At 43.6% G+C, this 144,179-nt stretch overlaps 3 protein-coding genes across 3 annotated transcripts; 1 reads left to right on the top strand and 2 right to left on the bottom strand.

The window, feature by feature from the left end:
- Positions 1 to 22,838: 22,838 nt before the first annotated feature.
- Positions 22,839 to 26,230, top strand: LOC311511172 (interleukin-20-like; the record flags this gene model as incomplete). Its single annotated transcript, XM_084611571.1, has 3 exons — positions 22,839 to 22,910; positions 23,624 to 23,689; positions 26,042 to 26,230. Exons 1-3 carry the CDS (start codon positions 22,860 to 22,862, stop codon positions 26,228 to 26,230), a joined length of 306 nt encoding a protein of 101 aa, XP_084467697.1. The 5' UTR covers positions 22,839 to 22,859.
- Positions 26,231 to 58,934: 32,704 nt separating this feature from the next.
- FCMR (Fc mu receptor) lies at positions 58,935 to 85,509 on the bottom strand. Its single transcript, XM_084611463.1, has 7 exons — positions 85,441 to 85,509; positions 77,037 to 77,369; positions 76,669 to 76,773; positions 68,301 to 68,508; positions 68,002 to 68,120; positions 66,915 to 67,076; positions 58,935 to 59,723 (listed from the first exon to the last, which is right to left on the bottom strand). Exons 1-7 carry the CDS (start codon positions 85,475 to 85,477, stop codon positions 59,677 to 59,679), a joined length of 1,011 nt encoding a protein of 336 aa, XP_084467589.1. The 5' UTR covers positions 85,478 to 85,509; the 3' UTR covers positions 58,935 to 59,676.
- Positions 85,510 to 90,569: 5,060 nt separating this feature from the next.
- PIGR (polymeric immunoglobulin receptor) lies at positions 90,570 to 116,281 on the bottom strand. The gene is made up of 11 exons (XM_084611462.1): positions 116,130 to 116,281; positions 101,154 to 101,251; positions 99,604 to 99,942; positions 98,589 to 98,918; positions 96,524 to 96,847; positions 95,637 to 95,951; positions 94,480 to 94,582; positions 93,569 to 93,687; positions 92,920 to 93,048; positions 92,222 to 92,280; positions 90,570 to 91,221 (listed from the first exon to the last, which is right to left on the bottom strand). The coding sequence occupies exons 2-11, from the start codon at positions 101,209 to 101,211 to the stop codon at positions 91,144 to 91,146; spliced, it is 1,854 nt and encodes a 617-aa protein (XP_084467588.1). The 5' UTR covers positions 101,212 to 101,251; positions 116,130 to 116,281; the 3' UTR covers positions 90,570 to 91,143.
- Between the last annotated feature and the right edge of the window lie 27,898 nt (positions 116,282 to 144,179).

The raw sequence follows: 144,179 nt of genomic DNA, 5'->3' as shown, positions 1-144,179 counted from the left end.
CTTTTAGTAGTGAAAACAAAGTGAAAATGGGCCATTCTGAATGAAATGCAATCTTAAACCCTGCAGATTCTAATTTAACTGATGGGTTGAGTGGTTAGTGCAATGAGTGGATAATTCCACTGGCACTCAGAAATGCATTCGGAGAGAATACCCAGCTGTACTGTTTGTCCAGTACGTAGGTCTCTATTTCAACTAGTGCCTTGAAACTAAACGGACTGGTAGAGTAAAAATATCTAAGCTTGTGTTAGATAAACTTGATGAGCTTTCTGCAATTTGCAGCTGCATCCCCAGTGTCATTACTGAAGCCATGACTCACTGTAAACCTAATATTCTTTTTCAATGTGCACTTATTGCTAAGGATACTTGCTACTCTACCTGTCATCACAGGAGAACTTTGCTTGCTGTCAATTCTACCCGGATGCACTGCAGTGATTGAGGACTATTTGAATGGAGTGCCATTGATGTTTATTCATTGACCATTGTCCTAAGACAAAAAGAGTGGCAGAGAATGCACAAACTCACTCTCCTGCTGGTAATAGCTCATCCAAACTGACCACTCTTCAAGCTGATGAAGTGAGCTGTAGCTCACGAAAGCTCATGCTCTAATAAATTGGTTAGTCTCTAAGGTGCCACAAGTCCTCCTTTTCTTTTTGCGAATACAGACTAACATGGCTGTTACTCTGAAACCTGAGAGAATGCAACTGATCACTTTAAAAGACAGGACCTTCAGGATTATTGCCTGTCTGAAGCATTAGATATTATCATGTAATTCACTGTATCTCATAAAGGCACAGCTAATTTTCATACTTAATGTGAATGCGGGCCCCAGCCAACCTCTTTCAAAATCCTTGATCCTATTTAATATACGCAGAATAAGATAATTAGTTAGAATCATTTTTAAATGACTCACTGCTTAATCTTTTTTCCAATAATGCCCCTGTTTGTTGTGGGCAGGGTCAGACAAATGATGTAAAATAAACATTCTGTGAGCATTTGATCAAGCGCTTAAATGAATTCCCTTCACATTCTGAACCTCAAATACATGCAACAAGCTGCTTGCAGATGAACCACAGGCCCAGAGTTATTTGCAAATTGTCGAACAAATAATTTAGAAATAGAGGATAAATTTGAAGGTATCACAAACTGGCGGTGGGTAATATGTGAGCAGTAAAAGCGACAAAATTCTTGGAATGAGTTATTCCCTTTGAATCCTGGTTCTGTTCCTGACCTGCTGAGAGTAAGTTAACCAATAAATAATTATAATGAATTATATATCTAGCTTTAGTTGTGAGAAAGGGACAAAGTTCTGGATTCAGGATTCATGCCTTGGCTGGTAAGCAAGTGTAAATCATCCAAGGAAGGATATATGTAGGTGGCTTTTGTGTGCTTTGAAGGACCTTAAAATTCATGTATGCAAGATGAGTTCTCACTCATTGACTGCAACATTCTTTCCTGGAGAGGGCTTCCAAGAAAGTTTTATCCTTTCTGCTAAATAGTTGGATCTCTTGTTGAATCAAGGTCTGGGACTTACGATACCCTGAGGATCACAAACCTTTTTGAAAATTGTCTGTTTTTCATTTTTCATTAATCGCGGCTGCCGTTTACCTTTAGAAGCCCAAATACTAAAATGTCAGATCCCCACAACAAAATAATTCCTAAACCGTATGAAAATTGAAACATACTTGTGATTAAGCTAGTGCCTGAGATCTTGCCAGTGGAGTAGAGAGACTCTACAGAGCGTGTGCGTTTGCCGAGTAGTGCACTGGGGTTTTTTTGCACTTTTTATCAGAAAGCTTTTGCCCATATTCAATTACAAAGCAGTTCTTTGTTCACATTTTCTTCCTTGTTTTTGCTGAAATGACCAGTTTAATTAAAATGGTCAAAAATGACAACAAAATCCACAGCCTGTGAACTTACATGAAAATGATTGCCAAACGGTGAAATTCACCCTGGTCAGGTGAAAGTTAAACCCTTTGGAAAATTCCCGGAATGTTGCAGTTCTCGTGAAAATTTCACAAGAACAAATAATACATTTATGCATACAGCTCTTTAAATTAGCAGAAGTTCATTGAACTCCCTCATATTGGGCCCCAATCCAGCAAAGCACTTAAACACATGCTTAACTTGAAGTACACAAGTGGACTACTTGCCTGTTAAAAGTTCAGTGTGTGCTTTAGTGCTTTGCTGGACCAGGGCCCTGACAAAGAGAGTGGTCCTTATTCCAGCCCACGTGATGTATGTTTCAGGTGAAATCCATGAATATGTCCTTTTACAGCCTGATGTGATATAAGGTTAAATTATAAAGACATTCAACATGCATTTCTCTTTGGGGAAGATGCCAGCTGTGGTCATCAGAATAATGAGCTCAAGTTTTAGCACCACTATGGAAGCCATTACTTCATCTTCAATTTTATTTTTCCTTCCTGAAGACTCAATTCCTGTGTTTATCCACAGAACCGGTACAGCACAAGTAGTTGCAATGGAATCTTCCCCAAAGGGGAAATCTTCAAGGGGTTGGAGTATTTAAACTTGTTGCATAGACGAAATCCTGACCTCAATGGGAACTTTACTATTAACGTCAGTGGGTCAGGATTTCAGTGCATGTTTCTATTACCTTCTGTGAGGAGGTCAACTAAGTCACCAATTACGATGGTGATTTTTGTGATGTGGCTCCCTGTCCGCTTAGGACCTGAACTGAGAGCCACCAAAATAATTTCCTATAGGCCACTGATGGGGACAGCTTTTGGGCACCTTAGTGGAAATGGTGACCAGTGACCTTGAACTGAAAGTTTGAATCCCATTACCTATTCCCCATGACATCCATTTTCCTCGGTAAGGTAGAATTTGAATACACGCATTCTGCAATGCCTGCTGAGCTGTAATTAGCAGCTGTAGAATAATGTGCCTTAAACACAAACATAACTTTTCCAATAGTTTTCAGAGTAACAGCCGTGTTAGTCTGTATTCGCAAAAAGAAAAGGAGTACTTGTGGCACCTTAGAGACTAACCAATTTATTTGAGCAATGAAGTGAGCTGTAGCTCACGAAAGCTCATGCTCAAATAAATTGGTTAGTCTCTAAGGTGCCACAAGTACTCCTTTTCTTTTTCCAATAGTGTTTTATTTTGTGCCAAGCTACGGGACTGGTGCCCTGGGCAGATTTGCAGCACTGCTGAACCAGATCACAGCTACTTCAGACTCCTTTTGCCTCTGTTGCTTGTATATGTTGGAAACTAATTATTAGTAATTAGCAGAGATGGGTAAACTGTTGTGGATACAAGAAGTAGAGAAGTGATTAAGCCACTGGACTAGGACTCAGGAAATCTGAGTTCAACTTTGAGCTCAGTCCAGACTCCCTCTTTGTGCCTCAGTTCCCCAACTGGAAAATGGGATAATAATGCTTCTTGTCTCCCACCTTTGGTCCATCTTGTTTGTTTATGCCGTAAGGTCTTGGGGGAAGGAGCTATGGGTTTGGATAGTCCTGTGCACAGTGACATCCTTATCTGGGTTGGGATGTAAGAAATAAGAAGAGGTGAACTAAAATTTTGTTCAATATTCAGCTAGAACTGGAAATGTTCTTTGATTTTTCAAAAGAGTTCATTTTTAAACTTTGCATAAGTCTGAAATAAGCATCTGAATTTTGGCTATAACTAAAGGGTTAATTATCGTTGAGTCTACTGCACACCAGGGCTGGAGCTCTGGCCCCAGTGAAGTTAATGGCAAAGCTCCCAGTAACTTCAGTGCGGCCAGGATTTCATCCCAGCTGAGTGTTTTCCTTCTATCTATCGTAAATATTTATATGCCCCCCGTTTCCCTAGTACTCGAGCATGGCACAATCTTTAACGTAATTACCCACACCACACACTTGTGAGGTCAGCATTGTTATCCCCATTGTACAGATGGGGAATTGAGGCACACAGAGACAAAGCACCAGATTTCTAAAGGCATCTAACTCCCCTGGGTTTACCTAAGGTCACACACTACATCTGAAGTGGCGCTAGGAATTGAACTCTACTCGCCCAAATCCCAGTGTAACACTCTCACTTCTGGAGCACCCTTCAGTCTATAGTATTCTTGTAAATAAGGTCCTAGCTGTCAAGGAACACGTGCTGCTCCATGCTGGGTAGAAAGGCAGCTGATTAAACTGCTGTTTTTTCTCTCTCGCTCTTTAGAATATCTGTTCCTGTGCTGAATCAGAGTTGTATTTTGTTAAGGTTAGCCATGAGTGAGCCTGGTGAGTCTCCAAAATGCTATGGGTCATGTTTGATTTTCAGAATTAATAAAGCGGTTATGGTCAGAAACGTGACTGCAAAGACGGCACTGTTTGTATCATACCTATCAGCCCATATCAGCTCCCCGCGTGTCTTCTGAGTCATATCTGCTCAGTTTACTGAGAAAAACAATTTTCTCCTGCTGTCAGCAGCATTGCAGAGCTGCGGGTATGTGAGCCATATCTTACCTTGAGCGTTAAGATTGGCAACTGTATTCTGATGACAGAATCTTAAGTGCCGTTAATAACGTACCATACCAAGTAAAAAAGAACAGAATGTAGCCAGACTTTTCTGAAGGCCGGAGCAAGCAGAAGAACTAGCAGTCCAAAAATGTGATTCCATCTTGTACATAGAGCAATTTCAGGGTGGAAGTTTATTGATGGAGTAAATATAAAGTGATTTGATTCTGATCTCACGGACACTAGTGTAAATTCATTGACTTCAGTAGAGTACCTCCTGATCTGTACTGATATAAAGAGAGATCAGAATTGGGCTTAGGATCTGATTTTCTTTTATGGTTAATTGCATGGCCATTAAACCTCCACTTTTAGGGCGTCAGAACTAAGACCTTCAGGCTAAAGCAGCAATTCTGGGAAAGAATTATTAATACTTAACATAAGGAAGCACATGTTATAATTATGAGTCTAGTATAGTTTGATCATTTCTGTGGCAGATTTAAGGAAACAAGCAAGCACTAAAAAATCATGCTATTAATTCTACTTTTAATCCCCAGTGTGTAAGAGCCTAATGGAAGCAGTTCCTATAAGCCAACAGAGCTAAAATCCCTTGACAAATCCATAGAGCTTTGTTGCTTGTTACCTGGGAGTCATTGATAATGTTATTAAATATGTGTGGTCATGAAAAACAAAAAGAAGAAAAACTGGATTAGGGTTATTCCAATACATTTGCATCTTGAAACAGGTAAATTAGACCAAGACTTCCAAACCCAGATGCTTAAAATTAGGCTCCTAAATTCATGGTCAGGTACCTAAATAAGTGGACTGTTCTTTGAAAATGCTGAGTACTCAGCAGTTTCCACTGTCTTCAGTGGAGTTACTTCTGACTTACACTGGAAGACCTGAAATATACCCTGTATCTTTCCCCAAGAGCAGTGAAAATAGATGAAAATTCTGGTTATGTGGTTTAACAGAACATGGTATGTTCTTGAGGCTTGATATCTTTTTCTCCCAGTTTTCCTTAATAGTGTATCTGCACTGGTTCTCAAGGATCTCTGCCAGAAGTATTTTGCAAACAGTTCCTAAAGATCAAACACTGCCATTCAATCGGGTTTTGCTTGTGCCTCACTAAAACTAAAGAAGGTATATTTATCATAACTGTCTTCTTATCCAGAGATCCCAGTGCAAACCATAACCCCATTTTACATAGGTCTGAGAGTGGAAGGGACACACCTAAACCTTTTCTATAAAATTGGAAACATGAAATTACCTGCAAACCAGAAATGTTTAGTAAAATGTTTTCAGTTCTGTATTTTGGAATGAAACTGCCTTGTAATGCAGTTGATACGAAGTGCAGATCAATCAAATATCCCATGGAAGAGTGTCCTAACGCAGCTGAGGTGTAAAATTTTCAAAAGTGCTGAAGTGATTTAAGAGTCAAAGCACCATTTTCAAAAGCGACTTAGGAGCCTAAGTATCACTGAAAGTCAATGGGAGGCTCCTAAATCATGTAGGTGTTTTGGAAAATTTTACCTGAAATCTCAAATTAAAATTTGCATGAGCTCAGCCATTCCCAGGGAAGCTTTTGGATAAAGCGGAGTTTGGTTAACTTGGAGTGCAGAGTATGGGGGTTGTAATGACTGTACCTCCACTAGTGCAAAGGACTCTGCATGCATGGATCCCTTATGCAGAATCCCATTGACATTAATGCTGGATTGGGATCTACGTTCATCTTTATTATTGAATATCCCTGAACAGAGGTGTCTTTCGGTATTGCTTTCCCACCGTGGTCCTGCGCTCCCCAGGAGATGGTCGCTTGGTTCTTCATCCTCGGCTCATTCAGTCATTCATTATGCATGAACCTCGCCTTTTTTACGACTGCAATTATTTCTGTCGACATACTTGTGATGCTGCTTTTGACATTTTCACAGTGACGTGAATTCAGCAGCCTGTTTTGCTCTGGAGTGCTTATGACACTTAATGATAAACCCTTTAGTCACCCCACTAATCGGAGATGACTGTGGAGATGATATTGATAGGTAAGGGAGGTGGGCTGCAGTAACAGGAGCAGTCTCTAAAGGTTGTTTTCCAGAGGGTGATAGCACTTCACAGTATCGGAGGGATATGCTAGCAAGGTGAATGCATCATTTATGTCACTGGAAAAGAAAGAAACATTGGACGCTTCAAAGGAAACTACACCAAGGAGAGTTTGTGACTGACGCAGGGTTAGAAGGGAAACTAAGAGTCCACATATCAGTAATGACACTCTAGTTTTGCGTGTGCATGTGTGGGCAGCTGAGAGTGCGGTGCAGGACAGGGGGAGTAATGAACTCAGGTGCTATATCATATTCGTGGTTTTATTTTAATCTTTCTGTCTCAGGTTTCGACGATTTGCATAGCACTGTCATATTATGTTCTCTGCTGCGCAGTTGCTGGGCAGCAGGGATGCACTGTCATCCTGTGGGGCTCAGAGCCAGCGACTCTGGAGTTGTCTCACATTCTGGGCACAAGTAGAGTAGGATCCCCTGGCTTCTAATTCTGTCCCTGTTACCTACTCTATGTGCGACACTGGGCAAGTCACCCAAAATCTCTTTTAGTTAGTTAAACTAATACATGGCACCTCTCTTAATTCTAAATGCACTACCTGGATCCTCCCATTCTCCAATCCACGGGGGACCAAGTAAGTGTTCAGAGAGGTGACGTTAGTCACTGTAGAAGGGCTGCATGGCATGGGAGGATTATGTCAAGGAATTATGACGTGATTGGAATAACAGAGACTTGGTGGGATAACTCACATGACTGGAGTACTGTCAAGGATGGTTATAAACTGTTCAGGAAGGACAGGCAGGGCAGAAAAGGTGGGGGAGTAGCACTGTATGTAAGGGAGCAGTATGACTGCTCAGAGCTCCGGTACGAAACTGCAGAAAAACCTGAGTGTCTCTGGATTAAGTTTAGAAGTGTGAGCAACAAGAGTGATGTAGTGGTGGGAGTCTGCTATAGACCACTGGACCAGGGGGATGAGGTGGATGAGGCTTTCTTTCGGCAGCTCGCGGAAGCTACTAGATCGCATGACTCATGGGTGACTTTAATTTTCCTGATATCTGCTGGGAGAGCAATACAGCGGTGCATAGACAATCCAGGAAGTTTTTGGAAGGCATAGGGGACAATTTCCTGATGCAAGTGCTAGAGGAGCCAACTAGGGGGGGAGCTTTTCTTGACCTGCTGCTCACAAACCAGGAAGAATTAGTGGGGGAAGCAAAAGTGGATGGGAATCTGGGAGGCAGTGACCATGAGTTGGTTGAGTTCAGGATCCTGACACAGGGAAGAAAGGTAAGCAGCAGGATACGGACCCTGGACTTCAGGAAAGCAGACTTCGACTCCCTCAGGGAACAGATGGGTAGGATCCCCTGGGGGACTAACATGAAGGGGAAAGGAGTCCAGGAGATCTGGCTGTATTTCAAGGAATCCCTGTTGAGGTTACAGGGACAAACCATCCTGATGTTTCGAAAGAATAGTAAATATGGCAGGCGACCAGCTTGGCTTAACGGTGAAATCCTAGCAGATCTTAAGCATAAAAAAGAAGCTCACAAGAAGTGGAAGGTTGGACATATGACCAGGGAAGAGTATAAAAATATTGCTCGGGCATGTAGGAATGAAATTAGGAGGGCCAAATCGCACCTGGAGCTGCAGCTAGCAAGAGATGTTAAGAGTAACAAGAAGGGTTTCTTCAGGTATGTTGGCAACAAGAAGAAAGCCAAGGAAAGTGTGGGCCCCTTAATGAATGAGGGAGGCAACCGAGTGACAGAGGATGTGGAAAAAGCTAATGTACTCAATGCTTTTTTTGCCTCTGTCTTCACGAACAAGGTCAGCTCCCAGACTGCTGAGCTGGGCATCACAACATAGGGAATAGATGGCCAGCCCTCTGTGGAGAAATAGGTGGTTCGGGACTATTTAGAAAAGCTGGACGTGCACAAGTCCATGGGGCCGGACGAGTTGCATCCGAGAGTGCTAAAGGAACTGGCGGCTGTGATTGCAGAGCCATTGGCCATTATCTTTGAAAACTCGTGGCGAACGGGGGAAGTCCCAGATGACTGGAAAAAGGCTAATGTAGTGCCAATCTTTAAAAAAGGGAAGAAGGAGGATCCTGGGAACTACAAGCCAGTGACCCTCACTTCAGTCCCCGGAAAAATCATGGAGCAGGTCCTCAAGGAATCAATCCTGAAGCACTTACATGAGAGGAAAGTGATCAGGAACAGTCAGCATGGATTCACCAAGGGAGGGTCATGCCTGACTAATCTAATCGCCTTCTATGATGAGATTACTGGTTCTGTGGATGAAGGGAAAGCAGTGGATGTATTGTATCTTGACTTTAGCAAAGCTTTTGACACGGTCTCCCACAGTATTCTTGTCAGCAAGTTAAAGAAGTATGGGCTGGATGAATGCACTATAAGGTGGGTAGAAAGTTGGCTAGATTGTCGGGCTCAACGGGTAGTGATCAATGGCTCCATGTCTAGTTGGCCGGTGTCAAGTGGAGTGCCCCAGGGGTCGGTCCTGGGGCCGGTTTTGTTCAATATCTTCATAAATGATCTGGAGGATGGTGTGGATTGCACTCTCAGCAACTTTGCGGATGATACTAAACTGGGAGGAGTGGTAGATACGCTGGAGGGCAGGGATAGGATACAGAGGGACCTAGACAAATTGGAGGATTGGGCCAAAAGAAATCTGATGAGGTTCAATAAGGATAAGTGCAGGGTCCTGCACTTAGGACGGAAGAACCCAATGCACAGCTATAGACTAGGGACCAAATGGCTAGGCAGCAGTTCTGCGGAAAAGGACCTAGGGTGACAGTGGACGAGAAGCTGGATATGAGTCAGCAGTGTGCCCTTGTTGCCAAGAAGGCCAATGGCATTTTGGGATGTATAAGTAGGGGCATAGCGAGCAGATCGAGGGACGTGATCGTTCCCCTCTATTCGACATTGGTGAGGCCTCATCTGGAGTACTGTGTCCAGTTTTGGGCCCCACACGACAAGAAGGATGTGGATAAATTGGAGAGAGTCCAGCGAAGGGCAACAAAAATGATTAGGGGTCTGGAACACATGAGTTATGAGGAGAGGCTGAGTGAACTGGGATTGTTTAGTCTGCAGAAGAGAAGAATGAGGGGGGATTTGATAGCTGCTTTCAACTACCTGAGAGGTAGTTCCAGTGAGGATGGTTCTAGACTATTCTCAGTGGTGGAAGAGGACAGGACAAGGAGTAATGGTCTCAAGTTTCAGTGGGGGAGGTCTAGGTTGGATATTAGGAAAAACTTTTTCACTAGGAGGGTGGTGAAACACTGGAATGCGTTGCCTAGGGAGGTGGTGGAATCTCCTTCCTTAGAAGTTTTTAAGGTCAAGCTTGACAAAGCCTTGGCTGGGATGATTTAATTGGGGATGGGTCCTGCTTTTGAGCAGGGGGTTGGACTAGATGATCTCCTGAGGTCCCTTCCAACCCTGATATTCTATGATTCTATGATACTCCCATCCTCCCTCCTTCCCCCCCACATGCATGCACACGCACTGGGCTTGGGAACTGGCCCCTAGAGTTTGTCTAGATTAGGAGAACTTGCAGTGGTGTAAGAGCAAGCCCCTTTTGGCATTGATGCAGCACATCCGTATTGGAAGCGTGCAAATTTCCCCATCCTTGACATGGTCTTAGACAAAACAGAGCCCTAAATTATCAAGCCATGGTTGATAGTTTATTGCCCTCTAGTGCTACCTAGTGGGATTAGATTCAGGAACTGTTTTTTGAACAATTATTTTAATACACGTGTGTCCAGAAAAACTTTGTTCAATGAAGGACCCCCCTCCTCACTCTAATGAAAGCCCTTAATATTGTCGGCCCCGGTGGAGTCTCACCCAGATGGGTATTTATGTTTTGACACCATCTAGCTGTGAGGGATTCTGCCACAGTATTTGCAGTCACCTTTGCAGTCCCCAGGGTGCAGAATGAGCTCTCTCTCTTGACTTCTGTCTGCAGATGAAATAATTCTTTTCTCATTAAGTTCTTCTTTATTTTTGGTGTGACACCCATCAGAACTGTAGAATGTTCACTCCCCTCTTTTGAGGAGAAATAATTTTTTCAGCCAACCTAGTACATCTTGAAGTCACGATGGGCCCTGAGCTCAATAAACTGCAATTCTGAAATTGCCCATCACATGGCTGAGACACAACTTTTATTATTCAACTGTTTAAATGGGCCATCTTGATTATCACTACAAACATTTTTTTCTCCTGATGATAATAGCTCCTTAATTAATTAGCCTCTTATTCCACCTTTCATATTCTCTGTATGTATGTGTATATATATCTTCTTACTCTATGTTCCATTCTGTGCATCCGATGAAGTGGGCTGCAGCCCACGAAAGCTTATGCTCAAATAAGTTTGTTAGTCTCTAAGGTGCCACAAGTACTCCTTTTCTTTTTGCGGATTCAGACTAACACGGCTGCTACTCTGAAACTTTTATTATGAAGACTTAATGGAGGAGTTTCCCCAATTAGTTCTGACTCATTTAAACAGCAGTCACGGGGGAGAGAGAATTCCAGCACAGATCCCAAATATTGCTGAGATTGCTAAGGAATGTAAACTTTGTTTGCTGATTTGCTCCGTTTACTATACCTAAGTGCTTTTATCATTACACGAGGTAGCCCCAGTGTGCCAATTCCCATTTTACCATTCAATGCTCGATATGTATTTTCATCCAAGCACGTCCCAGGAATGCTGATTATCTGGGTTTGTTTTTTGTCCCCTTCCTTCCCAGCCTGTGTGTGAGAAATGGCTTCATAAGTTTTTATTGAGGTATTTTTGTGTGTGCGTGATCGGGAAGTCTTTGTTTTGTGTCTGTGTGAGCTTTGAATTCGGGGCCCACTCCAATGCTCTTTGCAATTAATGGGTGCTTTTCCATTTATTTCAGTGGGCATTGAGTCAGACTCTTAGGCCATGTCTACACTACAAAGTTAAGTTGATTTTATGTAAGTCGACATCGAGCCTCTGATTTAAGCTAGTCGAGCTTGCATATCCCCATTATGCTCATTGTGTCGGCGGAGTGCATCCTCACTCGCAGGGCTTGCATCGACACACGGAGCGCTGCACCGTGGGTAGCTATCCCACAGTGCATGTAGCTGAGTGGAATTTTGGGTTGGGCTTGCAATGCCTTATGGGACCAAAACATTGGCACGGGTAGTTATGGGAACATGGCGTTAGCCTCCCATGATGCACTTACCTCCCTCCCTGAAATCAACGGCAAACAAACCAAGCCCTTTTCGCGCCTTTTTTCCTAAGCCTGGGTTACCCGCGCAGATGCTATAGCACGATAAGCATGGACTCCGCTCAGCTGTACACTGTTGTTGTGAGCATTACAAACATCTCGCGCCTTATTCTGCAGTATGCACACAGCTGATACAGGAGTCGCTGTGTGGAACAATGTGATGCCATGCAAGCAGCCCTGCTGGAAGACACAGAGCAGAGCAATTCGCAGTTGCTGGCCACAGTCACACATCACCTTGACACAGTTGTGTGCCGCTTCTGGGCCTGGGAAACAAGCACTGACTGGTGGGACCGCATTGTTATGCAGCTATGGCATGATGAGCAGAACTTTCAAATGCATAAGGCCACTTTCCAGGAACTGTGTGACGAGCTTTCCCCAGCCCTGAAGCACTGCAATACTAAAATGAGAGCTGCTCTGACAGTGGAGAAGCAAGTGGCGATAGCTCTGTGGAAGCTTGCAATGCCAGACTGCTATCGGTCAGTGGATAATCAATTTGGGGTGGATAAATTTACCATGGGATCTGTTGTGAGTTTGCAGGGCAATCAACAGACTTCTGCTAAGAAGGTTAGTGACTCTGAGCAACATGCAAGACCTAATGGATGGTTTTGCCATAATGGAGTTCCCTCACCATGGTGGGGCTATAGACAGAACGCATATACCTATCTTGGCACCAGACCACCTTGCCAAAGAGTACACAAACTAAAAGGGATACTTCTCAAGCGCTGGTGGATCACAAGAGCCGTTTCACTGACATCAACGTGGGATGGTCGGGAAAGGTGCATGGTGTGTGCATCTTTAGGAACTCTGGTCTGTTCAGAAAGCTGCAAGCAGGGACTTTCTCTCCAGACTGCAAAATAAGCATTGGTGATGTTGAAATGCCAATCGTGATCCTGGGAGACCCAGCCTACCCCTTGCTCCCATGGCTCATGAAGCCGTTCACAGGCAGCCTGGACAGCAGTAAGGACGGGTTCAGCCATAGGCTGAGTAAGTGTAGAATGGTGATAGAATGTGCCTTTGGACATGTAAAAGGTCGCTGGCATTGTTTGTTTACTAGGATAGAACTCAGTGAAAGCCATATCCCCTTTGCTATTGCTGCCCACTGTGTGCTCCATAATACAGGTATCTGTAAAACAAAGGGAGAAAAGTTTCCAGTGGGGTAGGGGGTTGAGGCAGATCAGCTGGCAGCCAATTTTGAGGAGCCAGACACCAGGGCAATAAGAAGAGCACACTGAGGGACTCTGCATTTCCATAAGGCTTTGAAAACCAGTTTCAGCAATGATCCACAGTAATGTGACACTTATCTGTGTTGTTCATTACCAAACTGTCCCTTTCATTGCATTTTCTCCCCTGTAAACTCAACCCGTACTGACCACCGTGTGTTGAATGAATAAAAAGCCTTTTCTCCTCTATCCTTTCAATTTTTATTATGCTCACAAACATACAGAGACAGCAAAGAAAAGTAAGATAATCTGGGTCAAAAGGGCTGATAACACTGGTTGGGGGGTGGTGGTGGGAAGGAACAAGGACAACTTGCTTACAGATGCACTGCGGTAGCAATCAAAGATGTGGGAATGGGCACCTTCCATTCCTTGCACCCCCCTTGGTGTTGAGTGCAAGAGATACCAAACTTCCCCCCCACCCCGCCTCATAGGACGTTTGGGGGAGGAAGATGTAGAACTGGGCGATGATGGCAGCAGGTTCAGCATTGGCTGCAGAGGGACTGTCACATCCAGCTGCCATTCTTGATCCTCAACCAGATGCCTCAACATGTCTGATTTGCTCCTTCACGTTCCACAGCATCTCTTCCTGCATGGCACTGTCATGTTCCCTGCATGCTCTCCTGTCCTCACTGTCCATGTCCAGGTTCTCAGACAGTGTAATCCTCCATGCGCTGAGCTCCATCTTGTCACTCTCGGAGGCGTGCATTAACTTATTGAACATGTCCTCCCAAGTATGCTTTTTCTAACTTCTAATCTGGGAGAGTCTCTGTCCCCGTGTGGAGGATGCGCCGGCAGACAAGGTTTCAGCTGCAAGGAATACAAAGCACAAGGGTAGCACTGACAGTGCGTATATTGTTTTGGGTGCAAGGTTAATTTTTTTTATTTTAAAAAAAAAATCCCTCACTGCACTTTCCTGCAAGCCACAATGTAATCACAACTGCATACTATTGCAAGAGTCGGTTTGCTGCTCCAGCCATGGTGGGTAAGGCCACAAGGCATGGGTGAGAGGTCTTGTGCTGCTGCTTTTGTGAAGACATCCTTGAGATCACTGGTTGGAACTTGAGAAAAGCCCCCTAGCAACCTGGATGGTGCCTGAGGACAGGCACCAGGGTAAAGCCCCCCAAATAGTTTGTTTTTTACAAAAGCAGCACAGGGTTGGGGTAGGGAAGAGAGACAGGAAGCTGTCCTCCCACCCCCTTTTTTTTAAAATGCTGTTTGCAATGCTCGGTGATCCCTTCCAACCAACCCATGGCACACTTGGGAAATCGTGGTTGTGTGTCCCAGATTTCACCAAACAGGGGTGAATTACTTGTTGAATTGTTTGCAGTTTAAGGGCTAGCATTGAAAACTTCCCCCGTTTCCCTTAGGTGGCCATACGTGATATCACTCTCTTGAGGGTAACGGAGGTGGAAAGGGAGCAGATTCTGCAAGCGTCTGGGTACAAACCTGGTCTTTGTGTTGCAATGCTGTGTCCTGCAATGATGCCAGACGAGTTAATACTGGAGTGGCATGGGAAAGTGTCCTACCGTGGTGGATGAAACAAAGCAGCCCTTCCCGTAAACCTTCGGCAAAGGATTGCAGAGTACCTCCATGAAAGCTTCCTAGAGATCTCCATGGAGGATTCCAGGGCCATCCCCCTGCACATAATGAGTCTTTTTCAGAGAGCACCCTCTGCACAGCTGGAGTGGCCACCGATACCCACTACGCCGACCTTTTTGTTCAAATTAAACACTAAAAATAATAGCACGTAACCCCGACGGTTTGAGTGGAAATGTGTACGCCCCAGAGGTGCCTTCCCCGGCATCACGCTGTGCCAGCAATTGGGATGGGCTCCCCGGTTAAAAACAGTTCTTGGCTGTTGGGGAGAATGGGTCCTCTGCTTGCCTGCCTCGCATTCTCCTCCTCTGTCTCCTCCTCCTCGTTGTTGCTCGAGGTCACCCAGGGCTCCTGGGAGGTAGCCACAGAGCGATTTGAGGTAGTGGTGGGGTCGCTGCCGAGAATCCCATGCAGCTCCTCATAAAAGCAGCATGTCTGTGGGGCAGAACCAGAACGACTGTTCGCCTCCCTTGTCTTCTGGTACGCTTGCCAAAGCTCCTTTATTTTCACGCGGCATTGCTGCATGTCCCTGATGTAGACCTTCTCTCCTATGGCCTGCACAATCTTGGCATAGATGTCAGCATTTCTTCTGCTGGATCAAAGCTCTGCCTGCAGAGACTCTTCTCCCATAGGCATCAACTGTGTGGGTGCTGCAGAGCTGGAAAAAAATTAGTGGGTACTTAGCACCCACAGGCATCCAGCTCCCGTCTGCCGGCGGCCCTGCCCATCAACTCCTCCCCTACCCTCCCAGCGCCTACTCTCTGCCACAATCAGCTGTTTTGCAATGTGCAGGGAGGAAGGGGGAGGAGCTGGGACAGGGCGCACTCTGGAGAGTGGGTGGGAAGAGGCGGAGTGGGGGCAGGAAGAGGCAGGACGGGGGTGAGGGCTTGGGGGAAGGGGACAGACGGGGGCAGGGCCTGGGGCAGAGCAGGGAGTTGAGCACCCACCAGGCCCAAAGGAAGCCGACGCCTATGTCTTCTCCCCACACAACAATAAGATCCAGCATCTCCTGTGTACTCCATGCTGGAGCGTGTTTGTGGCCTTGAGTCTCCACGATCAGCTGTGATGGTGAGCTCTCCACGCTGATCAAACAGAAAATGAAAATTCTAAAGTTCCCGGGGCTTTAACGGGGAAGTGGCTGTTTCCTGTGTACCCGGCTGACGTGCAGTGGAGTTGAAAGTACTCTCCAGAGGGGTCACAGCAGAGCACTGTGGGACACCTCCTGGAGGCCAATTCATTTGAATTACAAAACGCAGTGTTTAAATTATCCCCATGTCGACCTGTGGATGTCAAGCGCAAGGCCTCTCATGAAGGTGGAGTACAGAAGTCGACGTTAAAGGCACTTAGGTCAGCGGAAGGGATTCGGTAGTGTAGACACATTATTAAATCGACCTAATGTGGCTTATGTCGACCTAACTTTGTAGTGCAGACCAGGTCTTAGTTCTGAAAGTGATGAACATTCCTATCTCTTGCCGAAGAGACTTCCATAGTCAAGGTCCAGCACCTGAGAAAGTTGTCTCTTGCACTCACCAGCCCTCCCAGCTTGAGTGTTTCATTGTTCCAGCAGAATACAGCTGTCATGGGAGGTCACAGCTGTGGAGGAAAGGACATATCTCAGGGAACTAGGGCTTTGAGTGTCAGGAATGCATCTTAGAAATGGACTCTGCACCCACTGGGGATTGGGGAACCGTGCAGAGAGAAGAGAACAAGAGTCGGAGGGCTGCATTCATAGCAACCTGTGTTGCTAAGCAGACGGGTAGTCTTTTTTTCAACACTTTGGACAAAAAAAATGGCTTTCTAAATTATATTTTAAAAAATCAGTTTTTCATTAAAATACAACTATTTTTATTTTGACATGTTTTGTTTCCTTGCAATTACATTTTTGATTCAGATTAAATTGAAATTATTTTTTTGTTTAATTTCATTTTGATGAAAAATTTGAAAATGTCCAGGGAAAACTTCATTCAACATTTTGTACAGAAACTACTCCGCCTCTTCGGACCAGCCCTTGCTGCTGCATTTTTTGCCAGCTGTACGTTCTTCAGGCAGGTGAGCTGTATCTCTCCATCTGAGGAGTTTCAATCACCAAGCCCCCGGATGTCACCAATGCATGGATCACCAAGGCAAGGTGTCTCTGATAGGTTGGGGAGCAATTATCCAGCCAGTGGCAGATGAAAGTGGATGATTCTTGCTGCCATGGCTATTGGGACATCCATTGAGGAGTTTATCAAATGCGGACTAGCAGAGCAGAGGGAAAGAGGGAAACCCTATTCCTCACAAAAAAGTTGACATTTTGAAGGTTTTTCCATTACAGAGTGTTGGAAATGGACCCGTTTTCCAGGTTATTGACACTTTTTGGGGGGAAATGTTTTATATTCTATCTAATGTAATTGAAAATTTTGTAGAAAATTTTCATTTGCCCATAACCTGGTCTTCAGTAACCATTTCTAGAACACTTTCAATAACGTTTTGCATTAGAATTTTGGGAAGAAAGCCATGACATTTTTTTGCCAAACATGAACCTCTGAAAACATTTTGATGTATTTTCTGTTTTTGATTGGGAAAAAAAGTTGCATTTGAAAAATTGCAGCCATGGTGAGTCCCCCATGGGATGAGCCTGGCTCAGTTATCTTTGCTTGTAAGTGTCTTACATTTGTATCAGATTTATCCACTCTTAATGAAGAATTAGCAAATTTTTTGTGTGTCTGTCTGTATTTCAGGTACTTATATGGCTCCCATCACCTCACCATAGTATCTGAGCACCATACAGTCTTGTAATGTATTTATGCAGATAACATGTCTGTGAGATATGATATTTTACAGGTGGGGAACTAAGGTAGAGAGAGACTAAGTGACTTGCCCAAGGTTACAAAGGAAGTCTTTGGTGGAGCCAGGAATTGGATCCTGATCTCCCGTGTCCCAGATTAGTGCTCTAATCCCTGGACTGTCCTTCCTCTGCCTGCCTGTCCAGTGTTTAGTGGACCCACTTATGCTTTTCTTTTATTAGCACTTAGCCTAATTGCTTTTTGAATCGTCAATTCAGCTTTGAAATTTCCCTTCTTCTCATCCACAATTTACATAATTATTGAGTAACACTTTCCCTCTTTATTTCCTTACTGGGACTTGGGAGTGGTTTGGGAGAGCTGGGGGGCTCATGGGGAAACTCATTTGGTCAGGTGCACCCAGCAACTGCCCGTTCCCTTCCTCTAAGTGGAACATATGTTTCCATTGCATTTGCCAGGCAGCAGCCGGGAACCCAGGGAGGAGTGCACTGTGCAACAATGCTGCAGGCTACAGGGCGTCTTTCCAGCACCTCCATAAGGGGAAACCACAACCTGCTTCAGATTTATTTCCGCTTCTAGTTGCACTAACTATTTTTCCTTATCATGCAGAATAACAGTGATAGTGAGAGGCATTATTATGTGGATCGGTGGTGATCTCAGCTGTAACTCCTATTCTGCGTTTCCATCTACATGGTCTTGAACAGCACTTGGTAGAAGAGTTAGCTAGGCTTGTGCCAGGCACTTGGTGGAAGACTTGGGTGCCTAACATCACAATGGGTGTAAGTCAGCCATGTACGTTTGTCATGAGAATTTACTAGCCTGGGCACAAAATCTACTTGTATAATCCTACCATGTTGATGAAAATACTGAAGAGCTTTAACTTGCTCATCCAAAAAATTACTCACCCAGGTCCTGGGCCATACTGAAGGTCAGGCTATGATCACAATGGCCCCTTCTTGGAATCTATGAATCTATCAACCGAGCTCCAGCCCAAGCTGCAATACCAAATAGCTGTCTATACAGCTGTGTTTAGAGCACTAGCCTGAGTCTGTTGACCCGGGCTGGGAGGTTCGTTCTTGCAGGCTGCAAGATGCAATGTAGACCTACCCTTAGGGGAGGCTGGGCATGTCTACGGGTGCCGAGAGAGAACTGTCCATTTCCAGTGGTCCTAGTCATAACCATCATAAGTCTAGATCATGGATTCCTTGCTTGATTCAGCTCCATGGCCCTTGCTCCCTCCCCAAATCCCTCTCTGTCACTACTGAGATCTTTATTATCTTTCACATAAGGCAGAAGGAAACAGTCTCAAGTTAGGCAGATCCCAAAGAGCTTAAGGGGGCTTTTATAGGAGGAACCAAATCCTTAATCACCCCCTGGAAATTAGTAGTCAGTGAGTTAGATATTGTCCTGCCTTGTACAGTGTGTTATTTCAGCTTTAATTGCATGACATCTCCCAAGTGAAAGGTCTTTTTCTGAGACGTTTAAAGCTCTGAGTCCTTTAGATTACAGTATAGGGATCAATTGTGCCCTGACCCTTGGGGAACAGCCTGGGTGAGCTAACTGGCTTGTCAGCTTCTAACTCCTTTGATTCTGTGAATTTCTGCTCCTTCAAAGACATTTGTTCTGTACTGATTGCCTAGCAAGCTCTATGTGAGTCACTGTGTTTCCACATCATGGAATGTTCAATTTGATGACCAAATGGATATTTCCAGGTCTATAACTGTTCTGTGCATCTTGCATCATGTCTCTCTACTTCTGCATCATGGACCTAAGTCAGATATTCAAATGGCTTACAATAAAGTGATGAACAATTAGATTTCCATAGCAGTTAATAAATTGTCCGATGTAAGGCCACACTCAGAACTGCTTACTCAGCTTTCACTCAGTCCTTACTCAGGCAAAACTCTTGCGAAATTTAAGGATTGAGTCAAACTTGAGTAAGGCGCTCAAGATTTGGTTCCCAATGAATACAGTGAAAGCTGTATTTAGACTCAATTCCCACAGGACAGCACTCTTTAAAAAGATTGAAAGACGCATCACGGATCATGAAATCTGATTTCCCCTGTGAAATCCGGTCTTATTTGTACTTTTTACCCTATACTACATAGATTTCACAGGGGAGACCAGCGTTTCTCAAACTGGGGGTCCCGACCCAAAAGGGGTTTGTGGCGGTGGGTTGCAAGGTTCTTGTAGGGGGTCAGATATTTGCCACCCTTACTTCTGCGCTGCTGCCTTCAGAGCTGAGTGGCAAGAGAGCAGTGGCTGCTGGCCAGGAGCCTCGCTGTGAAGGCAGCAGCGCAGAAGTAAGGGTGGCAATACCGAGACCCCCCCACCCCCGTTACAATAACCTGGTGAACCCCCCACAGCCTCCTTTTGGGTCAGGACCCCTGCAGTTACACCACCCTCAAATTTCAGATTTAAATAACTGAAATCATGAAATTTACGATTTTTAAAATCCTATGACCATGAAATTGACCAAAATGGACTGTGAATTTGGTAGGGCCCTAAATCTAAAGATGGCTCTCTCCTAAAGACAGCCATTATTTGCCACTGGGTGGTTGTTTAATGCAGATGTCACCAAATTAATCTCTGCATTGATGTTGCTGGATTGGGAGCTTTTCGAAGAAGTGGGTGGATTTTCCCTTGGCTGATGTGACCAGAACTCTAATTCTGATTCTAGTTAAAAAAATTAAAAAAAAAAAATGACCCAGGAATAATGACACATATGTGGGTAACTTTGGGTTGTGCAGAGCGGGCTGGCTTGCCCAAAAATCGGTCCACTTATTCTGGTGTGTAAATGGGAGCTGAGTTCTTCTGAAAATTCTGGCCTCACTGTGGATCTGGAAATTTCACCTCGCTGGGTGATAACGAAATGCAAATGGATCCTAGGGGTATGTCCATGCTGGAGCTGGAGCGGTCATTTCCAGCGTGAGTAGAGGTACCCGTGCTGGCTCTGAGTGAGCTAGTGCACTAAAAATAGCAGGGTAGCTGTGGCTGCACAGGTGGTGGGATGGGTTAGCCATCCCGAGCACAATCCAGTCCAAGACCCTACATACTACCTCGGGGACAGCTCGTCCCTCCTGTCACCTGTGCAGCTGCAGCCACACAAGTGAGCCGTAGCTCGTGAAAGCTTACGGTCAAATCAATTGGTTAGTCTCTAAGGTGCCACAAAGTCCTCCTGTTCTTTTTACTCCTATTTTTAGCACACAAGCTTGATCAGAACTAGTGCAGCTCTAGGTACCCTGGTTGGAAATGATGCCTCCATCTTCAGTGTCAACATACCCTGAGTGAGGCAAGGAAGCTGCTGTCAGGCATCCCATTGTCTGTCCATTTGGCCTGCAAATCTGAGGGCAAGGGATCCCTTATAGCAGTGAGTGAAGCCCCCCGTGCATCCCATGACCACCGTGACCTACACAGCAAAATGAACAGTTGCTGGGAGCAGCAATCTCGCCACAACACCAGAAGCTCCAGCCTTCAGCAGTTTCAGCTCTGCTTCAGATCTCTGCTGTGAAGCTCCATCCCACACACAAACTCCTTGTCCCCTAAAGGAGTCCAGGGGAAGCCTTTTTCCAGAAAGCCCCTGGCAGCACTATTCCTCCAAGACAGGAGGAAGCCAGAGGAAGGGGAAAGAGATGGGTGCTGTCAGCCCCCGGTCTCCATCAGATCCTGTACAATCTGCAGGTTAATTGATGTAACACCTGTGCAAAGCCCTGCCTCTCCCCCACAAAGGAAACTCCAAAACTCTCCACTCCCATGTGCAGGAATAACACCCGTGGGAGAGAAACTTGGCCCCTTTTATTAGCCAATTAAGTAATAAAATTAGGAAGGGAAATCAAGTAATGAGAAAAGTGGGAAGAATCCCAAAAGTTGATCCAGAGGTGTTTCCTCCCTACTCCCGCATAAAAATGATCAGTACTCACCAGGTGAGACAGCACATCAAGAAGGAAGCGAATACGTATCATAGAATAAGGTAAGGCACCAATATATTTGTATATCTATGCAGCCAATCCATCGGTTGTACCTGTCTACAATTAATATAGTTATATTCACACACTCTGCATAGGTATATGTGTATATCCATGTTTATATACATACACATGCCTAGATATCAGATTTTGTTCATAAACAAGCTAATTTTCAGTGGTATCAAAACTATAGTTAAGGTATCAGAACTATTTTTGTGATAACCCCCAATACTTTCAGTTGCTCCTAATTTTCGGAGGGAAAAAAATCTCTTCTGGATGCAACTATCCATTCTTGGTTTCAGCACGACTATCAGTCTGGGGAAAATTTTCTGGCAATTGCCTCCAATCCAGCTGCTTTTAAGTTCAAAACAGTTTGGAATATGTAATTAGAGCTACGTGCATTTTTCCATGAAAAATTTTGTTTGAGAAGACATTTTTTTGTTTCATTCCAAATAAATTATGGATTTTTTCAATTTTTGGACTGAACAAATCAAAAGGAAAGTTTTTGTTTTGGTAAATTTCAAATCAAAATTTGTTTTAATTCAGTTTTGGTTTTCCTTCTCTCCCCTCTGAGGGGAAAAAGAAAGAAATGGGGGGAAAACAGAAGAAAAGAAAGGAAACACAAATGAACAAATAAAACAAAACCAAACCCCAAGAACTGCAACCAAACAAACATTTTCTACTTTGAAATAAATGAAATGAACATTTCAATTTACTTTCATTTAATCAAAGTATTTTAAAAATTATAGGAAATATTTTTTTTCACAAAAATGGGCATTGCCTTTGAAAAGCCATTTTTCACTGAAAAAAAATGGTTGTTTTAAACATTTTTAACCAGCTCTCTAGATAATACAGTGTGTGTGTATGTATGTGTGTATATAAAGCATAAATATATATATATATACACACACACACACACATATATATAATAGCATTTATAAGTATTCACATCTGTGCTATATGTAATATACTATATATATTATGCATATATATGCACTCATGATGTATGATAAATATGTAACTCATATCTATCTAATATACACTTGTATTTCCTTTCCTGTCCACCAAATATACTTTTTTCACATAGGTACTGAAAAATGTGAAAACTGGAAGTGTTCACGTGAACATGCCTTCAGAAGGACTAGTGGCTTGCCTAATTGTTTTTAGGGGGTAGATTTTAAAATTAAAAACCACTCCTAAGTATGCTCCTGTTCAGATATTATGCTGAAGGGGGATCAGGGCTGCAATCCTGTCCCATAGATGCCCAGGGGAGTTTTGCTGTTGACTTGGGGGGTGAGGGGGGCAGGAGTTCACCCTAGTACAAAACCCTAAGAGTTGGAGAGTGTATTTTTTAAATTGTGTAGATGAAGGATAATGAAGAAATATTTTCTCCCCATTGATCAGCTATCCAGCCAGTCAGAGCTTTCTAATTCTGCAGCAGTATGAAGATCTCCTGCCTTTTCTTCTGCCTCCTTTCTACGTGTTGGTTGTATCTGACACCAACAACTGGGAACAAAATCTTGCAATTTGGACCTTGCACAATTTCAATGAATGTTAACGAAATTAGAGCCAGCTTCCGAGCGATCAAAGCAACCATTGTAAGTATTGCCCCATGCGCTGTAGCTGTAGAAAGGCCTGTACTGTCATGGTTTGACCAACCAATATCTCTTTAAAGTCAGTTATCTGTGGACTGGGGGGCTCAGGAGATTGCGATATGGAGGTTTAGTAGTGACCCAGGGCCAGATTCTTCCTTGTTCCACACCTTGTGCAGTCATTTACCTCACTGTGTGAGTGCAAAGTGGGTGTCTAATGCTTCCATTCAGCTGTGTGAGCACTTTACATCCACTTTACACTGGTGTAAATGCCAACACGAGGTGCAGGGGAATGGAGAATCAGGCCCCCAAAGCTGTCCCCATCAGATATCTCTTAAGTGACCTATTTGTGAAATGAGTTTTGGTGGTTCTCAGTTCAGTTCCTTTTGAGCTTAAAAAACAAAAGCAGCCACACACCACAAAGTGACCAAGCACAGAACGAGCCTGGGAGGCTGATCTCTTCCTCTCCCGACCGGACCCCTCCAAGTCAGGGACAGATGTGTTGATGAGGCAGTTAGGGGGAAGCCTGCATGCTGAACCTGTTTTTCAAGCAGATTTCACTCTCCAGAGATCATCAGTCTGGGAGCTTTCACCAACATGTAATTCACTTTCAGTTTTTAAGAAGAAAAGCTCTGTTAATACGCTGTATGCATTAGCTGTCTAAACATCCCGGTGGCTGATATGCATTAACATCATTGTATTTTTCTCTTTCTGTTTAGCAAGCCAAAGATGCCATCCGAACCATAAGCATTTTGTCATACCCGTACTCTCTGCACAATTTCAATGTAGGTATCATTATTGCCTCTCTGTACAACTTTTCTTTGATGAATTGATCCTTTACAGATACTTTTAAGTGGGCAGTTACTCAAGGCTGACTGTAAAATTCCACAAAGGTGTGAATTAGCGCTGACTGAAAGGTTCCAATGGAACAGCTTTCCATCAGAAAACAGTGTTCTGTCAACTCAGACATTTTCCCATGGGAATGTGTAGAGTTCAACAAAATTTTATTTAGAAAAAGAAAAATCAAAACAAAGTGACCTTTTTGGAACAGAATTGTTTGATTTTTGTTTGTTTTGTTTCAGAACATATTTTTATTTCAAAATTTATGTTATTTTACGTTCTAAAATATTTTAAAACAGAAAAGCTGAAATTGAAATGAAACATTTTGATTTTATCCAAGCGAAACATTTTGATTGACCTGAAACAGTTTTTTTAATTTTGTTTCACAAGAAATTTAGACATTGAACATTTTGTTCTCAGAATGAAAACAAATTTCAAAACTGCAGAATTTGCCTTGAAGCAAAAATTCTGGTTCCCACGCAGCTGTAGTATAATACATATACATAGCGAAGTGGACTAATATGGGCTGATTACATGAATTGAAATAGATGACTCCCTGCTTCTGTAGCCAGATCTTTTGAAAACAAGATTTCATGTTGATAGTATTTGATAATGAACAGGGGAAAAAACCATTTTGCTCTGTATGTTACTGTAGTTGTATCCCTTTGGGTGTGATTCTCTTCAGCTCCCACAAGGGAAGGAGCCTCAGGCTAGATCAGCCTTTGGGATGGAAGACTACTCAGGAACTCAGAGGTGCTTCAGGAAGGTGTTGGTGCTGATAATTTAGTAGGTGGCCTCAGGCGTGTTAGAAGGTGGTGTACAGCTGGAGGTATCATCTTTTGGAAGAGACATGTAGCCAAGTTCTTGGCTGCTTGTTGATATTAACATCCTGTAGAACTTTTCCTAATCGGTATGGATGAAAATCCTGGCAACTTTCCAGCTTGAGTAATAACCTTCTTCACACCTACATTTCCTTACCAATTTCAGTCGTACTCTTCATGTGTATTCTTCACTTGCTGGGAGATTTTAAAGTTTATGTGTTTCCCAAGCTCCAGGCACATTGCAGCAATGAAGGGATGTATTTTCAAAAGTCCTCAGCACCCAACAACTCTTATTGTTCCCTTTTGAAAGTCAGGCAACTTGTTTAGGTGCCTTGATGGGTCCTTGTCACAGGGTGGCTATGTCCCCACCACACCATCCCCCATGAATGAGGTCAGTCCAGTTCCCCTGTGCCAGGACAGGTGATTTCATTGGCCAATTAGGAGGGCAAGGCAGCACCTGGGGGCTATACAAGACTCGGGCAAACCAGAGACAGGGAGACCCAATAAGTAGCAGAAACCTGCTGAATCAGAGCTGCCTGAGTGGGAGTCAGGGGGCAGGTGAGGTCTGCCACAGACACTGTATGCTTAGGAGCTGGGAGAAAGCGGAAGGCAGGAAACAGTAAGAGGCGTTTGCAGATTGGTGTCCCTAAGCCAGAAAGGCAGGACTGGAGAAGGCTGAAGGCAGGAGGAGCAGCAGAGGGAGTTACCTGCTGACTCTGAACCACAGCCAAGGAAAGAAGGCAGGGGAGCAGTGGAGGAGCTTACCCGCTGATGTCTCCAGGGTCAGAGAGCTGGGCCCAGAAGAGCCATGAAAGGGCCAAGGGGAGTGAGGGATGTTCCCCTGGTAAAGACAATCTCCCAGCAGAGAGGCTGTGGGGGCTCCCACTGGGAAGAGTAGAAGTAACACTCCAATAGGAAGGGTCGGGGTGGCTGTCCTGGTACAAGGACAGAGGAGGACTTCTGGAGAGTCTGGGCATGGTCAAAGGTGCCTGCGTGTGATATGTGGGGCATCATGAGACAAGATGTCGGGTGATCTTAATGACTGTTGGCACTGGGGTGAGAAATGAACTACATGTGTTTGGGACGGTTTTCCCAATGTCTCATTATAAACCAGACCCAAGGAGGGTACATTTGTGTCAAGAAAGCTTGCATAGAGTTACTGGGGACGCTGAATGGAGAAACTGAGGCAGACATGACTGACATGCCGTGGCCTGCCACAGGAGAGCCGCTCCCGGCAGGGGATACCCTAGGACAGTCCTCTTGGGAGCTGAGTTCTTTTGAAAATCTATCCCAAATCTATTGTAAACATTGTAGCAAAATGTATCAAACAGAATTTAAAAAAAAATTATCCATTCAACTGCCATGTTTAGCACCAAAGATGGCTGCATTTTAGTGATGGGTGAAGTACTTGCTGATTATAATTTTTTATAGCACTGTGTAAAGCATTTAAAAAGAAAAGATACTATTTTTCTTAAGTCTGCAGATAGATGTTGCATCATCCATCACCTTTTAAGATTCTATGTGGACAAGGTCTTCAAACACTGTGAGACTGAGGATTCTCATGTCAACCGGAAAATCAGCAGCATAGCCAATTCTTTCCTCAGCATCAAGAAGAAATTCAGACAATGTGTATGTCAGGTTTCAATAAATCCCAGTTATCTCTAAAATGTATGTTAAATCCATGAACGTGAGGGATATGAACAAACTTGGCATAGATTTAAATAAATCAGCCAGAACATTTCCTGAGGTTCCAAAAAATTGGCATAAAAGAGAGTTAGGGGCTTCAACAAAGAACAGAAGCATCAAAACCCCATGAAAAGAATTGTTCACATGTTCTGATCACTGGGAATCTTTGAGATTTACCCTTGCACCACATAGCTCCTATTTGAATCTGCAAAATAGTATTTAATTGGGATCTTGGACTTGCGCTAGTTATGGGAGTGAATTTCATCCGTAGATGAGGCAGTCTGATTTAAGGGAATGCTGTATTTTGCACAGTTTAGCAAGAGCTAGCCTATGAAAGAGTCTCCATATTAATCAGAAAGCCACAGCTTGTTAAAGGAGAAAAGCCTCATGAATTCTCTCTCATTTTTCTAGAATGAACAAAATGCGTGCAATTGTGGAGAGGAAGCAATAGAGAAATATAAACAAATTCTCACCAATTATGGACAGGTAAATTGATCAGACTTTATTTGCTAATGCAAAGACTTGGATTCCTTTTTGCTCATTTCATATTGCCGTAATTATTTACTGAATATTTCTTTCAATCTGCTTCCAGCTGAACATTGCTTCTGCAGCAATGAAATCCCTTGGGGAGCTGGATATCCTCCTAGACTGGATGGAGAAGGCTCATTAGAGAACAGAATACAATAACCAACATGCAACTTTTAAAGGTGCTTTAAAGTTGTGCAGCTGCCATGGTGATGAGTGTGCAATAAGGTCTTAATCCAGCTTTCTTTGGGGGTCTTCCCATTGACCTGAATTGGCAACGTAAATGTTTAGACATTGTCTTGCGTAAAGAAGCAATTATTTCAAGCTCACGTGTGGTTTTTCAAATCACAGCACTTATATTCCTGATTAGCCTTGAAAGACTTTCTCTGCTATTAAGGGTAGTTTTTAATTATTCCTTTTAGTCGTGGTTAGATGAGTCTCTTGAGCAATTTAATGAAATTATTGTTTAGATTGTGTGCTCTTTGGGACAGGGACTGTATCTTCTTCTGTGTTTGGAAAGTACAGAGTACACCTTGGGAGCTACTTCAGTCTAGATATTAGTAAAGAATGATGCTTACAACCCTAGGGCTCAATCTTACAAGACCCACGCAGGTAGTGAACTCCCATTGAAGCTAACAAGAGTACAGCCTGGGGAAGGCTTGCAGGATTGGTCCCTGTAAAGGGTTGTGCTCACCACCGTGGTGCCTCTTGCCGGTTGTTCTAGGAATTAGCGCTGTCCAGCAGCAGGGCGCCCCCCTCTGGTGGTGTCTCACTCTCCATTACTGCTGTCTGTGGGGACCCACGTCACTCCCGGACCTTGGCGTCCTCTTCAGGGCATGACTCTCCGGCTGTGCCCCAACTCCATTGTCTCCCCCCTGCCGGGGGAACTGGCAGTCATTTACCCAGCCTCTCGCCACAGTGGTGAACTGCAGCCCCTCGCTCAGGGGCAAACTGCAGTCCTTTGGCTGGCTACTTACTTCGGCAGTCAGTGGGGCAAAGGGGCGGGGGGGAAAGGCCCACCCACTACTCTGGGCCCCGACCCAGGGACCCTATAGCTGGCAGCCACTCACTGCTTCTCCTTCCCCTCTGCCGCTATCTACTTTCCCTGGGCCACTTCCCTGTAGCTCCAGCACCTACTTGGCCCCTGTATCAAGGCCTCACTCTGGGAGCCAGCCAGGCTGGAGCTCTGCTTGCTCCCTTGACCCTGCCCAGCACTGCTCTGTCCCAGGTACTTCTCTCTGTAGGCAGCCAGTCCTTCTCCCTCAAGCTCTGAGGGAGACTGAGCTTCTCTCTCTCCTGCAGCCCTTCTTATAGGGCACAGTCTGGCCCTGATTGGCTGCTTCTAAGCCTTCCTCTGATTGGCTGGGTTCTGCGCTGCCACTCCAAGGTCTGCTATTAACCCTTTGCCAGCCAGTGAGGGGCAGCTGCCCCATCATAGTCCCCTAATTTTTCTTTTTAAACCACAAAATAATTACTATTGTCTCTTGAAATAATGCTTAGCGTCATTGTGTTTCTCTACATGTGAAACCATTTTCTATGTAAGATAATTTATTCCCAAACAGAAAAAGAACTGAGTTCTTCCTGTATGTATTATGTTATCTGCAAGACACTCAATAAGTATATATTGTATTGATCAATTGCACTCCATCTTAAATAAACACTATTCGAAATGATGCTCATTCTGCCTGCTCCGTGTTTGTGAAACTTCCCAACAATTACATATCTGATTCTTGTTTGTGACTTAATTGATATGTGTTCTTTGATGATACACATTCACTATTGCCACACATTCAAAATTCCTGAGTCAGTCTGTGATGGGGTGCCCACCCCACAAAAGACAGGAAGGCGTTAAGATGGCCAAGTAGAGCCAGGGAGCGGGGAATTGATTGACAGCAGGCTCAGCTGGGCGGGAACAGAAGTGGCCTATAAAGCCAGGAAGCTAGCAACAGACAGGGGCAGCAGTCACTCCCTGGGAGGAGGGTTTGGAGCTGGTACTCCCAGAGAAATGGGGGGAACCAGGAATGGTTGGAAGCAGTCCACGGATGGAGAAATGAGGGCTCAGAGTGTAAAGCCCAGAACTGCTGGGTTGACAGTCCCTGGACTGGAACCTGGAGTAGAGGGGAGGCCTGGTTTCCTCTACCAGCCACTGAAGGAGTGGCACCTGGGGCAGTGAATGGGAAGGATGCCTAGGACAGCTGAAGGGAAGACTTTGATATACCCCAGAAGGGGGGAACACCGAGTGACCTGGCTGGAGGGCTCAGTCATGAAGAGGATGCTGTGGTTCCTGCGGTGAGAAAGGGGCTGCAGACCAGAGAGAGTGACGGAGTGACAGTGTGCGACCGTGAGAATGGGCGTCGACCTGACGAGCTAATCCCCAGAGTCACCAGGAGGAGGCGCTATCCTAGCAGTGAGTGGAGCACCCAGTCACACAGTCCCAATGAGACTGTTTTTAAAACCATGACACTTTGAAAAATAATGAAGGCTGGATTGTTATTTGCCTTCTGGACTTTGAGCCTTTAGGTCTCACGTTTTCAAGCTTTTGACTCTAATCATAAGGGCTAGAAACTTTTTTTCTTTGTTTACATGAAAGCTGAGATTCTCACATAATTATGACTTTAGTAGCTGGAATTACAAAATCAACTGCAAACATCATGAGACTTACTATGAAGTCACAAGAGTTAGCAACAGTGCATTGCGGATGGCCCTGTGCATTGCGGATGGCTTGTTTCTATGTCAACTGCATCTGTGAAGGGAACAACACACAAGAGGTAAAATTCAGCGGGTGCAGAGCAGACACTCGGGCATTGCTGTTCTTGAGTCCCACAGAAGTGCTCAGAGTAGAATTTAGGTGAGACTTAAGTGGTGCATAGATGTTTTGTTGTTGTTACGTTGGGGCTTTGCCGGGGGAAAAATTTCACCCACTGCAATTTACAGTATATGCAATCAGTATGTTTTCACATGGATTATTCATTGAGTTGCAGTGGGGGAATTTGTTCCTGAGGGATGCATACCTGGAGGATGGCATGGTCCATTGCAGCCTTATACAACGGCCATGAAATGTTACCCGCCCTGAGAGAAAAAACAGCTCATAATCCTTTACTGTAATGCTGATTGCAATGAAAAAGTGAATATTTCACTCATCCTTATTAGTCCCTAGTAGGGCAGTTGGTACAGTGGTCTGATGACAGGTGGGTTATAAAGGTGACCAAAATGGCTAACTATTGATGTCTGTCCTGTGCAGAAGGTATTTATTACACGTGTAGATGAGCCAGATTCATTCCAATCACACAAAGCCTGAGTATCTGGGGGTCTATGCAGGTGGAGTGAAGGGAGGTTGTGGAGATGGAACACACCCTGTGCCAACCTAGGTCCAGGGTACCAGGCTGCTATGCAGTTCCCTTCAGCTGTTGTTCCCGCCATGGGCTGGAATAGTGGCCAGGGCTTGTTGGTGCCAGTTGCGTATGATACCAGTGTCACTGGTACAAGAGAAGAAATAAGCGATTCCAAGGAATGTAAGGGCATTTAGGTGCATGCCACAGGTGCTGCAATCTGGAAACCCAAAGGCGAGATTGATGAGATGTCTGGAATGTTTAGCTTCGGCTTGCTGCTGTTGATTTGTAGTCTATGGTGGCCACTATATCTCAATGTGGGTTTTTTGCCTTCTAAGGGGAATGGGGAAGCAAGTCACTTTAGCATCCAATGGGCAGGACTGGGAAGATGGGCACTCTCAGGAAACATTTTGCTGGGTATTTCTTAAGGTGCTTCATATCCTGATGCAAAATATATGAACCTTTCCAAGATACTGAATGTAAGCCAAGTGAGGAAATGTATGGTCAAAGGCAAAGCAGAAATCCCTGAGGGAGTCAGTTTACTTTTCTGAAGTCCAGGGTCTGCATTCTGCTGCTCTCCTTTCTTCCCTGTGTCAGGATCCTGAACTCAACCATCTCATGGTCACTGCCTCCCAGGTTCCCATCCACTTTTGCTTCCCCTACTAATTCTTCCCGGTTTGTGAGCAGCAGGTCAAGAAGAGCTCTGCCCCTAGTTGGTTCCTCCAGCACTTGCACCAGGAAATTATCCCCTACACTTTCCAAAAACTTCCTGAATTGTCTGTGCACCGCTGTATTGCTCTCCCAGCAGATATCAGGGTAATTGAAGTCTCCCATGGGAACCAGGGCCTGCGATCTAGTAACTTCCATGAGTTGCCGGAAGAAAGCCTCGTCCACCTCATCCCCCTGGTCCGGTGGTCTATAGCAGACTCCCACCATGACATCACCCTTGTTGCTCACACTTCTAAACTTAATCCAGAGACTCTCAGGTTTTTCTGCAGTTTCATACTTGAGCTCTGAGCAGTCATACTGCTCCCTTACATACAATGCAACTCCCCCACCTTTTCTGCCCTGCCTGTCCTTCTGGAACAGTTTATATCCAGCCATGACAGTACTCCAGTCCTGCGAGTTATCCCACCAAGTCTCTGTTATTCCAGTCACATCATAGGTCTACTCATGTGAGTAAGGACTACTTGTATGAGTGAGGGTCTAGGATTAGATCCCTAGACTCTTCAGGGCAGGAAGTTAAGTAAGGCACAGTTTGCTGAGGGTAAAACTCATATGTGTGCAGAAGGTCAGCATAAAACCAATGCACCATTGAAGACCCTGTGTAGCGGGGTGAATTCCATCTGTATACTTGGGTGCTGTGTAGACAGATGGCTACATAATACATGACTCCTTGGTTTTAACAAGGATTTTTGTCCTGTGTCCTGAGATGATTTTCTTATTAGCCTATGGACAGGTGGTGTTTCCTTTGTCACTTTTTAAGATTTTATCTGGTTACCATTTTCAGCTGCTGCAAGGCATCCAGTCCCCTCGTCAGCAGAAAAGTCAGCAGCAGCATAGCCAACTCCTTTTTCAGCATCAAGAAGGACCTGAGGCTCTGTGTAAGTCAGAGGGAATGGGCCAGATTCTGCTCACAGCCACACCAGTGCATACTTGGAGTAAAGCCACTGAAGTGAATAGAATCGCTCTGTGTAAGTCAGAGGGAATGGGCCAGATTCTGCTCACAGCCACACCAGTGCATACTTGGAGTAAAGCCACTGAAGTGAATAGAATCACTCTGGATTTACATTGAGGTAGAAAATCTGGCCAATAAAATATAGAACAAGTTCTAATTTTGGGCCAGATTCCGCCCTCATTACTTGCACTGAGTAGCTCCTTATTCTGGGAGGAATCCCATGGGATTACTTGAGAAGTAAGGTACTACTCAGTGTGAGTAAGGGTAGCAGAACTTGGCCCTATGTCTACAGTGAGGTATTGTTCATGCCTGCATGTCTGTCATTAATTACCTTGCCTTTATCCCTGTCCAGCATGAAGTCAGCATGTTCCACTGTGGAGAGGATGTGAAGCACAAATATGGACAAATCCTGAGCCAGTATGAAAAGGTAAATCACTCTTTGCTTTCTGACGTGCAGAGAGTTTCTCATGCTGGAAGTAGGAGTCTGGCTTTATTATATGATAGCTGAAATGCTGCTGACTTGAGATGCTATCTTTCCTCTCCGGATCACCTCTGATGGAAAGTGCCCTGTGAGACTCTTGCTCTGCGGCTGCTGTAATGATTCTGTGTTATGTAAAAGGCCGTTCGTCCTCCGAGCTGTCAATGCGTTGTGTTCCTCTAGGTGGCAACCACAGACTCCGCAGAGCAGTGCGTGTTGTCTGGGGTTCTTTGCTCAGCGTCACCTCCTGGATGCCTTGTTCTCATCCTAGGACCTTCACTCTCAACCTTGTTTGTTCATTGTTGGTTCCCCAGGCTTGGCTGATTTCTGGGTTCTGTGGCCTCACCCTCACTGGGTAGGGAAGACCTATGTTGCTTTGGTGGAGCTCTGCCTACCAAAGCCAGTCATCAAATAGGCTGGCACCTTTCACCAGCACTAAGATTAACTTTAAAATCAAAAAAGAGAAGAAAATGAAACAAGCAGCTGAAGTTCAGTGTGAGGATGGGAAAGGGCGGGAGGGCGTGGCTGAGCGCGTGCACGAGAGCGTGTGTGTGTGTGAGCTATTTTCATCGTTTGTCAGAGCAGCAACTGAATATTTATTGCTCTCTTGGTTGCAGACATTGGTTCTGGGGCCTTGTTGGGAAACCAAACGGCCCTTTAAAAATGAGCCTCTGTTGTTATAACTGAATTAGCTGTTCAGTGAGCAATCCTCTCCCTTCCCTTTCAGATGGACGTTAAGTCTGCAGGTCTGAAGGCTCTTGGGGAGCTGGATATCTTATTGGTCCGGACGGACAAGGCTGATTAGATGGAAATCTAGACCTGCCATCCTGCAGGGCCCCATCTTGCCACCTTAGAAAAACTCCCATTGAATACAGATAAGTAAGACATAGGATTGGGTCCTAAATCAGGCTCTCTAAATAGTTCTTTTAGGGCCTGAATTCCTGCTTCCTTTGAAGTCAATGGGAGAGTAACTGTGGACCTCAGTAGGAACAGGATCAGGCCTTTCATTGGCAGAGCTGAGGGTGCCCAGCACCTCACGGGAGGAGGCACTCAGCACCCTGCATGATCACACCCAGAACCTCTGTGGCTCCAGTCCAACAAACACAGCTGTGTAACTTGAAGCATGTGAATAGTCCCAGCGAAGTTCTCTGTAATGTTTTGTGACAGAGAAATATTTTCTACAATGCAGATTTTTTTCAGTTTTTATTATTTATTAATAATTTATTTATTTGTATTAATTGTATTTATTGATCCTCCAGCTTAGTATTGTTCTGAGCTAAATTTATGTACAATGTACCTTTAACGTATTGTTAAAGCCAGCAAGCACGGGTGTGCTCCCTATTTGTGGGGCATCAGACAAGTGTGTGTTCATGGAATCATAGAATATCAGGGTCGGAAGGGATCTCAGGAGGTCATCTAGTCCAACCCCCTGCTCAAAGCAGGACCAATCCCCAATTTTTGGCCCAGATTCCTAAATGGCCCCCTCAAGGATTGAACTCACAACTCTCGGTTTAGCAGGCCAATGCTCAAACCACTGAGCTATCTATTGTACGAACCCCTCCCACTTTTCTGAAATAAAAAGTACTGGAATGATGGTATTGTACCTAGCCTGTATGTGAAAATGTCCCTTAGCCAAACCCCAATCAATAATACAGCTGATTAATAACAGCCTGTGATTATATAGAACCATCCATTCAAAGAGGTCAAAGCACGTTACAAACATTAATTAATTAAGCATCCCAAGAGCCCTGTTCTGGCAAGGTAGGATTATCCCCTATTTACAGGTGCGGAAATAGAGGCAGAGACGTGAAGTGACTGTCTAAAGTCAAACAAGAAGGTTCTGGCAGTGCTGGAAACAGAACCCAGGTGTCCTAACTTTCATCCATTGTTTTACATGTAAACTCATCCATTCATGTCCACCAAATGTCTCTACTCATGTCCTTATCTGACCAGTCAAAAAGTGGCTGCTGTCACCTGCAGCTTAAAGAAAGAGCCCTGACATCCCTCATCTGGGTAGGCATTCATACCACTTTCATCACCATGCCTTCCTTCAGTAATGCATTCATAAATGAGTCAAGGTGAACCCAGTTTATTTATTTAGGGCATCCATGAGAGCATGCTTCCTGTGCAGTCCACAGGCATTTTGTGGTTTCAGGCCTGTGGTAAGTGTGTGTAACAGATTAGCACGGGCATTTTGCCCGAGCATGTAAGTCATGTAATTTATGTTCCTGGTACCAGTGTGGTCTGAATGTTTAGGATGTTGAAATTACCCCTGCTGAACTTGTCCCATGCTGGAAAGTTCAGCACAGGGGTGGGAGCAGCATCCAGGATTTGGGTTTGGCCCATTTAGTTCTGCAGAGGAAAAGCTCCACTTCAAAAACCGTTGAGAGTAAGACATGCCTCTTACACCAAAAGGCGAGGCTGCTTTTCCTGGGACAGGAAGAGAATGATCTTTCCTTGCCTCTCAGTTTTCAGAGACTGCTGGCATGGCACAGCGACAAGGATGGTTCCAGCAGCTAAACGGACAGTCATCCATCAGATCCACTTCAGCATTGCACATACCCTCATGAGACAGAGACTTGCATTTTGCAGTGTCTCCTTTTCTCTGGGTAACTGGCCGGTGTACTCAAATCGTCACCAAGCCCCGGGGGAGGGAATCTGAGAGAAAGGACACATTATTTTTATCCACATAAGAGGACAGTCCTAGACATTTGTATAACTGAGTGAGTTTATTTGTTTCTATTCAGTGTGGCCAACTCCTGTGATTTTATTGTGATTCTCATGATTTTATACTGATTCACTTTTTTTTAGTGTTTTTCTTAAAGCCCCAGCTGCTGGAATCATGCTATTGCATGAGAGTCTCAGCTTCAATTAATAAAGAAGAAAAAAGAGTTTCTTGCTTTATTTTTCCAGGTTTTTTTCTTCTATTCAGGCAAGGGCAACCTAACAGCTGAAAAGTCAGAAGACAAATAAAAAGACGCCAATATTTATTTTAAAAAAACCCCTCATTTTTAAATTCTCACAATTTTGGGGGACTGGACTCAACTGGGATTTTTGAACATTTGGGGTTGGCAACACTATTTGTTAAGAGACCCTACGCAACCAATCACAAGAGCACTTAGACAGGACTTTACCAATGAATACATCCCAGACACTGAAGCCTTTAGAAAGGGCTCAGTGCCCCCCATGGACTTCAAGGACTGCAGTCAGCACCATTAAGAACATTGTCAGTTCCTAGCGCTAAAGTGCTGAGGTTCATGTGAGCCTCCTTTTCACGCCCTGCCCCTCTCTTCCCACAATGCCTCACTCTTCATGGGCCGATAAAGTATCTTCCAAACCAGAGGACAACCCTAGTCACCAAAGTCTTCCCCACCTCCGCTGCTCCAGTGATTAGCCTGCTGCTGGCAAAGGCAATTTCTAGTGAGGCCATAGAGGTGGTTTTCAGTGGCTCTTCCCTGCAGGAGCAGCGAAGAGGATAAGAAACCACTTGGGGAAGAGTCTGTTTTCCAGAGTTGTGTAATTCTATCCATGACATATAGAAATAACCTCCCCATGCCATTAAACAGACGTTGCTTAATGCTTGTGATTTCACCACTGTCAGCCCAATCCCAAGAGGGTCTAGCAAATACCTCATCCATCCTGTGTGCATCTAGTCTGCACTGCCTCTCCACGTACATGTTGGGTCCTTGTAGCAGGTGCTGTTAGATTTTTAACTGGAGCCAACTGAATCATTTGTCGCAAAGAAGGCTCTTTTTTTTCTGTTTTCAAACTGACTCTGATTTCTGAGGATGCCTTTGTTACCCGTAAGTGTTCGTGTGGATGCACTTCACGCTAACTGGGCTTTACTCTGATTCGTTTTAAAAAGGAAAAGCTTAAAGCAACGACATTTCAAGCCCGAGACCAAGTCCTTTTGGAAGCTCAGAAAGATTGAGCAGGGACTGTCTCTTTGTTCTGGGTTTGTACAGGACCCAGCACAACATGCCCAGAGCTCCTGCGATTTAAACAGCGCAAGATTTTAAGGTGGATAGAGAGATGATTAGAGCCATTAAAATCCTATTTGAAATGTCCTTATGTCTAAATCGGAAATGAAACACAACATGCAAGATATTTTTAATCATTTTAAGGAAGCCTGTGGTCAACATTTGCCTTGAAAACTCCCCATTCTCTTTTAGATTAAAAGTTCCTGTAATTATTCTGGCTAAGTCAGCATTTCGATCCATCATATCCCACCCCCATTCCCACACTGTGGTATACAGACTCTATACAACCCAGCTGTTCACACATGGGATCCAGTCCAACAGGCCGTACTCACACAAAATAATTGACTTGTGTTGACTTCACTGGGACTATGTACTTGACTCAAAACTATACATATGAATAAGGGTTGCAGGATGGACCCTTATCCTGTACTAGACATTGTTGGCGTTGTGGTAATTATCTCTGAAGTTAAAGTCAAAAGTTAAAAGAGAGGAGATAAAAACACTTAAAAATCATAAAATGCTGCCACCTAATGGCAATCCTGATGCTGCAATAATTCAGGCCGAAAATGTTAGTTGCGTGCAGACTGTAAGCGCAGAAGGGAACATGGGTCCAAACTTTGCTCCCCTTTCCGCCATTGTAACTCCATGGATTTTCAGCTTATCGCTGGTGTAATTGAAAGCAGGATCTGGCCCGTACACCCTGTTCTACGGAGCTTCAGGCTAGATTTGCAAAGGTATTTAGGCATTTAAAGGTACAGATAAGCACCTATTCGGATTTTCAAAAGCTTCTAGGTTGGTTGGGTGCTTAACACTGTGGGGACATCGAACAGCAGATATGATTTTTGCTGCTCACCAAAGACACTACAATGGTACACTATAAAGAGATGTTGCGTTGAAATCAATCGGAGTTAGGTACCTAAGCTCCTTAGGTGCTTTTGAAAATCCCAGTAGATGCCTATCTGGATATTTAGGTGCCTAAATACTTTTGAAAATCTGGCCCTTGCCCGACATAGCATTGGCTTTGTCTCACAGTAATTATGTATTTCTTTTAACTACAGGGTTTTGTTTGCAATATGTTGCAGGTCAGGAGGTTTACTTCTGATTCTTTTCCTTTTATCACGCAGCATAAAAGTGAACAGAAAAGTGTGTCATGGACCAGAGGATATCAGGTGAGAGCAGGTATGAGATTGTGGATTTGTACAACTAAGGGCAGATTTGCAAAACATTGGTCGGGGAAAGTGGTGGAAGAAGTTTGCATGGCTACTGCCTATGCTGGTTCCACCCTGAAGATAAGCAGAAGACTTCACTCTCAGGAGCTAGTCATAGAATCAGAGAATATCAGGGTTGGAAGGGACCTCAGGAGGGTCTAGCCCAACCCCCTGCTCAAAGCAGGACCAATCCCCAACTAAATCATCCCAGCCCTTAAAAATTTCTAAGGAAGGAGATTCCACCACCTCCCTAGGTAACGCATTCCAGTGTTTCACCACCCTCCTAGTGAAAAAGTTTTTCCTAATATCCAACCTAAACCTCCCCCACTGCAACTTGAGACCATTACTCCTTGTTCCGTCATCTGCTGCCACTGAGAACAGTCTAGATCCATCCTCTTTGGAACCCCCTTTCAGGCAATTGAAAGCAGCTGTCAAATCCCCCCTCATTCTTCTCTTCCGCAGACTAAACAATCCTAGTTCCCTCAGCCTCTCCTCATAAGTCATGTCCTTCAGCCCCCTAATCATTTTTGTTGCCCTCTGCTGGACTCTTTCTAATTTTTCAACATCCTTCTTGTAGCGTCGGGCCCAAAACTGGACACAGTACTCCAGATGAGACCTCACTGATGCCGAATAGAGGGGAACGATCACGTCCCTCGATCTGCTGGCAATGCCCCTACTTATACATCCCAAGATGCCATTGGCCTTCTTGGAAACGAGGGCACATTGTTGACTCATATCCAGCTTCTCGTCTACTGTAACCCCTAGGTCCTTTTCTGCAGAACTGCTGCCGAGCCACTCGGTCCCTACTCTGTCGCGGTGCATGGGATTCTTCCGTCCTAAGTGCAGGACTCTGCACTTGTCCTTGTTGAACCTCATCAGATTTCTTTTGGCCCAATCCTCTAATTTGTCTAGGGCCCTCTGTATCCTATCCCTACCCTCCAGCATATCTGCCTCTCCTCCCAGTTTAGTGTCATCTGCAAACTCGCTGAGGGTGCAATCCACCCCATCCTCCAGATCATTAATGAAGATACTGAACAAAACTGGCCCCAGGACCGACCCTTGGAGCACTCTGCTTGATACCGGCTGCCAACTAGACATGGAGCCATTGATCACTACCCGTTGAGCCCGACGATCTGGCCAGCTTTCTATCCACCTTATAGTCCATTCATCCAGCCCATACTTCTTTAACTTGCTGACAAGAATACTGTGGGAGACTGTATCAAAAGCTTTGCTAAAGTCCAGGAATAACACATCCACCACTTTCCCCTCATCCACAGAGCCAGTTATCTCATCATAGAAGGCAATTAGATTAGTCAGGCATGACTTGCTCTTGGTGAATCCATGCTGACTGTTCCTGATCACTTTCCTCTCCTCTAAGTGCTTCAAAATTGATTCCTTGAGGACCTGCTCCATGATTTTTCCAGGGACTTAGGTGAGGCTGACTGGCCTGTAGTTCCTCGAATCCTCCTCCTTCCCTTTTTTAAAGATGGGCACTACATTAGCTTTTTTCCAGTTGTCCGGGACCTTGCCCGATCGTCATGAGTTTTCAAAATAATGGCCAATGGCTCTGCAATCACATCCGCCAACATCTCTAGCACCCTTGGATGCAGTCCAGCCCCATGGACTTGTGCTTTTCTAAATAGTCCTGAACTACTTCTTTCTCCACAGAGGGCTGGTCACCTTCTCCCCATACTGTGCTGCCCAGTGCAGTAGTCTGGGAGCTGACCTTGTTTGTGAAGACAGAGGCAAAAAAAGCATTGAGTACATTAGCTTTTTCCACATCCTCTGTCACTTGGTTGCCTCCCGCATTCAGTAAAGGGCCCACACTTTCCCTGACCTCCTCCTTGTTGCTAACATACCTGTAGAAACCCTTCTTGTTACTCTTAACATTGCTTGCTAGTTGCAACTCCAGTTATGATTTGGCCTTCCTGATATCACTCCTGCATGCCCGAGCAATATTTTTATACTCCTCCCTGGTCATTTGTCCAAGTTTCCACTTCTTGTAAGCTTCTTTTTTGTGTTTAAGGTCAGCAAGGATTTCACTGTTAAGCCAAGCTGGTCACCTACCATATTTACTATTCTTTCTACACATCGGGATGGTTTGTTCCTGCAACCTCAATAAGGATACTTTAAAATACAGCAAGCTCTCCTGGGCTCCTTTTCCCCTCATGTTGTTCTCCCAGGGGATCCTGCCCATCAGTTTCCCTGAGAGAGTCAAAGTATTCTGCTGCTCTGCTTTCTTCCCTGTGTCAGGATCCTGAACTCAACCATCTCATGGTCACTGCCTCCCAGGTTCCCATCCACTTTTGCTTCCCCTACTAATTCTTCCCGGTTTGTGAGCAGCAGGTCAAGAAGAGCTCTGCCCCTAGTTGGTTCCTCCAGCACTTGCACCAGGAAATTGTCCCCTACGCTTTCCAAAAACTTCCTGGATTGTCTGAGCACTGCTGTATTGTCCTCCCATCAGATATTGGGTGATTGAAGTCCCCCATGAGAACCTGGGCCTGTGATCTAGTAACTTCTGTTCCCTGAAGAAAACCTCGTCCACCTCATCCCCCTGGTCTGGTGGTCTATAGCAGACTTCCACTACGATGCTAGTGGTCAGCACTAAATTAACACAAAAATTAATTTAATAGCTAGTTAGCTAGCTAGCTAGATTTCTTCATATGTAAGCATTAAATCTGAACTTCTGGTCTCCTAAACTACACTTTTTCGTCTTCAAATAGTTTCCTATGCCAAACTGGATCCTGCCTGGGGTTACCTCCTCTAATGCTGTGTTTAATCTGTCTTGTCACAATCAGGTCTATGTATTTTTCCTTCCACTTGTCTCACTGTCAGGGTGCTGTACAATAGTGTCTCAATCCAGAATGGGTGTGTTTCCCCCCATGTGCTTTGAGATCATTTCCCAGAGTCGCTGTTCAGCACTGCGGTGCCTGAGGGCAGCTTATACGGATTATATACGTGGCATGTTTCCTGTTTTCAAGTCAGAGCAACAAAACATGAATGGGGTGATGACTTTGTGAAATGCCATCACTTCACCTTCAGGTAAAGCTGCTTGTCACAGAATAAAATCCAAATCAGGCTCTTCATTCCTGAGAACCATTCCAATGAAAGCACTGGGACTGCTTCTATAAGGGCCTGATCCAATGAAAAGTGAAAGTCTTTCCTTTGACTTCAGTGGGCTTTGGATCAGCTAAGCAAGGAGTGCAGGACTGGGCCTCACATCTTGGTGGGCCACACGGAATTCCTCTCAGGGTCCAATATTTTTGCATTCTTATCATTCACCAGATAAAATTAATTTAATTTAAATTAATTTAATCCATTGGGAAGAAGGATGGTCTTGGGGCAGAGACACAAATCTGGGAGTCAGCAGATCTGGCTTCAATTCCTGGTCTCAGGCTTCCTTGGGACAGGTCACCTCCTCCCTCTGGGCCTCAGTTTCTCTCTCTCTCTCTCTGTGAAATGGGGATTGTACTGCTCCCCAACCACGGATGTGGGAGGGGTTGTGAGGCTTGACTCACTAATGTTGGTAACAGGCCTTGAGAGAGATAGGTAGAGGTAGAGCTGGTTGGAATATGCTGTTTCACTGAAGTGGAAACGTTTTGTGGAGATGTATTGGTTTCCACAAAAGTTTTGTTGAGAAGGTTTTTAGGTCTAGAGGTGGGGTGGGGAGAAAGGGAGAGTTTCTCTAAGGGTATGTGTACACGTGGAGCTGGGGATGTGATTCTCAGCAGGAGGAGACATACTCACACGAGCTCTCATCGAGCTAACAAGTTAAAAATAGTGTATGGCCACAGCAGTGCGAACAATGGGAGAATGTGCCCATCTGAGATGCTAGGCACGTCGTTGGAGTGGCTAACCTGTCCAGCCGTTTGTGCTGTCGTGGCTACACTCTATTTTTAACGTGTTAGCTTGACTACAGCTAGTGCTGGTATATGTCCTTGAACTGGGAATAATATCCCCCCTTAACGTGTAGAACAGTTAGGGTACTGGCAGGGATGTGGGAGAAGCAGGCTCAAATCCCTGTTCTGCGTGACTTGGAGTGATCTGGGATGAAAAGCTCTGCTCAGATTTAGTCAGAGCAGGGACTTGAACCTGGCTCTGCTACAGCCCGGGTCGGTACTCTAACCCCATCAGGTTACAGAACACATTCCAATGCAGAACAAAAACAAAGTTCAAAAACTTGTCACGAAACAGAACGGTCGTTCCCTGGCCAGCTCTAAGAGCTCTAGAAGCTCTCGGTAGAGATCGAAATGTTAAATGATTGTTTAAAAGACTGTATAGTGTCATATGCCTTTTTATCATCTGTAATGAGATCACACTAAATATATCTGGACACATGCCCAATCAGCGAGTGAGTCCAAGTTTTAGAGGGAGGGATTTGAAGACAGAATTCCTGGGCTCTGCTAATGAGTTCCCGTGATACTTCGTGGAAATGGCTTGTACGTTTTCATGTGCATCAGTTTCACCCATCTGAAAAAAAATACTCATTTCCTTGGGATGGTGGGAAAAGTAATAAACGCCCATTCCGAAAGTACACGTGCGAGGTGTTAAAGCCATGTCAGACAGCGCTGGCGAAGAATTGATTGTTTGCTTTGGGAGGGAGAACCAACAGATGTGTCGTTTTCATTTCCTTTTGAACCCACGCGGACTTTTTTTTCTTGCTGAAACGAAAAACCAAGCAATTTTCCTTTGGGTTGAATGAAATGTTTTCAGTGTGGTTTCGAAATGACATTTCAAAATGAAACTGTTTGTTTGGAAGTGAAATGTCAAAACAGTTCATTTAGAAAACGTAGAAACAAACGGTTTTGGCTTTTTCAAAAAAAAAATCCTTGTTTTTTATTTGGCTGAAATTATTCACCAAATTTGACCCACATTTGTGAATAGTTTCTGTTGCCCACAAATTGTGTTTTTGCGGACTTTACCATTCAACCAAAAAAATTCAAGCAGCTCTAGAGGACTGCGCTATCTGGTACTATAATCCCCCTTTGCTTGGAGTGTAATTGCAAGAGTTTTATTAGCCTGCAGGTTCTTTGGTGTTCTGGTCCCATCTTATGTCAAATGCTAGGAAACAGTGAAACAAGGTGAGTAACTGAATGGCAATGTCCAAGGAAGTTGTGCTGGTGGTTCAGTAGCTGGCACTTTCCCTTTTGACAGGTTTCAGAGTAACAGCCGTGTTAGTCTGTATTTGCAAAAAGAAAAGGAGTACTTGTGGCACCTTAGAGACTAACCAATTTATTTGAGCATAAGCTTTCGTGAGCTACAGCTCACTTCATCGGATGCATACCGTGGAAAATACAGAAGATGTTTGTTTTTATACACACAAATCATGCAAAAATGGGTGTTTATCACTACAAAAGGTTTTCTCTCCCCCTACCCCACTCTCCTGCTGGTAATAGCTTATGTAAAGTGATCACTCTCCTTACAATGTGCAGCACAAATCCAGGGTTTAACAAGAACGTCTGAGGAAGGGGGGGGGGGCAGTAGGAAAAAACAAGGGGAAATAGGCTACCTTGCATAATGACTTAGCCACTCCCAGTCTCTATTCAAGCCTAAGTTAATTGTATCCAATTTGCAAATGAATTCCAATTCAGCAATCTCTTGCTGGAGTCTGGATTTGAAGTTTTTCTGTTGTAATATCGCAACTTTCATGTCTGTAATCGCGTGACCAGAGAGATTGAAGTGTTCTCCGACTGGTACATGAATGTTATAATTCTTGACATCTGATTTGTGTCCATTTATTCTTTTACATAGAGACTGTCCAGTTTGACCAATGTACATGGCAGAGGGGCATTGCTGGCACATGATGGCATATATCACATTGGTAGATGTGCAGATGAATGAGCCTCTGATAGTGTGGCTGATGTGATTAGGCCCTGTGATGGTGTCCCCTGAGTATAGTTGGATAGGTTAACGGTATACTCTTAGCCCAGCAGAAGCAGCTGTCCTATCTCCGGGCCTCTCCTTCTGCCTCTCCACTCCCACGAACATGATTACAGTTCTGTGATGACCTAGAATCCTATTTTCGACGTCTACGACTCAAGGAATATTTCCAACACACCTATATTGTTAACCTATCCAACTATGCTCTATACTATACACCCCTGGAACTCCGACCTGGGATATTCTATCTACTACCCAAGATCCATAAACCTGGAAATCCTGGGCGCCCTATCATCTCAGGCATTGGCACCCTGACAGCAGGATTGTCTGGCTATGTAGACTCCCTCCTCAGGCCCTACGCTACCAGCACTCCCAGCTACCTTCGAGACACCACTGACTTCCTGAGGAAACTACAATCCATCGGTGATCTTCCTGATAACACCATCCTGGCCACTATGGATGTAGAAGCCCTCTACACCAACATTCCACACAAAGATGGACTACAAGCCGTCAAGAACACTATCCCCGATAATGTCATGGCTAACCTGGTGGCTGAACTTTGTGACTTTGTCCTTACCCATAACTATTTTACATTTGGGGACAATGTATACCTTCAGATCAGCGGCATTGCTATGGGTACCCACATGGCCCCACAGTATGCCAACATTTTTATGGCTGACTTAGAACAACGCTTCCTCAGCTCTCGTCCCCTAACGCCCCTACTCTACTTGTGCTATATTGATGACATCTTCATCATCTGGACCCATGAAAAAGAAGCCCTTGAGGAATTCCACCATGATTTCAACAATTTCCATCCCACCATCAACCTCAGCCTGGTCCAGTCCACACAAGAGATCCACTTCCTGGACACTACAGTGCTAATAAACGATGGCCACATAAACACTACCCTATACCGGAAACCTACTGACTGCTATTCCTACCTACACACCTCCAGCTTTCACCCTGACCACACCACACGATCCATCGTCTACAGCCAAGCTCTGCGATACAACTGCATTTGCTCCAACCCCTCAGACAGAGACAAACACCTACAAGATCTCTATCAAGCATTCCTACAACTACAATACCCACCTGCAGAAGTGAAGAAACAGATTGATAGAGCCAGAAGAGTTCCCAGAAATCACCTACTACAGGACAGGCCTAACAAAGAAAATAACAGAACGCCACTAGCCGTCACCTTCAGCCCCCAACTAAAACCCCTCCAACGCATTATCAAGGATCTACAACCTATCCTGAAGGATGACCCATCACTCTCACAAATCTTGGGAGACAGGCCAGTCCTTGCCTACAGACAGCCCCCCAACCTGAAGCGAATACTCACCAGCAACCGCATACCACACAACAGAACCACTAACCCAGGAACCTATCCTTGCAACAAAGCCCATTGCCAACTGTGCCCACATATCTATTGAGGGGACACCATCACAGGGCCTAATCACATCAGCCACACTATCAGAGGCTCGTTCATCTGCACATCTACCAATGTGATATATGCCATCATGTGCCAGCAATGCCCCTCTGCCATGTACATTGGTCAAACTGGACAGTCTCTACGTAAAAGAATAAATGGACACAAATCAGATGTCAAGAATTATAACATTCATGTACCAGTCGGAGAACACTTCAATCTCTCTGGTCACGCGATTACAGACATGAAAGTTGCGATATTACAACAGAAAAACTTCAAATCCAGACTCCAGCAAGAGATTGCTGAATTGGAATTCATTTGCAAATTGGATACAATTAACTTAGGCTTGAATAGAGACTGGGAGTGGCTAAGTCATTATGCAAGGTAACCTATTTCCCCTTGTTTTTCCTACTGCCCCCCCCCCCCCCAGACGTTCTTGTTAAACCCTGGATTTGTGCTGGAAATGGCCCACCTTGATTATCATACACATTGTAAGGAGAGTGATCACTTTACATAAGCTATTACCAGCAGGAGAGTGGGGTAGGGGGAGAGAAAACCTTTTGTAGTGATAATCACCCATTTTTTCATGGTTTGTGTGTATAAAAACGTCTTCTGTACTTTCCACAATATGCATCCGATGAAGTGAGCTGTAGCTCACGAAAGCTTATGCTCAAATAAATTGGTTAGTCTCTAAGGTGCCACAAGTACTCCTTTTCTTTTTCCCTTTTGAGTCCATGCTTAGCCAATGACCAAACTCAGGGCCAGGTAATGTGCCATGTTTCCAATGAGATGGCAACCTGAGATTTCAGTCATTTAACGTGGATTGTTGCATTGGCCGAACTGTATGTTGGAGACCTAGGACTGGACTAGCAGGGCATGCTGCTTGTCAGGGATGAGGTGTATTGGCAGAGATCACTGTCTTTTTTTGCAGAGTGACACAGCACGGGAGTGTGGGCAAGAACAGGGCAGAGAGGGAGATGCTTCAAGGTGGGCTGAGGATGGAGCCGACTCTTTTTTTCCTTCTCAGGAAATCCCCACCCTTAAGCACTGCCCTCCAGCTTCCTTGCTTGCCACTCCCCGGGGGACACTTTCCATGTACACACCTTTTTCCGTTGCACCAGAGTCATTTGCTCATTTCCAGCAACTCTGTGCAGGCTTGGGCCTGTCACCCCACTCATTCCTTTCTGTGTCTAAGTACACAGTCCATTAGGTCCTTTTACAACATGTGAAACGTAGTGATACGAGAGAAACTGATCAAAGCAGCAGTCTCCCCTTGTGGAGAAGTATAGGGAATATAGATTTTATATATAATTTTTCTATTGAAACGATTAAATATTGTCACTTTTCTTAGCTACGTTCAGGAACAGCAGTATTTAATAGAAATTGAACAGGTTGGCTTCATGGAGGATCTATAGGATTTTATAGGGTGAAAACAACAGAGTTCTATAGAAATTAGAGTTACTCTAATATTAATTCAATAGGGATGAAACCAGCAGGGTTTCACAGAAATTACTCTAAACTCCTATAGATTTCAATAGAAAATGCCAACCATTCGGTAGGTTTTGGGGAACATTATCCAAGGAATTTAAGTTTTTGTTAAATTCTATAGGATTTTTCCATAAGGAATGGGACAAATTCATCCCTGGTATAATTCTTTTAACTTTCTGTTTGAGCTAAATAGATTCAGCTCCCTGAGTCTTTCACTGTCAGCATGTTTTCAAATCCTTTATTTATTCTTATGGCTCTTCCCTGAACCCTCTCCAATTTTTCAACATCCTTCTTGAAGCATGGACACCACAACTGGACATAGTATTCCAATAGCAGTTGCACCAGTGCCAAATAAAGAGGTAATATAAACTCCCTATTCCTACTTGATAGTCCCCCATTTATATTACCAAGGATTGCATTAGCCTTTTTGGCTACAGCATTGCACGGGAGCTCATGTTCAGCAGATTATTCACCATCACTCAGAAAGTCTTTTTTAGAATCGCCGCTACCCAGGATAGAGTTCCCCCACCCAATAAGTATGGCCTATATTCTTTATTCCTGGATGTTCCGAGACCTTACAAATGGCTGCACTGATAAGCTTAGGGGACAGCTAACGCAACTGTGATGTAAAGCTGCCCTGAGGCCACAAGGGAAGGGCTGGTACAGGGAAAACACACAATTAGCACTCAAACTATTTCCAAAGAAGAAAGTTTTTAATCACTACAGTCCTATACGGTATGAGCCAGACTCCTCTCAGGTGTGAAGCCAGTGGAGTAAACTCAAGAATGAATATGGCTCTGACTTCCACTCTCAAGGAAGGCTCCACATCTGGGTCTTAATGCTGAAATCCCAGAACCCTGACTTTAGAAAAAAATATCTTCCATTGTTGTATGCAGTATTGTTGTAGCCATGTCAGTCCCAGGATATTAGAGACACAAGGTGGGTAAGGTAACGTTTTTTACTGGACCAACTTCTGTTTTCTCACCAAACACAAGTTGGTCCAGTAAAAGATATTACCTCACCCACCCTGACTCTTCGGAAGAAAACAGCAGACGAATCATTAGTGGCTGAATTTCTTTCTTTCTTTCTTTCTTTCTTTCTTTCTTTCTTTCTTTCTTTCTTTCTTTCTTTCTTTCTTTCTTTCTTTCTTTCTTTCTTTCTTTCTTTCTTTCTTTCTTTCTTTCTTTCTTTCTTTCTTTCAATAACATCTCAATGTGCATGTGCTTATAAGTGTGTGCGTTGATATCTATACACATATTATATATATAATGCCCCTCTGTCATGTACAATGGCCAAACCGGACAGTTCCTAGGTAAGAGAATAAATGGATACAAATTGACATCAGGAATTGTAACATACAAAAGTCAGTAGAAGAACACTTCAATCTTCCTGGACATTATATAACAGATTTGAAAGTAGCTATACTTGAACAAAAAAACTTCAGAAACAGACTTCAAAGAGAAACAGCAGAACTAATTTGCAAATTTAACACCATTAATTTGGGCTTGAATAGGGATTGGAAGTGGCTGGCTCATTACAAAAGCAGCTTTGCCTCTCCTGGAATTGACACCTCCTCATCTATTATTGGGAGTGGACTACATCCACCCTGATTGAATTGGCCCTGTTAACGCTGGCTCTCCACTTGTGAGGTAACTCCCTTCTCTTCATGTGCCAGTATATTTATGTCTGCATCTGTAATTTTCACTCCATGCATCTGAAGAAGTGGGTTTTTTACCCATGAAGGCTTATGTCCAAATAAATCTGTTAGTCTTTAAGGTGCCACCATACTCCTTGTTATTTTTATTTTTATATAATATATATACACTCTCTCTCTCCTGTGTGTAAATACACACACACACACACAGAGAATTAAAAGTCACGCCACTTCCTTAACATTTTATAATAGACTTAGAGAGGGTACCATTCATGTAAGGTGCTGAACAGATTATATTTAAAAATAATTCCAGAGAATAAGGCTAGTCATACCCTATTCTCTTTAGTTTACTCCATCATAGCCTGTTAGATGTATACATCGTAAAGACAGAGTGGGATATGGGAATATGAATTTCTGTCTATCCTACTGTCCAAACACCTCTGCCCCTTGTTTGACATCTCCACCAAACTTTCACCAGACGATCAGACTCCACAACCTCCCACTTGTTCTAGAAACATAAACTGAAAAACTTGCATCCCAGAGAAACTTAAGTCCCAGCTTTGTTGAAACTATTTCATCAGGGCTATTTCCTAACTTGCATTATCTACAGACCATTCTATCTACCCCACCATCTCATTGACAAGATAATGGTGTAAACACAGCTATTTTTAAAACTCTACATTGATGAATTACTTCTTCATGCTGCCTTACCCTTTTTCTATGTAAGGCCAGAACAGGAGCTATGAGAATCACTTGTATTTTTAATGACTTTTGGTGTCTCAGAACCTCAGCACCACCTGGGATCAAGAAAAGGGATTAGAATGTGGAACTGCACTAAATTAGATTGTGCAACTGCACTAAAGCAGGGGTAATCAATTACTGTTTGTCAAGGTCCAGACACCAGAGAAAATAATACAAAAACAAGAACAATAATGATGATAATAATAATAAGTAAATAAAAGGATGTTGCAGTCTGTTCGAAAGCATCTGGTGGTCCGGATTTGGCCCACGGACCACCGATTGACTACCCCTGCACTGAAGCAACACCTGCCTGATAGGCTAAATGTCAGATTTTTAAAAGCCCTCAACATCCAAAGTGCTGAAGTCGAGCTCTTTCGAAAATCTGGCTGTAAGTGTCACAAGCAAAACTACTGGGGGCTGAGCACATCTGAAAATCTTGCCATAATATGTAAATTAATATTCCTGAGTAATATCCCGTAATGATAACAGAGTGGAAATGAGTTTCTGTAGGTGTCTGGCTACCTGAGTTCCTGGTGGAATGATTATTTCATTGCTGCTGGGATTTCATTACGTAGTACAATTAAGGAGGTGTTCAAGTGCCTAGAGCCTTGGAGAGGCAATTTTGGTTAATCATTTTATGTCTAAATAAATAAATAAATAAATAAAGAGTCTGGGTGATGGTGGCTGCCCAGCTGTTGATGGAGCTGATTTGTTCATCCTTGACTAAGTGGCAGGTGCCACATACTGGGAGTCACGCAGAACCTGTAGGACGTTGTTGGAATAGGAAGAAACCTGACGAGAATGTCAGGCTAGCCTGGGACGCTCTTAAGGGAGGCTCTAGTTAGTGAGTCTCATGCAGGTGCTGGGCTCAAGACTAGAACTGGGTGAAATTTTTTGACCACAAACTTTTTTCTGTAACAAATGCGGGTTCAGTCACCCTGAAACAAATTTTGTGAATTTGTGTCGATTTTTGCCAAATTGATCATTTTGGGGGGAAAATCAAATATTTCCAATATTTTGATTTGAAACACCTTATTGTTTCAAAATTTAATTGCTTAAGAAATGTGTAAATGTTAAAAACTGCTCAAAATTAAAATGAAATATTTTGGTTTGGGTCAAACAATATGTGTAATTCAACCCAATATATATATATTTTTTTACTTTTGATTTGTTTCACCCAAAAACAATTTTTTTCATTGTTCAGGATTGCCAGTGAAACAAAAAATCCATTTTTGTGCAGCTTTACTAAAGCCTTTATGGCAATTTTGGTTATTCTTTTGACTTTTATTGTAGTTCCTTTCCATGTACTGCACAAGGACTAGTAGGTGATATCACTTCTTTTCCTAGCTTGGGCCCTGTGTCAACATTTTCTTCAATAGGACTAAAGTACATGCATAAGTGCTTCTCGAATAGGGATGGACTTAAGCATGTTCTTAAGTACTTTTCTGAATCAAGGTCTTGGTCTGCAGATCTTTTTAAAAATGAAACAAACCAACTCACCTTCTTGGCCCCTGTTTCAGATAGATAGAGATAATGGTCTTATACCTAATCCATTTACACATTGATATAAACTATATTAAGCTCTTGGAACTTCTTTCTCCGGTAAATGTTTTGTCTTTATCTTTCTTTACCCTCCTGCATACTCAGGTGCTTGGGGCACCCACCAGTTTCCAGCATTTATTTCGGTCTTGTGCTGGTCTTTTGAGGCTTGTGAGAGACACGTTGATAGATTTGGCTTCTCTCTCTTTTGTTCTGCATCATGTTTCTCTAGGTAACCCTCTTTTCAAGCGGTGTTCATATTATTACTTGCTGTGTAAATGGTGTTGGTGGCATCTTTAAAGCGTGTCCTAAGTGTGGCCATTGTTTTCTTACCACTGTGGATGTTTTAGATTGGGTTTGCTCGCTTTGAATTTCTGATGTTTCAGGCAACTTTCCAATGAACTCTGAAGATAATTTCCAGTTATTTACTCTGGAATAAGTTAATCTTCTTGTCAATTACTGTTGTCCATTTTTATCTCTCACACTCTCTTTCAGCACCCACATAAAAACTAACTTCTACTGTCAGCAATTCTGTTTATCTTTAATAAAAACTTAATAAAACCTCTGTTTAGTTACTGTCTTTTGTTAAAAGGAGCAATGGTGTGAATCTTAGGCACTGCATTATTGCAAAGGAAGTAGGTCCTAACCCATCTCCTATTCAGTTTCAAAATCATTATAAATCTGCAAGTACATGAAGTCACTTTCTAATTACTCATGACTAGGATATTTTGGGGGGGGGTATTTTTGTGAAACTGTTGAAATATGCAAATGAAGCCTAGACAGGAAGGTAGGAGAAGCCACCCCCACGCTAGTGTACCTAACAGCTGAAAGCGTTGGCAGGAAATTTCCTTTCACTTGTATAAAAAGGACCAGAAACCTGCAGTTAGAAGCAGAAATCCATAAACACCAAACTACTGTCTCCAAGGAACTCAGGTAAGAAATGAAACTGAGTACTCTACTTTATGCTAACATAAAAATAATGATGCTATTTTTTAATGAACTGTATATTAAAAACCAGCATGGTCCAGTGGTTAGAGTATGAGATAAAGATTCAAGAAACCCGGATTTTATTCCCAACTACTGTTGACTTGCCACTTGATTGTGGGAAAGTCTCTTCCATTTCTCTATGCCTCCATTTCCCCATCTGTGAAATGGTGATGTTACTGATGTATCTTTGTAAAGTACTTTGAGATATCTGGGTGAAAAGAGCTATAGAATAGCAGAAGATTTCTTATTGTTTATTTTAAATGGGTTTAAACATTGAACGTGGATTGTCTGCAGCCTAGAGGAATTAAATTATTTTGCTTTAGTCTATGAACACTTTCTATAGCAACAAAAACAATTTTAAACTATGCTTGAAAAACCGGCAAAAAACCTGCCTTCTTGAACACGATATCACATTTTGTGACTGATCATATTTTTGCCCGAGCACAATCTAGATTCTACAGTTGACCATTTATACACAGGGAATAATTAAAATGACATCTAAATATTATTTTCCCATATGAAATCACATACAAAGAGCCTAGAAAGGTCATTTTAAATTACCTTTAGAATAATTAGTAGGTCATTAATAATGACACTGATTACTTGAAGGGATGCTATTCATGTGGACTATCCATGAGATCCCATTATTCTCTTATATTTAGTATGAAAGTATGAAGGGTGATCTTGTGGTCAAGTGAAAGGACTGGGAATCAGAACTTCAAGGGGTGGCTTGATTACAGTCTATAAGTACCTACATGGGGAACAAATATTTAATAATGGTCTCTTCAATCGAGCAGAAAAAGGTGTAATACGATTCAATCGTTGGAAGTTGAAGCTAGACAAACTCAGCCTGGAAATAAGGTGTAAATTTTTAACAGTGAGAGTAATTAACCACTGGAACAATTTACCAAGCATCAGAGTGGAGTCTCCATCAGTGATAATCTTTAAATCAAGATGGGATGTTTTTCTAAAAGCTCTGCTCTAGGAATTACTTTGAGGAAGTTCTATGGCCTGTGATATGCAGGACGATAGACTAGCTGACCCCTTCGGGCCTTGGAATCTATTAAACTTCTGGTTCTATTCCCCAGTTCTGCCACAAACAGCCTGGGCGGAAAGTCAGTAAACCTCTGTGCCTGTTTCCCCACACGTAGAATTCTTACATACCTTTCAGAGGAGTTTTAAGGACACATTCATTTATGTTTGTAAAGTGCTTTGAGATCCTGGTATATAAAGTGCTCAGGAAGGGCTAAGTATTATTACAGAGTAAACTCATGTCCCTCTGGATTATAAAAGCTTCAGAACCTAAGAAAAATAGAATGAAAAGGGTTGTGTCAAGGGTGAATTTGGCCCATTACTCTTAAAATTAAACAAACTCACTTTTGTTGGTAGCATGGTCACTTTTGTTCATGATTTCCATAAACAACATACCTGGCATTTAATAATATTTAAGAGTTTTAGACTTGGTGAGGAAAATGAATGGAACAGTTGCTCCAGGGAAGCAATAGAAGTCCCATCACCTGACTTAAGACTGTGATTCAACAAAGCCCATAAGCACATATATTACTCCATCACTATTCAGCCAAGTGCTTAAGTATATTATATATTACTATGCTGACTTCTACTAGATGAGGCTCTGTCCCACTGAGTCAATAGGCTGAAGACAATGTCAAAAGGAAGATGAGAAGATAAGGAAAGAAATTGAGAGACAAGGTGGGTGAGGCTACACTTCATATTTGAAAGAAATTGAGTCATTCATTTCTAATGACAATTGAAATTGGCAAAGTTGGATTCCATGGAAGGCATTACAGAGATGAATGAACTAGTGGAGAACACATTCAATCATACGTGTATAAACAGCTAAGTATGCTAACCAAAGACGTGGTTTCAGAGGTGCCAATCACCCGTAACTCCAGGTGAAGTCAATGGGAGCAGCAGGTGCTCAACACCTCTGAAAATCTGGCTCAGCATGAATGTAACATTGCAATCCCCATTTCTTTTTAACAGGGGCAGTTCAGCCTGTTCTGTAGAATGATGATGGCCATGAGTCATTTCTGCTGCCTGGTTTTGCTTCCATTTTTCTTTGGTGAGATTCTAATGATGGAAGGAAGAAGGCTCCGCTTTGGTGACTGTGAACTGAGTGGTGTGTCTTTTCAGGAACTAAGGGACTACTTTGATGCAATCAGAGAGGCCACTGTAAGTACTGCCCGGAAATGCTTGTTGGCTTCCAATCTGTTCACAGGAAATCACAAGTGCGTATTCAGAAGTCTGAATTAAAGGAGACCAATCAGAGCATTGGCTAACATGACATCTAGAAGCAAGTTCAGAGGCAGAACAGAAGCAGACTCAGATGAACTGAACACCACATTGAATTATCCCTGTGGAAAGTGAAAGGAATTTGTAACCAACATTCTGCTTTCTTTACCATTTATAGTAGTCATTAGGTTGGAACAAATGCCCATAGATACCCAGTTCAATGGCATTTGAAACCAATGGAAAAAAGAAACAGTAGCCCCAAGCAAAACTCTCAGGTGGCTAGCTATAATTTTAAGCCAAAAATAATGGAAACTGATTTCCCCTTTTCATGCCTTCATTCAAATGATGTCTCTTATTTTTGTAATTGCAGCAAGCCCAAGACCGCATGACTGACGTCGTATTGCTGAAGACAGTTGCTCTGCAAGGAGTCCCGGTAAATGCTGTCATTTGTCAATAAATCCTGTTGCTCGGAGTAGGGAAGCTCTCAAGTAATTTCCTGCCTCCTCTCCTCCCGGTTCGAATTTACCTTCACACACACAAGCTTTTTTCCATTTCTAGTAGCGCTTTTCATATCTTCCTCTTGTCACTTCCCTGAAGGGAGACCTTCAAGGTTCCTCATTACTCTATTCCTTTCACCACCAGCCTCTTCTCCTTGTCCCATGCCTTACTTTGCCCTCAAGACCAGAAACCTTAGAGTAATTTTTCATCCCAAAAATCTACCTTACACAGGTCATGTGTCTAAAAGACACATCCCCCCACCTGCTTTCCCTCTTCCTCCAGAATGTCCTGCGCTGTGCCTGTGACTCTTCATAGCTGAATGTGGTCTTTTCATTTCTGCAGCTCTGCCTACACCAAAAGCCCTTCTCTCCAAGACCCTGTGTCATTTGTAATCTAAAGATCTTACTCTAAGAGCTGCCTCTGCAGTTTACCCTTTTGAGTGTTTCCCCTTAATGCATTCTGAAAGGCATTTTATGAAGAATACAGTATAAAGAGAAGATATTCTCCTCTTCAAGCTGCCCCAGATCTATTTCTTATTCTGGTCTCCTGCTCTGTGCAGAACTTCCATTGGCTTCCATTGGAGTTTCCCGTGCCAAACATGCACTACAGATCTGATGCCGCTGTAGTCACAATAGGTCCAAAGCTGAGCTCAGAGAGAAGCATTTTGCCCAACTTACTTTGCAATGATCTCATGGACAAAAGCAAGCTGAGAGCTTGCTAGATGAAATGTGAGCATGAATACAATGGAAAATAATCTTGGGAAATGGGCATGGCAACCAGGGCTCAGTGTGGCCAGAGGAACCACTGCTTGAGCATTGGAGTTAAACTGCTTGAGCATTGTGCTGAATTGCCTATGATTTCAAGATTTACTTTGCAAATATATGTGTGTCTTTCATTTAAGTTAATGCATATAACAAGAGACTTTGCATGCAAATGAATAAGAGACATAGGATATTTTGACACTGCAATAAGCCTCATGTCCTCTCCTCTTCCCTTAGATTTCAGAGAGCTGCTGCTTATTCCGCCATCTGTTGAGGTTCTACATTGAAAGTGTTTTCAGGCACCATGAAGCAACAAGCCCCCTACTTCGCAGAAGAACCAGTAGGCTGTCTAACTCCTTCCTCAGCATTAAGGGGAAACTGAAACACTGTGTAAGCATGGAGGCTATATCAGGTTTCTTTTTAATGCCATGAAATAGGGGCCAATAACATCACGAAAAGATGGAGACTTGGGTCCAATAGTTACAAGAACAGTGTGTGAAATATGTTTAAAAAATAAAACCTTGAATAAAATAAGCTAGCATAGCCTGTGCTGTCAGTTCGAATAACACCTACCTGCTGGGTGACTGAATGACTCCGGAATTAGAAATGGGACATAGGCCCAGATCCTCAAAGGTACTTTGGCATCTAAAATCTCATTGTTTTAATAGGAATTAGGTGCCTAAATACCTTTAAGGAGCTGGGCCATAAAGCTTTTCACCTCTAGGCCACCTGTTGGTAAACACTGACCATGGGTTGACATCTTTTCTGAAATGAGTGGGTGGATCTCTGTCTAGCTCCTAGTGGACACTGATGAGAAAAACAGCATCATAACTGGTGATAGTTCCCATTCTTTTGCAGCCAAAGAAAGTAGGAAAGGACTGACTCCATGGGCCATGGAGATTGAGCAAGCTTTCTCTTCTGCAAACCAGGGTGGGGCCAATATAGGGTAGCCCGCTTAGCTCCAGAGCACGGACTTCAGTCTCCAGGGCTGCCCCTAAATCAGTCCCAAAAATAGGCAATAAGCAAAATTGTTTGCTTTGCCCAATAGTTCTAACAATGTATTTGTTTTCTTTTACATAGCATGATCAGCAGAAGTGTTCCTGTGGGGAAGTGTCAAACAGTCGATTTCAACTCATCAGAGAGGAATATGAAAAGGTAACTTGGGGGATTCTCCCAGTCATCCATTGCACAATTGATTTCTATCGCTGGTGGGGGCGGGGAGAGGGAACAAACAGGACACCACCTCATTATTATTAATTTGTATTATAGTAGCACCTGGAGGCTGCAACCAAGATCAGGGCCCCATTGTACTTGATGTTGTACAGACACACAGGGCGAGACAGTCCCTGCCCCAAAGAGCTGAGGCCTAGATTTTGAAAGGTATTCAAGTGTTGTTGTACTCTGTGTTGCAACATGTAGCTGACTTAGGAGCCTAAATCTCATTTTTAAAAAGGATCTCGTCACTTTAGGAGTCTAAATCCCATCAACTGTTGCCCAAGTGATTTTTGAAAATGGGAATTAGGCTCCTGCAGCATTTAGGGTTTTTTTTGATAATTTTGCCCATTGTTTTTAAGAATCGGAATTTGCAAATAGTTGCCACACGTTGATGTCTAAGCTACCAGCTTTCCTCCAGATTTTACTTAGAAATGAACAGTGGTGACTATATGGTACCTATTGGCTAAATCATGAATTTTCCCGGGGGCTACCATTTCAGTCGCCATTCTTCAATTCATAAGATGAAGAGAAAATCAGTTAAAAAAATTAAAACGAGCTCCTTTAGTAAAGTGCTGCGGGATCACATGAATTACATAAGTAAAATGGGTAGATGCAAAACCAAATCGATATGATCAACCTTTAATGTTATCGACAGCTTTTTATGAAGGCACTAACACTATGACTTGGTTTTATTTCTTTAGCTGGACAGAAACGCTGCAGCAAACAAAGCACTGGGTGAGCTGGATGTTCTCTTCGTCTGGATGGAAGGGACTAAGGGCTAAGAGCATGGAGAAAATCTGGAACACAGCCTATTTTTCATTTTATTTATTTCAAAATTATTTACAAATCTTCCTGTCGTCTTTTTCTTTTTTTGCTTTCTGTAACACTGTAAACTGACGTAGCTTCTTGGAAGCCCAGGGAGGTCGGACAGTGTACCTGTGTGTATGTTAATTGTTTGTTACTGAAAGAGGCAGATGTCTGCATGGCTCAAGGAGAAATTCCCCAAGATCCTGATCTTCAGAATCTCGAGGGATCTGGTGATGTAGGCTGCGAGCTACTTTCATTTGATGGAGCTGCACAGCTAAAACACATTTGCCTGATCCTGGAATTGTGAGCACTCACTGCTTCTCAGCCCCAGGCCACGGGAGTGGAGATGTCACATCAGGAACAAATTGATGTTGTTTCCCTTTCACAGGGCCCAACAACATTATATCGCTACTCTTCTGGTACTTACTGCTAACGATGGGCCTGAACTAAATGCTGGATCTAAATCAGTTCAGGAGCATCTCTTTCAGCCATATTGTTGCACCAGTTACATTAAGAAGCCAGAATCTTCACCCACAGATTCAACAGATAATTTTTTAAATTGTTCTTTGCCCCTGTACTGTTTGGTCCCAATCAGGGCTAGAAATAGAGGCACCTGAATACTGTGAAACACTCTTCCAAGAGCATTTCCAGCCTATCTGGAAGGAAGAGGTACCAGAAAACTCACAAGAGCCCCTTTTCTTTCCATCCGAAGGTCGTTCTCAAAACTGTAACCCTTACTCCCCTAAATGGTCCTGTTAACTTGAATGAGACTGTTTCTCTGAGTACAAGATCAGGCACCACACTTTCCAGCTCAAGTGGCCTTATTCTCCTTTCACTTACACCCATGTAGGTCAGGAGTAACCCCACGGTAGTATATGGAGATGTGTAGCTATATATCTGGAGTGAAATCCTGGCTCTACTGAAGTCAAATGGGAGTTTTGCCATTGGCTTTGAAAGAGGCCAGGACTTCACTTCTGGTGTCAGTGAGATGAGAATCAGTCCCAAGAGGTTTAGATGAACTTAGATAAGTATTCACCTGAAGTGGAACCTTTTGAGGTTCTCACATCACATTATGCACAGGTATAAGTGACAAGAGCTTATCAGACACTAACTTGTAAAATATCTTAGAACTAAAACTACATTTCCATGATAACACTCATCTGAGATCTCTAATGAAAGGTACTATGCAAGTTCCAAATGTTATTTATTTTAAATAAGGTCTATTTAAATAATTGCTTTTATTTAAGATGTATTTATAGTAAAACGTATTTAAGGTGTATCTGTTCTTATATAACTAATATGGTATAGATCGTATTGTCTGTTATTCAGTATGTACACATTGTACAAGTTACTAGCAGTGAACAATGTCACTGAGAAACTGATATCAGGTGTAATGACAATATTTGTTCTTGCAATATTTTGAATGTCTAACTGTATTTAAGGTGTATGGTCAAAGTTCTTTGCTTTTTTGCAGCTAATAAAAGTTACTTCATTTCAAAACGGATGGAGATCATTTCTTTCATACAGATGTTAGGGGAAGGGCAGCATCTGAGAAGGGGGAGAGAGGGTCTGTACTGTCCTTCTGTCTGCAGAACAGACAGGACTCAGCCATGAGAAATATAAGGAAGATTCTTTATTGAAGCTACTGGACACAGATGGGCCCTGTGGTTGTCTTTCGCTCCCAGACTAACACAGCCCATTCTGTCCAGTGTATCCACGTGGGGGTCATACTAAGTCCTGTCCAGGAATCCGAAGTCATGGAAGAGAATGGTGACTTGAGAACAGGATCCAGAACCACTGTGAAGGTCACAGTGAAGTAGCCTGGGATGATACCTTCTGCCTGGACCGTAGCAGTATAAGCTCCCCAACCCCACCACACTAGTAGGGTATACACGGAGGGACTTCTCTAGGGCTGTGATAGTAGTTTAGGGTGTGAATCTAATTTCACTTATACTGCTATAAATTAAATGTGAGACACGCTGAATGAGGTAATGTCTTCTATTGGACCAATTTCTGCTGGTAGAAGGTAGAAGGTACAAGCTACACAGAGTTCTTCTTTAGACCTGGGGAAGGAAGCGGAGTGTTGGAACTGAATATAAATTGGGACAGATTGTTAAGCAGAAAGGGTAACACATTGGAATTAAACATAACTTCACTAATATCAATGGATTTACATCAGTGTTAAATTGGGATCAGGCCTGTAGTCTCAATAACAATAAGCAGTCACCTAAGATTTTCTCCAAAACATTTTTATTTATTTCAATGAAAAACATGTATAAAGTATTTGGAAAGGGGGGGACCCCAAAAACCAACCCTCTGTTTTCCAGCCAGTTTCATAGATGATCAGAAATTTTGCACCAAAAATGCAGTTGATGAAACATGAGAAAATTTGCAAAACAATTCTCCTTTTTCTGGGCACTGGATTACCAACTATATTCACCTAGTTCAAGCCAACAATAAAGATGAAGTTTAACACTATCTCAAAATGTCAATGAGCTTATAGGGTGAAATCCATTCTTGTGCAATGAGCAAACCTAGGCAACACTTCAGTCTATTAACCTAATTTGAGGATTTAAATGGTGCTTAGGTCCTGCACTGGCCCTCTGCATAGGAGAAATCTTCAGCCATAGTCAATAAATATTGAGGGGGAAAGTTTACCTCTGCTTATAATTGTTTGCCTCAACCTGCATGTTTTGGCAACCATCTGTACAGACCAAGATCTGCAGCGCAAATTAGAAAAATCACATTTAAACAACCACAGCACATCCATTGTACCTTTGTAAACTCAGCACGAGCACGCTGTGTGGAGAAAGCATACAGACCAGCTTCTGCAGGGCAGTGTGGTTACAGAGCATCAAAGTAATGCTTTGATATGTAGGGTTCAGGTGCCGATTGGAGGCGGCTTTGTGTGGGCCTCAAGTCCTTCCTCAGCTGTGCCTGGTGATCCATGCGCAAATGTGCAGTCACAGCAGCTCTTATAAGTCAACTCTGCAGTGATATGAGTCATGCAGCACATGAGAACCTAGGAAAAAATCATAGACAGTAGGTGGTAATGAGAGAAGTGTCTTTTTATAAAACATTAAATCTAGCCGTGGGTCTAAGGTGGTGTGAGGCAGGGAAGGATACTATGCGTGCCTACTCATCTCCGTCACGACTAGATGTAGTGGGACAGATTCTCAGCCTTTTGTACGGCAGACTCCTATAAGCCGGGAAGGGTTATACCAGTAAAGTTGCCTTATGTTGAAATAACTGCCCACAAAAGGGATTGCATGGACAGAAGGGAGTGTGAGGGGAAGTACTGAGATTCAGCAGGGGAGGGAGTGCTCCCGGATGGGCAGGAGGATCCCAGGGGTTCCTCCCTGCTCCCTGGCTTGATCCCAGGTGCCAAGGTACCTGCTCCCGATCCTTTGGCGCCCACGACCTTCTTCCCAGCCCAGTCCCAGGTGCCACGGCAGCTGCTCCAGCCCTGCCAAATCCTACTCTCTGCTCCACAGCTTATTCCTGGGCCCAAGGCAGCTGCTCCAGCCCCTCTGGGTCCTGCTCTGGGTGTGAGTTTAGGCAGGAATGGCTCCCTGCCAGGTTCCACTGCCCCTGAGAGGAGTCACAGAGGTAAAACTATTTTGGCCAAAAAAAAAAAATCACACCTCTCGTCAATGTAGTGATGCCATAAAACGTGTAAGTGTAGCACAGGCTGTCGTGACTGAGGAACCCAGGCAGAGATGGCCACTGACACATTTTAAAAGGCATTACTAGGGAGCTCAACCGCTTACTGCCATGTGTGCCTTTGAAAATCTTCCTCACAAAATCCCAGTGACAGCCAGTGACACCAGTGTGCCTAAGTGACCTAGACGCTTCTGAAAACCTGCCTCCAGAGTCGATGGAGCCTGAGGCTTATTCCCTAGCTGTTGTTTTTTTAAAGTGGTCTAAGAGCACCGAGACAACTTTGTACTGCAGTGGGAACACAATCTAATGAGTTAATCTGAAGCAACTCTTGGCTCTCAGTAAAGATTCCTGGCACTTGTGTGCCTTGGCGGCTGGAAACACGTAATCAGCAGGAGCATAATGTTTATGCAGCATGCTTCAACAGTAGAGGTCAAAGCACTTTGCAAACGAGGTCACTCCTTATCCCTGTTTTACAGCTGGGGCAACTGAGGCACAGAGTGGGGAAGTGCCTTGCCCACGGTCACCCAGTAGACTAGTGAGAGAGCTGGGAATAGAACAGAGGTCTCCTGTATCCCAGCCCCAGTGTTCTAACCCATAGGCAACATTGCCTCCCTTCCCAAGATGATGTGACTATTACAGGGTTTTGCAAACCTGGCAAAATCCACTGACTGTCTGAATAGCCAAGCCTGCAAAGAAAAAGAAAAAAGGACGACACAAATTACAACTCCCCGTGCGAATTTAACTGCATTTTTCCAGCTTCCCTTCAATTTTCAGAAAAGACAGGTCTCTCACCTGTCTCACCAATGCTTAAAAAGCCTCCTTGAACATCCAGTTATCTGGCACCTTCTGTCAATTATTGCCAGCAAAAAAGGCTGAGTCGTGTACATTATGCAAGTGCTGTGCATTTCCCAAATGAAAGCATTTCCTGCTGTGTCTTCTCATAGCATCACTATGAACATGTAACCAGCTTGACTGGGACAAAAGAATAGGGTGTGTAATATAGAGGCTGGCCTGTTGAGTCGGGACTATAATACTCCTTCCTGTAAACTAACACTGGAAATACCCATGGTCACAATCTTTATGTTGGGTTTCAGCGTAGCAGCTGTGTTCATCTGTATCTGCAAAAAGAAAAGCAGTACTTGCGGCACCTTAGAGACTAACAAATCTTTATGTTAATCATTATCTATCCGTGCCACTATGTCGATCAGAGCTAACGTACCACTCCTATACTTATGAGTCGGTTATATTAATTGAGTTCATTACAATTTTCTAGTTTCGCTATTTAATAGTTTACCACACACGGGGGCCTATTTCGGTCATTCCCAGGGGCTATATGAAGAGGATGACATTTAAAAAGAGAAACTGAGTCTGGGTATCAGGAAAATGGCCTCACTGTGAGATCAGTTAGGTAGTGGAATACCCTAAGAAAAGATAACATTCTTGTCATTAGGGACATTTCAACAAGACTAGAAAAATTCTTTAAAAATGTACTCTGTGCTAGCCAATAAGCCTACTGTGCCAGGACTAGATAACCAAGCTATCCCTAATTTCCATGATACAGATCTGTGCCTCAGTTTCCCCATTGAATTCCCTTGTAACGTGCATTGAGAGCTACAGATGAAAAGCCCTCTGTAAGGGCTAGGTATTATTATGTTATTACTACTACTGTTTATACCCACTCAGACATTGCTCTGATTAGCGCCTCAGAAATGGCAGCATTATAAAGGTTAAACCTGTCAGACAAAAATAAATTGTCAGCTAAGTCACATGTCTTGCAAATTACTTCCTAGTGTTGCAGTTTATTGCATAAACTGAACTCACCACTGGGCAGCCATATCTCATGCCAAAATTATCTCTCTCTTTTTGTTGTTGTTGTTGATGACTGGTGAACTTTTCTCTAGAAGAGGATAATGGAACTAGTCATCCCCTAGAGAGGAAGGAGGTATGAGCATGAACCTGTCTTCCCTTCTGTTACTGCCAAGAGATGAGCTTTTGTTATATCTTAGAGATGTGGGGCAGATTGCACCTCGATGGCTGGTGAGGGGAAGGCGAGTTGGAATTACTAATGGGTAGTTTGCAGTAATGAAGGAAAGAAAGTGCCCTTTGAGGGTTTTTGTCTCTCTGTTTCTCCCTCTCTTGAACCCTCTCCATGGGCCTGAAATACAGATTAACCATAACAACTCAACAAGAGGGAATGTATGTGATGGTTAGCGCCTGGAACAAAAGATCTACAATAACAGCCTGTCTCTCCAGCCCCTTCATGCCTGGTATAGGACGAGCCAGGGTAATGGGAAGCAGTTCTAGGCCTTGATACCCAGAGAAATATGCTTTCTCCAGGCCAGGCAGCCCTGCAGAACACAGCCACAGGGCTGCCTTCTGAGGACCCCATTGTAAGCCCTATTGTAGGGGACATGGTGAGGGCCGGAGGGGTATGTTGCAGTGGGAGATTTGGGGCAGTGCTGCAACCCATTAAGGCAGCCCAGGGAGGTTGCTGTAACCTAGACAGGCCTCTCCAGCCCTCAGAGCAGCCTGGGAAGGTACTAAAGCTGCCAAAAACTTCCCAAGCCCCATTTCCCTCTGGCCTGTGAGTTCTGTGCTGTGCTTCTTAGAGACACAGCACCAAATCTCACCCCTAGATTCTATTCTGAACGCTGCCATTGATCTCTGTGGGATCTTGGGCAAATCATTTCGCCTCTCTGTGCTCCCGTTTCTCCAGTTGTAAAAAGGGGCGAATAACATGCCCTGAGAAGGGAGCCTTATGTAACTGGCTTTTATAAAGCACTGGGTCCTGGCTATATGAATGCAAAGTGTTATTGTTTATCCCCTTTATTAAGCAGACATGCCCTCAGAAGGCATCCTCAGGAGTTAATAATTGTCTGCTGCAGGTGGACATAATCTTCACAGCAATATTAAAAGGTTTAATAGGTGTGGATTTAAGTTACATGTACTGTTGGGTGAACCCCGAAAGGTTGGCAGATTCCATTTGGATAAGTGTCCAAACCTTTTGGGTCTGAAAATCAGGGCTAGAAATCTCACAAGAATCTCATGCCGTATTTCAGCTCTTCCATTTCTGCTTCCAGTTGGAATCAGTGCAGAGGCAGGAAAGGACGTGACCATTAAAGGGAGAGGTGTGGGGGGAATAAAATTAACCCAACTTTTTCAACTTATTGTTAATTTAGCATTGTTGGATCAAATTCACCTGTAGTGTAACTTCAATGGAGTTACATCAGGGATGGATTGGGCCCAAAGTATGAAAAATGTAATATACACTTTAGCTAACAAGAGGCTGGACATAATCAATCAGATGAGCTGTATTTTTCGCCCAGTGAGTGGTTTGTTAAATTGAGTCCCAGTTAATAGGAGATCTGGGGTCAAATCCAGAGCCAGTATAAGTGGCTATAACTTCATTGAAATCAATGAAGTTTCACTTGATTAAGCCAGGACTCTGTTCTCTGTGAATTTGCTGTCTGATTCACCATGCAAAGTCCCATAATGCATGGCAACTTCTGTAGCTCTAATCTCCATCTCCCTGGATGGAATGGAATAGCGGCTGCAGTGATAGCAGACTGCAGTGTCCTTCATTCCAACCTCTTTTATGTGTGGAAAGGATTGCCGGGTTCCTGACATCTCTGCAGCTTCTGAGCAGCGCGATGAAATATCATTCTCAGCTAAAGGAGCAGTGTGGGTGATGCAATGCAGAAACTGCTGCATGCCTTCTTGGAAAAGCTTCAGACAAGGGGATGGCTTTGATGAGAGGCCAAAACATCTGGATAGCATCAGGAACTGACAGCTCAGGTAATTGTGGATGATACTATCAGCCTTATCATACTTCAGAGAGAAATTCCTACTGAGAGGAGAGGGAGAGGGAGAGGGAGTGGTAGAGGTAGAGGTAGAGAGAGAGAGAGAAAGGCAGGCCTTAAAATAGACTCCTTATCTATTTGTACACCTCCTACAGTGTCCGTGTTACTGCTTTCTTGTGGTGGGTGGGTCAGTCATGGGAAATGGCTTGGTGATCTAAGCTCAGCTACCTAATAACTGGATTTCCTAGCAGCCCACGCTTATAGTTCTTTCGTGCTAGTTCTCAGCTCAAGTATGAGGCTCACTACTGAAGTCCTGCTGAACAAAGCAACCATGTAGTAAGCAGCAACTTCCTATAACGGCTCAGAGTTGGGATTCCAACCTGACTGCTGACACATTTCACTCTATTTCCCTTTTCACCCCCACCAGCAGCTCTTTCAGTCAACATGAACACCCAAGGTTTTTAGTTTGGGCCATCAGCACAGGGTTGTCTCATCCAGCTTGCTGCAGCAATAGGGTCACATCAGGAATGTTTTCAGTATTTGATGGTCTCAGGGCTGGCCTTATGGGTGAGCACTGTGGTCAGGGGAATGCCATGGTCAAAAAGCAAGGAGTGAGGCAGGCCTGGGGTGCAAAGCTGCAGAAGGGAGCTTGGAGCAATGTGTGAGGGGAGACAGTGGGGCCTGAGGCCAATGGGTAGGGGGTCAGGGGCACCAAAATACAAGTTTGACCTGGTGCCATTTTCCCTAAGGCTGGCCCTGGAGGGTCCCTTGCTCACGCATGTCTAGCCTTCGCACACAAGCCCCAGCTGGTGCAGAGCAAGTCTGCCCAGTTCTACAGTAGTGTGCCACTTGGAACACATTAGCCCAGCTCTACAAAGGCTTCACTGGCTTCCTGTGTGTTTCCAACGGCTGTAATTGATCTATGCAGATGGTTTGCCGACCTAACACCCTGCTTCCCTGTGCGTCATCCAGCACTAAGATCTGAAATTCTCAGTGGTGGGTCCTGGAATTTGTTCCTTCTGTTGATCAGACAGAACCTGAGTTTGCTGGCCATCAGAGCCTGATGCAAGGCGTATCTGTTTGATTAGGGCTTCACCTAAGAAAGGAACTGATTAGATAATGTAAGAAGGAGTGGAAATCAGTCTGGGTCTGTATCTGCTAGCTAACAGTGTATACATGTCCCTCCTAAATTAATTTAAGATCAACAACTTGGGCTGCAGTAGCCTATTGGTTAATGCTCTGCCCTAACATGTAGGAGACCGGGCTTCATTTCCCAGGATTACCCCATAGAGGCCATTTGGGTTTGAGTCTGTTGCAGAGGCGGATCCTGTGTCCTAACTGTTCGTGCTCTGCACGGTTACACTGCCTGGGTAAGCTGGGTAAGGTATCTAGCCCTTTATAGCCTATCTCAGGGGTCTCAAACTTCATTGCACCGTGACCCCCTTCTGACAAAAAAAATTACTACACGACCCCAAGAGTGGGGACCAAAGCCTGAGCCCCGCCACCCCAGGATGGGGGAGGGACACCCAAGCCCCACCATCCAGGGCAGCGGTGGGGGGCCAAAACCCAAAGATTCAGTGGGGGGAGGTGGGAAGCCTGTAACCTGAGCCGCGCCACCCAGTGCTGAAGTACTCGGGCTTTGGCCCCGGACGGTGGGGCTCAGGCTGTGGCTTGGGCTTCAGCCCCAGGTCCCAGCAAGTCTAATGTCAGCTCTCGCGACTCCATTAAAACAGGGTCATGACCCACTTTGGGGTCCCGACCCACAGTTTGAGAACCGCTGGATCTGGATGTTCCTGCAGTCTGTATAAACACATTGGTATTACTTGACTTGCCACTTTCCCTTTCCTTAGCACGGCACTGATGCTTGTTTGTCCAGCTGCGCAACTTTGCTTCAGCAATTTTTGTAAATCCACCCCCGTGCCCCTGGCATCCCCCTGTAGCCAACAAAAAGCAGGGAAGGAAAGGAGCAAGACAGGATCACAAGGCTCATGCTGAACCTGGGAGCATCTTGCACTGTAGCCAAGTGCATTACTACCACAGTGGAGGTGCGTGTTACGTCAGCCAAAGGGAATGGGATTGTCAGGGGTGTCTGAGGACAGTTCCGTAACCATATCCCGAAAGCTCTCAGCCCACACACCCATCAGCCCGTGGTGCATGTAACATGAGTAACGTTAGACAGTGCGGCCAAGTCTGCTTTCAGCATGATAAGGGTAAAGCTGGGCCGTGTAGGAGACGGAGCTTTCTTGGGAACTGGTCCAATACTGTGGAATAAACTCCTCCGGGAACTAAGGGCCATCACAAACCTCATCCCTTTTCACTCCAGGTGCAAAGTGCGTTTCTTTTACCTTGCTTTCTCTAACGTAAATTTACAGCAATCTGTATATTTAAAAACAAACAAACTTAAAACCCTACCAAGACAAGACCCTGCACTGCATATGCTTCTCCCCCTGGGGAGAGGACGACAGAACAAACAACAGGTGACAGATGTTGGTCGTGATGTTTAATGCACTACTGGGAGGCACTCAGACGCATTAGCCCATATGAGAACCTGCATAGAATAGAATAGAATAGTTGCACTGGTAAAAATGCAAAGTAACTCAAGGGACTTCAGTGGGTTTACACTAACATTGTACTGTTGTAAATGAGAATAGAATCTTGCCCTCTGACATGAGTGAGCACCTGCTGTAGATTGGAAAGACCATAGGTGGAGAACAATTAATTAGAGATTGAATAGTTGTGGGTGAACTTACCATTCCTGTCAGCTCCCTCAAGCCTGCGGGGTAACACGCTGTAGATATTTTCCATTGGAATGTGCCCTTGGCCACGTTCGAGCGCGCTCAACCTCAGATTTATTCCATAGCTTTCACTGGAAGCTGCTTCTCCAAAACATCCAGACATGTAGATTGTAATACCTATAAACCAATGGCAGTCAGCCAGTCTAAAGACGAAATACATTTAGCCTTCGTGATTTGCTATAGTCACCCTGACATAAACTAATGGCTGGATTTTGAGAGTCCTGAGCACATGCACCTCCCACCAGTGGAAATGTGCCGTGTTGGCACCTATGTAAATCAGACTTTAAAGCAGTTATACTGTTGGTATAACTTCTACAGCAACTTACAGCCAAAGACTCTGTTCACCAGACTTCACAAAATGGATGACCAGTTGCTTACACTGTCTTCACTGAAACGCAGCCCCCTCTGGGATGGAAGGCAGGCGTATAGCCACATAACACAACAATTCAGGTGAGCAAATGAAGTAGGTTAAGTAAACGAAAAATCGTGAATTGAAATTGTAGGGCAATTTTATGCAGGAAGAATGTAATTAGTCAAATTGGAATTTGGCCAGGACATGGCAACTAACACTCAGTCATCAGATATGGATGTTCACAACGTAGGTTTTATGTTTCATCTGAAATTGTTTTATTGCCTATCTAGCTGTTTGGTTTGTTTGGTTTTTTTTCTAGAAATGAAGCCAGCTGACTGGGTAATTTTTCCCTTGATGTGATAAGTGCAAGTGTGATAGGTGTGGTACAAGAACCAAAATAAAATAGAATAAAATATTTGTGCAAATATCAGCTATTTTCACGAGTATTCGTGAATTTGATCCATGTTACGGTTTTGCTTTTGCAGCTACTTGCAGTTTTCATCGTGAAAAATAAAAACATTATTTTCTGCAAGAGGCAAGGAATTATGTGAATTTATCCAAAGCAGAAATCAATCCTTTTCAAAGAGAAATTATAGTTCTCCAACTGTGGAAACTGTCTTGTCCTTTCTTTTTACCACAGAGTGGCAGGTACCACAGACTGGTATAAGAAGTATGTGACCTTTCTCTTACCTTTCTTCCCTCGTAGCTGTTTTCTAACAATTATCATAGAAGCCACAAGCAGCATCATCATCAGGATAATTGGTATCAGGATTTGAAAGACATCATTCCCATAATTGCTTCTCAAGAGGCTGGAAAATAATGAGTCAAAGGGGGAAGTGGTTTCACTGCCAGTTCTGACATGCAGATCCACTCCTCACACAAACAGCTTGGTTGACCCGGCAGTATTTGTAAGCTTGAGAGGAAATGAAATGATCTAGGGGAGAGTTCATGCTGGAAAATCCCTGAGGGGGAAAGTTTGTGGAACTCACCGATTTGTATGCCTGGGCTTTGCATAGCTGATTGTCCTGGAACTCTTTGGAATCCCTTTTGTTATGCTTCCAGTCTCTGCAAAGGTAACAATGCTGCCAGTGACGGCTGCAGGCAGGATTATTGTACCTTCAGGGAATTTGATGCCAGGCGCAGCATAGGAGGTATATTTTGCCCATGTTCCATTAGTCATCTGTGGTTGTATGACTCCTGGGGGAAAGCATATTAAAATGAACTGTTGCTACATTTCCCATTCTTGAACACGTGTAACTTTTCCAATAAAGCAAGTTTCATAGTCAAAACTAGGGATGAGTACGAGGAGCAAATGCTGATCTCACACGTATATTAACCTGGAGACACTCCATTGACTTCAGTGGAGTTACGTGGATTTACACCAATATGAGTGAGACCCAAACTTGGCGTGGGCTTTTTGTTTTCTAAATTGTAAAGCTCTTGAGCAATATTCTGCTCTCATTTCCTCATACTGTATTCGGTAGGTGGACATAACTGAGGTTAGGAGTTAGCCTTTCTTTGGCCTTGAGGATCAAAGATGCTAATTGTAAGACTAGAGCTAGTCACTATCTTTGAAGGATATTACTGATGATCCATGACAAATAGACATTTGCTGCAAAAAATCTAGATTCTAGAACATAGTGGACATGGTTCTGCTCTCATATAATAATAATTAATCATTCATCATTAATTAATAATATAATAGGCTGAAACCTGGCTGGGAGAGAATATATGGACAGACACAATGACCTTGCCAAGTGTCTGCATTGGAGCCTCTGTGGCAAGTGCAGATTTAAACACCCTATGCAATATTATGACCACCAAGTTGAAAACCCTCTCGAGAATTAAGAGGCTAAAATTTTATGGACTCAGGCCATTGGCACAGACAGAACAGAGCAGGCAAACGGGCTGAACATAGGTGGTGTAGAAAAGAAGACCAATAAGGCGATGATAATTAATATGGTCATACCAACAAAAAAGCATAGAAAAAGAAACAAGAGAAGATAGCGAGGTTTGAAGAACTTTCCCATGAAGTGGAATGATTATGGGAAACTAGAACAAAGACAGTCTCAGAGATTATTGGAGCGCTCGGAGCAATCGCTAAGGGTATGCATGAGCAGCTCAGGAATATGTTAGGAGTGCAATACATCCTGATCAGTGACCTCCAGAAGTCAGTGCTCTTAGGTACTGTGAAAATTTTAAGGCGAGTCACAGGAGAACCAGTGCATCTGAGCACCTAAAATGCAGGAATTCTGCGGAGCGTTTAACAAAGCTCCTGACTATTCAAGCCAACAGAGTCAGTTTGTGGTCAGGATTTATGATGACTCCTGGGGATAAATTGTAGACAGCAGCTTTCCCTTTTTAAGCTTAAAGATCTTTTATGTTTTGAAGGTTGTTTAAAAACCCCCACCATCCCCATTGTTAATATGGAGGGATAATTAATAATAATAATTAACATACTTACCTCTCATTAAAAATATATGTTCTTTAGAGCTGAGAACATGTTACAAAAGAAGTCAATGTTATTATCCCCATTTTACAGCTGGGGAGGTTGAGATACAGATGAAGTGACTTGTCCAAAGTCACCCAGTAAGCGAGTGGTGGAGCTGGGAAAAGAACCAGAGGGGCAGATCTACAGCTGGCATAACTGATCATGCACCAGCTGAAGACCTGCCTCAGGTTTCCCAAGCCCAATGCCCTATTCATTAGGCCACACTGCCTCTCCCTTACACCCACTGTACACAGATATGACTCTGTTGCCGGCACCCAGTGCCGAGAGGCAAAACAACAGCGGGGGTTCGTTACCTGGTGTGTTTTACTTAATAATCACAACAGGGTGGAGAAGCAGAAAAGTTTATTTGCAGCTGCAAACAAGGTACAGGGAGAATAGAATCTCAAATCCTGCACATCAGAGCAGGTCATTACACACACTTTTTTATTCCTTAATGCTACTGCACTACACATCAGCCGATTAAAACTTTACACAAATACTCTGCCTTCTTTATATGCCTTCCTTATATGGGTTACAACAATGTTTATTTTTTGCAACCGTTAACAAGCATTTTTAGCAACTTAAACAACCAGCACATTTTGTCCGGCCTTGTAACAATCTCCTATTATTTTAACTTGGCGTCAGCAAACTTCACACTATGAGGCATTATCTGCGGCTGCAACATTGTTTTAAGAGCAAAAGAGCTTCCTCAAACCAGCCAGGCCTGAATTCTATTAAGGGGGGTTGAGAAGAAGCCCTTAGGCCTTCAGCAGAGAGATTTCCTAGACCCTTATGGCCTTTCATCCCCTCAACTGAACTAGTGGCCATGCCCTGGGGTCTCCAACAATTCCCTCTTTTGAGAATACTTATTTTTATTGCTTGAGTTTTTTTATTTTTATTTATTTACTAGCGGGCTATGCATAAAATTAAAATTTTTAAAACTATGCAAAATAAGCATTTTTATACAGGACCACATATAACACAGTAAACATAACATGATTAATACAGGGGAAAAAAACTTAAATAATAGGCTAAAGAACTTACTTAGCCACGGGGAAAGGCCCCAACTAGAAAGTAGAGAGCCTAGCCAATTTTTTTTAGCTTGTCGATGAATGCCCTTTATTAGCTGCTCTAGGCATTGTAAACTAGCTTTTATGGATGGCCTTGCATTTGTTATATTAAAGCAACACATGCCTGCAAACTTTTGGCATAGGTGACCATGGCGTAGAAGCAAATAGTTTACAGCCAGCCTGTTTTGTAGCATACCCTGAGGTATTTTTTTTAACTTATGTGAGAGTTGGGCCAGGACAGTTGAGGTTAAATTAATGGCCTTTGCCACCGTGCAGACAAGGTGCTTTATTGCGTGATAATTATGCATCACAAGCCCAGGAATATTAACTAAGGAAAAGGCCAGAGCTGCTGCCTTAGTTTTTGAGAATAAGGTTTTTTGAGAACGACGTTGCGTTTACTGCACTTTGGGCTAGTGCCAGCCAGGTATTTACGGGTACAATGCCTGAAACAGCCGTACCAGTTGGGCCAAGAGAGGGAATAAAATATACTTTTCCATCTATTTTTTTGCCTTTTTGGCGGGCTGCTGTTTAAATAGTAAGTTTAGTTTAAGATTTTTAGTGGAGGGGGCTGAATGCACGGTTTAGTTTTTAGCCTGGGGGGGCGTGGGGGTTGACACCGCTTTCAGCCGGGTATAATGAATTTAATTTTTGTGTTTTTTGACTTTTGCTGCCGTGTGGGAGACCAGCAGGACGGTATAGGGTTTTTTTTTACTTTTTTTGGAGGGGCTCGTCTTTCCAGGTACGTACGAGCACTGAATTACCAGGCTGCAGGGAGTGGATGGGTGAGTTTAAGGATAGAGGCTGGGAATTTTTAGTATACCTGTGGAGAGACAAAAGAACAGCAGACAGAGAACACATATACTGAGACAGAAATTTAGTTCTTAATTTTTTTTTTTTTTTGACACAACCGGTGTACTATTTATAGGCCATGCCCTTTTAAACATAATTTTAAAGGGACTGAGCTTTAATTTATTTTTTTGGGAGAGCACGGATGCGGAGCAGAACTAGGGGCAGGGCATCAGGCCACCGTAGGGAGGCCTTTTGGCATACTTTTGAGAGATGTTGCTTAAGGGTTTGATTGGTTTGCTTTACTACCCCACTGGCTTGCGGTTTTTAGGGTGTATGGAGTTTTTAGGGAATTTGTAAGGCATTTGCGATGCTTTGGATGATTTTTGATGTGAAGTGTGTTTTATTGTTAGATTTTATTTACTGGGGAAGTTTAAAGTGAGGAATAATCTCCTTAACAAACTTGAGAGCCACGGTTTTGGCAGTGCAATTGTGACATGGAAAGGCTTTTGGCCATTTGCTGAATTTATTTACTATGACAAGGAGATACTTGAACGCTTGGGTTCAGGGAAACTTAGTAAAGTTTATTTGCCACACCCGTCCGGGGCCTGGAGTGGGTTCCAGGGTCGCTGGTGGTACTGGGTGTTTTGGTTGGGGGTTATTTTTTTGACAAACTAGGCATTTTGCCTGTACCTGGGCAGCCAGGGGTTTGAGTTTGGAGGTTATGAAGTACTTTTTTATTAGTTGGATAAGTGCCTTTCTGCCAGCATGAGTGGTTTGATGTAATTTTTGTAATACTGGCAGAATTAGGCCCTTTGGTAAGAGGACTTTTTTTTTTTTAGGGAATGAAGCTATTCCTCCTTTTTTCTGGAGACTAAGTTTGTTAGCTAGCTGTTTTGTTTTTTAGAATACTGAGGGGTTGGGAGCTTTTTTACTGATGGGATAAGGGGCATGCATATAGGTGTTTTTAGTTTGAGGGGACATTAGGGTGGCAGCATGCTTTGCTTTTTTATTTGCCCTGGCATTATCCCTGGTTATATTTTGATTTTTTTTTTTTGATGGGCCATATAGTGTGCCACTGCCACTTTTAAAGGGAGCTGCCGTTAGAAGCCGGAGAATTTGGGGCCCGTACTTAACTGGAGAGCCTTGGGCTGTCAGCATTTTTTTTTTGTTCTTACAGGCCAGCATGAGCATGAAGCACACTAAAAGCACATTTGGAATTAGTGAAAATATTGACTTGGTTTTTTTTTAGGCAGTTCGAGTGCACGGGTTAGGGCCACTAGCTCAGCCAATTGGGTGGCAGAGGTTTTAGCGGGCAAACTTTTAGCTTTTACGGTGTTATTGAGGGTTATGATAGCATAACTTGCCTTTTTTTGTTTATTTATTACTATGCTGCTACTATTAGTGTATCACTTATAATTTGCATTTGGGAGGGGCACATTTTTTAAGTTTGGGCAGCTAGAATATTGGGCATTTATGATTTTTAAACAGTTATGTTTTTGTTTTTTAGTTTTTGGTAAGAGGGTGGCAGGGTTAAGGGATGGACAAGGCTGCAGCGTGACCTCAGGGTTTTTTAAGAGCTTTGCTTGGTATCTTTGCCTGTGTCTTTTGTTATAGTGAGGGAGTTTGCTACTGGCAACTGAAGGGGTTGATTTATAGCAGTTTGTGCCACTTTAGAGTTTACTAAAAAATCTATTTTTTTATTTTTTACCCACATTTTTACTCAGGGTTCCAGGGGTAGGATGATTTGGTTTTTTTGACACCCCTATTTTTGTTTTTTTATTGCTATTATAGAGGTACCCCTCCTTTTTTTTTTGTTTGGGCACTTATTTTTTTAGTGTTTTTTTTGCTGATACAGGGCACACTGATTGCGCCCCAGTTGTTCTTTTTTGTGGGCCTGGACGTTTGCGTCCACGGCCCCCTTTTTTTTTGTTTGTTTGTTTTTGGTGCCTGCCTGCACCGCCGCTACTATTAATTTTACTTTTTTTTTTTTTACTTTTTTTTAAACTATATACTTGATTTGTTGTTTTTAAAATTTGTGCCATGGTTATACTTATTAAATTTTTTTTTGTAGCTTTTTTTTAATGTCGGGGGCTGCCCTGCTTGTAAATATTTTTTTAATAATTGCTTTAGTTTGCGGATTATTAGGATTTGCATTGGTATACTGTTGGATTGTGTTTTGAATGCGCTGTAAAAAGGCTTTAGGGCTTTTTTTGGAGTTTTGCGCTACTTTATATGGTTTAGTTTAATTATTCCGTCTGACAGCTGCATGACGGAGTCCATACAGTAGCAGCTTTTTATAGGAGGTAAGGTGGGTTATAGCCTGATTGTTATTTGGGTTTTATTTAGGATTTTTTTTATAGGAACTTGATTATTTGGGATCGGGATATTGTTACGGTTTTGGTTATATTGCTTTTTTGCTTTTTTTTTTGCTTTAGCTTTGACCTGTTTTTGTTTAACCTTAGTTAATAATGTTTGCAGAAGGACATTACAATTATCCCAGTCTGGCTTGTAGCTGCTAAGACATTTTTTAAAAACCGATACAAACTTGCTTGGGTTGGTAGAAAATTCTCCAGCCTGTGCTTTGAAAGCGGCCAGGTCTATAGGATTAAAAGGTGCATGAGTATAGACCTGCATAGTAAGAGCAGCTTGTTCTTTCTATTGCATTACGGGCGATTTTAGTTTTGGTAAGTAACAGGTATAGTTCAGCAGATGGAGCTTGAACCTTACTATGAGCTTTACTAGGAATTTTATTTTGAGCCTCGCTCTGTGTGGGTGTAAGGGCCGAAGGAGCCTCACTCTGTGTGGGTGTAAGGGCCAAAGAGACACCGGATCTGCCATTACATTTGGGGTGGGGGTCCGGGGACTGACATTAATTGCTACCAGGCCAATCGGGGTTAAATTACAGCATTGTAAAATATTAGTACAAGACCACAAGGTTATAAACAAGTAAGCATACGAATGCTTATTTTACTTTTTTGTTTGCTGACAGAACAGGAGTAACTGGAGGATTGTATTATGATTTAATGATTTTTTGGGAGGCCACTGTTTTTGGTTTTTTAATTGGTACTGAGGCCAGTTAACTATACAAAATTGCTTTAATTTACCCTTAGTTATTGGATTTGATTTAAATACCTTTTAATTTACTAAAATACACTTTAGGGGCATGCACCTACCTCCTACCCCCCGTGCTTTGTTTCTGTCCCATATCTACAGGGTAACTTTGGGCGTTTTTAGGTTTTAACAGAGCATACAATTTGGATTTTAAAAGGTTTTTACCTTATTTAAGGGACCGGTTCCCCACCGTTGCCTGCAGCTGCTTTTTTACTATGTGAGTGCGTTGCACCATTGTGCCCTTCGGGGTTGATTAAACTGCGTCTCCTCCGCGCCCCCCGATGAACTTACCGGTGCGCGCTGGGCGTCGGTTGTTGCTGCAATCCTTGACCTCCAGAATGGATTTGGGCAAGGCTAAATTGCAGCCTTGTTGCCCACCCAAAAACGCCAAAAGCTGTTGCCGGCACCCAGTGCCGAGAGGCAAAACAACAGCAGGGGTTTGTTACCCGGTGTGTTTTACTTAATAATCACAACGGGGTGGAGAAGCAGAAAAGTTTATTTGCAGCTGCAAACAAGGTACAGGGAGAATAGAATTTTAAATCCTGCACATCAGAGCAGGTCATTACACACACTTTTATATTTCTTAATGCTACTGCACTACACATCAGCCAATTAAAACTTTGCACAAATACTTTGCCTTCCTTATATGGGTTACAACAATGTTTATTTCCTGCAACCTCTAACAAGCATTTCTAGCAACTTAAACAACCAGCACATCCTGCCTGGCCTTGTAACTATCTCCTATTATTTTTAACTTGGCGTCAGCAAACCTCACACTATAAGGCATTATCTGCGGCTGCAACATTGTTTTAAGAGCAAAAGAGCTTACTCAAACCAGCCAGGCCTGAATTCTATTAAGGGGGGTTAAGAAGAAGCCCTTAGGCCTTCAGCAGGGAGACTTCCTCAACCCTTATGGCGTTCCATCCCCTTGACTTAACTAGTGGCCATGCCCTGGGGTCTCTAACAACTCCACTGATTTTGATGCAGTCACTCCATACTCCCGTCTAACCGAAAGCCAAATCAAGACTCACGCTGAATATAACCATTATAGCACAGCCAGGTCCATACTGTCCTAGTTCTGGCAATACAAGCCAACAGCCCCAGGGAAAGGAATGGAGGAAACAAGCCCCACTCCTAAAAGGGAAGGCAAAAAGAACGAGAAGAAGGGATGTGTGTCACACAACATTGTCTGACCTTCGTGCCTGTGCACTCACCCATGGGAAGATCTAACGCCCTAGTAACTAAGATCCAGGAGCCTGGTTTTCTGAGTATATTAGCAGTGGCAGCTGCCACGTGTTTATAAGTATAGTCAGAGAGAGTAACAAAAAATGACAACAACTTGTTGAGTCCTCAGAGGCTTAATCTTGATGGGAACATTCAAAAATAAATGCCTCGATATTTAGGATTTGTTGATGATTTTCTTTTCGAGAGGAAAGACAATCTCACAGGGAAATCAGTGGACTGGGGCTCAGGAGATTTGAGTCTGCCACAGACTTCCTGTGTGAGCATGGGCAAGTCACTTAGACTACCTTGGGACTCAGATCCCCATCTGTCAAGTAGGGAGGATACTTCTACCTCACCGGGAGGCTGTGAGGATAAAAACCATTGACAAGTGTGAGGGGCTCTGATACCACAATGATGAGGGGGAAGCAGATAAATTCCTAGATTAGACAGATAATTATACAGTAGTGAATCTAGTGCTGGTGAAAGGTGCCCTGAAAGCTTCCAAACACTCGCAGCCCAGGCAGCTATGGCATACAATTCCCACGTGCATCACCATATTAGTGTGAACTTGAGAGACCTCCCGCACCCTAAGGGAGAGATGGGGACCAGTTAGTGCCAATTCCCTTCCCTTGCCTCCCGTGGGGCTACAGAGAGGGATGCAGCAAACCTCACCTTCAGTGTCAGGGCCTTTGCTGCCAGACTCTTCTGATACCACAATAGGTCTCTCATGTCCCAGGGTTTCAGCAGACAACATGCCCGTTCTGGGTGGAGCGCTCCCTGCGTGGAACAGAACCAGATGTGTTCTAGAGCACATTCTAAAAAGTCACGATCCAATTTTCATTACTAAAGCTAGACTGTAAGAGGTACTGCCCAGAGTGGTGGTGTGTCACCAGTGACGCTCACATCGCCTCCGTGGCACTGTGTCGGCAATGATACTGTACAGAGTGACACTGGATTAGCAGTGACACCATACTGTCAGAGTGATACCGCACGGCAGAGGGAGATATACTGTACAGAGTGACTGTGGAGTGATCCCGTACCATTGGAAACCTCCAGCTCCACTTGGAGGGTCCTTCCACTGCCTCTGTCGTTTTGATTTCCTGTCCCACACGTGTACAGCCCAGCGTCCTCCTCTTCCAGCCTTGTGATTGTAATTTGAAATATTCCTTCCCGAGGCCCCTCAGTGATGGATATTCTATTCCTGTAATTCTCATTGATGTATGGAGAGGTGGAGACGATGGTGACACAGATCCCTGTCTTGAGCTCCCTGCACCAGAATTTTCGCCTGGAAATGTCCTTCGCGGGACACTTTATAGTGATGGATCCTCCAACCTCACCAGTCACTTGAATGCGTCGTCTTGCTGCACTTGAAACTGATGACACAGAGAAAGAAGTCACAGGGCCTGAGTCACATTTATGCTAAAGGGGCGTCACACCAAGGCCCTGTCTTCACTACCCAAAAAGGTGGGTCCTGACCATATGATGCTAAAGGGGCGTCACACCAAGGCCCTGTCTTCACTACCCAAAAAGGTGGGTCCTGACCATATGATAACTCTCACAAGGTAAAATATGAGTGAAGACAAGGCCTTAGGCCCCTTTATAGAATCATAGATGTGTAGGACTGGAGGGACCTCAATAGGTCAGCTAGTCCAGTCCCCTGTGCTCAAGGCAGGGCTACAGAATAACCAGACCATTCCTGACAGGTGTTTGTCCAATAGCTGTTCTTAAAAACCTCCAATGACAGAGACTCTACAACAGTGGTGGGCAACCTGCAGCCCGTCAGGGTAATCTGCTGGCAGGGCCGTGAGACTGTTTACATTTTTCAGAGTAGCAGCCGTGTTAGTCTGTATTCGCAAAAAGAAAAGGAGTACTTGTGGCACCTTAGAGAATAACCAATTTATTTGAGCATAAGCTTCCGTGAGCTACAGCTCACTTCATCGGATGCATTCAGTAAAAAATACAGTGAGGAGATTTATATACACACAGAACATGAAAAAATGGGTGTTATCATACACACTGTAAGGAGAGTGATCACTTAAGATGAGCAAACACCAGCAGGAGAGCTGGGGGGGGGGGGGGAACCTTTTGTAGTGATAATCAAGATGGGCCATTTCCAGCAGTTAACAAGAACGTCTGAGGAACAGTGGGGGGGAAGGAGGGGAATAAACATGGGGAAATAGTTTTACTTTGTGTAATGACTCATCCACTCCCAGTCTCTATTCAAGCCTAAGTTAATTGTATCCAGTTTGCAAATGAATTCCAATTCAGCAGTCTCTCCTTGGAGTCTGTTTTTGAAGTCTTTTTGTTGTAATATTGCGACTTTTAGGTCAGAGATCGAGTGACCAGAGAGATTGAAGTGTTCTCCGACTGGTTTATGAATGTTATAATTCTTGACATCTGATTTGTGTCCATTTGTTCTTTTACGTAGAGACTGTCCAGTTTGACCAAATATACAAGGCAAAGGGGCATTGCTGGCACATGATGGCATATATCACATTGGTAGATGTGCAGGTGAACGAGCCTCTGATCGTGTGGCTGATGTGATTAGCCCCTATGATGGTGTCCCCTGAATAGATATGTGGACACAGTTGGCAACGGGCTTTGTTGCAAGGATAGGTGCCTGGGTTAGTGGTTCTGTGGTGTGGTGTGTGGTTGCTAGTGAGTATTTGCTTCAGGTTCGGGGGCTGTCTGTAGGCAAGGACTGGGTTGTCTCCCAAGATTTGTGAGAGTCATGGGTCGTCCTTCAGGATAGGTCATAGATCCTTGATGATGTGTTGGAGAGGTTTTAGTTGGGGGCTGAAGGTGATGGCTAGTGGCGTTCTGTTATTTTCTTTGTTGGGCCTGTCCTGAGTAGGTGACTTCTGGGTACCAACTAAAACCTCTCCAATGCATCATTCCCCCTCCCACCTCCCGCTCTCCTTAAGTGGTAATTGGTATTAGCTCATCTTAAGTGATCACTCTCCTTACAGTGTGTATGATAACACCCATTTTTTCATGTTGTGTGTGTATATAAATCTCCTCACTGTATTTTCCACTGAATGCATCCGATGAAGTGAGCTGTAGCTCACGAAAGCTTATGCTCAAATAAATTGGTTAGTCTCTAAGGTGCCACAAGTACTCCTTTTCTTTTTGTTTCTTCGTCTGCAGGCATGGCCACCCGCAGCTCCCAGTGGCTGCGGTTCACAGCATTCTCTTGATCAACATTATATGTCTCTGAGGGTATGTCTACACTACGAAATTAGGTCGAATTTATAGAAGTCATTTTTTAGAAACCGTTTCTACATAGTCAATTGTGTGTGTCCCCACACAAAACGCTCTAAGTGCATTAACTCGGCGGAGTGCTTCCACAGTACCGAGGCTAGCGTCGACTTCCGGAGTGTTGCACTGTGGGTGGCTATCCCACAGTTCCCACAGTCTCCGCTGCCCATTGGAATTCTGGGTTGAGATCCCAATGCCTGATGGGGCAAAAACCATTGTCGCGGGTGGTTCTGGGTACATGTTGTCAGGCCCTCCCTCTCTCCCTCTGTGAAAGCAAGGGCAGACAATCGTTTCACGCCTTTTTTCCTGAGTTACCTGTGCAGATGCCATACCACGGCAAGCATGGAGCCTGCTCAGCTCACTGTCACCGTATGTCTCCTGGGTGCTGGCAGACGCGGTACTGCATTGCTACACAGCAGCAGCAATCCATTGCCTTGTGGCAGCACGGTGTAATAGGCCTGAAAACCATCATCATCGTGTCCGAGGTGCTCCTGGCCGCCTCGGTAGGGTCGTTCAGGAGCGCCTGGGCAGACATGGACGCAGGGACTAAATTAGGAGTGACTTGACCAGGTCATTCTCTTTAGTTCTGCAGGCAGTCCTATTGTACCATCTCCTGCCGAGCAGCCAGGAGATGTGGATAGCTTGCAATCCTACTGCACCGTCTGCTGCCAGCCAAAGATGTAAAAGATAAATCGAGTGGATCAAAACAAGAAATAGACCAGATTTGTTTTGTATTCATTTGCTCCCCACTCCCTCCATCTGTGAAATCAACGGCCGACAATCATTTTGGTGAGGTCTGTCAGGGGCACCTTGAAAACTTTAATGGAGACTCAATCCTGCCTGAAATACCAGAGGCAGGGATAGCTTAGTGGGTCGAGCATTGGCCTGCTAAACCCAGGGTTTTGAGTTCAATCCTTGAGGGAGCCATTCTGTGTGACAGTTGTTTTTGTTTCTCCTTGATGTAAAGCCACCCCCTTTGTTGATTTGAATTCCCTGTAAGCCAACCCTGTAAGCCATGTCGTCAGTCGCTCCTCCCTCCATCAGAGCAACTGCAGACAATCATTCTGTGCCTTTTTTCTGTGCGGATGCCATACCACGGCAAGCATGGAGCCCGCTCAGATCACTTTGGCAATTAGGAGCACATTAAACACCATGTGCATTATCCAGCAGTATATGCAGCACCAAAACCTGGCAAAGTGAAACCAGGCGAGTAGGCGACGTCAGCATGGTGACGAGAGTGATGAGGACATGGACGCAGACTTCTCTCAAAGCACGGGCCCTGGCAATGTGGGCATCATGGTGCTAATGGGGCAGGTTCATGCGGTGGAACACCGATTCTGGGCCCAGGAAACAAGCACAGAGTGGTGGGACCACATAGTGTTGCATCTCTGGGACAATTCCCAGTGGCTGCAAAACTTTCGCTTGCGTAAGGGCTCTTTCTTGGAACTTTGACTTACTTTCCCCTGCCCTGAAGCGCATGTATACCAAGATGAGAGCAACCCTCACAGTTGAGAAGTGAGTGGCAATAGCCCTGTGGAAGCTTGCAATGCCAGACAGCTACCAGTCAGTCAGGAATCAATTTGGAGTGGACAAATCTACTGTGGGGGCTGCTGTGATGCAAGTAGCCAACACAATCAAAGATTTGCTGATATCAAAGGTAGTGACCCTGGGAAATGTGCAGGTCATAGTGGATGGCTTTGCTGCAATGCGATTCCCTAACTGTGATGGGGCCATAGACGGAACCCATATTCCTATCTTGGCACCGGAGCACCAAGCCGGCGAGTACATAAACCACAAGAGGTACTTTTCAATAGTGCTGCAAGCACTGGTGGATCACAAGGGACGTTTCACCAACATCAACGTAGGATGGCCGGGAAAGGTACATGACGCTCGCATCTTCAGGAACTCTGGTCTGTTTCAAAAGCTGCAGGAAGGGACTTTATTCCCAGACCAGAAAATAACCGTTGGGGATGTTGAAATGGCTATAGTTATCCTTGGGGACCCAGCCTACCCCTTAATGCCATGGCTCATGAAGCCGTACACAGGTAGCCTGGACAGTAGTCAGGAGCTGTTCAACTACAGGCTGAGCAAGTGCAGAATGGTGGTAGAATGTGCATTTGGACGTTTAAAAGCACGCTGGCGCAGTTTACTGACTCGGTTAGACCTCAGCGAAACCAATATTCCCACTGTTATTACTGCTTGCTGTGTGCTCCACAATCTCTGTGAGAGTAAGCGGGAGACATTTATGGCGGGGTGGGAGGTTGAGGCAAATCACCTAGCTGCTGGTTACGCGCAGCCAGACACCAGGGCAGTTAGAAGAGCACAGGAGGGCATGGTACGCATCGGAGAAGCTTTGAAAACCAGTTTCATGACTGGCCAGGCTACGGTGTGAAAGTTCTGTTTGTTTCTCCTTGATGGAAACCCCCTCCCCCGTCCCTTGGTTCACTCTACTTCCCTGTAAGCTAACCACCCTTCCCTCCTCCCTTCAATCACCGCTTGCAGAGACAATAAAGTCATTGTTGCTTCACATTCATGCATTCTTTATTAATTCATCACACAAATAGGGGGATAACTGCCAAGGTTGCCCGGGAGGGGTGGTGGAAGAGGGAAGGACAAGGCCACACAGCACTTTAAAAATTTAAAACTTTAAAACTTATTGAATGCCAGCCTTCTGTTGCTTGGGCAATCCTCTGGGGTGGAGTGGCTGGGTGGCCGGAGTCCCCCCCACCGCTTTGGAACTTGGGGAGGAGGGCGGTTGGTTACACAGGGGCTGTAGTGGCGGTCTGTGCTCCAGCTGCCTTTCCTGCAGCTCAACCATATGCTGGAGCATATTAATTTGATTCTCCAGCAGCCTCAACACTGAATCCTGCCTCCTCTCATCACACTGCCACCACCTGTCAGCTTCAGCCCGCCACTTCCTCTCTTCAGCCTGCCACCTCTCGTCCCGATCATTTTGTGCTTTTCTGCACTCTGACATTGTCTGCCGCCATGCATTTGTCTGTGCTCTGTCAGTGTGGGAGGACAGCATGAGCTCAGAGAACATTTCATCGCGAGTGTGTTTTGTTCACCTTCTAATCTTCACTAGCCTCTGGGAAGGAGAAGATCCTGTGACCCTTGAAACACATGCAGCTGGTGGAGGGGAAAAAAAGGGACAGTGGTATTTAAAAAGACACATTTTATAGAACAATGGGTACACTCTTTCATGGTAAACCTTGCTGTTAACATTACATACATAGCACATGTGCTTTCGTTCCAAGGTCTCATTTTGCCTCCCCCCACCACGTGACTACCCCCTCAACCCTCCCCCCCTCCCCGTGGCTAACAGCGGGGAACATTCCTGTTCAGCCACAGGCAAACAGCCCAGCAGGAAAGGGCACCTCTGACTGTCCCCTTAAGAAAAGCACCCTATTTCAATCAGGTGACCATGAATGATATCACTTTCCTGAGGATAACACAGAGAGATAAAGAACGGATGTTGCTTGAATGCCAGCAAATATATACTGCAATACTTTGTTCTACAATGATTCCCGAGTGCGTGCTACTGGCCTGGAGTGGTAAAGTGTCCTACCATGGTGGACGGAATAAGGCTACCTTCCACAGAAAACTTTTGCAAAGGCTTATGGAGTACATCCAGGAGAGCCGCGAATGCCAGGGCAAATCAATCATTAAACATGCTTGCTTTTGAACCATGTATACTATTTTAAAAGGTACACTCACCAGAGGTCCCTTCTGCAGCTGGTGGGTCCGGGAGGCAGCCTTAGGTGGGTTCAGGGGGTACTGGCTCCAGGTCCAGGGTGAGAAACAGTTCCTGGCCGTCGGGAAAACTGGTTTCTCTGCTTGCTTGCTGTGAGCTATCTACAACCTCATCATCATCTTCTTCCAAACCCTGCTTCCGTGTTGGCTCCATCTCCATTGAAGGAGTCAAACAACATGGCTGGGGCAGTGGTGGCTGAACCCCCTAAAATGGCATGCAGCTCATCATAGAAGCAGCATGTTTGGGGCTCTGACCTGGAGAGGCCATTTGCCTCTCTGGTTTTCTGGTAGGCTTGCCTCAGCTCCTTAAGTTTCACGCGGCACTGCTTCAGGTCCCTGTTATGGCCTTTGTCCTTCATGCCCTGGGAGATTTTGACAAATGTTTTAGCATTTCAAAAACTGGAACGGAGTTCTGATAGCACGGATTCCTCTCCCCATACAGCAATCAGATCCCGTACCTCCTGTTCGGTCCATGCTGGACCTCTTTTGCAATTCTGGGACTCCATCATGGTCACCTCAGCTGATGAGCTCTGCATGGTCACCTCTGCTGATGAGCTCTGCACTCACCTGCAGCTTGCCACGCTGGCCAAACAGGAAATTGAAATTCAAAAGTTCGTGGGCCTTTTCCTGTCTCCCTGGCCAGTGCATCTGAGTTGAGAGTGCTGTCCAGAGCGGTCACAGTGGAGCACTCTGGGGTAGCTCCCGGAGGCCAATACCATCTAATTGCATCCACAGTACCCCAAATTTGACCTGGCAAGGCGATTTCAGCGCTAATACCCTTGTCGGGGGTAGAGTAAGGAAATCAATTTTAAGAGCCCTTTAAGTAAAAAAAAAAAAAAAAAAGGGCTTCATCGTGTGGACAGGTGCAGGGTTAAATCAATTTAGCGTTGCTAAATTCAACCTCAACTCCTAGTGTAGACCAGGGCTGAATGGGTAGGGTCCTGATCCTTCCACCCTGTTTGTCACTGCAGCATCTGAGTTCCACTAGGGCACTTGTTTGAATTCTCCTTGTATTTAAACTTGAAGGTTCCCAACTCTGGAATTCAATCCCCCTCTAGTGTAACAGTGCCCCAGGTCTGTTGACCTTCAGCATATAACACTGTGTCCTCCTGTTAGATGTTTGCCTGAGGGAGGGTGGATCTGAATGGGCAGGAATTGTTTTCTGGTTTGGTAATGCCCTTTTCTGTTGGCTTTTTGGGAGTAAAGGCTGATTTTCTGGAGCACAAAGTCCCAACAACTCTAATTGAAGTGCATGAAAGCTGAGGGAAGATCAGGCTCCATGTTTTTATTGCAAGCCATTCGTGTGCCCTGAGCTAAGTAAGGGATGGCACAGTTTATAAATCAATCAGTAATTCAATAAAGTAAAACATCAGGTTATGGGCAGGGTTCCCCATCCATCTATCTGTGCTGTAATCCCTTGCTGTGATCTATTTTCCTGGGCCTAGCTTGATAAAAATAGCAGGATAAATTCCACACATTACCACAGTGTGGAAGCTAATGGCTTGCTAACCACAAAACAACATGTTTTAGGAGTTTCAGAGTAACAGCCATGTTAGTCTATATTCGCAAGAAGAAAAGGAGTACTTGTGACACCTTAGAGACTAACCAATTTATTTGACCATAAGCTTTCGTGAGCTACAGCTCACTTGCATCCGATGAAGTGAGCTGTAGCTCACGAAAGCTTACGTTCTAGGAGTGCTTATGATTATGCACAAAATCCAGCAATCTCTGATGCAGTATGGGAAAGAGTTGCTTCCAGATGGAAATCTTGATTGCAATATGAGTTTTGCTTGAGTAACGATGGCTGGCTGGACTTGACCCTATGGGTCAAATCCTGGCTCCTTTGAAGTCAATACTAAAACTCTCATTGACTTCAGTGGATTCAGGATTTCACCCCTATATCTTTAACATCCTGGATCCAGTTTACAAACATTGAGTTCATTTGAAAGCTTTTATGTGCCCAGTATCCCAATTTAGCTAACATTAAGTTAATGTTGTGTGCCCAATTAACTAACTTAGGTTTGTAAATCACTATGCATTAGAAACAAGGCTCACGTGAACAAGGCTCACGTCTCTAAAATAAAAATGTTCTTTTGTTCTGCAAAATTAAAGCATCTCAAGCTATTCAGTGTTCTTGGAAAGCCACAGAAATATTTCATGGTCCAGTGTCGAACAATTCCTGACATTTCAGACTTAACCAACTGCCAGACCCTTAATTTCCCCCCCACGAAAAAGAAATGTACAAAGTTTTTAAAATCACATTGGATGTTTTTGGAGGGTAAAAACCCTCTGCAATTTATGATAAAAGCAAACAGGCCCAGTAAACTGTTTAACTGTAGATGACCCAAGTCTAAAAACAAAGCTCAAAGGCATCTTCTTTTTTCTTACCTGCTATTTCCCTGACACACTTTTTTAATCTATACAACCCCTTACCTTGCAGCAAGAAAAGTAACGTCCTGATGAACTCCATCTTCTCCCTTAGTAAAACAGGAGAGTGCACGCTCCGTGATGGCTGCTTGCTTCCTGTGGCACGTATTTCCAGTAACAGAAAGGAGTAAAGCAACAAAAAGAACTCGCTATGCTTGAGGTTCTCTATCAGTTCCTTTCTCTCTCTACAAATGGTATGCAGCCTTTTATAGGAGGCTTCAAAACATATTGGACCAAATTCATCCCAGGCGTAACCTTGTTGTGAGGTTGCACCTGGACTGAATTATTTTCTTTCTTTATTTAGATTTATGTCTTATGTGAACCCCACATCAAAGAGCACTCCGCCCCCACCATCCAAAGCTCTGGGTGCTTTAGACATACCGTTAAAAACACGGGAGATGCAAAGTAAAAACCAACCCAAAGCAGCAGTACTTGTTCCACTTAATGTATGTCATTTGATCACCAGTCCTATCACCAATGCAGCTTAAACCTTCCTTTACACCCCAAGCTTGTCTACACGGGGGAAAAGCCCAGAGTAGCGGCTGTGCACTAGCTAGTGTTCACTAGCTACTCTGTGTGGATGCAAAAAGAAAAGGAGTATTTGTGGCACCTTAGAGACTAACCAATTTATTTGAGCATGAGCTTTCGTGAGCTACAGCTCACTTCATCGGATGCATCCGATGAAGTGAGCTGTAGCTCACGAAAGCTCATGCTCAAATAAATTGGTTGGTCTCTAAGGTGTCACAAGTCCTCCTTTTCTTTTTGCGAATACAGACTAACACGGCTGCTACTCTGAAATCTGTGTGGACGCTCCACCTGCCCGCTAACAGTGCCCTCAGCAAGCCCAAAGTTAAGCTAACGCACACAAAGGCACTCTGAGTCAAAGGAAGTTGCAGCATGTGTAGACATACCTGAGCTAGCTTTGATCGGGCTAGCTCCAGTAACACCCACAAAAGCACGGGTGGCAGCATGGGCTGCAAAAGCCCATCCAGGACTCTGGATGTGTATTCGAGTGACTAGCTCCAGCTGCACCCTGTGCTGCCATGGCTTCACTGCTATCGTTTTTGGAGCTAGCTAGAGATCTATTTTGGGTATGGCTACCCATGCTGCAGTGACACCTCCTCAGTGTAGACATACCCGTAGAGTCGGGCCAATTATGTTTAGCATAACCAATATGGCATGAGCTTATTTCAACCCTACTTGAACTGCCGGAGTCCCAGAGTTCAGGCTGACCTTGGATGTTACTGCTTTCATGTTCTGCTTGAGCAAGAGGGTGGGAAAGGGAGTGCCAAGGGGAAGTGAGAGAGGCAATCCAGTGGGAAAAAACGATTAGTAAAGCTGGAGAAGAGAGTGAGGGAGGGTGAAAAAACAAAGGGAAGGAGCCTGGATACAGAGAGAAAACTCTCGCTTTCCACCGGTCCTTCGGGCTAAGGTGCAGAGGGTTTGCGGAGGGAGGCAGCCTCACTTTCCTGCTGTCCTTCTTGGAACTCTGCCATGGTTCCCAGTCTCCAGGGCTGTCTGCCCAATACCTTTCAGCAGCACATTATTAAAATAAAGAAATGTAGCATCACTGACCTCTGCTCACTGAAGGAATGAATAGGGTGATACATGAGTGGCCCATAGCAGGCACACCCTTCCTTTTACCAATATGTATATCCCTTTTATAGGTTGTGAGAACCCAGCCAGTGTTACTTAAAAAAAAATCCAGCCTATTTTTGCTTATAGTATGTGGTACAATAATACAGGAAGCGTTCATGCATCTCCAGGCAGGTGGTGTGAGGCAGGGTTTGCCCCTTTGGCTAGCTTCAGTGTTATCGCTACCAACGTCCCCTACTACTAGCCGAGCAACGCTCTCGTGCTTCCTCCCAGCTCTGATGACAAACCACAGTGGCTTTCTTTGAAGCAGGCGGATGGCGAGGTCAGGAAATAACACTGCCTGGAGGGTGTCGTCATGGAACATTTTCTTGAACATGAAGACTATGGGCCTGATTTTCTTCCTGTTTACACCAGTTTCACATCATGCCAATGCCACTGACTTCAGGGCAGTGACGTCCCCTTGTTTACACTGGTGTTACTGAGAGGAGAGTCAGACCCAATAAACCTGAATCAAAGCCCATCATAGTCATTGGAAAGACTCCCATTGACTCCAATGGACTTTGGGTCAGGGCCCATGTTCAAAATGTCTGAGTGTGGTTTAAAACTCTTCACTTCTCCTTTTTCTCCCACTCTGCGTCATGCCTCTTCTCCCTGAAACAGACTCCCACTTTCCATATGTCAAGTACCCCCCGCTTCTTAAAACCCTCCATGAAACTTTCCGACATTTTCCCTTGAACCTTCTCACGTGTGAACCACTGTCCCATGTTTTGTATTTGTCTATGTTTGGTTGGAACCTCGTTACAGCAAAGGCCCTCTCTAATGTCTTCAGCAAAGTTCAATGCATTTATTCACCGCTCTGTGCAATGACAGTGCCTTAGGCAGCTGATTTGCTGAGACCACCTGTTTTTCATGCTGACCAGTTTTGTCTCATTGTTACTTTGTTCCCCTGTCTGTCTCCACTTCTTGTCTCACCTCATATACTCAGACCATAAGCTCTTTGAGGAACCTGATCCCTGACTGTGGTCCCTAGGAGTGCTGTCATGGAAAAAATAGTTAATGTATAAAACTTTTAAGAGTTCACAAATAAGGCAGTAAGAGAAGAGGTTGGTTAGAGAAGTACAAGGATCTGGCACTAACCAAAGGACTCAGACTTGTTTGTGCGTTGTGCTATTTTTTATTAATTTTTCCCGTGGCTTTTCCAAGTATCAGAAGCAGCACAGGAACCAGCACACAGGCCCCCAGATGCTGCAGTGAGCATGAAATAATTCGAAATGTCTCAAATACAAGGTCTTTTTGCCCTAAACTTGCTGCCGCCCCAGCTGCCCTTCACTGAGATTTGACGGGAGCCTGTGTCAATAGATTGATGGCTGGTCAAGTGTGTTTTTTGTACCAAACGCTATGGAATGAGGAAGGTCAGTATTCCTGTCTCAGGATCCTAACCAGATCTTTTGGTTTTCTGGATGAAGGATTCTATTGATAGCGGGTGTGCAGCTGTTTGTTCCCTCTGCTTTAGCCCATCTCCATATCTGAGACAGCCACTGGAGTTCACCTGACAGTCAGTGCCGGTGGCCTGTTACCCTGATGATCTCAGAAGGGAGACGTGAAGGCCCCACCAGAGGGGATCCTGGCACCTAGAAGTGAGGATGGCAAGAGATAAGGGTTTAATCTGGGTCAGATTTTCTTCCTCAAACCAGCTCCTTTGCACCGTGCAAGGGGCATAAAGAAGCCTGAACCGGGCCAGATGAGAACCCCCTTGGTGAAAAGCCAGGCACCTCCTGTGATGGTGCCCCCCATAGGGCTTTATGGAAATATGCTTATGAATATATATGACATAACTGGAAGATGTTCTATGCTATATATGCCATGTAACATATCTATGTAAAGGGTATGATCTACTGAATCTATTAATCCTATTTGCATGTATCATTTTTGTGTTCAAACTTATGAAGATTGGCCGTGTATTGGCTTGAGTTCTAAATAACCTTAGTTGAGCATTTGGTCAGTTCCTGGAGAAAGGAATTCGCCAAGTTAAGTGCCCAGTCAAGAAGCACTTAAGGAACAATGCATCTTGGAAGGCTCCAATCCACATAAGAAGTCTTCCTGGAGACATTCAAGATGCCACGTGGCTGCTACCTGTAAAACTGTGAGTCATGCATGGACATGTGACTTGTCCAGGTGACTCCATAACTCCATCTTGGAGCTGGACTTTGGATAGGAGAGAGGAGGGGGTCTCCACCTACAAGAGAAAGTCTATTTAAGCCCATGGGAGACCTCTCCATTTGGTCTTCATCTGGCTAAGGAGATAGCCTCTCCACCCCCAAGGATACCTGAAAGAAACTGGAACAAAAGACAGTAACTACAGGGGGTGTGAGTGATTGCTGGACCTGGACTAAAAGGAGATTAGTCTGTAAAAGGAAGCTTACTGGAACTGGTGAGGTTTTGTCTGTATTCAGTTTTATTAGACATAGACTTGCGGGTTTTATTTTATTTTGCTGGGTAATGCACTTTGTTCTGTCTGTTACTACTTGGAACCACTTGGATCCTACTTTCTGTATTTAATAAAATCACTTTTTACTTATTCATTAGCCCAGAGTATGTATTAATACCTGGTGGGGGCGGGGGAGACAAACAGCTGTGCATATCTCTCTATCAGCGTTATAGAGGGTGAACAATTTATGAGTTTACCCTGTAAATTTATTTAGGGTTTGGACCCCATTGGGAGTTGGGCATCTGAGTGTCAAAGACAAGAACACTTCTGTAAGCTGCTTTCAGTTAAGCCTACAGCTGTTAGGGGATGTGGTTCAGACCTGGGTCTGGGTTTGCAGCAGGCTAGCGGGTCTGGCTCAAACTAGGCAGGGCACTGAAGTCCTAAGCTGCCAGGGCAGGAAAGCAGGAGCAGAAGTAGTCTTGACACATCAGGTGGCAGCTCCCAAGGGGCTTTCTGTGATCCAACCCATCACACCTCCATTTTCTCTGCCTATAATCACCCATCCCTTGTGTAGGGGAAGTGCTGGGGACAGGAGAGGATGGGCAGCTGAGCACAGTTGTGCTCTACCAATTCTCAGTTGGTGTACGGTTCCTTGGGGACCATAGCCAGCTGGTTTTGAGTCAGGTTAGTGCAGCCCCTGGGAGGGACATAGGAGGTCTTGATCTGAGTGTTCTTGACACCTAGAAGACAGACCAGCAAGAGAAAAGAGTTAGATGCCAATCTTTCTAATCCCCCTGTGCTGCTGTAATTTACACTGAGATCTTGACTGGCTCCCAGACAATCCCCATCCTTACTCCACTATAATGAGCAGATCCCAGCCCAGGAGAGAATCTAGCCCTATATGTATATGTTACAGTATGGTATAAGTGTACCTGGTGTCTCCAGAGGCTTCTGGTTTTGAGTGACGAAAACTAGGAGATAATCCCAAATCCCAAGTGTTTTTTATCCCTCTCCAGCCCCTTGCAAAAATGTGCCCCTCCCCATGGCATTCACTCCAGGTGGTATCAGAAATTGAACAGAATAACTGATCTGCTAAAATACAATCATATTCTTTATTGGTTGTGAAGAAAAAACAATTCCAGGCTACTTGTCCGGCCTACAGGTACTTAGACCTTATCGATTAAAACGCTCACAGGAATCAAAAGAGAGACTCACATTGTTCTAAAATATTTCCTGGTGCTTTAAAATCAAATGAGATGTGAATCTTAAATGTATCCTTAGGTCACTGCCATCCTTGGGGCTTGGTGAACTCCAAAAGGTGTGAGCCCAGCCTGCAGGAGAGCAAAGGCATTAGACCTTTATTGCTATTTCACCTCAAATCTGCTTGAAATGAGATCCTTTGCCCTAAAAAAGGGGGGGGGGGAATCAAACTTCTGAGGGTTCAGCTTCCCCAAGGCAACTTATTTTTGACCAGAAGATTCTTATTATATCACCGCTCACAACCTCATTACAAATCTTTGAGGAACTGAAAGATCTAGATGTAGCAAAATGTTTGACAGTAAGAAATAGTGCAACTTGCAGATCTGTTGTTCACTGATTCAGAACACAGGATCCTTTTCAATCATTATTGCTTTTTGCTTGTACCATCTTCAGGAGCAATTGTACTGGGACAGTCGAGGAACTTGCTAAGCCTGTTCTTGGGCTACTTTGTTCGCTTGAAGCAGGAATGTGCTGTAAGCAAGATCAGCCTCCTCCTTGGAACCCTGAGTAAAAGGAGAGGAGAGCTTGCTTTATTTCCAAATTTTTCTCATATCATAAAGACACTTTGCACTTGTCAAGTGACTTTCAGCTAAGGATCTCAAAGAAATTTACTAACCAGTTAATTCAAAGATACTAGAAGAGCATTCTTCATAAGAACTTTGAAACTTGTTCCCTATTCTCACCACCTTGGTCCAAAATAGCCCAAACGTGGCCTTCTGGCAATGCTGCAAAAGCCTATTTATTCTATAACAATTTGGGGGCAAGTTCCTAAAGGTGTAAGGGGCTTTTCTGATGCTTTGATTTACTGTTTGGGCTCCTGGCACCATTAATTGTTAGGGCACCTAGAACTGTTTGTTGTGGACTTTTTTTTAATAGTTGTTGACAGCTTGAGGAACAATAATCCGTAACTAAGCCTTACAGCACTCCTGTGGGATGTGAGCATATCTTTATCTCATTTTACAGCTGGTTAAAGTGACTTGCCTGCAATCACACACAAAGTCAGGAGTAGACTTTGCAATAAAACAAGGGAATCCAGACTTCTAGTTCTCCCACTCAAACCACCATACAGCACTCCTTCCTGGCATTAGAGAACTACTTGGTTTAACAGAGAAGAACCCGAAAGCAGCTGGATCACTGTGGCAGGCTCACAGCTCCTATTGATCCAGTAATCTGGCAGTTTTGGATTTATCAGTCTCCTCGCCCAGACTCAGGCTTCCAGAACAATAACACCTGCTAATATTTCCAGCGGAACTGAAACCATGAATCAAAGCTAAGTGACTGCTGTTGAGTTCTATGCTGTAATGATGTAGGTGCAGCAAAGGGTTAGAAACTCCAGTGGAGAGGCTGCAGGTGTGATGCTGAATAGGCTGCTAATTGAGAAGTAGTTGACTATAAATAGGGCATACAGGGGGGAAAGGAGCTTTTGCTGCTGAAGCTCTGCTGCCTGAAAGAAAGACTAGGCTGTATGCAGCACTTTGGGTTATACATTCTAGCGGTTCTTACCCTTTTCACCTTCGGTGGTTCTTCTGCACCTTCAGCATTGCCAGGGGTAGTTATAAATTCTGAAAAGCATCGGAGATGTTAGGGTACTCTGCATGGGAGATCGTGCACTGTAGGCCAAGCCCCACTTGTTCAGTAACTCCTACATGCACTAAACTGCTGCTGATGTTCAAGGTACAACTTCTTCTCTGGGATGGATGTCAGGCTGAAGTACTAGTACCGTAAAGCTTTTGCAAACGCAGCCACGACACTTCCTTTCCCATGAGCCAACTGTGCTGCGTCTGCATTACGTGCTAAGCATCCCTGCGTATTGAGCCAGAAAGCCTCTAGATTTCTAGGGTAGAACAAACATCTTTGTGTTTCTTTAAAACAAGTTGTATTTTCTGTTTCCAAAGATGGCAATCACCAGTGAGACTATTGCCCACACACTCAGTTTGGCATTTAATATTGTAAGCACTTCTGGGAGAATCTGTTTTATATTTAGCCCAGTGTAGAAACCATCCATTTTGCAGTTGCTTGCTAGATACATTTTTTTTTATTTTAAGTTTTGCTTTTGCACAACAAAGTGAGAAGATCCCAGTATCTTTTTAGTAGCCAGCAGCCTCAATGCAGAATCCTCTTTATCTGCACTATCCCCTAGGCCAGTCATTTCTTTACCTCAAGATACGTTATGGGTGGTAAAGTTTTAATGTGGAACTTACCATCCACTCCTCCTATCTGGGTCTCCTGAGCATCATTTATGCCCACATTGTCCTTCGCTCCATAATCTGCGGCATTCTCAAATTCTGACATGCTAATATTTGTTCGGTAGCTTCCAACCGAAACCAAATCTGTTAAAAGGGAGGCAGAGAGCAGACATACACACACAACATTATTTAATACAATGAGCTCCTTTGTTTTATACTTTCAAGGCTTTCTTCAAGCTTTCTGCTACTGCCTGGTTTTTAGAGAGAGACAGCTATAGATCTGAGCACAGGGCTGGGGGAGCGAAAGCTCTAATGCCAGGAAGACATGGCTCTTGTTGCAGCCTCATTTTCCCTGTCTGTAAAATGGGATGGTGGGAGGGTCAATCAGCTAGACGTAAAGTGCTCTGAAGTACAATAATATTATTGAGTCCAGGCCATACATATTATACTTTGCCAACAATGTTTTATGTGGAGTTTCTTTGTTCCGGGGCAAAAGGCTGGGACACTGTTCCCACCATTCCTATATGAGTGCTCTGACGGGGAGGCCCATAGGAGCAGCCCAGACCAGTACAGAGACTGTTGTACATGTCATACACCTTCTACCTCCAAATCTACAGTATTCCCAAAGCTCCCTGGGAGGCTAATAAAGAAAGTTAGGACTCACCTGTGCGCTTCAGGAGCCTAAATTTAACAACCACAAAGGCTGTAGCAAGGAGCAGACACACAGCAGCAATGGGGAGCAGGACTGAGAGAATCACCTTAGAGCTGTCATGTTCCTGAGAGCTGGAAAGGGAGCAATTGAGCAAAACACATGTGTGATCCCTGTGATTTTATATTGCTCTATCCAAGACTGTATAACACAGATGAACCAGCATAGCCTAGAAGATCTATATAGAAAGCCTGTGTACAATTACGTACACAGAAATGCTTAACAATGGCAAAATCATGGATAGCCACTCAAAATTCAGAATTGAGTGGGATTTTTTTAGAACAAAATCATCATTGCATTCACATAGTGATATTCATCTACAGATGTCAGAGCTATTAATAAACAATTAATAAAGCATCTTGACATTCCAATGAGGCAGATAAATATCTTTATCCCCGTTTTGCAGATGGGGTAGTTGAGACACCGATGGGTGAATTGGCTTCTCGCAATCCCAAAGGGAATGAGCGTTCCAGGTTCCTGGACCTCAGTGTACTGTTCTAGCTACTAGAACATGTTGCAACCTTTGTAGCAACAGAAGCCTGAGAAGAATGAGTATTTGCCAAATGGCATTATGAGAAATGATGGATAAAAGTCAAAAAAATTGGAGTTCAGAATGAATAAACCTAAGGAGTTTGGATGATTACCCAAAACTGAGCCAAAATTTTGATATGGGCAAAATTTTGCTGGGAAACATGAATGCACAGTCTCTGACAGTAATTCATACTCATTGGAACTGAACACATCAGAATACATGAAAACTATAAAAAAAAAAAGTTTGGTTGTAAAAATGGACACAAGTTGGATGGGGCAGGGGAATTCTTACTCTTTTCCAAACCACTTTGGAACAAAGTCTTTGAGGGACAGACCTGGGTGAAGAGTTGTCATCTAGGATCCCGGCTCTGTTTCGGGAATTAATACTAACTTCAGAGCCTGTGTCGGAAACAGCATTGGGAGAGACTGCAATTTCAGCTTCAAACCGTAGTAGATGGAAGTGGTGGGTTATTTGCATCCAGCATCACGGCAGAGAGAGAGAGAGAGAAAACCCCAATATATTGTCAGCACTTGATTCATAAATAAGACAATTTTCAAAAGCACCTAAATCTCTTTTTCAAAATGTTCCCGTTGATTTTCAATGGAACTTTGATTCCTAAGTGATATTTTAAAACAGGAGTCACTTGTACCAAATGACCTCATAAGAAAATCTTGAGTGGTCTTCCTAGCCATGTATTAAAAATAGTTTTTAATCCCAAACTGTGTTACTAGTATGCTCCAGAATACGACTCAAATATTTGATATGCTTTTCACCATTTATATTGCATGTTACTTTTCGCATTTCACTCAGCAAGGACACTGCTTCCCTTTCATTTCTAGCCAGTTGCTCTTCCTGGTTCTCATGCATTAGTTAACACAAGGATATTGGGTTTGAGTTTCCAAAAACACATGGTTGTGTTTGCCCCCAACTTCCTCCAACCCTCTATCCCAAGAAAAAATTATCTTTATTTTAAATGTACTGAGATGGAGTTGAGCAATCAAGTTTCCCATCTATAAAATAGTACAATAGTCCTTATTTTCTTGTTCCCTGTGCTCTTCTCTATGTAAACTGTAAGCTTTTGGGGGCAGGGAGTGTCTCTTATGAGCACAAAGGGACCCTGGTCTTGGCCAAGCTTCCTCAGTGCTGCTGTAATATAAATAATAATAAATAAATAATAGGGGGCTGAAATGTAAAAGTGGTGCAGACTCCATTCTTTTTCCAGACTTGTTACAGTGACTGGAAAATGGAAGAATGCTGTAACCAATGCGTGAATGAGAGTTACAGCGATAAACATTGTGAACACTGTGAGATCCTTAGTGAAACAAAGTGTGGTCTGTCCAAGACAAAGGAGATTATGATGTTCTGAAATGCCACCACTTGGTTGTTGTTTCAAGATAGTGCCTCTCAATGGAATGACACCATTATGGGTGAGCATCGTGGCTACAGAGAAAACCTTGCCTGTTTTGTCTTGTAATAAATCCTGAAGCTCACCTCCGTTTACTGTCAGGTACACTGCCATGGTTTCCCCATAGCGACCAGAATTGTTCACTCCACACCAATACCACCCTTGGTCTGTCTGTATTACTTGGTCAAAAGTTAGGTAGAGTGTCCTCTTCTCCTTGTCACAGTTCACAACCAGGCCGGTTTGGTTTTGCTCAGAGGAGATGAGAGTTTGGCAGCCAGTATTACGCCACTTGCACCAGTATTTCTGGTAAGAATAATATTTGCATGGATAAGAGCATGGTATAGTGACCTGTGTACCAATGACTGCATCAATCTCTTTTGGTCCTGTTAAACCAGGTTGCCCTGTTAGAAGGGAAACAAAAGAGTGAGACTGATTTTGATGACTTGAACAATTAATATTCAGAAGTACTGTTATCAACAAGGTGTTAATAAGAATATATAATTACTATGTAACTACATGGTACAGAATGTATCTATGAGGGTAAACGCACTTTATATTGCTTTTGTAACACTTAAATGTACTATATATGTGTATGGATACATATATCCCTATGTACTTTATAGTGTGTGTGTATATATGGCATTTAAATAGCATTTGTGTCAGAAAAGCTTGAAAAAATAGTGAAAATGTTTGGTGGGAAATTAGTGAAATCTTTGCAAAAAAATTTCAAACATTGTCCAAAAAAAAAGTTTCTGCTGAAATCTTGGACTTTTTGAAAAATTTCCACCAGCTCTAATTTGTACCTTAAAATGTCAAGCTTTACCCATTACGATTATGAAGCTAAGAATTAGAAAATAGTTCTCCTCAGGAAAGCGAGGCTCTGCTCTTTGATGCTGCTTTGGGAGGAACAAAGATCAGGTACCCATATCGCTTGTGCTGGTAGAGACACTCATCACTACATGTGCTTTCATACCTTCTATAATCTTCAGCTCCTTTGTAGATTTCCTTTCCATATCTCCATCCGTCATACACCAGTAATATCCTGCATCCGCTGCTGTCAGCCGGTTCATTATTACCGTGAATGTTCCATTTTCCGGGTTATCATGCAGGACTATCCTTCCTTCATATGAATCTATCATACTTGCAAGGTTGTTTATTAACTGACTGCACCCATTCTTCCTCCATTTGCACCAGTATTTGAGTGTGTTATTCCCACGTGGATCATAGTGGCATTCGACAGATACTGAACCGCCTATGACTCCATTTATTACATGTCGTCCCTGGGGGACAGATGTCTCTGGAGATACAAAATGGAACATGTTCTGTTAGGCTCCTCTCACACATTTCATGTTGTGCTAACATGCACGCTGCGTGTGCCTCATGTGGTTGGTTGGGTCTGTTCCTTATAAAAAAACATTTTAAAGTAAAGTTAATTGCAGGGATGAAATATAACAGACTGACAATGCTGGCGCCTGCAGAACAGAACCATCACAGCATGGTCAGAGAGAGCTCACGTTTCCCTCACACACTGCCTCCTACCAGCCCCCAGTGGAATAATGGGAGTCTTTCCCCTGACTTCTGTGGACTTTGGATCTGGCCCTTGTGCCTCAATCCTGAACTGGAGGGACCCCCCCTAGAAGCCAGAGAGTAGTTCAATCCTCCACAGACCTGTCAAGAGAGCCAGCAAGGACACCAACGATAATGGGCATTTCCTTGTTGATTAAGGTTTAACATGAATGGTTCATGAGAAGTTTTGGTGTCCCCTTCACTTGGAACCTGTGGAGAAACTTGGGGCACAATGGCATGGCATCAGGCCAAACAATGTCTTCTCCACGCATCTGGGAATCCAAACACAAGTGGAACAATAGGAGCCACACATACCTCAAGAGGAACAGCAGCCACTTAAGGCAAGTCTACACAAGCTCTGCATTGGCGCAGCTGTGCCGCTGAAGCGTATCAAGTGAAGATGGAAGACGTGCTCTCCCGTTGTTATAATTACTCCACCTTGGCAAGAGGCGTAAGCTATGGCGGCAGGAGAGTGTTTCCTGACAACATACCACTTGTGTCACTTGGGGGGTGGGAGTGGTGAATTTTTCACACCCCTGAGCATCATAAGTTAAATCGACTTAAGCGGTAGTGTAGACCTGCCCTAAGATTATTAGTGCATCCAACTGAGCATAGAAATACCTTTGTCTTATTGCCTGTAGCATCTGCTCTTTGCACTTGTGCTTCGGAAACTAATCCAGAATGAAGCAATGAGGCTAATTTGCAGCAGGCAGATTATGCAAAGGGAGATCAATTCTAATAGGCAGTAGTCTCCCAAAGAAAGTGGTGGAAGCCCCATCGTGGGAGACATTTAAAACTAGACAGGAGAATAGACTGTAGGGAGCTACCCTGGGATGGCTGAGGGGCTAAACTGTATGGGCTCTGATTGGCTCTAACCTTTTCTAAATTCTGTAGTTCTTTCTCTTCATCTTGGATCAATATTTCTAAAAATTGCTTAGGCAGGCAGCCTTGTGGTCAGGAAAATGTGTCTGGGTTTTTTTTCTTCTATAGTCTGCATTTGAGATAAGCCAGTTAACTGGATCAAGCAGGAGTTTGCTCACCCCAATTCTGTAAAGAGAATTTGCCTTTTGCACGTGTCATCATGACCTTCTCTAAAGGCTGGCTCACACAGAGGGTTACAGCCTATCACAGCTGCCTACTAATGGAGTTACTTCTTCAACTCAAGTGATAGTTTTTCTGATGAAGGCTCAAGTTTAAACCCCTGCTGTCAACAGACAATGGACATTGCAACATAGAGTCTTTGGGAGAGGGATTTTTGTCTTCTTTTTTGTCTGTGGACGCACATAGGACACCGTTGGTAGCTAAATAGATGAAAACATAAAAGAATAACAAGTACAATTCTTGTTCTCTCTAGATAAAATTAAGAGTATCAGTGAGATTTTCAAGGGAAACTCAGACCCTTTGTAAATAAAATATTAGTCTCCTCAGACTGTTGGAATGGCTGAAATCTACACACCCTGGCCATCGCTCACCTTGGTAGACATGCACATCCAGTTCCTTGGATTCTCCTTTCTCTCCGTAAGTCCCAGCCCCACACAAAAATACACCCGAATCTTCCTTCCTCAGCTGGGTCATATAGAGGCTGAATGACCCAGCAGTCTCCTGAGGGCTCAGCAAAACTCTCCCTTTGTAGTTTTCGTTAACGTTCCCGTAGGTGTCGATGACAGTAGAGCAGCTGGTTTTCCCCATTCTGCACATGTACTTCCTCTCACTGCCATATTCCGGGCCAAACACGCAGTTGATGGTCACAGAACCTCCCAGCTCAACGTAATAGAGTTCGGCTTCTTCAGGCACTTTTGGACCTGTGTGAATGATAGTCCAAGTCAGTATCCAGAACCCAGATTGTATTGCAGTTTACAACACGCTTCTATACCATGCCCTATTGCACTTCAGTAATCATACTCTTCTATACTTCTCTATACTACCCCAGACTGTACCATAGCCTACTCCAGTATAGTATACCTTACTGGACCATACCTCTGTACACATTACCATACTTTTCAACCCTGCATCATTTTGTACCAGGCCACCCCATATGCACTGCATTGCAGGATATCTTAATGCACCATGCTACTGTGCACCATATCATATGTGTCTACGCTATGTCATAGGGCACTATTTACTCTCCCATACTACAGTAGACCATGTCGTGTCATGTACTATGCTATGCTGCACCACATGATCGCATATGGTGTTGTAAATTACAAACAACCTTTATTTTTGCTGAGTTAGCCCCTTCCACTCAGGAGAGTAGATAAATCAAGGACTGGTGGAGAATTTTGGCTGCTGTGAACAGAATTAGTGTATATCTCCTATTTTATATGGTACCTTTACATTACAGCAATGGGGGTGCTAGAAATGCAGAGATCTTGGTTATTACTCAAGGTACCAATCACCTTGCTCTCTTGGATATTGTCGATGGATAGATTTCCTAAACACAATTATTACAAAAGAAAAATAATATAAGAACCCCCAGGCTGTAGCTACCCTTGGAAACATCCAGCTTGACTCTGAAGGAAAGTCCTTTATCATTGAGACCAATGCCACATTTATAAAAGCTGATGTCCTTTTCCACTAGCTTTGAGATCTCAATGGTGAAGATGCCTTGCTCTGGGAAGTCTGTGATTGTCGCTCTGCCCGTGAAGTCTTGAGCAGTGTAGCCACTGGAAGAAATGATGGTCACACATTGCCTTGTTGATTCCTTGCACCAGTATTTTCTGTCGTGGCGGTTCACGCTGGTGCGAGGGTAGAAGCATTTCACAGTAACTGATCCTCCCTGCAAACCAGTCACCTGCTTCGGTCCGAAGATGGGGCTTGAACTTAAAACTGGCAAGAGGAAACGTGTTTCATGTTATTCACTACAAATCAAGTTATTATTACATGAGCACCTTCAGGCCCCAATGGAGATCAGGGCTTCACTGAGCTAGGCACATAGCTACAAACACAAAATAAAAGACAATCCCTGCCCCAAAGAGTTTTCAGTCAAAATAGCCAGGACAGACAAAAGGAAAATTAAATGGCTTGCCCAAGGCCACATAAGGAGTCTATGGCAGAGCCAAAAATTAATCTCCTGTGTTCCAGTCTAGTGCCTTAGCCACAAACCTCAATTTGTTTCTGAAAGCGCTGTGAAATTTCTGTGGCAATACAGAGTGGCAATACAGAGTGGTAGTTACTTGTGATGGTTCATCCAAACCAGTTTAAGTAAGAACCAATTCAAACCTTCATGCCAAACTTGAAATGAACCTCACTGTTTTAGCTCACTTGGCTTTTTAACATTCTTTTAATGTTCTTGCAACCTTGGATTTTGAATCATAGGCAGAAATATTAAATAGTTGTGAAAATAGTCACTGTTCTAATTATTCCATCCTGGCTCAAACCAGCATAGAGCTGAAATCTTGCAAAGCAGTGGGTCCCTGTCAGAGTTAGGCAACTCTTCCTTAATGATGGTTTCATCTGCTAGTTTTGTTGCAAACCCAAAACTCAGGTTTTGTCCATAGTTTCACTGAGTTTCAAGAACTTTTGAGGGGTTGGGGGGCCTGAATTTGCAGAGGTCCCTGGGGCTGATTTTATCTTTTAAAAGAAACAATGCTGAACATGATGGGTATTATATTATTTTGGGCCAAACCCAGGCAAATTGATTGGGCTAAGCTTTACACTGAAATTTTAGGTCCACTTGAACCCAAAACTCAAAATGAAACTCAGGCTGTGGAATCCAAACAACAAAATTGAGGAAAGGTTTCTGTGAGCCCCCAGGAACAAATACTGCAGTGCATCACACAGCTCTTGTTCCTAGGAGATTTCAGACGAAATACCACACCAATGAGAAAAAGACCAAGGAATGGGAAAGCCAGGAAATCTGATATATCAGCTGACTTGCCTGTAGTCTGAATGGTCTCAAGAGATCAGCAAGGGCTATAAAGAACATTCATCTATTTGGTCATAACTATGTATTCGCTGATAGCGACTATATAAGATTAGCCTTACACTGACTGTGCTAAACATCGACACATCTCTCACACTCTTGATTAGATACTTACTTCTTGCAGACTGAGCTTGGAGGAAGGAGAGCAAGAAGATGAACATCAAGAAAGTCATTTTCCTTTCAGATGCCTGGTTCCCCAACCTCTCCTGAAATCTGTAAATAACCACATTCAGAAGGTCACAGTATTTATTTAGTTGGATATTTAAAAATTTTTAAAACCACCTACTTAACTGGTCCATGATACAAACACCCTGAGTCATGAGTTCAGCCACGTGCATGGAGTGTTACCAGAAACATAGGCCTGTAGCCATTTGTACTAACGGAAAAACAGTGTGATCTAGGGGTCACAGCAGGCAACTGGAACTCAGAGTTCTTGTGTTCTTGGCTCTACTATTGACTTATTATGTGATTAGCAATAGGTCACCTAATATCCATGGACCCTAGTTTTTTCTTAGTAAAATGGGGTGTCAGGTTGTTTGGGGTGCAATCCAGACCAGTGAGGGGTTGAGTCACTACCTGCCTCATAACCGTAGGTGCCTCAAATGCTATGATACTGTAACTCCCTGCCTGGGATGTTCAGTCAGCAGCAAGCATCCCGGTCACACCCTGAGTGTCTCTATAACAGCAGCTCTGATCCAGCAACTCTGAACCCAGCAGTCTGCCAGCAGCAAATCAGTCACATTCCTGGTCTCTATCAGCCTTGGTTACTACCTGTAGAGTGGCCTCAGCACACTCCCAGTCCTGAATTTTCCAAAATCATGTGCTCTGTAATGTCCAGTCCCCTCCTGGGCAGTTCAGAAAAAATAATGTTTATTTTTTCCCTCTAAAGTCACTTCACTGGGGCAAATACACCCTGCATTAGTTTATCGTAAAAAACCCAAATGTATTAACAACAGGACATAGGATAAATGATGCCAAGTAAAAGCAATAGAGTTTGAAAGGGTTACCAACAAACACAAGTGAAAAAACACATATCTAAAAGACTAAAACTTGATCTATCAAGGTACAGGCTTTATTTAAAATGTTTTGTCTCACCAATCCTTCTCCTTCCCAGCCATGGCTGTTTTTTCCTCTATCAGGACCTTCCACAAAAGTCCAAGAGACTGGCTTCCCTTGTCTTCCTAGGTGAAAGATGTTTGCCTAAGTGGCATTCAGTTCCTAGAGACTTCACCCCCACCTTGTTGAAGCACCCATCCTTCTCAGCTCACAAAAGCTCTGTCCCCTTTTGTCTGTACTCTCATATCTCTGCTTATATCTCCCAAAATTTAATGACGTTGCTTCAAGAGGCAGGATGACTTCATTCTTCCCTTCCTGTGGGCTTTCCATCTCCCTGTATGTAAACAGAACTTCCATTGTCTTGATTCCACCATGCTTAGTTTACATAGGAGACAGGTAAATAGCTGTTACGTTCCCTCCTGTACGGGAGAGACGTGTTTCTCCCTTTGTTTGGACATAGACTGTAAAGCCTTATATCAATGAGTATCCATAATTCCTTAACATCCATAAGTGTTAATACATACATTTTATGATGATATTAAACACCAGTGTGTCATTAGTTTTCATTAACACCTATTTGATACACTTTAATAATACAATAATATTGTATACAATCAGTTGATTCAGTTGCTTATCACTTGAGGTTCAGCCCCCTGTCTTTATAGATCAGTAAACTTTCACAATGTAGTCTCTGGAAAGTAAAAACCCAGAACAAGCTTCTCTCTCCTTCTGGGGGTGGACATAGAGGTTCTACTGTCTCCTTGCCCACTTGATAGATTTATTTACCTGTGTGATGGGGTGTCCCCCACCCCCCACAACACGTACCCTGAAGGGGTTAATGGAGCCCAGATAGGCCAATTAACCTATTAGGCTGAAGGCTGGAGGAAAGCTCTAAGTAGGGGAAGCTCACCTGTGCAGGAACAGGAGGGCTTCTATAAAGCCAGGGAGCTGAGAGCAGGGAGGGGACTGTAAGGAGGTAGTCTGCAGTAACTCCCTCGGATTTGGGGGCTATAGAGACAAGTAGCCCATGGTGACTCCCTAGGAGGAGGGAATAGAGAGGCTGGTAAACCCCAGAGATGGGGGAGTGCCAGGGTAAGAAGCAGCCTAGTGAGTAAGCAGCAAGGTTGGGGACTCAACTGACCTTGGTTGTGTGTGGTAGGGTGTGTGGTTGTGTGTAGCTGGGACCCAGAGTAGAGGGTGGGCCTGCGTTCCCTTACCTGCCACTGGGGAAGTGGCACTGGTGGGGCAGTGACTGGAAGACTACCTGGGTCACTGTGCGAGTGACAGAGACTTTGAAGAACTGTCTCCTGGAAGGGGAGAACACCAAGTGACCTGGCTAGAGGGCCGAGTCACAGAGAGGATGCGGCAACTCCTGGAGCAAGAAAGAGGCTGCAGACCAGATTGAGAGAGGGAGTGACGGCATGCCACCGAGGAAGTGGCATTGTTTCTGGTGAGCTATTCCCCAGAACAGCCAGGAGGAGGTGCCAGATCTGTGGTGAGTGAGTGCCCATCACAAACTGATATGTAAAAATGGGCCTTCATTGTCTCTGCCTGAAGACAGGCTGGTCAGAGAATCAAGTGGCCATTCCGTTGTCTAAGGTACATTGTGCTTAAGCGTTGCTAGCCATGCACATTTTAAGACTATAATTTTAGCACATGGTCATAACATTTTGCACAAACCCTGTGTATACATCATACAAGAATATTAATGCTCGGCAAATTACTGGTTTTCCAGTGATACCTTACCTGACATCTTTTTAGGTACAGATTGTAACCATAGTTGAGTTGGGGTACACTGCATTGGTCAGGCCAGCTGAAACTCCTAGCCTGATACCATTAGGCCTCTAGCTATCTGGCATCAGGATGTTCTTAAAGTCATGTGGGGATAATCATAGTAACCTGTCTCCCGTGGGGTATTGCTATGCTAAATGAATTAATATCTGTTAAATTCTGTATCGTCTTTGCATAAAAGTCACTATAGTCTGTAGGCCTGCTTTCAGAAAGATTGCTTGCAAAGGTCTGATTTCCATCCATTAGAGGGCAGTGGTATCATACAGAAAGTACCATCTAGTGCATATTTCCTGTCTATGGTACAATGGCATTCTAAAACAATCCAGTCTGGGCAGTGTTAGCACATGAGTTTCTGTAAGAATGAAATGAATTATATGAGAATAAATGTACAGTAGATCTCTGCCCAGTGGAAGGTTTCCATGGATAATTTACTCTGGAGGACCAGGCTTGGACCACAGCATTCCACAATATGACATTAATTATTTTTGACTCTTGGTACAATCTTGGTTTGGAGAATGGATTCATCCGGTGGTGGTCTCTGTTCCGGAGACACTCTCTGTACAGAGAATGAGTCAGACACCTGGATTCTGTAACCCTGAACAGTCTGTAAAAGCCAATAGTTTTCTACAACAGTTCAGTATTTGTAAGGCATAGTCTTACATTCAGGATGGCAGCCTGCACTATGGAATTTCCTTGCTTCATGTTCCCTTCTGCCCCCTAAGTTCTCTTGTTATGAAGGTCACCTCAAACCTACTCTGTGTGTGTGTGTGGACATCATTATGCTAAACCACTGCTCAGAGCAAAGTATTAGGGCTTGTCGACACTTACAGCGTTGCAGCTGTGAAGATGCTACCTACACCGACCGGGAGCGGCTCTCCTATCAGCACAAATATTCCACCTCCCTGAGAGGCAGTAGCTATATCAACAGGAGAAGCCCTCCCGTCGACATAGCGCTGACCACAGCAGGCGTTGAGTCAGTATGACTGCATCGCTCAGGGATGTCGATTTTCCACACCCCTTGCTGATGTACTTACACTGACATAAGTTTGTAGTGTGTACCAGGGCTCAGTCTTCTCCAGATGAGAAATGGGCCTGATCTAACCCTCTGCCCCAGGTTTTAGGTTTTAAAAATCCAAAGCAAAATCCGGACCCACACTCCTAGCCTTATTATGGGCTGAACGCAAACCTAGATCCAAACACCCCTGAACTTTGAAGGGGCAGGGGGAGGCATGAGTAAGAAAGCCAGACTGGGATCTGGATCCAGACTCTTCAACTTGGGCCCATTTTGGAACAAAGCCCCTTTTCAAGAGTTTGGTGCCTCAGTTTCTCCCTTCTGCTTTTTAACATTATTCACCCAGCAGGAAGAAAGATTGCTCACTTGGCATCACATTGGTTGCCAAAACCATGCCTTAAAAACCTGCTTCCATAGCTCCCGTAAGACTATATTTGATTTCTGACCATTGTTCTTCTGCCCTTTTCAATCACAGGTGCAGATCTAAACAAAGTTTTTCCTCTTCCTTCCCCCCCCCCCACCGCAACTGCTGTTAAGTCAACAACATCTTTGAGAATTAGACTTAAACTGCAGAGTACTTGTCACACCCCATCTATCATAATGTATCCACTGCTACACAGCATCCAGCCAGGGGAAGACAGATTAGGTCCCCCAAAATGAAACCAGGTGTCAAGGATCAAAATTCCAAACACTGGGGCATTAAAACTCTCCTAATCAAACTGCACATCTTAATCTGAGTCTGTCTATAATTCATGTTTCAGAGTAACAGCCGTGTTAGTCTGTATTCGCAAAAAGAAAAGGAGTACTTGTGGCACCTTAGAGATTTAACCAATTTATTTGAGCATGAGCTTTCGTTTCTCAAACCTTCATATGTCCCAAATCTTTAATGGTTTGGATGGGCTTTTGAGTGATGGGCTGGAAGGAACTGGGGTTCTTAATATTTTAAACCTGCTTGCCTATCACTGAATTATTGAGAGCACTGGATTGTGTGTGTGTGTGTGTGTGTGCAATGCATGATCAGTGACCCATCAAATAATCCAGGGAGCGGTGGTGTTTGATTGTTCAGTTACCGAGAATACGATGGGTTACCTGAAAAGTTGTGCAAATAGCCAGACTGGTTTGTTCTCTGGGCATCAGGTGACAGGCTTAATTTTATAAGGGGTATTTCCCAGCAAAGAGAGGGTTTTATTTCCTCCTTCAGATAAAAGGTGTTCTGTTGTGCTTTCTTTCTCTTGCTGAGATATCTAATTGTTCAATGGCTACTTGGTTGTAGCAAATAATTAACTCCTGGAGCATGAAAAATGCCCTTAACTGGTCACCCCCAGAAGAAGCTGGTAAGATAAACAAGACCCACTCAGCTGCAGAAAACCAAATCAACACAAAAATGGGCCCTGCTTTTTGCAGCAGTTACTGTGTTTTATTGGAGCTGACCTTGTTGCCTAAGGACCAGCTCGTCTCTGCCTTGCCAGCCTAGGAGAGGTGGGGATAGGCCAGGACCCCACGCCCTTCCCCCTCCTTCTTTGACAAGATTAAACAGCCCAAGGGAGAGGTAGTGGGAGAAGTGAAAAATCTCTGTGGAGTCAGCAGTTAGGTTGGCTTTATTGCAAATAGTCAATCATTCTGTGGTTCTTTATGGTCGATATTTGTTGTTAGGTAACAAAGGAACATCAGCTGTGGTCTGTGAGCTCCTTGGAACACAGCTGTAGCTTTGTTCAAGGACACCTGGAATGTAGGAGCATGTTCTGGTTTGTGCAGGTGTGTTAAATTGCATGTGTGTGCATAAGATCATGCAAGCATCCATGCATCCATATCAACACAAGTGCACGTGTGTGTGTTTGTGCATGTGTGAGAGCACAACTGTATTCACATGGGTAGGCAAACACATTTATGATCACTGAAACCATCCACTGGGTTACTGGCAGTCAAATCCTATTGGAGACTTAGTCCGATTCCTTCACTGCAAACACGGCATTTATGGAGAAAATGTCCCCCAAGTAACTAGCTCAAGCAAGTACAATCAGCTGTTGCGTAAATTGCTCTTTGTCTGATACCTCCATGGCAAGCGTGAAGATAGGTCTGAGGATGAATGTCACAGGAAAGCCCCTTTTCTCCTGCTGCGTATTATGCACTGCGCTCAGGAAGAATGCCATTTCCCAGGTACAGACAAATGGCACAAGCAAGCTTTGCTGCTCTGTCTACAAGACCCAGGCACTATCCAAGACGCTGGAAGAGAATTTTATCAAACCTCTGTTGCTGACAGGGCTCTTGTTTCATGGTGCTTCCAAAGACCATTTGATGCTGGATTTGCAGATACAGTGTGAGACTGAACATCAGGCTACCCGCAGAAGGGAAATTAATGGAGTACTGGTGTGAAGGGGAATGCAAGTAAGTACCATTGAAATTCACTAAACTTTACTGCTTGTGCAGATAAGAGGCCCCTGAAGGGGAGAGAGGGTGAGAGGATGAGGCAGTTACTGTTTGCCGGGCACTGTCAAAGGGACTGAAGAGGATTAAAAGCAAAGTGATATGCCATCTATATTGCATTCTGACCAGTGATGAAGAGGGTTTAGAACATCCATGGTGCATGTTTGGTTTAGAACAATGAGTATGCTCTAAATTTTTGTTCTACTTACATAAATCTGACATCTATTGAGACGTGCACCAGCTCGAACACTTGACTAAGCCTAATGAACATGGCGGTAGAGTGTTGAGACTGGTTTCTGTCTAGTGAAGTGTGTTTGTGCCCAGTCTGTGCACTACAGCCCATCTGCATAGGTATCTCATAAAGGTTTTTATCATGGGTTTTCAGGAGTACAAGAGGAGAAAAATAGCCTTTCTTTGTTAGTACATATTAGGATGAAAGCTTGGCCCCACTCATGTCAATAGTAAAATGCCCATTGACTTCATTAGAGCCAGGATTTCACCCCAAGTCTCCAAAATAGTGTCATCTGCACCTCTGTTGTGAACATAGGAATTGCCAGACTGGATCAGACCCAAGGCCCATCCAGTCCAATATCCTGTCTCTGACAGTCACCAGCACCAGCTGCTTCAGAGGCAGGGGCAAGAAACCCTGCAGTAGGCAGGGATCGGATCACCTGCCCACAGGGCAAGTTTCTGCCTAACCCCTCGTTAGAGGCTGGCTTATCCCCTGAAGCATGAGGGCTTATATCCCTTCCAAATCTTTCTGGTGAAAGATGACCTTGATTGCGTTGAGATTTGAAAATGGTTATACATACAATTAATAACTCTACTTCGCACTTTGATCCAAAGGTCTCAAGGCATTCTGCAAACTTCAGTTATTTCTATTTACATTTCATGTGAGTTTACAATAGGCTGCTGGTTGCCGGCTGTGCTGTGTAATTAAATGGGATATCCCTGTATTTTTCAGAGTAGCAGCCGTGTTAGTCTGTATCCGCAAAAAGAAAAGGAGTACTTGTGGCACCTTAGAGACTAACCAATTTATTTAAGCATAAGCTTTTGTGAGTGAAGTGAGCTGTAGCTCACGAAAGCTCATGCTCAAATAAATTGGTTAGTCTCTAAGGTGCCACAAGTACTCCTTTTCCCTTTATGTTTCTCATTCTTACTCCAGCTCCTCCTTAGAGATAACACACCTGTCCAGACAGACCACTTCTCCAGAGGGATTCTGATCCTTCTCAGATAAGGAAGGGCGCTGCTTGGCAGACCAGGGTGGCCCAAGGAATTGTGAATGGGATAGACCCCTTCACCCATGGGTCATAAGGTCAAATACATCTTAAGCTGGGACTAGCCAAAAGTTTAGTGTCTCGTATGCAATGAGCTGGGTGGGAGAGGAGGGGCTCAGTCCAGTTATTGGTGGAGAAAAGCATGCAGCCCACCTTCCATAGCTGCCCCCTTGTTTGACAGTTTCAGTGAAGAGGCCCAGGATTGAATGGGCACTGGAGGCTGGACTGTGCTGTCCCCTAGACTGTGCTGTCCCCCATTGATGGGCTCACTCTAGGCCAGGTGTGAGAAATGTCAGAGGGGTGGTGTGTTGGGGGGAAGCTTGGACTGCCGCTGCTTGTGTTGTATCTATGCATACAGACTGAGGAGATCGGTCTTCAGGGCTGCCAATCCAAAAACCTTCCACCCAGCATTCAAAATCACTTGTCAAAATGCACTTAAAAATAGAAATATTAAAATCACAGAGAGAATCTGCATGGAGGGAGTGGAAGAGGCTGGTAAGGAAGGGATGAAAGGAAAAGATCTTGTATCCCCACTGTGGTGGGAGACAGCAGGCTGCCACTGTGCAGGGAAATGTGACCAATATATGTGCAACGGAGCGGGAGGAAGCTGTGGTGCAGAAAGTGTCTCCTACAGGTTCTGTCTGCATTCTCTCATGTTTTCTTTGGGCTTGTACTGCCTGCATGATTGAAGCTGCTTTCTTTTTCTCTCTTTCTATATAAACAGAAAGCAAAATATCTGAAGAAAAAACAAGCTGTGCCAGTTCCCACTGATACTCTTTGCCTCTCAGCAAATAACTGGCATGGGAACAAACATATGGGTAGGCTTGTTTTATCAAGCAAGGCACAGGTGTGTGCAGGCCTTGTTTGTAAATTCCCCTCTGCAAAATTCAAAGGTCAAAATCCTCAGCTGATCTAAATTGACAAAACTTCATTGAGGTAAATCATCTACTCTCATTTATATCAGCTAAAGATGTGGCCTGTAATTTTTATGAAAGGATACGGCTTGTCTTGCTATTTAGGTGGAGTGGAAAATCTGTTTGTGCCTGTATTTTAATGAATGAATTGCATTACAACCACAGCAACACCCCAGAACTGTGCATTTTCCAAGTCCACAATACCAAAGCTTTGGATTCATGCTTCAGGATGAGGCAGGCACTATTTCTGTGTGTGTGTGTGTGTGTGTGTGTGTGTGTGTGTGTGTGTAAAGCACTCAACACAATGATTCTGATTGAGGCTTCTGGACATTACTGTAATATTAATAACACAACCATACCGTTGGGTCATCTAGTCCATTCAACTCGCCCTCCTGGCCAGTGCAGGATTGTTCCTGACAGTGTATTTTCTATTGCTTTGACCAATCTAGTTTTAAACACACCAAGCAATGATCTCTCCTCCACCTCCTTTGGAAAGGGCTTCTAATATGCCTCTGTTCCACATGGTAATAGATTTTTTCTGATAATTCATCCTCCATTATCCTTTTTTTTAATGCTCTGGGATGATTTCTAATTGTGTTACCATCCTGAGATCTCCAGAGGAAATCAAGCAAAAAGGAAAACAAGAATGTTTCTCCCCGCCACCCCCATGGCCAGCCAATATAGACCTCACCAAGGACGCACAAATGCTATCATAAGGAAGATATGAGTCACTCTTGTTAAACAGACTAGAACATTGGTGTGAGCCTTGGTTATAATGGCCTGTAATATACCTCTTTGCACTGTTTTACTTGGATTAGACTGAAGTTTATTCTACTCTGCAAGAATGCAAAAAGCCGATTAGATATTTGCATATGAAACTTTCTGATCTCTTCCTGGTTAAGGGCAAGAATTTGGACTCCAGTCAGACAGTTTCTTAACATTGAAAAGTGCTTTATCCATGTATGTGGAGATACAAGAGCAGTTTTTGTGAAGGATTTTGCTACCTTCACTGGGTTCTCATGGTGTACATTCGTACCTGCACACTGTGTACGTCTACCTTCCAGCGATTGTTCACCTGGGAGAATCTGTCACTGAATCCCCTTTAGCCAAAACAAAATTTTACATTTGCATGAAACATATATTAATCACCCGGAAATCTTTGTTTCCGGTGATTGTCCATGTTCTGGTTGTTAATTATTATTTATATCGCGTTAGTGCGTCCAAGCCCATTCATGGACCAGCTTCCCATTGTGCTAGGCATTCTACAAACATGACACAAAAAGACGATCCCTATGTAGGTCTGGGACCTAATCAACCCCTCCCCCGCATCATATTAAATGAGCCTGCGTGAAACTCAGGGATTTCATCACTGCTGCAGATAAAGAATTAATCTATCTAGGCTATTGTATGGTGTCCATCCCTACAGATGCCAGTCACCTGTGAGAACAGCCTCTAGATTTGTGTTTGCATTAAAACCGCTCATTAACCTATGAGCAAAAAAAAGACTAATTCCCTCATTAAAACATTAGTGCCCCATATGTGCCATTAAAATTATAGGTTCTATCAGCAGAAAAATATACATGACAAAATGGGGAGCAGTGCTATTAGAAGCACCTATCTTCAAGGCTTTTTTAGTATCAGTGGGACATAAATATTTACGAGGAACTTGATGTGTGACTCAAGGGCTCTGAGTGCGATATGCCACCTTTCAGAAAAAAAACCCCAAGTTTGTATCTTTTGAATTGCAGGCACATTTAAAGCGATTGAAGATGGTCTACTGCCCACAGTCCAGCTGCACCATTCCTGGAATCTTTGTGGCAAGGGAGGTGTCCAGGATGGGAGGTCTCCATGATCCCAAGAATGCTACAATTGCTTTAGGCCCAATTCCCCTACGTGGCAGATTGCTGGGCCGCAGTCACGAGAAATAGACACGTGTCCAAAGCTGGGAATGGGCGACAGGGGTGGATCACTGGATGATTACCTGTTCTGTTCATTACCTCTCTGGCACTTGGCATTGGCTACTGTCGGAAGACAGGATACTGAGCTAGATGGACCTTTGGTCTGATCCACTATGGCTGTTCTAATATCACTTCTTCTAGGCCACAATACAATAAATGTAGCCAGTGGGGGAAAACTGGTTAAAAGAAAACTGAGGGCAGCACCTGGAAAGCAGCAGTGCGGCTTGTAACTGGAAAGAAGCGCTGCACAGGAGGTAGCCCTGCTCACTAGATCTGATTAGAGATTTAGGAAGAGTGCGTTTCCGGGGTTAGAGCAAGGGATTGGGTGTCAGGACGCCTGTCTTTTCTCAGCTCCGCCACTGCCTTTGCATGCAACTGTGGATACATCTGTGTCCCTCATCTGTAACGTGGGAACAGTAATGCATACATGGTGTAGGTAGTATAAGAATCTGAAAGGGCTGGCTAAGAATAGACTGCCTTCACTACAGGCCTGCTGCAAGTCTAAATTCACTCATATTTATGTGCTTTGAGATTCTCAGTTTAAAAATACTCTAGAAGTGGGCATATGAATCTTTCTTTGATTTTAACTTTGTAGTCCTTTCTATCTTTGTGTTTTTCTTCTTACTCAAGTGAAACAGTGAGAAACCTTTTTAAAAAGTTGCTCTCAGGGGCTGATCTCCTGATCTCGGTTATACAATTGTAACGCCATAGACATTATTGGAGATGCTCCAGATTTGCACTGTTGCAACTGAGATCAAGATCTAGCCCCAGGATTTCGTAAGAACTGGTAATCAGCTGCTCTTGCTGCAGAGGAAAGTGCCAGAGCTCCCTATCCAAATTCCATTGACTCGGCTCTGTGAATGAACCCTAAGGAACTGGTATATGCTCACAGTACAGATAGCCTGGGGCCAGCAGTCTAATCCATTAGTCATTAACTATTGCTCTCAATAATGGCTAATGTTAAGGGAGCATTAATTACTTGATAATTAAAGCATTAAAATAACAGTGTACAGTTTGTAATTTTACCAAATGCCCTTTTTTAAAAACAATTGCTGCTGTCAAGCTGGTCACATTCACCAGGAACATGAACAGAATTAGTCACCTCTGGGTAGAAAAAGGGTCTTCTTTGGAATGGACTTTTTGTGTCTGCTCTAAAGCATTGAGGAGCATGAGTTGGAAGAAGGCATTAATGGCTGCAGTAAAGCTTCCCGGCATTGAGTAGCTAATGATGACAGTGGCAACTTTCCTGAGTTTTCAAAAATTATTAGTGGGCAAGTTCACAAAATTCAGCAAAACACGATGAGCGTTTTCTAAATCAGACTGTTTCACTTCCCTCACTTTTGCCTTAGGTGAAAATAGAAGTTGTGCTGTATTGCACCTTGAAAGAGTATGAGGAAAAATGAATTTTTGTGTGCGTCACAAAACATTAGCATCCCTTGGTCTTTCACTCTTTTATCCAAAGCAAGACCTGTTCCAGACAAAGTCAGTCTAATGTGGTTTTATAAACGCAGTGGATAATGCTATTTCTAGACATTCTTGAGTTTGTAGGCTCATTCAACATAACTCAAAATGTTTGAGATAACAAAGATACAATAGAAAAATGTTTTTTTTCCCCTCTACTGCCTTTTAAACCAATGTGTACCGCAAAGCAATGAGTAAGACACAGCAGTGCAGTTGCCTGGTACAGACACAGATAGAGTCCATTTTTTGCTGAGCCATAGCCTATATGCATCCTCAGAGGTTAGAACCTGTTATGTCATGAGTAAGGCTAAGATTTTGTCATGGGTATTTTAAGTAAAAGTCACGGACAGATCACGGGCAATAAAGAAAAATCCACAGATGCCCGTGACCTGTCCCTAACTTTTACTCAAAATATACATGACAAAATGGGGAGCTGTGGAGGTCTCTGAAAGTCATGGATTCTGTGACTTCAGCAACCTCCATGACAAAATCGTAACCTTAGTCATGAGTAGGGATACTGAGGGGCTATTCCCTCACCTTTTTTTGAAAGTTGCCACAGGCTCTTCACTTTGCCCATGTAAAGTCACCAGAAGTGGTCGGATATAGACCTCTCTTCTGTACAGAAGGATTTTGATTATTTATCTGCCTTGTAGAGTCCTTTTGCTGCAAAAGAAAAAAAAGGAAGTAGGATGATAACTAGGGAAGTAAACCCAAGCCAAGGGTCTGACCCTGCAAATCTTTACAAGCACAAGTAGATTTTACTTGGGTGAGTAGCCAAATTCAGTGGAGACAACTGATCTGTTTTCAGGCAAACGAAAAAGAAGATTGAAGTGCGATAAGGGAACATTCTTGACTCAAATCAGCCTTCGAGAGAGGCTTTGACTTCACCACAAGTTTAATTTTATATTTAGCAAACAAAATTTTGCTCTTACAATGGATTTATAACAAATAACTGACTATCTAAGACTCACATTTGTCCGCCCTACAGGAGAATAGGGGCTAAAAACCCAGAACCAAATGCTGAATGCCTTAGTCACACCTTAGCAGAGTTCACTTAGGTAAAATATTAATTGAAGTCAATAGGATTTTGCCTTAGTAACAACTATAAGATTTAGTGGTTCCCTTGAATTTACTAAGAATTAGAGTATTCCAGCAGAGCCACTTCACAAAAGGGATCATGAAAAAAATGACTAAAGAAGGGACCTCAGGGTCAGGAGAATCAGTGACATGAACAGGGTAGGAAGGTAAGTTTGCTGATGGTGAGAAGGTAAAGCTGTAAGCAGAAACAAGACAATGAGAACCCGATAAAGCCACAGCTGCATTTCATTGTGTCTCCTTTTACAATGTGACTACCATCTAGCACTTCTGTATTTGGTAGTGCCTTTTCTTCGGAGGATCTCAACAGGTTTCTTATGCACACATGAGGAATATCAGCACCCCTCTGAAAGTAAATATTACAGCCATTTTACAGATAGGAAAACTGAAGCACAAAGTGGTCGTAACTTTCTCATGGTCACATTGGAAGCCACTGCTGGCTCACCCAAGAAGCTTGACTCCCAATTCTGGATTCTAATTACTAGACCACATCCCATGCAATGTTACATTCTTAGGTTGAGAATTCAGCCAATAGGCTGCATTGGCAATATTCAGATATTAATGTAGCAGCATATTGGATATTTCAGTGGGACCACCACCATATGCATTGAGAATGATGAACTTTTACTGCCTGGAGAAGGAAATGCAGCAAGTCCACAGGGACAGAAAATTTCTAATGCAGTTTGTGGCGCTCTGAGTAAGCAATTCATCATTGCCATCCTGAGCAATCTGTCATCCTTGGAAACAAGGAAATACTTCAGGTTCTGAATCAATGTCCCTTCATGGTGTTGAATGAGTAGAAAATAAATAATCATAATGAAATTGTGATGTGCTGAACAGAAAGTGTCCCAGGATTTATGATAAAATCAACTATTTGCCTGTCTTAGGGTTTTCTATAGCATCCGGGACCTTCATATCTACACACTTATGTGCTAAAATACACATCCTAATATTTGGAATCCTTGTAACATGTGTAATCATCATAGCATGTTTTAGGAATTACACTCTGAAGATTTTCACCACAGAATATAAGTGACTAACATCAGACAAAGACTGAAATTCACAGTACCTGGAGGGCAGGCTCCCAGATTATCTGGTCTCATGTTTAACCTAAAATGTGTCACACTACAATATGCCATTTTTGCCAGGTCTCAGATATTTGGGATTCTTACAGTTCACAGGTCTCTCGTTTTCTGTTTGTTGTATTTGAGCCACCTTACTTGCAAAGGAAATAGAATGACAGTTGAATGCCATTAAAATGTCCCGCAAGAAGTTCTTTTAATCCAAAAATACTTGCTGTGTTGCAATTGATTGCACACTATAAAGGTTTGACAGAAGTAGATATTGCACCAGTGCATATATTTTAGGGTTAAAGAAAGGTAGATGTTCATTGTTTCTCCATATTCTAAATGATAACACAGACTCATAATTTTATGAGCATATTTGCTGGGCAGAGTAAAAATGTTGTTGTGGAGAAAAGGCCCTTCTCTGCCGTGGTATAAATGGGATAGGTGATGGGAGAGGGTGCAATAAACTTTCTATTTTCATGACTTAGGGATAATAAAGTATAAACCATTCATTGACTGTTTCCACCACCTCCCATCTCTGTCTATTGTGCAAACATGATTGATTTTTAGAGCCCACCAAGGGAATTAGCTACACAACTCCCACTGTAATTAGCAGGAGCTGTGTAACTAAACGCCCTACTTGGCTTTAAAGTCTTGGCCCTTTTCAAATCTACTACAACTTTCGACACTAATGATCCAAAATGCTTTAATAATCTGACAATGATCTGCAGTGTGTTTATTACTGTAGAATAAAGAAGTATTTTGTACATTTCCCTGCAGACAAGAAACAATAAAAATCTTGGGCCCAATCCTGCAGTCCTGACTTCTGTAAAACAAACAAAAAACAAACCAAAAAAACCCATTGAAATACCCAGTGTGTCTGTCTATCTGTCTATCTAGGTTTATATATGAATAAGGCTCCCTGAATTTATTCAGACTGGAAATCATGCTATAAATTATTCTGCTTCTCCACTCCCCACAGGTAGCTTACAAGGGATTTTATATTTTAGGGAGACAAATAATAAACATTACTCACACTCACTGTTGGTTCTGCAGACTATTTGGGTGACTTCTTTTCTCTGTTAGTCTGGTCACTTTAACTCTGCTTCCATCTCAGAAACCGGACCTCTGAGGATCCTGTGTGTGTGTGGGTGGGTGGGTGGGTGTGTGTGTGTCCTGCCTCCCTCTGTGCAGTCAACAGGACACTGAATTCTGTAAGAATTGAAAGTGATTTAAATACTCCTCTCAACTCTAGCACTGAACTTCTACCTGTTGAGCCTTCTTAAAGAAATATCCTCCAAAAATGCAGGTAGGTAGGAATATCCCATGTGATCATTTGTTCAAGCCTCATTTTAGTTTTGCTGACGTGTTGTTTGTTTATTTACATTGTCGTTTACTTTTTGATTAAATGGTGCAATAGTTCTATGGTGGTAATGCAGTTATTATTGGACTACGTGATTACTCTGGGTGTGGGAGAATGCATGTTTGTGACCAGCCCTCTCTTGACACCCATGATCAGGGGAAGGAATCTTGGGGCAGTTTTTGAGCCAGACTTAAAGGAAATTCCTAGGCCCACCCTCTTGCTGGCTGCTTGCTGGATAGGATCCCAAAGCATGGATTTAACTGGGCCACCCACACAACAATGTCCAGCCGTCTTCTTTCCCCCATAGGTTTCCACCGTGCAGGCTTTTCTGAACCAGCTGCAGGAAAATGGCTTGCCTTCTTTCATCTGCCACTGGAGTTCCCAAATGGGGGCCCATGGAGCACATGCTGGTGGTCTGCAGAGAGTTGGCTGACCACATGGTGTGTGTGGTTCCTCTTCCTCATTTCAAGCTACTAAACTGGATTAAAATAATCTTAAAAACACATTAAGAACATAAGAATGGCCATAGCTGATCAGACTAATGGTCCATCTAACCCAGTATCTTGTGTTCTGACAGTGGCCAATGCCTTATGCTTCAGAGGGAATGAACAGAACATGTAATCATCAAGTGATCCATTCCCTATCACCCAATTCCCAGTTTCTGACAATCAGAAGCTAGGAATACTCCCAGCATGGGGTTGCATCCCTGACCATCTTGGCTAATAGCCATTGATGAACCTATATTTCCATCCCCCTTCCATATTCAAAACCTGAGCATCTGAACTTTCCAAGATCTAACCAGTGCCCTTAAACTCAGAGGTCACTGGGGGACACTGCTATTTACTTCTCTCCATTCTGAAAACTGGCCATTTATTACTACCCTGTGTTCTGTCTTTTAACCCTTTACTGATCCATGAAAGGACCTTCCCTCTTACCCCATGAGTGCTTACTTTTCTTAAGAGACTTTGGTGAGGGACCTTGTCAAAGGCTTTCTGAAAGTCCAAGTACACTATTTCAAATGGATCACCCTTGTCCACATATTTATTGTTCCCCTCAGAGTTCTAACAGATTGGTGAGACATGATTTCCCTTTACAAAAGCCATGTTGACTCTTTCCCAACAAATTGTGTTCTGTGTCTGAAAATTCTGTCCTTTACTATAGTTTCAACCAATTTGCCTGGTACAGAAATTAGGCTTACCAGTCTACAGTTGCCAGGATCCCCTTTGGAGCCTTTTTAAAAAGTACTTAAGTACTTTCCTAATGTTACAGTTGCATGTAAGCAACTGCTGAAGTTCCCAGGGGCCTGTTAATTGATTAGCCATGGGAAGGCAAGAGGATTCCTCATCATGAATGGGATAGGATGTTTCCATGGATCAGTCTCTCCATAGCGGGCCACGCTACGAAAAAGTCTGAGATTCCCTGTTCTAAAGATCAGGTCTTAAAAGGCTCAATCAAAATCCTAGGTGCAGAGAGTCCCAGAGACTTCTATGGGAGCTGGATCAGATCAACGATGCGGTGCTCTTTTATGCCGATTCTAGCGAAGCAGCCAGTCCCCTCCTCCTGATGGACCTTGATATTTGCAGTGTCACACATCTTCACAACACAGGCCCATCTGGGGATAGTCCTGAAGCGATGCGTTGCTAGCTGTTCAAGCACATACATTTCCCGCTTTGCATCAAAATACCTTGCACCCTCACACCTCAGCCCTCGCATGCTGTGTGGAAGAGCATAGAGCTGAGATCTTCATGACTCCGGTGTCCTGGTGCTGTCATTCAGCAATGAGCAGAGCTGGTGGCAGACCAGCCTCAAAGAACCGCAAGATGAGATGGAAATAGAGGAGAGAGAGGAAAGAAGAGAAGGGGGAAATTAACCTGTGCCAGCAGGTAATTTTTTTCATGAATCAAGTTACTTGCAGTTTGTATGAAGTGCACTTGATGGAGCTCATACTGCTTAGTCACATTTGGTCATTTCCAGTACATTATTGCCCCACTGCTCAGTGCTGAGAAAATTAGATCTAAATTTGCTCCGGATCAAGTTTTTCAACTCTTCAGAAAACAATGTCTTTCAGTCTTTTCCAAGGAGACCTGTGTAGATGGCCCTTCCAAATCAGCAAGGCTCTGCAGGGGTGCAAGGCTACCCACCCATATTGCCCTGATGGGGCCGTACCATGTAGGGAGGCAGAGACTGTCCTTGCTTGCATTGTACACAGTGCTGAGTACCTTGTGAGCTCTTAACAAATGAAAAGAAATAAACAAAAATTCTCCTGCCATCTTAACTATGGAGTTGCTACTGCTCCTCCAGGAGAGGGAGGGATTAAGCAAAGATCTGTTAAGTAAGGTGCTATTGGAAACCCAATCACATGGCAAACTAAAATGATAAAATATCCCTTTGTGAGGGATCAATCATTAATTTGCTCTAGGCATGGACTACTTGTTTTTTCAACCATGATTTCATTTAAGGTGAAATGCGACCCTAAACTGTCACTGTTTATTTCTAGAAAGCTATAAGCAGAAAGTTGCCCAGATGTAGCAGAGGAATTGTCAGCACACAATGGGAGTGCTGTTTAATTTTTAAACAATATCTAGGCCATCTTGTTTGGTTTCAGTCTTACAAAAATCTAGGCTCATTATTTTCTCTGTGGCCATGAACTAGACTGCCAGATTTTTACAGGCTGAGGTCTATAGTGCCGCTTTAGTTTCAGTTTTGCAGGCCAAGCTTTCCTATGGTGTAAAGGTTAATGTACAAGAGACATAAACAACTGGCTTCTTATTTTTATCCATAAAGCGTAAGGAAATTTCAGGTTTCCAAGGAGCTATCCACAAGAGGCACAAACTGTGGACAAAACCTCCTGCAAAGTGCCAAGCTTAAGAGCATTTGCCCATTCAGAAGACTGGACTAGGTGACCTCTCGAGGTCCCTTCCAGTCCTACGATTCTATAATTTATAGGTAGCCCAAAACAGACTCACCTTAGTAATGTAGATTATATCCATGCTGCCCTACCAATGTGTCTCAGCTATGAGCCGGAGGGCACCACGTGTAGGGAAGAATTTCTAATCTTTCAAAACATCGTAATCCATTTGTCATGTTCTTTGTGACAGTTAAGGCCTATCCATGTTTCCACTAAAATACCTGATTTTTAGGTGGTTTTGTCTTTTACGTAAGAATTTGCTGTGGTTGCATCTTGATGACAAGAGGGGGAGAAATTCCTTTCAATGCTATTTGAAAATTTGGGGCTCTTTAAGATAACAATATAGCTCAGCCTGGCTGTTACAGGCTTGAGGCAGGAATCACTGAATGGGATTCTCTGGCCTTTGTTATGCAGGAGGTCAGGTGGGGCAGTCACCATGGTTCTTTCTGGCCCCCCAAAAATCAATGACTATATTAATTCCGTGTGGCTGTGAAATGATGCGGAGGTATTAACGGAGGGCAAAAGACACTGGAATACTTTGCTCCCTGGGCTCTGATTGAAGACCTAACCAGGGATGGCAGCTGTAAATGCTGCAGACCACTTTGGTGACAGTTGGGGAGCAGATTGCTTTTGTTCTCCACTTATAATTTGTTGTTGTAGGATCTTAGCTTCAGGCATTTTTGTCCTGGCAGCAGACATTAGGGTCCACTGTCGGAGTCAAGAGTTTTGCAGGGGGTGTTAGGTCTCCCAGCCCCACAGAGGAAGGGAAAGGATGAAGTGTCTTTTACTGTGGATGGGGCATCCACCCACCTTCCATGCAATAGGCCTGCATCTGCAAGGAACAGTCAAGCTCTTGTTAAGTGGTTCAATATGGCCTATGCAATAGCTTACACAGGATTAGCTGCTATCCAGCCCCAGGCATAGAAAGGTAAAATGTTCAGGATTTGAGTATCAAAACAGGACCAAATTGGTGACCATTCACAGCTGCCATCCCATCCCCAAGTCACTGTTGCCAGGACAGAGGTTGCCTTTAGGTTTATTCTGTTCTGTCCTCGGGCAAAAATTATTAATGTTGCAGCTACTTGGCCACAATTTACTTGTTTACATCTGCCCTCATTAGCACCTTCCATTAGCCATGTCCAATCAATCTCTTTTTTTGAATTTCTACATGCCGCTGCCCTGTGCTGTCTTTCCTTCTTGTTGTTTGCACTGAGGAATAGAGTTTTTAAGAGCATCTGTGACTGAATAGTTTGTAACTGGTACCAGTTTGGCATTTGAAGAGTGTGCATAATGAATGCAATGTACACAGCGGGGGATATGAAAGGATTGTTGCTGGAAAACCAACCTAGAAACTGGCCCGGTGACTAAATGAGCTGGAATTACATGAGCATATTTACATGGCTTTAACTGACAAGGAAGTGTCTTCTTGCCAAGCTACAGGCTTCCAATACATTCTGGTTTCTCAGACAACAAACCTTAGCTGTTACTTCTCAGTCCCAAGTATGGTGTATAACATTAGAACCAAGGACATTATTTGGGTCTGAGCTAAAATCAGGCTAAAATGGTTTGATAATGGGTAGCTCTGAGGCAGAGATGGATTAAAATCAGGGCCAGTTATCCAGATCCCCTGCACTTGAGCAGCTTAGATATAACGAGTCTCAGATCTGAACCGCCTCTGGTTTTAGTTTTGCAAAACAAAACCTGACAGGTGAGGATTTTCAGAAGCCAAAAGCACTCCTCGATTTTTGCCCATCTCCAAGATAAATAAACAGCGTTTCAGTCTGTCATTCATTCAGGCTTGCTACCTGTACACATTAATTATGGCTAATGTGCCACATGGATGCTTCCATGTTCCCCTTGCAGTCCCTACATAGAGCTTTCAGTCATTAATGTTTTGCCTGTAGTATACATATAAGAGACATTTTGCTCAATAACAGTTACATAAATATTGTGGCTGTAAAATAGACCATTTATTCTCTGTTTAGCAAACAGTTCAACTAAATGTGCAGTCTGTAGTTCTTCTGCACTTCATATAACGTGCAGTTAAATTAAATGCACCCTGTTGAGGATGGGAACAAGCTAAGAGTTCAGCTGTGCGATCTGCAATTTATAGCGATGTCTATCTTGTAAGTCAGCTACTGAGTTTGTGAACACCCGGATTTGCAAGGCAGGGAATCCTGCCCTATTTCCCTTGAGACTTCAGCAACTGGTACTTCACTGTGTGTTGTTGGCAGCTGTAATTGGGAGAACAACATTTCCCATTGGATCCCTGCAAAAACAGAGGAAAAAATATTAGCTGCTATTGTCTCCAGCTAATATTTTCAAAAAAGATTTTGGGTGCGTCTATCTGTGGGTGCCCAACCTGAGATACATTTAAAAAGCACTTGTATAAGAGCTGGGTATTAATCACGATTAACGGGGCCTGATTTTTCAGAAAGTGCTAAGCACCCACCCTCTAAAAATCAGGCCCTTTTAAGTTGTTTCAAGGTGGGCACCCAAAATCAATGAGAACTTTTGAAACTCTTGGCCTCTCTTCTTACTTTTTTGGACTCTCAAACTGTAAAATGTCGTCATTGCTTTTGCAACTGATTGCTTCCCCCACCCCCAAGCCCTAGATTTTAAGCAAATAAATTCTCTCTCTCATATATTAGAAACCTCAAACATTAGGTTGAATAAAAATCCCTTGTAAAAAATACTACATCATTCTAAAATAAGGCCCCCACAAACTATTGCAATAATCTGTAAATTTTTGTTCAGGTTTATGTTACCATCTGCAGTATTTTCTAGATCTCCGACATTATGACTGACATTTTCCAAAGCCATTTTCAAAGGATTTGGATGGCTAATTCCTACTGAAAGTAATAGGAATTATGTATCCAGATTCCCTAAACAGCTTTGGAAATCTCTGCATACATCAATAGATCGGCTACCTACTTCTAGGGAAGTCACTGGAAGTTTTGCTCTTGGCTTCCTTAGCCATGAGCAGGCCTCAATGGTTTACCTGAAGTCTATGATTGGGTTAGTCTAACGAAATTTTGCACTCTCTGGGCCAAATTCTCTGCTGGTATAAATGGTACAACTCTTTTGGTGTTTCACTCATTTACAATAGCATGGAATCGGGCCCTATATATTTTCACAAAATGTCATCAAATCCCTATAACTTTCTTTCTGTTTTGACCATTCCTCAATGGAGAAGAGTAAATGTTACTGATATCAAATGCAACAAAAGGGGGATCCCTGAAGATTTTTCAGATGTCCCAGATGCTTCTTACAGGAATTCCTGACCTAAGACCACTAATATTCGGAGAAAACCCCACTGTTCGTTACCTTGTTAGACAAACTTAGAGATTTCATCTGGGCCATCTGGATCTTTCAGCAGTCGTGAAGAATGTTCTGCGCACACGGAACAGAAGAGTTGGAATGATTGCAACATAATGAACAAAAAAGGTTTCTGTATAGCCCTGTGATAGGTTATAAGCAATCAGATATTTTTAAATGACTGCAAACAGGAAAAGAGAACTCGCTGGCTTTGAGTAAGCAATCCAACAATACATTTATAATCTTAACAAGCAGCCTGATCCAAAGCCTGCAAAAGTCAATGGCTTAAAGCCACATAATTGGGCAAATGAGGGAGTCTTTTTTGTTCTATTCAGGATACAAAATTACATTCTTTCACCAGCACTCTATCAGCTGTATGCAGACATCTACTGACTATTCTGTCTGGGTACAAATATAGGATATTCAGTTAAGGTCTAATCCGGCAAACCCTCAGCATGGAACTCACATTACTCCTATTCTTCTAGGAGAATTTTACCCGTAGATATATTTCTTGTCTATAAACTGGGGGGAAAGCTCACAATTTAGTATAGGACACCGCATACACCGTGCTATAGAAAATCCTAAAATAGCTAGACCGATACTAAGGTTGGGGAAAAGAGTTCAAGTGAGTTCAGTTAGCTCCCACTGAAATTAATGGGATTTGAGTGCCCATAAAGTCCTTAAAAAAAATCTCCACCTAACCAGTAAACATGGGGATAAATTAAAATATATCAATAATCAGAAGTGAGATCAGGCAAAAAGTAGAATAAATTCCAAGATACTCAAGATGGTCACAAAATTTTACGTTTTTGATATTTCAGTGAAAACTTTTGCAAGAAAAAGTTTGTTTAGGTTTTTCTTCAATTCACTTATGGAGTGGTCAACATTTTTAAAAAACCTGAAATTTCAATACAAAATTTCCTGAAAAGTTTTGTGGGTGGGTTTGTGATCTTGTGTTTACGTACGTGTGCACATGAGTGTGTGTATGTGAAAAGGTTTCTGCATTTTTTTTTAACCAATTCTCCCTGGCTCTCACTGACAGTGCTTTTTGCACAGACTTTCACTTTGTTTTTAACTGTCCTCTAACCAGTGAGATGATATTTGTAGCACAGAATCCAGAATATGTCTACCTTTGTCATGGCCCAGTTTAGGTTCACATTGCTTTGCTGGATCCATATTTTCCTCCATCATTTGCTCTTCTAAATACTTTATATCACTCAAGGTTTCTGTTGCTTCAAGGTTTCTCACAGAACTTCTCTTCATTTCTAAAAAGAGATACAAAGATGCCCATTGACTTCAACAGGCATATGTTCAGACCTATAGTTTCTTCTTGTTGTGATCCCAGTGACTGAATAAGATATAGCTGCCAGACGCTGCGTTCATTAAAGTTTGCTTTCAATTTCTAAATTCATCTCTAAGACAATATATTCTTCAGTGAGATTTAGCAGAATTTTCATGTCATGGTGAAGGACACCAACACAGAACAGCTGCAGGTAAATGATTATTCTAGTAAATCTTTCTACCATTTGGAAAAGAGCTGCTGTGTTATGGGTTTGTATCAAAGAGCAAGCAGTGTATCCCTTATCCTGCACCATTAAAGACAATGGGAGCTTTTGTCATTGACTCCTATAAGCGAAGGATCGAGCCCTTTATACTCCAAATTTTCCAAATGACAATGGAACAATAAACCTGTTATGTTTGTTCCCTGCACGAAGAGCAGGCCTTACTTTCAGTTTGAATGATCTTTACTTTAGATTAAAAGCAAGAAAGAACAAAAGTGAAGTCTCCTGGGGCGAGTTCACTGTGTGTGTCTGCTGTGACAGGCTGCATTGAGCTCAATACAAAATGCCTGTTTCTGCAGAGGGCAGTTTTGAGAGATTCAGAGGTGTTGTGCACAGAAAGCCAAGGCACATGGCTAAACACAACACACAAAACATCAGCGGAGGGGTGCTGCTCTGACTTACCCTTCTTCTTTTGAAGCTTGAATTTAATAAATATAAGAATAATAGCAAAAAGAAGCAGGAGCACAATGAGGGCTGGTACCACAACTGGAAGCAGTTGCAGTTCACTTGTTGATGAGCTGGAACGATAAAGCATCAGGATTAAATGGGATTTAGTGACAGGGAGTGTGCACATTAAGGTGCCTTAACACTGGCTGGGTTTGCATGTAGCCCAGCTGCTTGCTGCAGGCTGAAACGTGAAACAAAAAAAGTGGCAAACACTCAACCTGACTCAAAGGAGAGCAGTCAACAAGGTCAAGTGGTGAATAAGCCATTAGATCTGGAGTTTGATTCGGAGCAAGTCCTATCTGTAGCTACTTATGACTGTGCCCCACTCAGTGGAATTTATAGTGCTGGCTGAATTACCCACTTCAGAATGAAACCTAACTGCTCCTGTTTCACAAGTTCCCTTGTATAGGTTCTTACACAGTTCCCATCACCATGGTATCAGAGTGCTTCTGAAAACTATCTCGGTGCAAACTCTATAGAGGTACAGTCAGACTGGAAATCTCAAGCGCTCCATATCCACAGAGTAAATTATGTTTGCCACTAAATAGAAATCTGGGACTTGAATACATCAGAATAATACCTTGCCTACAAATTGTAATGGGCTACCCTCAATCACACAGGGGGTATGGGAATGGAAAGTGTTCTTTTGGAGGAGGCTGCTGCGTGTATTCCCCTGTAGGGGAAGCAGGCGCTGGGGTAAGAGGCTCCATCTGTGTTGCATTTTGTGGGATTTATTATACAATGTGGTCCTGCCTCAGTCCTTTTGGGTACTGCATCTGTAACGCTGCCATATATTTTCTCCCTGGCGAATCCCCAAAGCTCCTTACAAGCGGGCCAACAAACGACAGGAGGGAAATCAGTTCACCCGTCACTGAAGTGTAACAGCTGCTCACAGCAACATTAGATAAACAGTTTAGGACAGGAAGTGAAGAAAAATGTTTGCACCCAGTCGGAATTAGTGGGAGGGCGTAAGCAAGCAGACACTTAGCCTGGGCACTGGGCTGAGCAATTGGAGAAAAGTGGCACGGAATCATTGCTGACCGCGGTGGTGCCGCCTCCAAAGCCCAGTGCCCGCCGCAGCCCGGCCTCCCGCAGCACCCCCGTGGGTTATTGATGGGCGACTGACTCAAAGGGAGGCATGGCGCCTACTGCATCACCTACATCGCTGAAGTTCCCTGCAGATTTCCTCTCCCAGTAGGAACCATAGGAACATAAGAACGGCCAGGCTGGATCTGACCTGTGGTCCATCCAATCCACTGTCCTGTCTCTGGTCCTCTGCAGATGTTTCAGAGGAAGATGCAAGAACCTTGCAGTAGGAGGACATGGGATAATCTGCCCCCCATATTAGGTTTCCTCTTAATCCATTCCAGAGATTGGCTGAGGCCCTGAGGTATGAGGTTTTATCTCCCTTTTAAAATTGGTTCGCATTAATTATATTATATTATCTGTATAAATGTCCAATCCCCTTTTTTGCATCTTGTTAACTTATTTGGCCTTAACGACATCCTGTGGTGAGATGTGCCACAGTCTGATTACTTTTTCACACAATATGTATTTCCTTTAATCAATTTTGAATTTGCCACCTTTTAGTTTCATTGAAGGTCCCCTGGTTCTTGTGTTCTGAGACAGGGAGAATAGAAGCTCCCCATCTCCCTCCTCTGACCATTTGTTATTTTACAGACTTTTATCATATCCCTTATTAGTCATTTCTTTTCCAGTCCAGCCTTGCTTAGATTCGATGGGATAAGAGCACAAGGTGGAATTGCTGCAGGATCAAATATTTTTCTATTTTCTGCATATAAAGTATTTTAAATGAAGTGAATCCAAAGAATCTGAATAGACTTTGTGTAAGTTGACATTATCAATGGTGATTGGGGTAAGAAACACTTTCATTAACTTACCTGTCATAGACTGCATTGCTAAAGGTTACAAATCTGCCTTCAGGGGTTGTTTTTTCCAATATTCCTTCCGTGACACTGCTCATGGGATATGTCTGATTTATGACATTTACATGACTGGGGATCCTGTGGAGAGCAGATGTAGACAAAAGTATTTTAAATGAAGTGAATCCAAAGAATCTGAATAGACTTGGTGTAAGTTGACATTATCAATTGTGATTGGGGTAAGAAACACTTTCATTAACTTACCTCTCATAGACTGCATTGCTCAAGGTTACAAATCTGTCTTCAGGGGTTGTTTTTTCCAGTATTCCCTCCGTGACACTGCTCACGGGATATGTCTGATTTATGACATTTACATGACTGGGGATGCTGTGGAGAGCAGATGTGGACAAAAGTATTTTAAATGAAGTCAATCCAAAGAATCTGAATAGACTTGCAAAAAGAACAGGAGGACTTGTGGCACCTTAGAGACTAACCAATTTATTTGAGCATAAGCTTTCGTGAGCTACAGCTCACTTCATCGGATGAAGTGCATCTGATGAAGTGGGCTGTAGCCCACGAAAGCTTATGCTCAAATAAATTGGTTAATCTCTAAGGTGACACAAATATTCCTGTTCTTTTTGCGGATACAGATTAACATGGCTGCTACTCTGAAACCTGATACTTGGTGTAAGTTGACATTGTCAATGGTGACTGGGGTAAGAAACACGTTCAGTAACTTACCTCTCATAGACTGCATTGCTCAAGGTTACAAATCTCTCTTCAGGGGTGGTTTTCTCCAATATTCCCTCCGTGACTCTGCTTATGGGATATGTCTGATTGATGACATTTACATGACTGGGGATGCTGTGGAGAGCAGACATTGCTGATATTGGGCTCACAGATGCAGATGGTACTGGCGCTAGTGAAGAGAATGATTGTAACAAAGAAAATGAATAATTTCAGGGCTTGAATATTTACCCTTTGCACGTCTGACAATTTTTACCTGTGAAATGCACAGCGCAGCCTTCTTGGTAACCTTCTCCTCCCCCCACCTTTCATTTCACCTTGCAATCTGTGTCATGGACAAACAGGCAGCACAAAAGGGACCACGCCTTTTTCGCTGTGGCCGTTGGCCGTACAGAATATTACATATAAGTATTCATGAAATCCATGATCAGTTTTGGCAAGTCAGACACTTTTGCTAAAGGTCACTATTTCTACCTTGTAAACTCTGGAGACTGCATAAAGACACCATCTGTTACGGAGAAATGTAAAATGGATACAGCATCCCTATTCCTGAAGTAGTGACCTCAGTTATTGGTGGTTTTGGTTGTTGTTGTTTTTTTTAACTGTAGGGTCCAATATCCAAATGCTGGGAAACATCTGTATCTTTTTCTACATTGAAGGTCTAAAGACTGAAAAGTATTTTTCTGACACAACTTGTGTTATTTGTGCCTTAAATTGGGGGTGTGGAGGTGAAAAAAACCTAACTCATTGACCCAATAGGGGAATTATTAAAAAACGGAGGTTGAGAAATAAGTTTGTCAGGTGACGTTCAAGGCAAGAGCTGTGTCTATCTCTGTCTGACTGGCACTTAGCACACTGGAACCCTCATCCTGACTGGGCACTACAATAATATAAGAAGTAAATAATAACAACAATAATTAATATGATTTCTCATTAGGGAGAGCTTTTCAAAGGCATAAAATATAGATAAATATCCAACTTCTATTGAAAGCCAGTGGGAATTGGGCACCAAACTCCAATCTGTGCATTTGAAAATCTCCCCCTTAGTCTTGACTTTACCAAACATCTCCATTTCGGTCCATTAATTGTTTATCATTAGGCTGCTATTCTTTGATCAGCAACAGGATAAGAATTCAGCAGAGCAAAGCTTATTAATCAGCAGGATGACTTTTCTTATCACCTGTGACTGGGAGGGACACATGGGCTATGAGTGACCAGAATAAAAGAGAGCAAAAGAAAGAGGTATTAATCCCAATGGGCAAAGCCCCTCAAACCACATACCCTTTTGAACGTGTAACTTCATGGAGGATGTTTGCTCTGTGTCTCCATCTTTAGCCCCACACCAGTACCATCCTGCATCCTTTTCTTCCAGGTGGCTCATCACTACGGTGAAAGTCCCATTTTCCTGATTATCACTGACGAGCCGAATTCTTCCTTCAAATGCATCCTGTACAAATCCACTGGTATCCGCCACAAGGGAGCACCCAGCTTCCTTCCAGCGGCACCAGTATTTCATTTCATAATTCTGTTGCGGAGCGTAGTGGCACTTGGCAGACACCAAACCTCCTTCAGGTCCATTCAAGAGCCTGGGTTCCCTGGGAGCGGTTGACTCTACAGGTTGCGAATATACTGAGTTAGCCTTATAGACTCGTTAACTGATACCGCTCTGAATTCCCAGCAAACACAGGTTGGTTTTTGGGACCACGAATGCAAATACAGCGCTGTTTTAGATAGCAAATCTCTATCTACAGCACCTTCTGAAAATTAATTGGTCTTTCTTTCTTTCTTTTTAGACTTACCTTCAGTCACTTGTAGATCTATGGTTCTTGCATTTCCAGAATCATCAAGCATGGCTGTCCCACACTTATACAGTCCAGAGTCCTCTTTTTTTAGTCTGTTTATCAAGATTTTGAAAGTACCAGAGCTTTCTTCAGGGGTAATAGAGATCCTTCCCTCATAATTCCTGGCCACATAACCATCAGAGTCTGCTATGACAGAACAGCCAGTTTTCCCCAGTTTGCACCAGAATTTCTTTCTTCCGCCTTTGACGTTTTCAGGTTGGCATTGTATTGACACTGACCCTCTGAGCTCCCCAAGCACAAGCTCTGGTGATTTAGGTACATTGGGACCTGTTTGAAGAGAACACACCAAAACATCTTAATGCAACTCCTATTTCACGTGGAACAATTTCCCTTTTTCTTCATTTTAAATTTCTTAACAGCTGTTTCAGTAAAATCTGAGTGCTTTGTAGAAAAAAAGAAAAGTTCTACTCCTACAGGTAAATAACAGGCTCTTAGCAAGGGGATGGGGAGGTATGAATAAGAAGTCAAAGTTGGTGCAACAACCACTGTCTTAGGTTGAAATGCTCAGGAGTCAACACTTAGGACAGTGGTTCCAAACGACTCGGTAAATGTGGCAGCAGAATATTTCAAGTCTGGTGTTGCCGACTCAGAAGAGAGATTTGGGTCTGTACCTTTTGCAGTCAGCCTGTTGTGAAGATCCCCGGCTACTGTACCTTCCAAAACTGTTAGATTCATGCTGACGAATAAGGCTTTGTTGTTGCTGCCGATGCCACATCTGTAAGCCCCAGCATCATCCCGCTGCAGCTGTGTCATTTGTACGGTGAACGTGCCGTTCGTAGGGAAGTCGGTGATGGAGGCTCTGTCTTTGTAGTCTTTAGAGATGAAATAGCTGGTAGAAATGATGGTGTTGCAAACTCTTCTGGCTCCTGACATTTTACACCAATATTTTCTGTCATGTCTGTTGGCTTTAGTGGGTGGATAGAAGCATTCGATAGTGACGGATCCTCCAACCTCACCTGTCAAAAGCCTTGGTCCATATAAGGCACTTGAAACTGTTTTTTTTTTTTAAAAAAAAATGTAGAACGTGCATTAGCCAACTAGAAGGCCAGAGCCTCAGCTGGTGTAAGACAGCACAGAAGTCAGTGGAGTCTTACTGATTTTCGCCAGCTGAAGATCTGGCCCAGAAAGTGTAATAGTTATTCTGGATAATGTATGTTACTGTAGATTAGATACAGGTCTCTCAAATCTCCCGTTTGTTATCCTATGCTTTAGAGGATAAAAGATTGGATAAAACCCCTTGTTTGCATTGTGTATAAGCACATAGCAAAAAACTCTTGAGCTCCAACTCAAATATTGCACAGTCTCTAGCCGGGTAAAACTCCTATTAATGCCAACAGGAATTTTGCCTGAGTTAAAAGCTGAGTGATGCATGCAGTATTTTGGCCATACAGATTGTGGGCTGTATTTAGTGACAAGCAAATCCCAAAATAATCAAACATAGTTAGTACGTACACGGCCTGGTGTCCCGCTGCCTTGCAGCCTGTGCTGTCGTTGACATCTGTATAAAATGCTTCCAAATCTGAATATCCATTCGTGGCAGTAGTAACATTTTACACCTACTTTGCAAATGTATCTTTCCATTGGCTTTTGGGCTTTTGGTCAGGCCTCAAATGGAGATACAGGGCTTGCTCTTCCGTTTCCCCACACCTTGTGTAGTCATTTACACCGGTGTAACGTGGGTGTGAAACACTCTCCTTCTGATCTGAAAGCTTTTCATACCTCTCTGCACTCACTTTGCACTGATATTAATGGCTGCACAAGGTGCAGGGCAGTGGAGAATCAGGCATTTAATCCTGAGAGCACTTTACAATTAACTAATTTTCCCAACACCCCTGTTAGAGGGACAAAGTGGGTGAGGTAATATCTTTTATTAGACCAACTTCTTCTCCAGAGCTCTGTGTAGCTCAAAAGCTTGTGTCTCTCATCAACAGAAGTTGGGTCAATAAAATGTATTACATCACCCACCTTATCTTTCTAATATCCTGGGACTGACACAGCTACAACAACACTGCGTACAACACCCCTGTTGGACAGGTAGGTGTGTCTTTTATCCATTGTGCAATGGGGACATATCACTCCAGCTGCCCTGCGTAAGGAGGGGTGTTCCCTCATTTTAAAGCCAGATTTATCTTTGTCCCCTACAAGTGTGGCATTCTCTCACTTTTATTATGGTGATTCGCATCAGCAATGTAGCTCCCAGCTACTCACCTTGTAGCAAAGTTAATAAAACAATGAAGACAGCCATGTTTAATCTCCAAAAAATGTTCACAAGGCAGACATCTGAATTTGACTCTGGATGTTGAACTCAAGATGCCCTTTCAGATTCAGGTGGAAATCTGAAGTACTGACTTTTTCCTTTTACCTGTCATCAGCCGTAAGAAAAAAAGAGAAAAGTGATACTGGGGTTTTCCAGGGACCTTCTGGAAGTGCGGCACCCAAACTGCATTGAAATTTCAACAGGAGCCAGACATCTAACTCCCAGACAATGCTTTGAAAATCCGAGCCAGCGTGAAATTTCACAGACCCAATGGGAGGACATTTGTTGAGGATAACAATGCTTTTGCACTTGCAGGCAAGGATCTCAGAGCCTTTTGCACAGAGAAGCGACTTGCCCAAAGTCACACAGTGAGTCAGTTGCAGAGCTGGGACTAGAACCCAAGTGTCCTGCCTACCAGTCTCTGAGGCTCCATGGGTCTGCTAGTTCCTGGACAGCTGTGTGTCCACACTGCCACCTGCAGTGAAATAGGGAAAAGCGGCCGACGAGCCCTGCAGTTTCAAGCACCACCAGATTTCCCACCTATGGTAGTCATGACTGGTGGAGCCTACCGTGTTCTCTGATTGGCCCAGGCACACTATTTTAGGGTTAGGGAAAACACCTGGAGCCTGTCTGTGTAGCTAGCAGGCTCCCTGGCTTGCAGCTGCAACAGACCTTACTGAATGCTCCTGATCCCTTGCCTTGCTCCTGGTTCCTGATACCTAGCCTCAATCCCTGGTCCCTTGCTCTGCACCTGACCCCCCACACTCTCTCTGTTCCACTAACCCAGCTTTGGCAGGCTCACATGGCTCCGATCCAGCTCATCAACCTCAACTCGGACCTGATCTAATGGCATGAAATTGATATGTATCGCTGCATCTCGCCTTGACCCTCTAGACCAGTGGTTCTCAAACTAAGCCTCCGCTTGTTCAGGGAAAGCCCCTGGCAGGCCAGGCCTGTTTGTTTACCTGCCACGTCCACAGGTTCGGCTGATCGCGTCTCCCACTGGCTGTGGTTCGCTGCTCCAGGCCGATGGTAGCTGTGGGAAGCAGCACGGGCCGAGGAATGTGCTGGCCACCCAGGGGCTTTCCCTGAACAAGCGGCGCCCCTAGTTTGGGAACCACTGCTCTAGACTGAATTTGGACCCCATTCTCAAGTCCTCTCCAACCCAGGCCCTGGCCTGTGCCCTGTAGCTGGGATCCTGATAGAGTCCAGTGCTGTAATCACTAGGTCAGATTCTAAGTCTCCTTGCATGCTCAGTTCAGAAAATAAACAACTTTTATTATTTGTACAGTGATGTACGTAGACAATATGCGAACTACACCAACCAGGAACTAAACCCATGGTGGAGGATTTACAAAGTGAGGGTAAGAGCTGGTACTGCCTTTCACAGTACAACCCACACTGAACAAATGCAGCATAGCAGTATAGAATCAGGGAGTTTTCAGTATTGTTCTGAAGGTGAGAGATGGGGCCTGGTGAATATTGAGCAATAATAATACCTAGCTCTTATACAATGCTTTTCATCCAGAGAGTGACAAAGGAGGTGGGTATCATTATCCCCATTTTCCAGATGGGGATACTGAGGCCTAAGGGGGCATCACCCAGCAGATCAGTGGTAGAGCCAGGGCTAGCAGTAGCACTCAGATCTCATGAGTCTCAGTCCAGTGGTGTAACCACTAGACCACCTCGGGATGGGAGGCTGTTTTAGGACAGGAAGAGAGCACAGCGAGAGGCAAACAGGTTGAACTTGTATGATCCTGGCATGAGTGATGATCAGTTTCTCAGGGAAGCACAAATCTGCTTAAATAAGGGCTCTAACTGGGCTTTCTGAGTCTGCAAGCAGCCAAAGCTGTAGAGAAGAAATTAAAGATTTTTATCAGCTCAGCAAACTCCAGCAAAACAGCAGGTGGTGCATCGGGATTCCCCAAAAGTTCCCTACCAATAGGAGATTCTTTCATTTATGATCTGCAAAAAATAACTCTCTTCCTCCCCTTCACTTCTTGTTGGAACTTTTTGGACAGCTTTGCTGCCAATTTTAGCTTTGAATCAAGACACTGTTCATGAGTCCAACTCCCCACTTTGGAGCAGACAGTGTCTGGAATTACTTCCCCACTCGAGTTAAAAATTCACTGGTTGGTGTTTCGTTCTGAACAGGCTTTGTTACAATTCTTGGCTCAGGAGTTGCTCAATCAGTGCGGTTAAAAACACCGCTTCCTACAGGCGCACAATGAAGGTGAACATTTGTAGTTGTGAGGTTAGTTGGGTCACCTCAAAGCATTTCTGGAGGCAAGAAAAGGGAAACGAAAAGGTTCATAAACCCATGGCTGAAACCAACCATGGGTTTGGGCAACTGCAAAACTGTTTAGCCACTTCTGTAAAGCAGTTGTCATGAAACGTTCTAAAGGCTTGTGGATCTTATTGTTCGTGGCAGGTATTTGCTTGTGTTCTAGGCATATCTCTTTGAAACATCAACCGAATATCAGTGCCATAAAGGAACTCCACCACATGTTCCAGTACAGGACTGGAACACAGTAGTGAAGTGGTTAAGTATTATCGTGTGCCTTTACAAAGGGGGAAACTGAGGCACAGAGAAGTAAAGTGACTTGCCACAAGCCTGTTGCAGAATGGAGAATAGAACCCAGGAATTCTGACTCCCAAGTCTATGCTCTAACCATTAGACTTTGCTGCCTCTTTGCCCATGGAATTTCCTGCAACAACCAATGTTAGGGAGGGTGCAAGTTGTTTGAATGCAGGCAGATTAAAAATATTTATCAGTTAGCTTCACTTAGCTAAATGCAGGTAGAATACAACAGCAAAATTAACCTCTTCCTTTTCTGAGATGCTTAGGCAGGTTCAAAAAGAGAGCACAACGGGTGGTGGTGATAATGAAGGGGTATTACACATAAAGAAGTGACACAGCCAAAACTCTGGGTCTGAACACCACTGAACTTTGAAAACCCAGATGAGATTTTTGTGACTTGTTCTCTTCTCTTATGAAGGTGTCGGCTCAGTCCTGCCCTCTGTTGGGCTAGGGCCCAATCCAACTCCCTCCCTTTAACGGCAACAAGACGTGGAAAGGGACATACTACAGGGAGTCTGACCCCACACAAAAGCAGCAGAACAGGGTCCTTGGTCAAAAGGAGAATGCAAGGGCTGGGCCAGCCTGATGCACTAGTTACCAGGTTCTACGCCACATAGTCTACAGGGTCGGACGCATGCCCACCAAGCCAAACAGCTCCTATACTGCTGTCAGCAATAAGTGCCTGCTCGCTATGCATGTTGCTCCTGCTCAGTCATGTGAACTTAGCTCTTGCTACACTGTAATAAATCAATGAACCTTGTGCAATGGGGCTAGGGAAATGTGTTCTCTTTTCAGGCCATATGCTGAATTGGTTGTGAGTAGGAGTAGGAATCATCCTCGCTTAACCCCTTGTTCGCAGTTCATGGGACACCAAATATGCTTTATTGCATTTCATCTCTCTCTATTTCTCCCCAGGGCCAATGCTGCCTTCAGTACAAAGGTACGTAGCCCCAGGGAGCTTTCAATACAGGAGGCAAAATCCACCTCATTTTCATCCAAACAAAATTACGAGGCTGCCAAAAAGGCTATCTGAGCTGCCGTGTTGTTCAACAACCTCAAAGTCCAACTTCGTAGTAGCCCAGGAGGGATTGGGGGAAGGTGCACGGATTTTTATAGCAATGAATGTGACTGGGTGAGGTTCTTTGGCCTGCGTTATGCAGGAAGTCAAAGCAGTTGATGATAATGGTGCCTTCTGACATTGAAATCTGTGATACCATCCAGCATCCAAAGGCTGTTTCGTGAGTAAGCCAGAGCCGTCTATAAAACACCATGGGCCAAATTGTGGTCCAACTGGTGTCAACTCACATTGACTTCAACAGGACCGGGCATTAGCCCCTGGTCCCTAATGCTGAACATTGCAAAGCTGGTCTGGCAGCATCGCTGCAGGAGTAACTTGGTCATTAGCACAAAGTGTATTGCAAGCAGAGATAGACCAAGGACACCCAATTCATATCCAGATTTCAAAGGCACCCAAAGTTCAGCAGGTTCAGGTGCAAAGTTCTGGTTTGGGCCCAACTGCAACTGAAGGTCTGTTGAGATTTGCTGCAAAATCTCATGAGAGTAGCCACTGGCATTTTGTTCATGTGGATGGAGCTCTCACATACTGGCATCGTCTGTTTATTAAAGTTCTGATATGGTGCCTATTGCCGTGGCAGGTGGGCACCTCACAACTGGCTTATAAATAAACACCTTTAAACTAGTATGGCTCAGCAAAATGGGTGACTAAGAAAACATCATCATCATCAGAAACCCCTTGCTACAGGAATAGCCGGCTAATTAATTAAAAGTATGAATTTTATCCCGTGCCATGATGATCACCAATCTTGGGGTCCGGAAAGCGTGAGGGATTTTTACCACAAGAGGAAGAAAAGGGATGAGTTTACAGGTAGAGAGAGACACCCTACTTATTCTTCCTGACAAAATGGGTATCGTTACCATCTAAAATAAGCCATTTCTTCTTTTTATTGCACAGCACCAGTGACATTTAGTAATTCTATATGATGCTTTGCACAGGAACTTACAGTATCAGGGTAATTTTTAGCAAAATGGAGCAAAATGCATTAAAAATCACTACAGTGCCATTACTGGAGTTTACAATGATCTATCTATTTATATCTCTCTATATATTGTACACATCACTGCAGTATCATCATTAGTTTCATATCCATTTCATATTGTATAACTACAGTCAGTTAGTGATGGCTGGTACGACCCAAATGTGTGAAAGTGACATGTGGAGTGCCAATTTACAGTGGCAGCTAGAAATAGTAGTGCATTGAATACAATGGACAGCACCTACCATTCTACCCAAAGGAAACACTCTTCTGCACAGATTGGCAGTAGATTAACACTTTGCTCCAAGAGCAAAATGATTGTACCTACCTTAAGTTACAGTGAATCTTTACTGTAGACTTTCTCCTTTGCCACATTCCAAGCTGGAGTTAGACGCCTGAGGGCTCTCCCACCTGGCAGCTGGGTTAGTTAGTGTTCAGATCTTGATGTTTATTCCAATTTTGTATAAATGTCCAACACTTACATATTAAGCTTTTCTTCTTCTCACATCCTGGAATAGTTTCCTTTCCAGGCTGCTGTCACAGATTTGCCACCAAGAAGAAGGTATCAGACGTGATCGAAGAACTTTACAGGAATGCGAGAAGTGCCATCAGCTCATTGAATATGGAACCCCAAACTTCTCCTTATGTATTCGGCTCCTTTGGTCACAAGTGTTAATGAGGTAATAAATTAAAAAAAAAGAGAGAAGTTATAATCAGAAATGGCGAGGATAAAGGAGAGGAATCCCCCTGCTTTCTGGGGAACTAGCAAACATTTTAATACAAAGCACCTTACTTTTCTGCAGAGCACAGAGTTGAAGTAAGTCCAATATCCTTTTAGATCTGATGATATGTTACCAATCAAGATTCTAATGTGAATTAATTCATTAAGTTCTTTTAATGGAACATTTCAGCATCTTTTCCCTGCCACCCCCCCCCCAAAAAAATCTGCAGTTCAAATGAAAGAGAACATACTAATTTCCTAAAGTGCACCATGCTCCTAAAGTGCATCATTATTATTATTATTATTGGGGTAGCACTTAGGAGCCCTAGTCATGGACCAGGATCCCATTGTGCTAGGTGCTGTACAAACACAGCACAAAAAGATGGTCCCTGCCCCCAAAGAGCTCACAATCTAAGTAGAGTGACTGCTACATTGAGAGCACAGCATGAATATTGCCTCTTGATATCACAGATGCTGCATAACAAACACAAGTACCTGGAAACAATCCCTTTTACTGAGCAATTTGAGTCTATTTTAAAACATGTCTAGCATCCTTTTCTTCCAGATGGCTCATCATGAACAGAACAGGGAATCATCAAATGATCCGTCCCCTGTCACTCATTCCCAGCTTCTGGCAAACAGAGGCTAGGAATACCATTCCTGTGCATCCTAGTTAACAGCCATTGATGGACCTTTGAGAAATACATTAAAGACTATGAAGTGCTTTGAGAGCTACTGATGAAAAGCACAATAGAAGAGATAGGTGTTGTTTTTTTATTATTGGATGAAATTAAGCAAAGTAAAATTCAGTCAATATGTCACCAAAATTTTTCTAGCAGTGAGATCTGTTCGACTGTAGAATAGTCTCCCAAAGCAAGCCCCAGTCTTTGAGTAATTTAAAATAAAATAATTGATAAAATGCTGTATGGCACAATCCTGCAATGTCAGAGGTATGAAAAGGATGATGTAGCAGGTCTTTTCCATCTCTACTTTCTGTGATTTTAGTCAGCATTCCAAGGGCATCCCCAGGGAGAATGTAACCCACCTCCAGCAATGTATTTGTTCAGATTTAAATAATAATTTTAAAAGACCTCTATCCAAGGGTCTAGGTGCCCTATCACATCATTAATAATAAAATAAAATCCTAGCAACATTAAAATAACCATTTAACTCAGCCAGCCAGACACCAAAGAAACCCCTAGGAGTGTTTGGCGATGGACAGAGACTGATGGCGAATCATATGAGACAATCAGTGTTCTTCAGTCACTTCTATCACGATCTCAACAACTTGAGACAATTGCCTGCAGCCATCCCATGACAGGTGGGGAAGACTCGTGCATTCCAGGCTAGTCAGTTACAGACATGCTAATGAAATAAAATCATATTGGAGCATTGCAACACAGCCCAACTGAACCAATTGCCAGAAGATAGTGTTAAGAAATAAACGAAGCAAAGAGCATAATCCCAAAGTGCCATGGACTTCATTTGAGAAGATCTTTTGCCTGACTCAGTAACTGAGTTTGAATTATTCATGTGATTTTTATCACGGTGCATTTTATATGTTGCTTGTTTGATGGCTTTAATGTTCTTTTGTGGGATGGGTTCACATTGTAAAAAGGTGCCATGCAAAGAAAATGTATTTTGTTATTTTTAATTAAAAAACTAAAACCAAGGTGGCTGCTACTGCTCTGCACTGACAAAGCTCAGACATTTATAATGCCAGGGTTAACATGGTTACTACTGCAATTTGGTTTTCATAGGTACATTTTAATGCGTGGTTGCAGCTAGAGTAATGATAATACTCATTTCCTACTGGGAACTGGAGAGAGAATTGAGAATGAGTCATTCATACCCACATAATTTCAGATTAGCTCTAAATAAATTGCCTTAATGAAGAAGGGAAAAGTAGCTAAAGTAAGTGTGTGTGTGTGTGTGTGTGTGTGTGTGCGCGCGCACGCGCGCACAGGAGATTCTTTCCCTGGAGATTTTCATCTGTGATTTCTTCAAGGGAAAATGTGGGAAGAGAAAGTCAATCAGAGGTATTGCTGAGACTGCTCCAGAGTAAAATGTGGCCCTGACACTTTGTATTTCCATGAGGTTTGTAGCAACAGTGATGTGAGAAATGGCCCAGAATTCATGAGACACATGGAAGAGTTAATATGATCTATTAGAGGGTTTGTTCCCCCCCCCCTTTTTCTTTTTTTTTATTTTTTGTGGTGGTGGTGGTAAAAGTGTTTTAAAAGTCCTGATCTTGCATTCCTCATTTTTGAGGCCCTTTGAAAACTGAGTCCACATTGTTTGCAAGTCAGTCCATGAAGATCTTTGGAACCCTGAGAGATGAAGGCAAATCTTCATTGAGCAGATCTGCATTCTTTATCATGTTATGATTAGTTCTACCGCAGCAATAATCTCTATTGCTCTGTGCTGGATCTGCACAATAAACAGCTTTTGAAATTGATTAAACAGCTCAGCAACTACTCACCCTCAGAAACCATTTATTGCTCCATAACTTGTGGAGCAATAAGAGACAATAGAGATTGACCCACTGTTCCCCATCACATTCTGTGTACAGTCCAGGATTGGCCTGGAGTCTCCAGGAATTAAAGATTAATCTTTAATTAAGGATTATGTCATGTGATTAAATCTCCACGAATACGTCCAGCCAAAATTGGCAACCCTAGTACAGTCCTTAGTGTGGCATACACAAAGAACAAACCACAGGAGTTTGACAGGGCTCTGTAGGACCTCCCCACCCTCCCGTCCGAGTCACTGTATCCATTTTGGGAGCTTTTTCCAACATGCCTGTAGGGAACCCAACATGGTGGCTGGATGGGGAACATGCAGGTCTTTGAGTTCCCCAGGCCAACAGCTCTCTTTCTACAGCGATACTTTTCAGTCATAGCACTCCACAGCTGTCATTTCATTATGTGCCTTCCACGAGTGCAAATAAGGAGGGCCCCGCTGAGGTCACTGGAAGTTAATGAAATTAAACCAGTGTATCTGAAAAGAGAATCAAGCACAGGCTATTCCCTTCTTAAATTAGTGCTGAGTTGACAACCCTAGAGGGTGAAGTTCCCTATCTCTCCCTGCAGCTGGTACAGCACAGACAAGTAACCCAGAATGGTGGGGAAAGCATCTGTGAGGGGAGGGGATTTGCTAAATGGATAATCAAACATTGAACCAAAGGGCCAAATCCTCAGGCCACTGCCTCAGTTCTCCCTTGGTCCTGACTGGCAAACTCCTGAATCTTCAATGGAAGCCTTGACTGAGCGTGTAAGCAGCCGAGCAGTTTGCCCCACTGAAATTAGAGATGCAAAGAATAGCTCAGTTCACTTCTAGCCCACACTCTGGGCAGTGCAGGATGCACCTTGTAATAGATATTTTGATTTTTGCTCAAGCTGGTTTTAAATTGCTGTAGAGTTGGGGCTTCTATCACTTCCCCTAGGAATATCTTCTACAGTCTAACCGATCTCTCAGAGTAAGATTTGTTCCCATGCAGAAGAACATAAGTAACATTTAAACCCTATTTTGAGGGTTTAAGTGGGGCCTGGGCTTTGTGCTAGCTCTCTGCATGCTGGGGAATTGCCTCAAATTCCAGGGATTATGTCCCAGTATTCAGCTTGAATTTTTTTTTTCTTAATTTCACTCTATTATTCCTAGCTCTATCCTCTGGGATGATAAGCAGTTCCCTCTCACCTTGGGGTTTATACCTTCGTGTGTAAGCTCTTATAATATATACAGGCCTAAATTTTCAAATGCAGCCAGTGATTTTGAATCTCTTGTCTGTGCCCACTTTAAAGGGGATTGCTTTCCCCCAGTGTGGAGAACCCACCCTGTGAAAATAAAGCCACTTTAAAGTCTCAAGTTGGGCTACCAAAATCAGTAGTCATTCTGAAATTTGGAATTCTTGGACTCTGCCTAATCACATGAGATATAAATACATCCTATTGGTGAACCAGCCAATAATCTGTGGACGGCTTTCCATGGACTATCAATGTTGTGAAACAGACACAGAGAGCAGCTGGGAGTGAACACAAGAATGGCCATATTGGGTCAGACCAACGGCCATCTATGCCAGGATCCTGTCTTCTGACAGTGGCTGAGGTCAGATGAACAAAATAGTGAAAATTTATCGCATGATCCATCCCCTGTCATCTGGTCCCAGCTGCTGGCAGTCAGATGTTTTGGGACACCCAGAGCATGGGGTTGCATTCCTGACCATCTTAGCCCTATCCTCCTTGAACTTATCTAATTCTTGTCTGAAACTAGTTACATTTTCACAACATCCCCTGACAATGAGTTCCACAGGGTGACTGTGCATTGTGTGAAGAGATACTTCCTTATGTTTGTTTTAAACCTGCTGCCTACTGATTTCATTGGGTGACCCCTGGTTCTTGTATTGTGTGAAAGGGTAAATAACACTTCCCTATTCACTTTCTCCACTCCATTCAGAATTTGTGACGGGATGTTCACCCCACACCATCCATGAAGGGGTTAACCTGGCTCAGAAAGGGCTACTTGACAGGATGGGCTGCACCTGGGTGAGGTGTAGGCTAGAGATACAGCCCTAATTGCACCTGAAAAGCCCAGCAGGGCAGGAGAAGGAAGGACTTCTCTAAAGCCAGGGAGAGAAGAGCAGTAAGGGGCTTCAAGGGGAGGGAGGCTGCAGTCATTCTCAGAGCTGAAAAAAATGAGTAGGAAGAAGCCTAGAGAAAACAGCAGCAAGGGTGAGACTGCGTGGACCTTAGCTGCTGAATACAGGGTCTCTAGGCTGGAACCCAATGTAGGGGATGGGCCCGGGAAAGTGGCACAGACAGGGAAGCGAACTTTGAAGGCTGCCTGAGGTGGTTTGTTGAAAGACACTTGGATACCCCAGAAGGAGGCAACTATAGTGACCTGGTCAAAGGGCCAAGCTATGAAGAGAAAGCGCTGCAGCTTGTGGTGTGTGCGAGAGGCTGCCCAGTGAAAGACTGGGACAAGGGGCTGAGTAACCACGCGAGGAGGCGTCAAACCAGCGCTGAGCTAATCCCCAGGCGGCGACACAACAGTGAGTGGCACGAACCCAGTGATGTGATTTTCTAAATCTCTAATATAGCCCCTCTTCATGTCTTTTCTAACCTGAACAGTCCCAGTCTCTTTGCACTCTCTCCCCGGATGGTAGCTGTTCCAGACCCCTCATCAGTTTTGTTGCCCTTCTCTCTACTTTCTCCTATTTTTTGGGGGGGGGGGGATGGAGTGACTTGAACTTCATGCAGTTTTCATGCAGTGTGGGCATCCCTGGATTTATACAGTGGCATTATGATATTTTCTGTTGTCTTATCTATCCCTTTCCTAATGGTTCCAAACACTGTTAGCTTCTTTGATTGACGCTGCACAATGAGCCGATGTTTTCAGTGAACTATCCCCAATGACTCCAGGGTCTCTTTCTTGAGTGGTAACAGCTAATCTAAATGTATAGTTTGGATTATGTTTTCCAATGTGCATTACTGTGTACTTATCAACACTGAATTTCATCTGCCATTTTGTTGCCCAGTCACCCAGTTTGGTGAGATCCCTTTGTAGCTCTTTGCAGTCAGCTTTGGACTTAACTAGCCTGAGTAATTTTGTATCCTCTGCAAACTTTGCCACCTCCCCTGTTTACCCCTTTTGCTAGTTCATTTATGAATATGTTGTATAGCACAGGTCCCAGTACAGATCCGTGGGGGGGACCCTGCTATTTATCTCGCTCCATTCTGAAAACTGATCATTTATTCCTACCCTTTGTTTCCGATCTTTTAACCAGTTCCTGACCCATGAGATGACCTTCCCCCTTATCCCATGCCTACTTTGGTTAAGAGCCTTTGGTGATAGACCTTGTCAAAGGCTTACTGAAAGTCCAAGCACAGTATATACCGTTTCACCCCAGTCCACATGTTGGTTGATCCCCTCAAAGAATTGTAATAGATCGGTGAGACACGATTTCCCTTAACAAAAGCTGTGTTGACTCTTCCCCAACATGTTGTGTTTGTCTGCATCTACTAATTCTGTTCTTTACCATAGTTTCAATTAATTTGCCTGATACTGAAATTAGGCTTACTGGCCTGTAAGTGCCAAGAAGGCCTTTGGCGCCTTTAAAAAAACATCCGTGTTAAATTATCTATATCCACTAGTCACCTGCTAGAGAGGCTGATTTAAGTGATGATAGGTTACATACCACAGTTAGTGGTTCTGCACTTTCATATCTGAGTTCCTTCAGAACTCTTGGTGAATACCATCTGATCCTGGTGACTTTTTACTGTTAAATTTATCGATTTGTTCCCAAACCTCTTCTACTGACACCTCAATCTGGAACAGTTCTTCAGATTTGTCACCGAACAAGAATGGCACAGGTGTGGGATACTCCTTCACATCATCTACAGTGAAGACTGATGCAAAAATTTCATTTCTTCTGAGGGTGACTTCTGCCTTTTGCAGGTGGGAGTCATAGTGCTGAGCCTGAAATATTTGATTCAATCTCCCAGTGAGACTCCTCAGCAGAATGCAGAAGAGGAAGCTGGGGACGACATGTGGTTCCTTTCTTTAACACTCACAAAGATTCCTTTTCACTTCACTTTCATGACTTAGCATTTCTGGTGTCAATATCTTACAGATAATACCAGTTCTGAGTGGGGATGGAGGGGAATTTGGGCCTAAAATTAACAATGTGGCCTTGCAATCAGGGAGAGGGGTGAAGTATAGTTGTCTTGTGCACCTCGCAGTTCTTAACTCAAAGAATGGACTGACACTCCTGAACCAGGAGCATGCTGGTGTGAGGAGTGGATGAGGTGCTGGTGAGGTTGTTCCTATGCCCTGGCTATTCTGCAATGGATCAAAATTGTCTTTTTGTTCTGTGTACAGCGCCGACCACACTAGGGTTCCTGGGAGCTCTGATAACACACATACAAAGAATAATGATCATGATGGCCCTCAGAGGCCACTGCAGCCAGGATAGAGCATGCTTGAGGACTGCATCTTGCAGCCAAGTGCAGCCCTAGGGTAGTGGAGCCACAATTTGCTCCTCATCTCTGTGCCTGCACTGGTATGGAGGTGAATTGTGGTCTTTATCCACCCAAGGGGTGCAGCTGGGGGAGCTTACCTCATGTCTGCTAATGTGCCTCAATGTAGACCCAGGGAAGATGGGCTCCTGTGGTGAGAAGGGAGTTAGGTGTCCAAAGGCCCTGTCAGTTGAAAGCTGGTTTTTGGTGTTGCTGAGAGATGTTACGTTGTGACACCTGTTGTTCTTTCTCCCATTCCCAGCCTTCCAGTGATACCCCCTCATATGGCACTGAGCTACTGGTGAAATCTTTCTAATTTCCTTGTCCCATCCTGTTCTTTCCAGCCTGTCCTGCAGAGCACATGTGAGTT

The sequence above is a fragment of the Lepidochelys olivacea genome (genome assembly GCF_965140295.1).
Source record: "Lepidochelys olivacea isolate rLepOli2 genome assembly, chromosome: 21".
Taxonomy (NCBI): Eukaryota; Metazoa; Chordata; order Testudines; family Cheloniidae; genus Lepidochelys; species Lepidochelys olivacea.
Note: the sequence above shows the minus strand (reverse complement) of the source record. Positions and strands in the feature narration are given on the sequence as shown.

Excerpts from the sequence above, each read along its gene's own strand:
- FCMR (XM_084611463.1), bottom strand. The coding sequence starts at position 85,477 with ATGGAGTTCATCAGGACGTTACTTTTCTTGCTGCAAG. Across the intron at positions 76,774-77,036 it reads GGAGCTGGAGGTTTCCAATG|GGAGCGCTCCACCCAGAACG; the intron begins GTACGGGATCAC and ends TGTTCCACGCAG. Across the intron at positions 59,724-66,914 it reads TGAGGGAGCTGACAGGAATG|GTTCTCATGTGCTGCATGAC; the intron begins GTAAGTTCACCC and ends ATTTTTTCCTAG.
- PIGR (XM_084611462.1), bottom strand. The coding sequence starts at position 101,211 with ATGACTTTCTTGATGTTCATCTTCTTGCTCTCCTTCCTCCAAGCTCAG. Across the intron at positions 99,943-101,153 it reads CCAAGCTCAGTCTGCAAGAA|TTTTAAGTTCAAGCCCCATC; the intron begins GTAAGTATCTAA and ends TCCTCTTGCCAG. Across the intron at positions 96,848-98,588 it reads GGATGTGCATGTCTACCAAG|AGACATCTGTCCCCCAGGGA; the intron begins GTGAGCGATGGC and ends TTGTATCTCCAG.